Below are 144179 nucleotides of genomic sequence, written 5' to 3'. Positions count from 1 at the left end.
AAAATCAATAATTTATTTAGATTTATGCATAATATTACCATAAATTTCGTTGTAGTCTTTCCAATGTTTATTGTATAAAATCTTGTGAAACATAAAATAATTCATAAGTCAAAATTATATATACCTGTATATATATAAAATTTATTTATATGTAATAATCATTAATATGTTTCAAAATATTGAATCCAAGGACAATAACTCTGTTTTGATTGAATCATTTATCAAGTTAATTATGCGATAGATTTTCCTTATCTTCAACAGAAATTTTGAATAGTTTTGTAAAGAAACAGTTTCACGAAATTATTATGAATACTATTATATCGTTTTAACCAGTTTTTGTGAAATTTCAATGATGCTGTTGAAGGAAAATCGCAATTCTCTGACATTGATATGATTTCGTATATGTATGTCTCGCAACTTAAAAGTGTGATGACCTATGATTTATTAGTTTCTACTCTATTAAGTGGAATTAAGTACACAAATCAAACTTTTATCTGAGGATAATGCGAGTATGGAGTTACCTTAAATCTTTGATCCCGTACAGTGTTCCCCACCCCTAGCTGCAATAATGAAGGCGTCTCCGATTTTTTTGGTGGGAGAGGGCTACAAAACATTTTCGATCAGTCTAAACATTTGCTGACTTTCTATACCTAAATAGAATGATATTCTGTTTCTTAGGGGTGGGACAATACCCTTTCTAACCGATCCGATACGTATCACGATACTTGACAAACGATACGATAAATATCGCGATACTTTGCAAATTAATAAAGAGTAGAAAAAAGGATTTCAAATTTATTCAGTTCAAAACAAAACAGAAAAAATATCACTCGGTTTAGCTAGCTACTTGAGTAGAATAAAATAAATATCAGAATGCTCCAAACATCTTGCATATAACTTGTCCGATCGATGTTTCTTGTAACGTTTTCCCTTTCGTAACCTGGCAAGACAAATCTCTCACATACCTCTGACTGGCTTCCAGTCAGATGGCTTCCAGTCAGATTTGTTAACGTAATGTAGTCCGCCATCTTTTATTGTTGTTCTACTTTCATTTTCTGTTCGGCGGACTAAAAAACCCGACTTGTGACGTTCGGATATTTTTGGAAAATGCTATAACGGATATCGTATTTTAATAGACTTGTGTATCGATCTATATATCGCCAAGATGAATATCACGATGCATCAGTGCACCGACGGATCTCCCACCTCAAATGTTTTTTAGTCTTTATATAGATTTACAACTTGCAACTTACGATTTGTGAGGCTCTATACATTCCAATTTCTCGATTCATATTTGAGCGCCATGTTTGATGTACTGAAGTTTCAACTCCCGATTGTAAAGTTATTTGCATATGCCATATAAGGTAGTATTTACATCAATGGACGAGTACGGAGGTGAAAGTTATTTTGTCAGTATTGAAAAAGTTTAAATTTAATATTTGATACCAAGTTAAAAACGAACAGCACAGACAGCAGAGTGTAAATTCTTTCTGCAACCATATGATTTTCCTTTCTTTGTTGGAATGGCTCGAGTAACTACATTTTCGCTCTGATTGTCAATGTTTAGATTTTTCAGTTGATTCACTTAAGAGATCTCGCAATGACAAGCATGCCAGAGCAGAATTGTGCGTGCTGTACATGATATTTAATGAATAACATCTTTATTAGACATGCCCGAGCACAAAATTGGTACTCCGTTTAGTGGAAACAACATTTGGGAATAATACACGGAAGATATCATCGGTTATTCATTAAATTGTTTTGCACCATTGCGGAGATCCTATGGAAAATGGAAAACGCAAATATTCCTATATCTAGTGATCAGTCATCCAAAAAAATTGTTTTGTTAAACGCCATTCTGATTCCACGCACAAGTACTCTGAAGTTGAAATAAATAATATGCTGGAGTTCCTCATTGACAATATCTTTGTGGTCTTTGGTGATCAGGTCTTCTAACAGTCTGTTGGAATCCGCATAGGCACGAATTGTGCTCCTTTGTTAGCTGACCTGTTTTTATATTCATATGAAGCAGAATTTATTCAAAAACTTCTGAAGAAGAAATATCTTTGTGTGGTCCTCAATTCAACATTTAGATATATCGACGATGTATTATCTATTAACAATAATAATTTTCATTCATATGTCGATTCAATATACCCCAGTGAACTCGAAATAAAAGACACCACAGAGTCGTCCACTTCTGCTTCACACTTAGATATTTTATTGAAATTAGACATTAACGGCAAACTAACAACAACTCAACTTTATGACAAACGGTAAGATTTCAACTTCTCCGTCATCAACTTCCTATATTTATGTAGCAATATTCCACTATCACCTGCATATATGGTGTTTACATCTCTCAACTGATTCGATGCACAAGAGCTTGTTCTGCATGTGATCAGTTTTTTTTTTAAATCGAAGCAGGCTACTGACAAACAAGTTGATGGTGCAGGGTTTGCAACAGTCTCGTTTAAAATCAGCAATTCGCAAATTCTATGGTCGTTATAACGATCTAGTTTACCAATAAAACCTAGTATCATTGGGTCAAATGCTGTCTGACGTGTTTCATGCTGATTGTTAGGCCTTTCTTGGCACATTGTTTTTAACTATGGATAACTCTGTTTACCTGATCAAGATATATGGCTCACAGCGGGTGCAACCGGTCGACAGAGGATGCTTACTCCTCCTAGGCACCTGATCCCGCCTCTGGTACATCCAGGGGTCCGTGTTTACCCAACTCTCTATTTTGTATTGCTTATAGGAGTTATAAGATTGATAACTGTTCGTTATCTCTACCTTTCATTGTAGCCCTATTCCGAAAAAGTCAGAATAAAATAAAAAGATAGGATAGGGCTACATTATTGCAGGTACCCCCCTCCAGAGAGCCAATTGATTTGAACAAACTTGAATCTACACCATACATTGAACCTGTCGCGTAAATTTAATCTTTTCTAGTCCAGTGATATTTAGAAGGTTTTTTTTATTGACCCCACCCTAGTTTTGCTTTTTCTTGATGGCCCTTCATTTGAAAAACTTGAATCCGGAGGCCCCTTTACCTAAGAATGATTGGTACTAAGTTTGTTTGAAATTGATCAACCCAGTGGTTCTGAAGAAAGAACATGAAAATGTGAAAACTTTATGGACAGTCAGACGACAGACAAAATACGGTCAGAAAAGCTCACTTGACCATGCAACTACATTTTGTGTCTTCATAGTTGCAAATGAAAAAACGTAATGGATTTCAATAGTATTCTAGCAGAATACACACCATAATTGTAAATACATGTATATAATAACAAAATTATGTTTACAAAGTTTAGATTTGATCAAACTTACATGTGAATTCATATTTTAGCAATCCCTAGGTATTGCTGACAGAGCAAAGAAAACTCTTCCACCTGGTGTATCAGTTCGAAAATCAAGAATACCGAATGCCGGGTTGGGAGTTTTCACTGACAAATATATCTCCAAGCGAACGAAATTCGGTCCTTATGAAGGAAAGATAACCGAAAACCAGGAGGAGGCCCACGAAACTGGATATGCTTGGCAGGTGGTTCACTTTTATACTTACATTAATTACCCATTGTTTCATTATATTAAATCTGAATGTACATGTATGTATTGCACTTTTAATAGAAGTATTAAAAGTCCTCATGAAGTACTATCAGTGTATACCCACCACTTTTTGGGAGTTGAACTATGTTCAATCTCCCTTGGTCATCACGCACTTTTCTGCGTAGTAATTTGTATTGATTTGTATAGTGGTCGTCAACGGGGGTTCTGTGTCAGCTGATTTACTCCTAGGTAAATCAACATAAACTTTTATAAACATCCGCCATTAAATAATCCATGTAACTTTTCTGAATTAATCTAATTTTGATAATTGACATGTTAGTAAATGCAATGATATTGTATTCAAATCAATTTGAATACAAGATTTCGATCAAATTGATACTGATATACATAGAAAAATAAAAGATAAGGTTGAAAATTGTCGTTTGTAGCGCAGCGTCACCTATAAACATTGATAGGGAAACGAACGACAACTGCACACAAGACCTATTGACACCGTGGCGCGAAATATCGAATATGGTGCGAAACCTCAGAAAATTTACAAGAAATAACTCTACAACATTGTGTATGTGTATATATTTGATTTTTTTTAATGTGATATAAAAAATGCTTGATGTTACATGTATATTGAATTAAAACACGTCATTCCCAGTCAACAACTTTCGATCGGGATCGGAATACGAAATAAAATTTCTTATATCCGGTTGCAAAGTGAAACTGCTTCATGCTTCAAGTTATTGAATTACGTAGTAATTGCACGTTACACATTAGAGAACTGTTCCTTTTAATAAAGAAAGTCACAAAATAGATACAAAATGAGTGTACCTTATTCATTACTGTTACCGAGCTTTCGCCGGCGAAAATCTCGAAATGGCGTGTTTCACTGCGCTTGATGACGGTAAGGTCCACATTTTCTACGTGAGTATTTTGATATTTGTTTATGAATTTTTTGCGCATACATGGTATGTCTCGGCTAGGAATAATGGAAACTTTCTCACCTATGTATGTAAAGACATATTAATCTCTATTTTTAAAAATGTAGAACACTTTTATCAAATGACAATGTTTGAAAACGCTTAGAGCCCCGATGTCAGAATTTCCTTTTCGAAGACATCAATATGTCAAATTCATTATCCTTTTCGAATAGTATGTACCATATTTTGTACCAGTTATCCATTTTGAATCCCCTATTACAATGGGATTTTGCTGCACTCTGTAATGTTTGAGTGGATGTCATGAGTGTGTGTCAAACAGAAATTTTAAGAGCATGGGATAAGGTGCTGCCATGTATTACTTCACTATCAAAGTTTAACCCAGTTGCCACAATGTTGAATTTATGCTGCAAAAAGGATTGGAAATTGCTCTGGTCAAAACACATTGTTTATTTGTCTACAGTTTATTTGTCTACAGATGAAAGAGACATGAGGATTCTCCCTCATAAACTGAAGAAAAAAAATAGTTATGGATCTTGTATATGTATATTTTATTAATCACTATAGATTTCCAGCATCACAAGTCTGATTCCACTATATGCTTCCCATACTGTCAGGTTCATTCACCCCCTGTTTGAGCCACAGTATAATATCCCAAATACCTTGGCAATGAATAACATTATTTGACTAGTGTTTCATTTTTAGCGGAGTTGCGATGAAGTCGAACTCGGCTTATGATCTGATGAAGTGCCTTTGGGCAGGCACGCATCAACATTTCATTTCCGCACCATAGCTCTTGAGCAAATTATAGGATCTCATTCAAACTTAGATGGATTGTCACCCTCAGTAAGATGAGGAAGCCTATCGATTTTGGGGTCACTAGGTCAAAGGCCAAGGTCACAGTGGCTATAAATAGACTGAAATTTGGAGAAAATTTTGTTTTCCGCACCATAGCTCTTGAACGAATCATACGATCTCAATCAAACTTAGATGGATTGTCACCCTCAGTAAGACCAGGAAGTATATCGATTCTGGGGTCACTACGTCAAAGGTCAAGGTCACTGGCTATAAATACACTGAAATTTGGAGAAAATTTTGTTTTCCACACCATAGCTCTTGAACGAATTATAGGATCTCAATCAAACTTAGATCGATTGTCACCCTCAGTAAGACAAGAAGCCTATCGATTCCGGGGTCACAAGGTCAAAGTCACAGTGGCTATAAATAGACTGAAATTGGAGAAAATTTTGTTTTCTGCACTATAATTTTTTAACAAATTATAGAATCTCAATTAAACTTATATGGATTATCGCCCTTGATGAGACAAAGAAGCCCAGGGTTCGAAATTACCTCATGTCCGTAAGTCCGAGACTAGTAAAAAACGTCGGACTAGTAAACTCTCTATAGCACTAGTCTGTACGGACTAGTGAAAATCCGGAAATCAATCTTGAATTGGTTAAGATTTTAGCAAGATTTGTCTGAGTCTCTTAGATGTTTGAACTTATGGTCGATTAACTGCATGATTAAGTGTTTGCGTGACTATGACATCCTGATCTTTCAAACACATGGAGTGCGTTCGAGACCGCCATTCTTCGACGAGCACAAATTCCTGCCGATTCCGAACTCCGAGTACGCATCACGAGAACGGATTCGAGGTGCAAGAACTGCAAGTAGTGTGATCTAAGAACAAGCACGTTTGTGCGCACATGTTCTGGTCATTCACGACTCAAACACAGGAGTTTGTAACACTATAGCTCATGGCTTGGTAAATCGAGTGAATTTTATTGACTTTATTGATAAAATTTCGAACTCCTGTGACTGTAAGAACTGAGCACAAAAACAATGGTAACGTCGATCTCGAACGCACTTATGGACATTTATAAAAGGATTAACTCGGAGGTTACTGTATGCTTCTGAAGATCTTGAATGCAAAATAAAGTATGGTGGTCTTTTTCTTCTGAAGGTGTCAGAAAATGAATTGCTTGCAACTGTGATGTGTTTGGTTTCATTAAATACTATTGAATAAAATGATTATTTAATGATATACTGGATGGACTAGTGAAATATGCTTTGCGGACTAGTGAACATCAATAGTGACTAGTCCGTACGGACTAGTGCTTGAAAAAGTGAATTTCGAACCCTGAAGCCTATTGATTTTGGTCAAGGGTTAAAGGTCAAGGTCAAAGGATTTAAGTCGGCTGAAATTTATGTACGCAAAATTTTGCTCCCTGCTTGATAATTCTTGCAAACTTTTCTGCCGGTTTCCTTTATGCCCATTCCTTGCGCAACTCGGTTTGTGCATCTCCGATGCCGGACGATTTTTAATTTTTTTGCATTTCATTTATTTTGAGTTATTATACAATTATTTACCATTCCATTGATCCTCTACAGGACTGTAGTATACTCAGGTGACAGTTTAGCATATTGGACTACCTTTTCAAGTAATGAATCCTTAGAATTAGCTACAACTAGGATTAAACTTGAATGTATATATACAGGGGAAAAAACTTCTTCATAACTGCAAGGCATTGATAACCATATTGATTTGAATGTTTGGGCCATAATATGTGGTCACATTTATCATGAGAATATAAAGGGGTGAAATTCTAGAAAACAACAACACAACTGCATTTACTCGAGGAGCGTTGTGGCCCATGGGCCTTCCATTATCCATGTTTGCTGTTGTAACGCTTTGAAAAACAACAACAGTTGATTTGTATCTAAAATCATAATAATATTCAGTCATTTATCCCCCTACCCTTCCAGTGCTATCTGTTCTAACTGAATTTCCACAATGTTCAACTCCCATGAGTACTTTCAGTACTTTGATTCAATGGAGTCCTTGCTATACCAAAAAAAAAAAAAAAAAAAAAATAGAATGCCATTACTATGGTTAGTTGTGGAGGAATAGTTATATTTAAAGCTGATTAAAGACATGCATTTGATTATTAACAGCCATATTGCTAAAGCACATTGTCTTGAATATCGAGTGCATTTAGCCTCTTGAAGACAATGCCTTATTTGCTCCAGTCCATCGAACTCGTCCTCGTGTGTGCAACATATATGCAGGAGAATTCCACATTTCCCATCCGATAAGTCTGAGTCAGTCATTTCATCAGATAAGTTGCACAGAAATAGGGGTGTGTGTGTGTTAAGAATTCCATAATTATCCGATACGTTCCACAGAAATAGGGGGGGGGGGGGGGGGGGTAAGTAGTCCATGATTATCATCCGATAAGTTCTACAAGGGTAAGGAGTCCATAATTAACAAGTTCCACAGAAATGGAGAGGGTTAGGTGGCTAGTTGATTTTTAGGTCACCTGAGTAAATTCGGGTGGCCTATTGCAATTGGTTTTCGTCCGTCGTGCATTAACAATTAAACATAACTTCAACTTGATAACTACCTGTCCAATTCTTTTCAAATTTGGTATGAAGCATCTTTGGGCCAGGGAAACATAAATTGTAAATTTCAGTACTACGACATCCCTGGGGCTTTATGGGCGGGGCAAAAACTGTCTAAAATTGACCAATTTTCAAAAATCTTCTTCTCAAGAACCACACATGTGTAAGAAAAACTAAATGGATGGTGATGGAGAACAGGAATACCTCTACCAAAATTGTAAATTTCATGATCCCCGGGGTAGGGGTTCTGACCCCAGGGTGGGGCCAAACTTGTTATATAGTGTTTATGTGTAAAACACTTAAATAACATCTTCTTTAGTGCTATTGATACTATATTGAATATATTAAAATGAGTGTAAATGGTAGGTATTTTATGTCCTTTGCTTATTCCATTATATCAATAGATGATAGATAAAATATTTCTCTGTGTCTTTGTATTATTTTGATATGTTTACTGCAACTGTACACGAATACATTCACGTAAAGAAAAGCCATTCCAAATTTATTTATCCAAAGCTTTTATAATTATTTACTACTGTACGATATTTTTATTGTAAGTTGGAGCACTGCATGGTATTCTAAAACATGATTTAATTTCTTTGTGATGCCCTATACCTTAGTATCGGAAATGTACGTGTTACCTGTCGAAGCTCCCCAACAGGTAAATCGGAAACACTGATGTGAAGTGAAGCATAGCAAAACTCATCCCATTATATACCATGCAAACCCTGATATATATAACAATAAAATATTCGTCTAATATGGCGGATAAGCAGAGAAATATGGCGGACACTGAGAATTCTACTTTCTTTATAAATTCATGTCAGCTTTAACAACTGAAGTTATGGTTCTTTGCTTGTTGTATCATACCGAAGTGTACACTTGATACTATGTGTTTTTCTCCAGATATATAAGCAAGGTCAACCCAGTCATTTCGTGAACGCCTATGAAGAAACCATGAGCAACTGGATGAGATACGTCAACTGTGCAAGATCAGAATCCGAACAAAATCTTGTCGCTTTTCAACATAAAGGAGAGATATACTACAGATCTTTTAAAGACATCCCTCCAGGGACAGAACTGCTGGTGTGGTATGGTCATGATTATGGAAAAGAACTAGGGATACACAGAGAGGAAATCCAAATTATTTCAAAATTTATAAATGGGGAAGGTTAGTGTTGCTTGTTTACACGTATTATGCCATGTAGAAATACAATTATCATTGTTGGAGAGTACTAGTAGTGCAGAAATCTTGGGATTGTATATAAAAAGAGTTTAGAGCACAAGGTTTTGACACAATCTGAGCAAACTGGTTTTTATAGTCTATATACTATATATACATTGTACCAGTTTGCTCAGATTATGTCAAAACCCTGTGATTTGCACGGAGGGTTTTTCATTTTCCTAACAAGTATCCATCAACACATTTCAACTTACTTGAGTGCAAATTTATGTATAACAAGACCATCGACGTAGCTAGGTACATACAAGTGGGCCTTTTACCCATGGACCTTTTATTAAAAGCTCACTGCAATACTTCAAATCAATCTTTGTTGGAGATTTTAGTATTTTCGAGAAGTTTTCACTCATATCGAGGCGTACAATATGTAGATAACTAGATTTGCAACGTCAAGTATAAAATTTTCCCATGCTAATAGTTTGGCTCATCCAGACGATTTTGGTATCCTTTACCTCAAATGTCTAGTTTAATCTGAAAGCGAGGCTTATCGAAATTCTGACAGACACTGATTGGCTAGTTCACAAGGGAACTACATGCATGTAAAAACTAATCTGAAGTGAAATCTAGAAAGTTTAAGCATACATTTTCCACTGAAAGGAAAACGGATTCAGCCTTTAGAACATACATGTATTTTGCTTGTAACTGGGAGGTCGTGACTCGTGAGTTCGAGACCCGCTCGTCATACCTAAGACGTTAATATAGGTAGTAATTGCTTCTCCTCCAAATGCTCAGCATTTAAAAATGAGATTCACAGATCATTCGGATATGACCTTACTACATCGTCATAATGGCCGATTTCAGGAATTTTTTTCTAGATCTTATAGCCCTTGGGATTAGTGAAAATTTTAACTACTACTCAGGTGACCAATAAGCCTGTGAGCCTCTTGTTTAACTAACTAAAATGAATTTATTCAAAGTCTTCAATTTCGAAATATTGTTGTATATATCCTATATTTCATACATGTTGATCTGATTCTCTATATCGAATTTCTCTGATGTAATATTCCTCCGCTTAAAAACGAAGGTCCCGTGTCGCGGCAAAGAACTCTCGCTGACCAGTACATTTACGACTATGCCTGCTAAGCATTATAGTTCTAAATTTGTGTTACTTCAACCACAGCTGGTGAATGAAAATATCTTGAAAGGACGTAAAACAAAAGAGACAAATGGTCTGTTAGGATTCTTCGCTGTATTGCTATCATGCAAAGCGAATGTGGTGCCTGGGATGATCCTAGTGTGTTTTGATATTTATATGGATACAAGGAGCACCGGAAATTTCATTAGGCATAATTAGCAATATTCGTTTCCTTGTAATAGTGGTCCCATATCATGATAATTATGTTGTGAAGCGCCATCTAACGAGGTTAAGATTTTTATACCCCCATAATTGGAAATTAGGAAGCATGACTGCTTTTCTGTTTGTCTGCAAAAAGTTTTGCCCTTGGCCATCACTTTTGAATTTACCGGTAGTGCAGGGGCTTTCATATTTCACATGTATATTCCTTGTGAGAAGACTTTTCTTTTAATTCCATTTTTTTCCTCATGTCCTCGGAGTTTGGCGTACTTTTGAAATCTTTCACTTTTGCTATCACTTTTGAAGGTTAACTTTGATGTTTCTGACTTTCACATGTGCATCTTTTTTCAATAAATTCCTTTTTCTTAATGACCTTGGCCTTGGAGTCCAAGATCGCTTAACTACCCAGAACATAAATTGTGCGACATCGGACATGTAGGGGGAGGCAGATTTAGATCTTTTTTGTTTCTTGATGTAACTATGGACACTATCAGTCCATGAAAATTGACACAAACCCTGTGTCAATGTAGCATTGTTCCATATTTACAACTCAAAATAGATTCAATTGTTATTTCTTTGTAAACAACCCGAATCTGTTATAAATGTTTAACAAAACATCCTTAACTCTACGACAAAGTTTGCAATTACAAAAATGAATGATGTAACATGTGGAGGACACACCTACTTGTCTCATCCATCGTTCTCTTGAAACTGATCCAATATTTTATTGAAAGCTAAGACCAAACAATGTCGTAAAAACAGGATGTTTATCACCTGGTCATTTGTTTCATATTTGACAAGTTTTTACAGACGTAACTTTTTGACACGAAAACGTAGTTTTTCTATTTAATTTCCTAATTCTCCTTCAATTTAGAAATCAAAAATACACTTCCCAAAAAATTGACAGTACTACAAATCTCAGTAGCGAACCTCTTTCACGGAGATTTAGAGACACATAACGCAAATTCCTTGACACCAAATTTTGGATCATATATGTATGAGTGTGCTAGGTACTGAGCGCCATTTGAATGTGCAGTAAGGGTTCCTTATCAGGGCAACGCTTGAAACAAGAATTAACTTCTCTCTCTCTTGTTCTGGTTTTATCCCCTACCATCAGAGCTGAAGGAGTCTGCTAGTTTACACTCCATCTGTCTATCTTTGTCACAAATTAGTTGTCTGGATTTTCTTTTCAGTATACTTTGATTTAGGAAGCTGAAATATGTTTACAGATCTTTTTAAATTTTGGTTCAGTGGACTGATTTTTACGAGATTTGTGGGACTTTATGCCGAATGTAGTTTTCTTGACTTTACGTTAAATTGCTGTAACTTAGAAATCTGAAATTTGAAATTACAGTGGTTTTTGAATGAGTAGATACACATGTAAATTTTACTTTCATTCACAATTGAATAACTCCTATCAATGGTTGTGAAACTTCGCCTCATGCTTGGCGGATTTCTGCATTTCTTTTTACAGCGTGAGATCTGTATAATTTAAGCCATGTCAATTTGTAATCGAGTTTATCTAATTCACCGCATCCGTACAAGAAATCGGAATTATAAAAATTCCTGGAATCAAAAGATAGTGTACGTCCGCTCGTCCAAAATATCTTAATATAGCGCTGGTAGAAAAAGTGGTAACTGTAAAATGAAAACGAAAATGTCGATCTTTATACGTTTTATTGTTCAGAATACTGGAGGTTAGACTGTTCCTAACACGGCAATAGAACTCAAGGATGAGAATGTTTGATGATAAAGACATTTTGGGTTCAGATAATTGCTTATCAAAATTAAAGAAAATACAAAAAGCGATACATAAAAATTGAAATTTCAAGACCGGGCCTGGTCGCGGAAATTTTTCTGTGTATTCATCTTTATTATGTATAACCTGTTATATATTTACACAGAATATAACGCAAACGAATTGATTTATAGGGGCCAATACTTACACAATGCTTGTTAGTTTCGGTTTTGCACTTAATGAAGTTACAAATGTAAGATTAGAATATTTGAAGGGAAAAAGTCTATGCTGTCGTGTTATTGAAGTCTTTTTTTAGCATGTTTGTAATACTCTATGAAGTTTAACTTGCAAATAATACATGTAACACCTATTTTCCGAGTCTGATAATTTGTAGTGAGTATGAGTAATAAAACGTGTGATCATTGTAGCGCCGTATGTAACTGTTATTTACGATTCTATAGAATTACTGCATTTTTTTTTTTCTCTTGCAGAAATGTTCTGTTGTAATTGGTGCCAGATGGGGTTTAGCACCAAAGAATACCTAGCAAAACACTGCAAATACAAACATGGACAAAGTCTGTTACTGTCTAAAGACATTCAACGTTATAATGGTGATGGTGGGTGTAGTTTTTATACGTTCGTCTTTTGACGTATTATTGTATGGCTTTCCTGTCTGTCCGTTAACTTTTGTGTCTGGGTTATCTCTTCACAATTTGAGATCTAGGACCATCAGACTTGCTTGGTCAGTTGATGTATCTTTATCGTGAGTCAATTTCTGATTTGCAAATGTCAACGACAACGTCATATATATACATGTACTGGCATATAATATATATGTAGTGGATATGTCTCGTACATGTGATTCTAGACGGGCGTTTCATATACCCTGGCGATGCAGTTTAACGCAGTTCATTTTCTGCAGTGATTGATACATGTAACTCAGTTATACATGCACATGTATTACTGGCATCTTCGATTACTTGCAACGAATTGAATGTCAAAACTCAAAAAAGGTTGAGAATAAATGAATTACGCAAATACAATCGCAAATTTTGCAATTGGTACTTTAAATCAATACAAGCTGTAACTGACGGTAACAGTTTCTACAGTCATCTGGCCCAGAAAATTGATGATTTCAGGAGGAGTCCCAAAATCTGGCATTCAAATAAGGAATATATGTATAAGCAAACCCAAACTACTTTTCATTTGATCCAAAATTGCTTTGTGTTGTATGACAGGAGCGTGAAGTTGGCATACAATTGCCAAATTCATTGAAAAAATCATAAATTCTTTGGGTTTTCCTTTCAGAAAACATACAGCCCTTGCGTCGAGATATTCAAGTGCAGTTTTTATCTTCTATTAATACATAATATATATTAATTTCATTTTGCTCAACGGATGGGCACACCTTTTCCTAAGCAAACATATGAATGAAATTTTTAAACAGTTACCAAGCTCTTTGTGATAGGGGGGGGGGGGGGGGGGGGGGGGGGGGGGTTGTCTCATTTATGATATCATAATATCATAATGCTATCAAATAAGCAATAACTTTAACGCTCGCGTCGGGGTATTCTGTTTTCTATTTTCACTTCTTTATTGCATATCAAGCTGAAACTTTTATGTTGACCACTCAAGATCATGTAATTTTGATGCACTGCGACCTCTCTTGCAGGAGTTTTATCTCTTTATTTGAAGTTTAATGTGACGTGGAGGGTGCATGATTTGTTCGTCTAGCCCCTCCCACATTACATTTGTACCTGTCATTCACGGATGGAATTCTTGAGTCTGTGAAACAAAGAAAGAAGCCAAATTATATGGAAGAAGTGATGGATTTTTATGTTGATCAGATTTTTATATCATAATTTCCGGAAATCTGGACTGGTAACATTTTTAATTCTGAGGAAATGAAGTTATACCCTATCCGGCTGGACTGTGACATAAAAAGTTAGTTTCATGCCCTGTATCGCAGCTTGATTATGGCTGATACTACCTTTAAGTAAAAGTTCAACATCTCATGACTTAAGGAAAACACCCTATTTAAGCTTGTGATAGACGTATTATGTACATTTACGGTTTCCAGTACTCGTTTTACATGAAGGTCACCTGCGTCACGGTGACCTATTGCTATCTGTTTTCGTTTGTCGTTGGTTGTTAGTCGTTTACTTTAGAACATTTTCAAGTTCCCTGAGATGGCTTCACCAATTTCAACCAATTTATATACGCCCGTCGAAGACGGGACGTATTATGGTATGGCGTCGTCCGTCTGTCTGTCCGTCTGTCCGGACCTTGTGGGCAGGATACAGACTGAACCATAAGCCCTAGGACTTTACAACTTGGTACATTTGATCACCATGATGAGAGGAAGATGCCTATTGTTTTTCAAGGTCAGAGGTCAAAGGTCAAGGTCGTAGTATCACTTTTTAGGAAAACCTTGTGGGCAGGATACAAACCGAACCGTAAGCTCCAGGATATTATAACTTGGTATATTTGATCACCATGATGAGAGGAAGATGCCTATTGTTTTTCAAGGGCAGAGGTCAAAGGTCAAGGTCGTAGTATCACTTTTTAGGAAAACCTTGTGGGCAGGATACAAACCGAACCGTAAGCTCCAGGATATTATAACTTGGTATATTTGATCACCATGATGAGAGAAAGATGCCTATTGTTTTTCAAGGTCAAAGGTCAAGGTCGTAGTATCACTTTTTAGGAAAACCTTGTGGGCAGGATACAAACCGAACTGTAAGCTCCAGGATATTATAACTTGGTATATTTGATCATCATGATGAGAGGAAGGTGCCTATTGTTTGTGAAGGTCAAAGGTCAAGGTCGTAGTATCACTTATTAGGAAAACCTTGTGGGCAGGATACAAACCGAACCGTAAGCTCCTGGATATTTTAACTTGGTATATTTGATCACCATGATGAGAGGAAGATGCCTATTGTCTTTCAAAGTCAAAGGTCAAGGTCGTAGTATCACTTTTTAGGAAAACCTTGTGGACAGGATACAAACCGAACCAAAAGCTCCAGGATATTATAACTTGGTATATTTGATCATCATGATGAGAGGAAGGTGCCTATTGTGTTTCAAGGTCAAAGGTCAAGGTCGTAGTATCACTTATTAGGAAAACCTTGTGGGCAGGATACAAACCGAACCGTAAGCTCCAGGATATTATAACTTGGTATATTTGATCACCATGATGAGAGGAAGATGCCAATTGTTTCGTAGTATCACTTTTTAGGAAAACCTTGTGGACAGGATACAAACCGAACCGTAAGCTCCAGGATATTATAACTTAGTATATTTAATCATCATGATGAGAGGAAGGTGCCTATTGTTTTTCAAGGTCAGAGGTCAAAGGTCAAAGGATACAAACCAAACCGTTAACATATTTATGAAGTAGCACATTCTAAGGCTATCCCTCTTTATATCTTGATATCCATTTCTACAAGCATAATGAATTAGCTCACAGAGGACAGTGCTAACTTCGCTAAAATATGAATCCCACTAAAATATGTTTTCCTTGAGCAAAATCTACGGGCGTATTATGCCACGTTGACGTTGCTCTTGTTGGTATACATACATGTAGCATGTATGGGGTGGGGTGAGGTGAATTTGACAGGTCTTTGACTCCTCATCAAAAAAGTTATCAATTACATTAAGACATCAGTAGTCAAACTGTTGGCATAGAATTATACATGTAATAAGCAATGAGCCAGCCTTTACAAACACTGAAATTCATGACCCTTGGTTTCAGAGTTCATCCCACAGGGTGAGGCAAACATGGTCATATATTAAAATTGCATTATACATGTGTATCTCCAAAATGGACATCGGCCAGTTAAACTGTCGCCATGATTATAATAAACCTTGTACCAAAACTGGAATTCATGACCAACCACTGGGTTCAGGGTGCATGACACAGGGTGGGTCCAAGTTGACCATATACATGTATTGAAATATATACCATATATATGTAGGACTCCAAAGTGCGATGGGATTCTAAAGTGCGATGGTCACGCCAAAGTGCGATGGTCTACGCCAAACCATGATGATGTGACACGCCAAAGTGCGATGGTCCACACTCATGCGCCAAAGTACGATGGTCTGACACGCCAAAGTACGATGGTGTGACACGCCGAAATCCATTGGTTTGTAAACGACACAGTGTTGTGGTACATACTGTACCAACCGTGTGTTGTTGCACTAAAATATCAGTGCAAAATGCATGTACAAAAAATAAGAATAAGAACTTATTTCATTACCATCTCGTTGTCGTGTTATTAAAATTTTTCAATGCGAAATCTTATAGAATGTTTTGTATCATAATATACCCCCAGGAATCTTTAATGCGTGTACGTTAAAGTAATAAATTATCAGGAATTAAAGAATGTTCGGGCGAAGTAAATAGTTCGACAACAAATGTACTTTGTCGTTCTCACTATTGATGTTGTCCATGTTGCATTTCTTTGGATTTATTTTGAAAGAGTTAAGAATGACGTCACAATGACGTGGCGTCACAAACGTAACTGAACCCCGCACCATCGGACTTTGGCGTGACCATCGCACTTTGGCGTCCGTAACGTTAACAAACCATCGCACTTTGGCGTGACCATCGCACTTTGGAGCGACCATCGCACATTAGAGTCATATATATATATATATATATATATATATATATATATATGTAGATATATCTTTAAAAATTTACTTTACTTCTGGACACGAAAGAAGCAAAATGTTTGCCTGATTATAATGAACACTGAGCCCGCTACAAAACTGTGAAATTATAGATAATATTCCAAAGCCAGATTTGCAAACAACAATCAACATTAGCTATATACATGTACTAGCTATTTAACGACTTGCACGGATGTTAGCGCTAGGGGGCTATTATGTTGGAGGGAAACCGGAGTACCCGGAGGAAAACCAATTGTCTGAACGGACGACCACTATACAATCCAAAATAAAACTACTGCCGAGACAGCACTACCCAGACACCCCTGGTTTATAGCACCCCCCCCCCCCCCCCACCCCCAAGATGGAGCCAAAATGCACATATTTTGGACATCAAGAAGGGAGGGACATTGTTTGAATTTAAAATGCAATGAGCCCTCTACCAAAACTGTGGAGTTCGTTATCTTTGGGTTCAAGCCGGATGGTGGGGCTAAGTTGGTCATATATTGAGAATTATACATTATATCTTACAATGTAGAAAATCTTTATTACTCTTTGACTTCAAGAAGGAAAAATGTTTTGCATGATTTAAGTGGACATTGAACCCTTAAAAAAATTGTGAAGTGTATTACACCCAGGGTTCGGGTACTTGGGAGGGCCTTGGTTTGTCAACATTAAATGAGTTATACTTTTAATATTTACCATAAAAAATAAAAAATATTTTGTTCAAAATATTTTTTATTTTTTATGTTAAATATTAAAAGTATAACTCATTTAATGTTGACAACCAACATTTTGACCTTCTGAATGCAAGAATAAAAGCTATATTTTAGCCTTCAATATGTGTTACGTAAACAAAGACTCGAGTCTTTTTATGTATACAAACAAACAAGTGAATTATTAATTTTGTGATATAAGCATCTTAATTTTGCATAGTCGCACATTTTAACTTTTAGATGACACATTTTATCCAAAGAATGCTTGAAATGTGAAAGTTATAATAAACTTAGATCGATATCCATTTCTTTTGAAAATTTCGTAAACAATAACATACCGCAATCTTTGTTTACAAAACAAAAAATGAACTCTCTAAAATGAGCTTCTGTGATAATGTATAACCTTGAATTTTATGTGAAATCTTTTAAACATATTAGACAGTAGATTTTGATCATTAAAAGTGAAAACTAAAATTTGGGGGGAAATCGTGAATCAGTCCCTTTAAAAAAACCAGTTAACACAATGATATTTAAAAATTGTGCATACTCAGGTGACCGCTAAGGCCTATGAGCCATTTGTTTTATCATTTTTTTTTTTCAACCACTCCTCGGTCAATTATAATAAAATTGTGTTTTATAGATATTTTTCCATGCCAGCATTGCAATATCTGCTTTAGTACTTCTGCCTTTCTTGAAATCCATATACCCCACTGTCGCAAGAAGGGGAAAGAAAACATCCACGTAGTTAGTAATACTGCATTTGAATCGAAGGTGAGCATTTTTATTTAGTTTTGATGTGATTTCACTGTTGGAAACAACGCCAGTAAATGATATATCGTATAAATTCCTATACCATTTACAATGTAAGCTGCAGAACTGCACCTTTAGAGAACTGTCGAGGAAAACTGGATAGACCAGAGAGCAACGAATCTACTTGTTTCTATAATAATAATTATAACTTTCGATTTACAACAAAATGTCAAATATGATATCAAAATCCCCAACATATTTTCCTATTATTGATTCCCTATTAAAATTGAAAACTTGAAAATCCACAGCTTCAATAAAGTACTAATAACCTTTTCCGAATCATTCGAATCCCTCTGTATAAAATCGCGGTAAAGAAGGTACAACTGTACATGTAGAAGATTTTCTAAAATACTGGAAATGAAAGGAACCCAGTCTATGTTAAGTATTTCCTAACAAACAATTTATCTTGTAGAGAATTATTTATCTTGTAGAGAATTATTGAAATATAGGTTTGAATTTTGTATTAAGTGTCACGTAAAATAAAAACGGGGTAGTCGTGGGATTGTTTTGTTGGCCATTTCTTTTCTTGATTCACTCTTTCCCAAAATACACTTGCACACTTTTTTCTACTTGCCACGTTTTCCACAAACTCCTGTTAGGCCCGCTTTATTTGATATTGAAATCTATATGCGATACTAGATTTAACGCCAGTATTAATAAAAACGTGCAGTTATTTATAGTCTTCGCGGATCATAAAAAAGCGTAAACTGATCAAAAACCAGGTTATATGTATATTATATAATATGCTTCAGAATTAAAGTCATTCCTTATAATTGAATGCAAAAGACAAAGGTGCTAACTTTCGATTTTCAAAATGTATATAAATTCTGAAAAATACGAGTCAAATGAGCCGCGCAATAATTCACTTACCAACCACGACGAAATGTCTACCTGGGAAGGAAGTAATCTTAGTTCTACGAGGCCTATTTACCTAAAATATTGTAAACGTAGAAGGTGAAGATGGGGGGGGGGGGGGGGGGGGGGGGGGGCTCGGGCTCATACCAAACCAGGTTATACAAAAATAACTTGCGTTTCTCAATTCGAATTTGACCATTCAGAGACTAGAATACAATATTGAATTCTTATAACAATGGAATCTGTGGAGTTGGGCGATTTCCCCCCAAATTAGAAGCATATGATATGAGATCCGGAAACTATAAAGATATCATAGAAAACGAATAGATAACCGCAGTTATAATCGATTAAAATGTCAACAGAGCTTGTGTTGATCTATTATATCAATTGATCAAAATAAATCTCTCTCTCTCTCTCTCTCTCTCTACTAAAGCACCTTGTAGTACTAATATCATTTGTTTTTATTTGAACAGGGAGAAAATGATACAGAAGGCTTTGGATTTTATACGCCTACCAAAAGAAGGAAACCCTTAACCAAACGCACCAATAACGATGTAGGAGGATGGCGTTCTGCCAAAGGAAGCGAGGACAAAGACAAACACATCATGACACATACTGGTGATAAATCTTACAAATGTGATGTCTGTGGGAAGGCGTTCAGTGACACAGGAAACTTACAGAGACACATGAGGACACATACTGGTGATAAACCTTACAAATGTGATGTCTGTGGGAAGGCGTTCAATCTGACACAACACTTACAGAAACACATGAGGACACATACTGGTGATAAATCTTACAAATGTGATGTCTGTGGGAAGGCGTTCAGTGACACAGGAAACTTACAGAAACACATGAGGACACATACTGGTGATAAATCTTACAAATGTGATGTCTGTGGGAAGGCGTTCAGTGTAACAGGAAACTTACAGAAACACATGAGGACACATACTGGTGATAAACCTTACAAATGTGATGTCTGTGGGAAGGCGTTCAGTGTAACAGGAAACTTACAGAGACACATGAGGACACATACTGGTGATAAACCTTACAAATGTGATGTCTGTGGGAAGGCGTTCAATCAGACACAACACTTACAGAAACACATGAGGACACATACTGGTGATAAACCTTACAAATGTGATGTCTGTGGGAAGGCGTTCAATCAGACACAAAACTTACAGAGACACATGAGGACACATACTGGTGAGAAACCTTACAAATGTGATGTCTGTGGGAAGGCGTTTAGTATAACAGGAAACTTACAGAGACACATGAGGACACATACTGGTGATAAACCTTACAAATGTGATGTCTACTTAGGGAATGTGTCTAATTAAATGTGAATGAATTGAATAACAGAAAGCTTTATGGGTGATAACCATGTAGATGTGCTGTTAATAGCAGGGACTGATTCAATATCTCATGAAATGAAACACGTACTACAGATAGTCCGTGTATTCCTAAAGAGGTACATTTCATTTCAGTAGAAACATACAAGTGGTGTGGAGAGACATTATATTGGATACAATATCATCGATGTCATAGATAAATTTCTGATTTTGAACTTCAGGGTATTTAAACTAGCATAAAATGACTATATATTACATAGTAATTATTGGGGATGTTAATTTTGGGCTGGGTTTATATACATGTATGTATTTATTATCATTATTTAATGCAGCTGCACATTTTCTGACAACTCGCATTGCTTACGATTTCAAATTTTGATGTTTATTTGTTTACTAGCATTGTTTTAAACTTTTGATAGCATGCTTGCCCAATGATTGAAGACACATTAGCCATGTTAGACAATGCTAACATGTTTTAAATGCGGTGTTTATAATTTATTTTCATATATTCTTAAATGTAAATTTTTAAATTTGATTTATACAGCTTGAATCGGAAAACGTTTTAAGAATATTGAATATACATGTATGTGTTTATACCGGAGATGTACCAGGTTTATATTTTGTAGATTAACATATATACATGTATGTGCGTTAATACATCAGCAAATTAATTTTTTATATATTTGAAAGTGTTGTGTCTATTTTATGCAATAAATGAAGCATTGATTTTCAAAGTGATGGGGGGGGGGGGGGGGGGGGGGGGGTAGTGGACATCCGAAGTATACACACACTTTATATTTAAAAGTCTTTACAAGCGGGCACAGATTCAGTTCATCGGATCAAGCTTGCGTTTCTACGGCATTCACAGTTTAGTACTTTATAAAAAGGAGAAGGTCATGAATTGAAATAACGGGAAAAGGTGGGGAGGGGACCCAACCCTTCATTGCTACATGATGCCAGTGAAAGTCATAAGTACATGTATGCTCTTGGACATCGAATAAGTTTCCACCTGAGCTGAAAATTACAAGTAAACTTTTCTGATCAAAGTTGGGATTGTATGGTAGCTGTAAACGTTTTTGGCAAACGTCATGCACGGAGTAAATTTCAACAGAAGTTAGAAGAAATGCCAAAAGTTTGCAGTTTACGAAGCTGTATTCAGACCAAGATCGCCTATTCTCTTTAGAGAAGTCGAGAGGCATAGCCTTCATCGACTTCTCTTCGCAAGCATTCATATTTTGATTCTGGAAAACGTGTAAATGCCGGAGTCGGTGACGGTTTCAGCTTCGACCGACGTTTCGACTCAGATGTGCCTGGATTTACGCAATAGACAACTTGTTTTCAAACATTTAGCAGTAATGCACAAAACTGTCACAAGGAAATCAACACTTACTTGCTTTTAATCCATTTTCAACATGTCCACTGTCCCGGGTTTACGTTAACTGGTCTTGGGAGCTGTCACAATAGGGGACCAGTTAAGAGAAAGCAGGCTGACGTAAACAGAGTTGTGATTTATGATGATGATGGTGATGGTGATGGTCGTCTTAACTCAAGTTTCACTATAGTAAATTAAGAATGACTTATATCATGTAAAGAACGCTTTCAAGGTGTCTTGTGGAAGTTAACGCTACAAGCTACAACCACTGGGGCTGGGTCCGAACTCTGTGATATCATTATAAGTAAGTATAGAAAGGGATTCTAACTGACCCAGGAAAAAGAAACTACCGAGTCGCTTCAAATGCTTAAAAATCAGAAACTGGATGGGATATGAGTAATTTGCCGGTCCCATTGCATAAATGTTCTAACTACTTGCATTCCAAATGTCAAGCCACATATATATATACATAACAGTGGCGGATTTAGAGGGGGCGCAGCCGCCCCCCCGCCCCTAAAATTTTCAAATTTAAGGTAAATCGCGGTATCTTGTTTCGGAAAATGTACTAAACGATAAAAGAAGCAATAATTTCTTCCACTCCCGGAGAAATAAATGACAAAATCCTTTGATTTCTTGAATTACTTTATTGGGAGAATTTAATTTTTTCCATAAAAACCCTTCAAATTTGGGTCATTTTATTAATTTCACCTTATTAAAATCATAGAAAATAGTACAAATGACTTGATACGAGAAATATTTCAAGCCCCATAAAATCTGCAAAACTCGAGGGCTTCGCCTGCTGGCCCCCCACCAGGGCTTCGCCCCATGGACCCACTACCTCATAAAGTGGCACCCAGGTGACCCTCTGTAACCGCAATTCCTGGATCCGCCACTGCATAATCGTTCTCTCGATTTCACTTGTTCATTTTTACTGGGACATTTGCCGGTCCAGGTCACCAGATGGTTTTTCGCCTATGACAGCAACGAAATTTAGACTAGTATGAGGGATTTCGGACCTATCAATGACAATTTCACATCAGATGTACGCCTATTAAAATTGAGGTCACATGGTCAAGAGTCAAACTGGACACAGGAAAATACTGCCCGCTCATTATCTTGAAATCCCTTTTCGTTACAGACATCAAACTTGTTACACTGGTACATCCTTAGGAGAAGATGACCCTTATTGATTATTAGGTCAAAGGTAATTTATTAGATTAATCTGGAAACTCCAAAACTCCAAATGAGTTGCTTTTATATTTACACACTCATTCCGGGGAGAACTTCGAATAAAATCGTAAATTCATAATCTTTGTCGTAAATTCATAATCTTTGTATTAATAATGAATAAAAATGAAACTTGATCAATAAAAGTAATCAAGACTTCTATTTAGATATTCTTTAACATTATTTCATTTAGAACTTTTCATGATATTGGTGAAGGATTATTCTACCGAAACAATAAAGAAAAATATTTCTTTCCCCATGCACACTTTCTAACACAACCATAAATAGATCGGGCCCGAGGATAATAATAACATTGTCTTTAATATCCAATGATTAGTTATAAATAATACTTTACATTGTATAATGAATCGGCATGTTTTGTAGCCCATATCCTGTTCCAAGTTTTGATAATATGTTAATACATAATTTACGTGTAATCATTTTCATGAAAATACTTTTAAAAACTTTTGAACTGTACTGTACGGTTCTTAAACAATGCAGAATGCCATACTAAATTTAGATCAAAATTTGTTATGTCCAACTATGATATAACATGTATATAATTCGCTGACTAATAAGTCTTTTACGAACAAAGATTAGCATTTTATGAATAAAGAATTAACATTATAAACAAAGAAATATGTCTATTTTACAAATATATACATTTTCAATGTTGTTTGCCTTTAATAACTTTACAAATTGTAATGATAGTCATTTCCTCAAGAACATGCTGCAGTTGTGAACAATGCGTGTGTGAATCTTGATAAATATAGTACACCTATTTACACGCTCTAGAAATTCCTACGGAAATAAAAGTAGAATGTAAATATGAAAGATAAATTTCGTTTTTGAAAATACATGTACATGAAAGAATGAAATGCGAGGTTTCACGTCAGAATGTATTTAATGAAATGCAAACTGTGCTGTTATAGTTACCTGTACGTAATAAGTATATGTGACAAGTCCCTGTGATGTTAGGGGATGGCTGCGACAGTGTCTGAGAGTGTTAAGTCTCCGAAACTTTCTAGATATGCTGAATGTTTAGGAAACATCCCGCAGATGCTTCCCTGGTGTGTTAGGGGGATACTACCCCCAAATTAAGACTTAAACGACTGAGACATTCCGAAAACCTTGTTTGCGAAGTCTGATCCACTCCCACACATTTATAAAGTACTGTATGCAGAAAAAAGTACCAAAATATGAACGGATTGGGCGTTCTAGATAGTTTTAACCATGAAATATCCCACTTTCTTCTTTTAATTTAATTCAATGAGAGTCAGAATAACCAAAAACTCAGTATATGCGCATTTATTTTCTTCTAGACCGCCTACTAATGAAAACTGCGCACCGAGGTCCAAATCGAAATCAGAATATTGAAAATAACGATATTCACTATACAATGTATATCCGCAGGTATGGTCGGCTAATAAAATAAATATAAAATATTCTTTTCTAAAATGTCTCGTTAGGTGTTTTTTTTTCTTTCTTGTTTTTTGGTTTTGGGGGGGGGGGGGGGGGGGATCGGGTTGTTTACATTTGGTTCTACATTCTTACTATCCTTGTTTAACGTTAGATGTTGCTAAATCTACGTGTATCACGATTGTGCATGAACTAAATAAAGAACAGTGATCAATGTCTCACAACTCCTATAAATACATGTAATACTAAATCCAGTACAAAGCAAACATGGATCCCTGGAAACACCTGTGGTGGGAGAAGGTGCCTAGGAAGAGTAAGCATCCTCTGTTGACAGGTCACACCTGCCGTGAGCTTTCTATCTTGATCAGGAAGCCAAAACGGGTATGATATGAACTGCATAATTTTCAATTTGTATGAAACACGCCAGACATGATCAATGAATGCTTCTCTCTTTCATCACTCATTATAGTTTGATTTTCTTCATGCATACAATTTTGTAAGGTGTTTGTTTAGGAGGAGTACTACTTTTCTTATTTCATGTAAACTTTACAACCAGTCTATTTTCTTGTCAAAATATAAATAATGGTTTGATTTTCTGCATTTTACTCGATGAATACAATTTTGTAAGGTGTTTGTTTAGGAGGAGTGCTACGTTTCTTATTTCATGTAAACTTTACAACCAGTCTATTTTTTGTCAAAATATAAATTAGAGTCAATATCATGACATTCTTTTTAAAGTAATTCCACCCTCATCATGTGACGTCATAAGATTTAGGAAAATCAATGATTTTTTCAGATTTACGCATGATAGGAATTTTGTTGGAGTTTTTTCCAATAGTCATTGTAAGAAATCTTGTTTAAACATAAAATATTTCAAAATTCTAAGTTCTATATGAATAATCAATATGTTTCAAAATATTGAATCCAAGGGAAATAACTCTGTTTTCATTGATTATGTGACCAATTTTCTTTATTTTCACATTTTGTATATTTTTGTATTTAAAATAATAATAATAATAAAAAGCAACCCATTCCCCCAGTTTCATGAAATTGTTATGAATAGTATGATTTCGTTATAATCAGTTTTTGTGATATTTTGATACCTTTGCTCAATGATTTTCTGGCGTTTATATATATGGTTCTGTTTATGTATGTATCGCATCTTCAAAACTGCCATGACCTGTAAATCTTATCTAATAATTTAATAGTTTTAACTCTAAAAAATGGAAATAAAAACACTTTCTACACTTTTATCAGATAATAATGCGAGTATGGACTAACATATGACAGTAATTATTAGTAATAGCTATGAACGTATACAGTCTATTCTACTCCGTTTATTGGTAGGTTATATCTTTTGTAGATATAAAACAACATTTGTAATGGTCGTCATCGCCAATAGCTATAATAACAATAATAATAAACTTGCTCTAGAAAGAAATAGAACTCTACATCAGCACATCTTTTGCGAATAAAAAAAAATCACAAAGTGGCGACAAAAGCCAGCTCAGATTAAAGATGACATATACATTTGTATATTTAGTAGTTTTATGACGCAATCGCTTTGTGGTTGACTATTTGTCTGCATGCGGATAAAGCTTGCATTGCGTAGATAATTATTCCTCAAACGTGAAGAATGTGTATATTAGGAATAGTAGACAGTCCGGTGTACAAAGAACTTTGTTTTATGAATTCACATTGTATGCATTCAAATATAATTTTAGAATTGCACTAATCTTTACATATTCACTTCTAAATCGTTTGAATCCTGTAGGGATCCGCGTTAGAATAGGCCTTTTAAAAGTACCCCTTGCTTGTCGTTAGAGGCGACTAAATTGGGCGGTCCTTCGGATGAGACAGCGAAAACCGAAACCCCATGTCACAGCAGGTGTGGGACGATAAAGGTCTCTCCGGGCTCAAAAGCCGTAAGCGCCGAAGATATGCCTAAATTTTACAGCCCTTCACTGGCAATTGTGATGTATCCATGTGAGTGAAGAATTCTCGATAGGGACGTGAACCAATATAGAATCAATCAATCAATCTAAATCGTCTGAAATATTTATCAACACTTTACTATAATGAAATATTCTTCAGGGAAAACTTGAAAGTCCGAAGTTCATTTCTAGAATCAGAAATCTCTAGGACTGTTCCAGCGGAAATTCTGTTTACTTCTATGCAGCAACTAGGATGTAAATGTTAAAAGTATGACACAAGCATGTACATTTCACAAGGTAAATAAGATCAGACAAAATGAACTTTGATAGAAATATGTGCTCATTTATAAATCACGAAACCCATCAATTCCTAAAAATAATTACGGTGACAGGTTAAAAATGCCCGTCCATTGTTATTGTTTTATCATCTGGCGTGATTACATATAGGAAATGTTTATGAATATAAAATTTGGGGTTTTTTATGATATATTTTTTTTACTGTAACGTCATTCAGTATATGCTCCTCCTTAAACGGTCGACTGTTGTGGGGGAAAGTGACCTTAAAATCTATATAATCATAAAAGTAGGGGATTTTCTACACCATTGTTTACTAGCTGGAAGGTACATGACTCACTCCCTTTAATTAAAAATTAACTGTATCTACATTTCAATCATTAAAAAATAAATTTAAAAAAACTTTCGGTTATTATAAAGGAATAGATATCAAAAGGAATGTATTGTTTATTCTATTCAGATATGAGTATTGAATGTATTATGTTTTAAATACTAGACTAAGTACTTAAGCGCTTTATCCCCCCCACCCCCCCCCCCCCCCCCCCCCCCCCCCCCCGCCATCCCCACCCCCACGTTATCACTAGCACTGTGGCTTACAAAACACGGCAATTCGCAGTGTTATGTTGCCATGCCTTACATTTTATATTAATTACTGTCACGGAACCATTGATTTTGAATAATTGATTAGCACTCTAATTCCATTACTGGTAATTACGACATGGAAAACCCCTTTCTTTTAAACATACAACCGCGCCTACGTAGATCCGCCAATCGCAATCCGGATTGAAATTCTACGTAAGCACTGTCAGTAAGAAACAGGAGAGTCAATCCCAATATATCTTTCACTCTTTCAGGAAGTTAATGAATACCTTGACTAATTACAACAGGTCCTTTCTCTCCGCTTATCGTCAAAACCAACAGTGCGTCACAGACCGGGGTCACGAGTTTGGTAAAATAAGGTCAAACCTCCCATGCGTGGCGGATTTATGCCTCGATAAGTATGTATAATGATTACTTTTATACCTATCAACAGTTTTGTGACTCGTCAGTGAGAAGATGGCGCATAAATTTGTACTGTTGGTTTTTATCATTATGTGGTAAGTAAATGAAGTAATTTTTTCATAATTTTATTGTTTTATAACGAAAGTACTTTTTGCAGAGATTCGAACATTTTAATTTCAGATCTATCGAAACTTCAAAGTCCTTCTTTGAATTTTTTGTAATTGTCCTGTAGTTTGAAACAAGAAATGATCTTCTTTTAAAAAACCATTCATGTAACTGTTGACATTATAAGATATTAGAATTAATAGTTGTTTCAGTCTATTACATAATGGTAGACTTCACTTCACGATCACATGTCTCTTACAAATTTCAAATACTACGATTCTACAGAGTTTGATTCAGAGCGTTAGTCTCTGTCTATCAACGTGGTTATTCGAACTTGAAAGAATTAAATATACATTGCTTCGAGTCAACTTTGGAACATTGTTAACTGTGGCTTGGCTGACAGAGTCAGTAGTGTAGCCCAACTGTCTATTTATCAACAGTGTTAGATTAATACCTTTAATTAGCTTAGAAATATTTCATAAGGAAAATACGTAAGGAAATTTCTTATCCATGTACCAAATAAAGTACACCTTAAAATTCATTGTTTACACGACAATAGAAGTTTTAGTGCCACAATCCAGGAATAAAAAAGCTAACGAGGACCATCTCTTTCTATCTATCTCTCTTTCTATCTTTCTTTCTTTCTTCCAATCGATATTCCTATTTATCATTTTCTCTTTTCATCTACATGTATGTTCAAAAGCGGAACAAGTAACATCAAATGCCGTCTTCCAAAAACTTAATTTTGCTTTAAAGCCAAATTCTCGTTGGTCGTAATGAAATGCTGATGTCTCAAAGTGCAAATGATTTTTTCTTTGAAGATACAAATTACGTCTCTTTCTTCGTCTCTCCTATAATGAATAAGATATAGTCGAAATGTTTTGCATCGGTGCTCAAAAGGAATAAGACAGGGAAACCAATTCTTCCATTACTTTTATCATTTAGATTTAACGACTCATACATTCTGCCTTTTTGATAAATGGATGAGAAAGACAATTTCCTAACAGATTTTCCCGGTAGTGGTGTTTTGCCTTTACGGTAATTAATATGCCCACCACGAAAATGAAATTCTAAAGGTCGTACAATAACCGGATGACTGTTTTGCATTCATTATAATTATCAACGACTTCATATATCCTGTTCAATCCGACTTTAAGATTCATGTAATTGAAATGTCTTTTTGTGATGAGGTTTATAACCCATATTGACAAGGGAGAGGGCATATAAAGAAACACTAGGCGATTCTTAGAATGGACCGGATTCGTGGAAAATGAAAACAAGAATAAATCAAATAATCATGACAAAATTAAAATCCTTACCCAGTGGTCACTCAGTATCTACCTCAGGGTAATTCATTATTGCCTCAGTCCCGTGGGGATCCGGGTTAGAATAAGGCCTGAATACCCCTTGCTTGTCGTCAGAGGCGACTAGATGGGGCGGTCCTTTGGATGAGCCCGCAAAAACCGAGGTCCCGTTTCACCGCAGGTGTGACACGATAATTAAGATCCCTCCCTGCTCAAAGGCCGTAAGTACCGGGCATAGGCCTAAATTTTGCAGCCCTTCACCGGCAATGGCGACGTCTCCATATGAGTGAAAATTTTCGAGCAGAACTTTAAACAATACACAATCATTCAACCTCAGTTCCACGTCAGTATCTACCTCAGGGTCACTCAGTATCCACTCGGGGAACACAATTTTAGCCTTTGTAACACCAACGAATTTTTTAGTGTCTTTCAGGAACATTTCGAGATTTTTTTGGGGGTGGGTGGGTGGGTGGGTGGGTTCTTAGTATCTAATCTATACAGTATTGTTTGTTGCTGGTTTCGTGAATCGCGTTTGTTATGATCTCAGAATTTCCTATTAAATTGAATTTTATATATTTAGTTTTCTGTAACTCTGAATCGCTGTATCTGTGAAAGATCATTGATAAATCCAGTGTTTTAAATTTGTTTACAAAGGATTAATAGAAAATGTGAAACCAGGAATATTTTTAAGATTTGAAACACCTCACTCCTCTCTCTCTCTCTCTCTCTCTCTCTCGTCGTTTAACTAGAATAAAGACTGAATAATGAAGCCCTGACAATGATGAATTATAATACAGGGACAATAATGGTTGTCAGTTTGATGGATGATTTTTAAAAATGCTGTTGAAAGGTGGAACAGGTTCTGCTGCATGTCTTGTGTCACGAATTTCACGTTTGATAAAGTGAGTCGCCTCGCAGTAAATATTACTTATAAATCATTGCTCTATTGTTTCCGTCGGTGGTCTTAATGATTTCGAATGCACGTAAACACAGACAGACAGACAGACAAAATATGCCATGCTCTCTCGTGAAAAGCGTCATGTTTCAATATAAATGACCCAGTTAGTCAAATCATCAGCTACCAATACTGTATGAGGAAACAAGAGCATCTTTCTTTTGACCGTTAAAGATATTTGCATACACTTGTCTGACATAAGTGGACTTTTCACAGGTTGGTTAGATGAACAAATTGCAACTGTGAATAGATTCGTAATGGTGACATGTATTTTCCTCTATTATCCTGGGTTTTTTTTACTACCAAATAAGGAACTGCTGACAGATTTAGACAGAAAAGCACTAGGTAATCCAGACTGGTTGAAATGACACTCATCTTGTTTGAATATTAATGAGGAACGTGCAGATAATTTAGTAATTGAGAATTTTGACCTTTTTATGCATGCTGTTTTTATTTTTACTTGAACATCTTTAATTCATTTGCAAGTCATTGTTTATTTTTTATCGTAATGAAAACGAGAGAGAGAGAGAGAGAGAGAGAGAGAGAGAGAGAGAGAGAGAGAGAGAGAGAGAGAGAGAGAGAATACCGCTCCCTAATGATAATTGGTCTACAATATTTTTTAAGCGAAAATATTCATTCACAGCGGTTATATATTCTGCTTATGATAAAACTTGAATTATTCAAATTAACTGTTTCTTCTTTTGATTCGTAAAAATTAAATAGTATTACGTAGTCAAAACGAGGCTAAATGATTTTCTTTTAAGTTTCGTACCGAAAGTGTCCTCTTGCATATAAATTGATAAATACGCAGATCACGATACTATAAATTTTTTAACACAATGTTCAGACATACATTTCATATAAAGCCTGAGTTAAGGTGTATCAAACGCAGCTTTCGGAGATAGACTAGGCTGGGGTGTTGAATAGCTTTTGGTCTGTCTATCTCCTTATCAATTTTTACATTGGTTATACAGTTTAAGGTAGAATGGGACGTAAAACAAACAAAAACAAAGAACCAAAAAATAAAAACAACAAAAACCCAACGAAAAAAAATACCCCACACAAACTTTTAAAAGAAGTCAAGGGTCAAGGTCAATGTTACGTGTCACATAGAGTTGACATCAGAATCAAAGTTGCCACAGTTGAAGGTAAATTCGCTTATAGGAGAACGGGGGTTGGCATTTGTCAAATCCAGGTGTTGTCTGATCATTCTGTTTAATCTTTCAACGAAGAACTGAACTGCTTCTGCTTACCGATGGACTGAATTTTTAGTGGACAAAAAGGGAAGGGCATTGGTGTAGACGTAAATGAAAAATAAGGGGACCCCACCCCTCCGTGTACTCTGTCACCATGCGCATAATATCTGAGCAGTGAAGTTTAACCAAATCATCAATTACTATTTTTTTTAAACAAAGGTACTGTAAATTGCCATAAAAAAGGAATTAATCGTTCAATTCTATACACATTGATGTAAGCAAGACATCGCTGACATCGCCTCAAAATCGAATAAAGACGAACGGGGGATTTGTTAAACCTTTCTGTCAAGCTTTAAACCCAACCGATCAATCACGTGCTTGAGAAAAACAAGGCGTTATCGTACTTTCAAGTGATTTGACATTTCGGTTTATAAAATTAAATCAAGGAGACAGAATTTGATTAATAAAATGACAGAAAACATCCTATTTGCCGAAATTTCTCAACATGAATTTCTTTACATATATACAGTATGTATTCATATACTTATATTTCATTGTAAGATTATTTTTTAGAGAATATGTTAGTTTACACACGAAACCCGCCATCCCGCCTTGATGAAAATACCACAGAAAACCAAAAGAAAAACAATTTGCCCTATTTTCCCTGCAAATACTTGTTACTAAACAATTCACATAAAATGACATTTCCTCGACTTGTGACATACATTATTACTTGTTCGACAAGTCGTTAACATCGACCAAACGATTTGTCAACAAATTCTTCTAAAGCACACATAAACACGTTTGAAGAGAATCTAATGCACCACTATGTTAATACGGGTTTTATGGCCCTTATATGACTTTCTGTCTTATTATAGCTTTTTATGTCTAATTATCTTGAAACAACAGGTAAACAGGACTATATTTGAGAAAGACGACTTGAAATTTCATTTTAATTAATGTAGGCTCTTTGATGTCATTCAAGGATTTTACACGGCTGATTGAGGGGGAGGGGTATTCAGCCGTAGCCCGAATAGCAACGAAAAATCTGTACATACAGAGTTATTAGTTATTTCCATGCGTAGATAAAATATCAGTGGTTAATTGTACAGTATATTGTTACAATACGACAAGAGTTATCTTCTCTTGAGTCGGTATAAAACAATCATCACATAGCAGACGTATTGGAGCAGTAGTTGCGTATTTTGTTGTCTTTGCAGTAACGAGTGTTCTGTGTACATCGAATATTGAATTAACCCGTAACACAATTTTTTTAATATAAAAATATAAATATCTTCAGTAGTAAGAATGAATAGAACATTGATAAATGACATGTACATGTAGTAAGGGCGGATAATGCGGGAAATTCTCAAAGGTTGCGACATTAGATCGAGTTATAACTTGTATGATCCTATCAAAGAATAAGAAAGGTTATTGACAAAAATATGACGCATTTCAAAACTTAATAAAATTCAAAAGTGAAGTGAAATGTCTGTATCTCATTTCTATTCTCAATGACCATGTAGTGTGTGGCAACGTAATTATGTTGTTGTCGAAAACCAAGTTGAAAAAGCTTAGATGATCAATGGTCACAATGCGAGGAGATTTTGTTCTGCAGGTCGCGAGTTCAACCCCGAGTGGGGACGGAAGGGGGTATCTATATATAGTGAGTCTCTCTCTGATGCGTACATATGTACTCGTCACTGATCATGTACAATTTGTTTTCTTTTACAGCGTCATCTATCGGGGTCTCCGCTTTTATCCCTTTAGGTGAGTATAATTGTTTTAGCTACATCATCCACACAATTCAAACGTTTAATTTCTGTGGTACATGTACACGATGTACGGTATGCTAGACAGAATTAAGCGATGATTGGACAAAAATAGTTCAAACATACCGACGCATGCGTATTGAATACAAACAATAATATACAATATTGGTTACAGGTATAATACTTTGCGATGGATATCTAAATATAATTATTTTTGTTTATTTATGTCTTTATTGGGTTTCTTATGAAATAAAAGATAATTTAAGAAATATAAGTATTTAACATTTTGTTAAAAATAAGTAAAATACTATATAGGGATATACTTAGATTTACAGTTTGAAAAATGGACTTAAAATCAAAGTACAGTTATATATTTTAGGATCCCGTAGTTTCCCCCGCCCACGCGTCCCTGTAACACAATTATTTCTTCTTTCATATTCTTTTTACAGGTATATCTGAAGTGAGTTAAAGTACTTGTACATCGCATCATACCTGTACATGTATCATAGAGATAACATTCCCTATTGTATGTTACCTGTACATGTATCATAGAGATAACATTCCCTATTGTATGTTACCTGTACATGTATCATAGAGATAACATTCCCTATTGTATGTTCCTCTTGGGGAAAACACACAAAACCCCAAAACAAAAACGCCCCTTGAAAATTTAGCGATTGAAAGCAAATTAATATTACAAGTATTTTCCTTTTTCAGACTTATTATCAGATACCCCTACTCCTAAACCGGAGAAGACAACTACAACGACCCCACCTCCGCCCCCTGACCCAATCCTGACGGGGGCAAGAACCGCCACTGACCGTACAGCAATCGAATTGCCTCCAGACATTATATTTGGAAATGCGCAGAGCGGAGGATCTGCCGCAGATGCAGGGACTAATACGGCAACAGAGATTAATGCTGTCGATGCAGGGCCGCCTGGTCAAGACTTGAACCTTGATATAGACAAATTTATACGCGAGGCTTTAGGAAACAATATGGTAGAAGAACCCGGCACTCCTAAACAAACCGATATGACAGCGTTCTTGGATTTGATAGGTTCTGAATTTTTTACACCTGCTTCGTCTCAAAGTGAACTTCAAAAGGCCTTAAATTCTATCTCTCCAACAGCCGTGACCACCACACCAAAACCCACGGCGTTTGATATGCCAGGTCTAGGAAGTCTTATCGCTGCTAATTCAAAGACGGAATCCAGCGTCGGCATTCCTGTCAGCATGCTGGAACCAAGCAATTCAATAGATTCACAGATGAAAGATACCCCGACTGTTAGAATTCCTGAAAACAGCATCCCATTGGATTTCCCATCCTTCCAATCTTTCCCAAGTTCACCTTCCGTTCCAGAAACACCGCCACTTCCACCGTCGTCTCCCACACAAACAAGTACTGATACGTCAGGGTCATCGGGATTACCTCCACTTCCTAATACACCAGGGCTACCCCCATTTTCTCAGATGCCATCTTTCTCACAACCATCCGAGTTACCATCTCCACCTCAAACACATGGACTACCACCACTCACCGAAACTTCTAGGTCATCAGATCCATTCAGTCCACCTTCCTTTACTCCCCAGGCGCCACAATCACAGCTTCCATCACAATCGTTCCAAGGTTTGCCCAGGGGACCATTTACTTCTTCAATACCTTCCGATGCCAATCCACCCGGGCTTAATCTAATGAGAGGACCCCGTAATCCGTTCCAAGCTGCCTCGCAACTTCTTGATAGAGTCAATAACAGAGGCATCGGTCCTTCAAATACCGGAGGTGGACAATCTGGAGCAACTGACACAAATGCCTTATCAGATGCACCACTTCCATCAAATGATCCAAGTCTGCTACCTTTTGCGGAGAACGTTTTAAGTCAAGTGCAGCAACTAGTTAACCGATTGAAAGACAACAGAGGTGGGTGTTTTTCTCTCTTTACAGTTTCTCTTAATACTGTGAAGTTTACTTTTACATCAATTAATCTGTCGTATTATGTTTTAAATTCATTCTCAAAAGGGGTCAGTGTTTGAAACCCAGTGTGTTAATATCAAACGTTTATCACGTACAAAGATATACCGGAATATATGCTGGAGTTCCTCATTTACAACATCTTCGTAGTCTTTGGTGATCAGGTCTTCCAACAGTTTGATGGAATTCCCATGGGCATGAATTGTGATCCTTTGCTAGCTGATCTATGTTTAAATTCTATGAGGCGGAACTTATTCAAAAGCTTATGTATGAGAAAAAACTTCTTACTGTGACCTTCAACTCGACATTTAGATATATCGACGACGTTTTATCTCCTAACAATAATCATTTTCATTCATATGTTGATTCGATACATCCCAGTGAAATCGAAATAAAAGACATCAGAGCGTATTCCGCTTCTGCTTCAAACTTAGATATCTTAATGAACATATATTTTAACGGCAAACTAACAACTCAACTTTTTGACAAACGGGATGACTTCAGCTTGTCCATCGTCAACTTCTCATATTTATGTAGCAATATTCTATTTTCACCTGCATGGGGAATTATGTCTCTCAACTGAATCGATAAAGAGCTTGTTCTGTGAATGATCAGTTTTTGAATCGAGGCAAGCTACGGACAAAAAAGTTGATGTGACAGTGGTTTCAACAGTCTCGTTTAATGTCAGTATTTCGCAAATTCTATGGTCATTGATATAGCAATCTAGTTTGTCAATACAACTTGTCATTGGGTTAAATGCTGCCTGACTTGTTCATACCAATGTTGGGCCGTTCGAGACACATTGATCATGATTTTGACTACGTATTACTCCGTTAACCTGATCAAGATATAGAGCTCACGGCGGGTGTGACCGGTCGACAGGGAATGCGTACTCCTCCTAGGCATCTCCCACCTTTAGTATATCCGGGATCCGTGTTTGCCCAACTCTTAATTTTCTATTCCTAAGAAGGGTTTTGAGATTGGCAACTGTTCGTCATCTTCACTTTTTCATATTACATTGCGTAAAAAGGAACTACAGTTTCGGGAACAATCCATTCGCTTGTGATTTGTTAAGTGCCCTCCCCCCCCCCCCCTAGTTAATTATTTTTGCGAATAGCTGTTTGATGAAGGTTTGCTACACTCATTAGTTTTCGAATCTAATCACTCTCCTCATTAGTTTGTGTTATGTAAACGTTTCGTATTTCTTTTATCAAGATTTGTAATTATTTCTTTTTTCTCCAGATGGCCCTTCTGTAGATCAAACGACTGACCGCTTGCCCTCAACTGCAAACTGCCCGAATGGCCAACCCCGCTGTCCGGAAGACCCTTGTCATACCTCATCCTGTCTCAATATCATTAACGCACAGTGCAGGTAATGTATAATACACATAGATATTAACTGCACTGTATGACAAATGGGATGATATCAGCTTCTCCATCGTCAACTTCCCATATTTATGTAGAAATATTATATCATCAACTGCAGATGGTGTTTATGTCTTTCAACTGATTCGATACGCAAGACCTTGTTCTGGGTATAGTCAGTTTTTAAATCAAGGCAAGCTACTGACAAACAAGTTGATGGTACAGGGGTTTGGTTTCAACAGTCTCGATTGAAGCCAGCATTTCGCAAATTCTATGGTCGTTATAACGATCTAGTTTGTCAATACAACCTATCATTGGGTCAAATGCTGTCTGACTAGTTTCATATCGATTGTTAGACTGTTCTTTACACTGTGTTTGACTACGTTTACCTGAGATAGGGCTCACGGCGGATGTGGCCAGTTGGCAGGGGATACTTACTCCTCCTAGGCACTTGATCCCACCTCTGGTATATCCCGAGGGCCTGTGTTTGTCCAACTCTTAATTTTGTATTCGTTATAGGATATGATGAGATTGATCAATGTTCGTTATTTTCACTTTTTCAACATTACCGGAATTCAAATATCGGGTCTGTAGTATTACTTTGAATCCATCGATAATTTTTCGAACCCCCTTACCGAAAAGAACCGCGCAGTATCAGATGTTTAGAATTCAAAGCCCGAAAGGAGTGGTACATATGTTTTCTCATCTGGAAGGCATCGGCAATTTACCAAACGGTCCAAAGAGTTTCGATTTATAGTTTCGTAGTATATACCTAAACTTGAATTTGCCAAAATAATGTGCTGTTACAATATCTTAAGATCTATTAATTTCGACGTTTGATCCTGATATAAGAGAAATTGAAGGATCTCAACTTAGCAGGTTCTAAGATATCGGAACGCGCGCGGATTCCCACATACATTCTCAATGTTTGACGATGGGTAATAAAACAAGTCTTCATGTGATGTTACCAATTCGAATTCTTCAGAAAAAAAATACAATTTATCTTTTCCATGAGGTATTTTCTTCTTGTTCAGATCGGAGTTTCAAAATAGAAACTTTGACCTGTCACGATCAAATCTACGTCATTTCTGGAGCACGTGCGATAGCATATTAATGACGCGAATTCTATTTTCTTTAAGCCATGGAAAATTATTTAAACCTTTTAAAACTTCAATATAATAACACCTGCTCTGTCCAAACAATCGTAAATTGTAAATTCCGTCTTCTCAATAAAAGTTGCGTACCAGAACCCAAAAGTTGGAACGATTCTTTAAATATGTTGGTGTCTTTAAAATTCAATTTCAATACAGTTGGTGTATTTATCTATTTCTTGCTATTTAATCAAAATTATTGCAGGGTGCGTTGCATCTCGTTTGTTATGTTGTTCTGCGTCCCAATTAGGAATTCTTCATTTATATAGAGAAGTTACCGGTTTAAGTAAAATATGATAAATACTGACCTTTACATGACTCCCAAGGTCGTAGCAGCGAGTGTTCGTCATTGTGTTATGTCATGCTCTGACACGAAATCTCCTTTTCTGACATCGTGAACTCTTTATTGTGCATTCTTTATAAGAGTTATGAGATTGATCACTGTTCGTTATCGTCATCTTTTCATGCATGGCTCCAAAGGCCGTATGAAAGGGGGAATTTTAATAAGTCATTGCCTACTGCAATGGGGGGGGGGGGGGGTCTTAGTTTTTAAGATTATATATGAATTTCACTCCAAATGCCGGGCGCTTAGTGAAGGAACAATCACTACATGCATGTTTAATGTCTTAGGTTTGACGCGTTGCCGCTGCAAAGACAACGCTATTAAGCTATAATGTGAGCATGCCTGCCCTCATATCTCATTTTCATAGCACGTGGGTATATACACTATGATTCATAAACTTTTTTTTTAATTTGCAGACCGTCATGTACAGAGTGCGCTCCTCGCTATTTCGTCAACGACAGAGACGTCACGGAGATGTGTACCATCATATCCGGTTTACGACCAGCCAGTGGTGGTGCAAACCTCGCTCCGGGTGGACGTGGCGCGCATCTTTTTATGGGTAATAACGGAGAATTTCTTAACATTCCCACACACAGAAGACCTGGACCTGCTGGAAATGGACCCATTCCTCCTCCACGTGGAATTCCGCCTATCATAGATCCACTCACCCGTCAGCAAATTGATCCTATGTTCCTTGAACAACTCGAAAATAGGCGCATGGTGGATCCGCGCATGGAACAACCATTTGCAGGAAACGGACGTGGTGGACCTCCGTCGTCACGATTTTTCCCAGGAGGAAGATCTCCCAATATTGATCCGCGATTTTTACGAGCTCTTGTCGAAAACGAAAATATCGCTAGATTAAGAAACAGACAGAATCGACCTCCATTCGATCCTCGCGTCGGGCGATTTGTGAGACCCGGTGCTGCTCCAGTAGACCTACAACAGATCGCCCGTGCGCGTGGGCAGAATTTGGATATTGCTGCCGTCCGAAGATTCGCAGCAGAGCAAGGCCTTAGTGGTACTGTTAATCTGGGCGGTCCAGCTACATCTAACCGACTTCCTCCTCAGAGTGCCATCGATCGCACTAATCGCCAAAATGATGTCGATCGCACCAATCGCCAAAATGCAATTGAACGCATCAATCGCCAAAATGCAATTGAACGCTTCAATCGACAGAATGCAGTCGAACGCATCAACCGCCAGAATGCAGTTGATATTCTGAATCGCCAGTTTACGAATGGCGGAATAGCCAGTCCACGAGCTCAAGGCCTACCGACTGGGAATAGCAGAATACCACCACAAATAAGTGGCCTAGGAAATCCTACCGCTGTCCAGCCTCCCACTGGACTTAATGAACAACATTTACAAGAACTCATCACTCAGTTCACCACTTTCCAAACGAGACAGACTCCCAATTCTGCAAATAATCAACCACAGAACAGCGGTCCAAATGTGCCAGGTCTCAGCATTCAATCAGCACAGAATAATCCTCTCCGGACAATACAGGCCGCCATGAGGCAATTCCAGAGACAAGTCAGGGCACCGGGAAGAAGTCCGTCAAATGTTATTTAATCAAAATACAATAATGACGTCATAAAGACGTCATAAACAAGTCTGATATTATTTCATTTGTGCGTGGCACCACACCTATGGTTTATGTTATATGCTATGTTAGAACGTTTTTACATTAAAAAAAGTATAATATAATGAATTTTCTGAGAAGGAGCATGCATAAAGCTTGCGTCAGGTTCTTCCGTACAAGAGAAAGTGTTGTGTTACGTTTCATTCAATACATTTTCATCTGTGTAGAGACGTCAGCCAACTTTAGGTAAAGCGTCACAGATTCTGACCACTGCACGGCGCTGATAGCTGTAGCAATGACTGTTCTTTATCGTTCCAAGGACTACCATGGCATGGGAACTCTGGTTTTAAGCCAGGAAGAAACGGTCACGTCTCAGGCTTGACGCAGCGTAGGAATCGGTGAATACGCGTATCAACACTCCGCCACGAGTTACGTCCCTTTTACGGGGTCAGCCAAAGGTCAACCAATGAAAAAGCCAAGCTTTCCTTCTTTATCCTACCAAATGTAATAGGTTACTAATGTGAATACAGCTAATGATAAGTTTTCATACAAGTTTATGGGTTGCCCCACCCTGGGACATTATTGTAGTTGACTGATAACAAATGTCAAAGAAATTTCAAAGACCAGTGTACATATTTGGAAATAGTTTATTTCACCGCAAGATGGCGGACAAGGGACGTACATGTACCTATGTACATGTAACTTGCGCGAACTATTTGAGCCCGGGCCATCTGGTTACGTCGATCCGGGAGGCGGAGGTAACCAGTGGGCCACCGTAACTAGTGATCGGTTGATTGATTGTTTGGTTATGGTTTTACGGCATTTTTTGGTAATATTTCAACCATTATAGGTAAATAGAATATGATCGGTATTGAGTTTTTCGTTCAGTGAAGAGATATTGATATCCAAATGAAAGAAATTCATTTACTTCTCAACATAGATATGGTTAGATAACACACTCAGAAAAGTTATCTACATTTCTGGGTCCAACTGGAGTCAGTCAGTGGATTTTGCCGCCCCCCCCCCCCCCCCATAAAAGTTACAAGGTATTGCTGTCGATTAAAAAAAATGATAGCGACAGTTTGTTTTATATGTTACCTAGGTAACAATGAAAACGATATAACACATTGAAGAAAATGAATCTTTACAAAGACTACGAGGAAAAACGAAGTCCACACTGGAAAAGGGGAATTTGGTGAAATTGCGAGTCATCGTCACGTATCAATATTTCAATTCAATTTAAATCCAATTTATCAAAATAGGTGCGAATTTCATGGCGTCGTACGTAGCTCTGGGTCTTTTCTGTGGTTTTCAACTTAGTTTTGTGAGAAACGTATTTGAAACATTTGACAGGTCGTATAATTGTAGTGAATATGGCGCTCGCTCCGAAACAGGAAAGTTCCGAGTGGATAGGGCGCTCGCTCCGAAACCGGGAAGTTCCGAGTGGATAGGGTGCTCGCTCCGAAACCGGAAATATTCCAGTGGTTAGAGTGCATGCTCCGAAACCGGAAAGTTCCGAGTGGATAGGGCGCTCGCTCCGAAACCGGAAAGATTCCAGTGGATATGTCGCATGCTCCGAAACCAGAAAGTTCCGAATGTATAGAGAACATGCTCCGAAACCGGAAAGTTCCGAGTGGGTAGGGCGCATGCTCCGAAACTAGAAAGTTCTGAGTGGATAGGGCGCATGCCCCGAAACCGGAAAAGTACCGAGTTTGATTCTCAAACCCTGAGCCATATCAAACTAAAGACATATAACATAGGTAATGGCGGTTACTTCGCCTAACGTCCAGCATTAGAAGCGAGAGTCACCGTTCAGATCTCTTAACAATAAGATAAAATAAAACCGCGTTTCAATTCTTGGAACTAAAGCGCAATGACAACAAACCTTTGACAAAACTGCACTTAAGATATTACTTTCGATGAAATTCTTGGAACTAAAGCGCAATGACAACAAACCTTTGACAAAACTGCTTCTAAGATATTACTTTCGATGAAATTCTTGGAACTAAAGCGCAATGACAACAAACCTTTGACAAAACTGCATCTAAGATATTACTTTCGATGAAATTCTGTGTTATGAAATCTAAGATTGTGATTCGCGGTAATAGTGCTTTGTGTGGAGAGGTAGAGGGAACTAAGAACATGATAAATAGTAAATGCATAGAAGTCTCAGATAAAGACTGATCTGGGATATTGAGGCAACATACTCTGATCTACAAGGAGCCCGTTACAGGAATCACTAAAGTAAACAGAATAAAACACAGGAAATTACATGGCTTTGAGTTCACACATCGTGAAGTTCGTATGCGTTAAGGGCAAATCCTGAACATATCTAATTTGAAAAAGGGATGCCACCGTAAACTGTAATTATCCCGTCCAGAATGACACAGCTGAGTAAACTTTTCTTTGTTTATATTTACAATGTACCAACCTGACAGTTGCATCTCCCGACCTCCACAGCAGATCTAACACTGGTGTGAATAGATGTAATAAGTTACAATGCTGACCGGTACTCCTTTTAAGAACGCTACATTTGTACGTATGCATCAAGTTTTTTTCCCCCAGATGTAGTTTTAAGGCAATATTAGGCACATGAATAAAAGATAAAATTGAAAAACTAATGAACATGCTATAACATGTTTATTTAAGAAATAAATTTCATTTTTGAAACGTATGAGGATATGAACTGCAATGCTACACGCAGACATACTTCATGAACACGTTAGTCGTAAAGCTTTGCAGTTCATACCCTCATGTATTTTCCAAAATGAAATTCATTTCCTACCTATAATTATTTCTGTCGGAATTCCCTGTCGTTAAAACAGACATACTATATGTTTATCAAGATTCGTATACCCACAACTGCAGCGCATTCATGAGGAAATGAATAACTACTACAGGCAAAACATTGGAAAAGTAAATATAGAGTAGATGAAAACAAAAAATGAGGACAAGACAGGCGCGTAGGCAGACAGAAAATGAAGTGTACGCAAAGTAAGGCAGGGGGTCCGGGGCCGCCTTGAGGTCCCCAGTGGGTCCAGGGCGAAGCCCTGGTGGGGGCCCAGGGGGCGAAGCCCCCGGAAGCTCCTGGGTTTTATTGATTACAATCACCAATTTTTTTGAGTATAGAACGGGTTTTTTGTCAGTCAATTTTCGAAACAAACGAATTCAAACAAGACAGAAAAAGAATCACAGATTTGTTTTAGGAAGCTTGATATTACCAAATCACCAAATGTTAAATTGACACTTGCTTTACGAACTGCGTTGATTTATTTTTTAGTTGTTGCCGACAGGTGTATGAGTATAGACACACATGTTATATATTGCTAATAACAAAGGGTATTCCAAATCCATCTAATTAATGTACATAAATGGTGTACATTAAAATCGATTCGACATTTGCTGGACCAGGTATTAATAAGGGAATTATGGATACATGTACAACACAGACCTGTAATAATTCTGGTATGATAAAATACGCTCAAAGTACTAGTCCGAAATATCTGACGTTTTCCTGGCTTTTTCATGATTTTGATATTTACCGTGCCAGGAAAACGTCAGAATCGGCGCTATCACATAAACTGGAAATTCGCCGTCTGCACCTGGAGGCGGCATTCTCGGGCCGATTTTTAAATAGTTGCGAGCCGAATTTAATGTTAAAGTCATAATTAATCAATAAAACGATGCTTTTTGTACTAACTAATATCGATTAAAAGAAAATATAACTCCGAAATTCGATAACATAAGCACACAATTGTAGTCAACCGAATTTTCGCTGTCCTTTGAGCGAACGAGTCACGTGACTCAAAACAGCTCGACTGTTTGTTAAAATGTTTTCATGAGGCTGTTTATGTTATTAAAGAACTCATAAAATCGATATTAGTAAGTACAAGAAGCGTCGTTTTATTGATTAATTATGACTTTAACATTAAATTCGGCTTTTTAGAGATTTGAAATTCAAGAAGCTTTTTTTAAATTGGATTGAATAGACATGATGATTGGAGTTAATCATAAATCGGAAATACATAGCGCAAAGTTACACTTGCGGCAATTACATAAAAATGTAAAAATAATTTTTTTTTTTTTTTAGCAAATAATGTGTACACAGTTGCGTACTTGCGTATAGGCAGCTACGCGCCTGCAAGAAACATCCACAGATCCAAAGGAACATTAAATGTGTAATATTAGGTATACACACTGGGCAATATGCGTTTATTGATCTTATCTGATCTCAAACTTCATTGAGTTTGGGTGTTATATGTCTTACATCAGTGTAAGAGACAAAACAGTGCTACAGTCATATTCATTGAAACAGGCACAAATTGGTCAGTGGGCCTAGAGGAACAGGTTTTTCTATTTTTTTTAATTTTTTTTTTTTTTTAAAGATTTCTATCAACAATTGTTCTAATGTATTTTGTATATCCTTGAAGAAGAACTCTATATACAAAATCTTTTTTGTTTTACAAATCTAAAGACTTTTCGGACAACTAGAATAATGTATCATTTAAATGTATATATTTAGTCCTATTTGGTGGAGGATCTAGAAGGGGTAACGGGGTTGCAGCCCTCTCTTTGGTTGAGCATTCTTAACTAAAAGAGCTTTTGTCTGATAGTTAGTGGGAGAAGTGCGCGACAATATTGCTAGAAGTAAAGAGGGTTGGTACATGTACGTATTTTAGGAATTCTATGAGAAGGTCTGTTATGAAATTAAACACTGTGACACGGGCAGATCCAGAAGGGGCGGGTGGGTTTTTTAAAAAGGAGATAATGATCAAGATGTAGAAAGGGGTTGAGAGAGAGAGAGAGAGAGAGAGAGAGAGAGAGAGAGAGAGAGAGGTCTGCAGATGATAGGTGGGGAGGGCAGGGCGTGAAGACAGATATGTCGACCTATTAAAGATTTTTGTATGTGCAGAATACTTTGAGGTGTTTATTTGGACATCCCCAATCACTATAAGAGCTTTTAAATGTTGCTTCTTAATTCCCCTCCCCATTAAACAATTTCGTGTAAAAATTAGCAGAAAAGATTTGGAGAAACACCTTTGATGACATAAAGACAGTTGTCCCATGCTACTTACGATATTCGCTGTGTAATTATTATAGGATTAAACATCGTTGTGGAAGAATTTATCGATGTGTGTAAACTCTGGACATTTTACTCACAAACAGTATAAAAGCACTTTTATATTAAATTTATGAGTAAAATGTCCATAATTTTCACATAGATAAATTCTTCAAAAAGAATGTTTGCTTCTTATAATTCTAATTCGTTCCCTGTATTATCAATTTCAAAAATTTGAATAGTGACTCCGCACTATATGTTATTTGTTTTCAGGCGCGTATGTATACATAGCGTTTTTGAATTCATTGATGTGTAAATTCTAGTTTAGACTTAATTTTGTCCAATCAGCACAATTGTAATAGATAACATTGAAATTATACATGTATAAACAAACCTTCATATTTTCAAAACCATTGAAAATTTGAAGAAGAATTTAAGAAATCTAAACTACAACGAGTACATGTACATTGTGTACGTATACTCATTTTCTTTATTTTCAATACTATCAGGTGGAGAAATGATTTTAACATTTTTAAACCAAAAATTTTTTTTTTAATAATAATGATATACTAGTGGAAAAAAGAAACTGTGCATTATTTAATATATGAAAAATGATAAAAAATAACAATGAACAAATTTTATTTTTTGTAATACTGTTAACAAATGTATTCGTTACAACATTTCATAATCCATTAAAGGAAGTGAACATGAAAATGTGACAAAGGGTTTAAATTTGTGATTTTGATGTATATAATGAATTCTGAAAATCATTAAGATGTAGCTTTCTTTAGTAGGGAGATATTTCATAAAGATTAACTAATCTTTTCAATCCTCGGGAGCTACCATATTGAAAAAAATATTACCTCCCTGCTGGGTTATCTCTTAGCATCCACTAGAGGGCAGCACTGATGCTGATGTCAGTAGGACACATTGTGCATTTTTGGCACATTGTAAGCATCAACGTTAAAATGTCATCAGCAGAAAGTGAATTAAATATGGGATATCAGTTTGAACCTGATGTTACAGAGGAAGAAATTGTTTCTCAGAATAATTTTTCATTACCAGCAATTGATTTTAATGAGAGAGGAATTATGTACATTCATGATCAAGGAGTGTCTTTCTTGTCATGAGTTTGAACATTTTGTGTCAGATTACATGGATATACACATAAAGTACGGTTCTCTACACCCATATTTTGACATGGTGTGTCTAAGTCCTGTTATAATTGATACAGCTTACATTTATCCATGGATTTATGTATCCAGAGAGGAAGGGTCTCAGAGGACTTTGATAACAACTTGTTAAACAAGTAAGAAAAACACGAAAATGAAAAATACCGTCTGTATTCACATGTACATGTATTAAAATCTAAACATAACATGGCATTTGTGTGTAAATATTTCCAATTACAAACACACACACACGTGATAGAATACAGTAACAATTCTGTTGCAGGCATGCTATCAAGTTTTATGGCCTGCAGACAGTTTATCAACTAGGTCAGACGTGGTCAGCCTCTTGGGGGTAAAAATCAGAGTAGTTTTAATTTACCCTCATTTTTTGTGACATAAATTAAGGGAGTATTTCCTAAAGAGCACTGCAATGTATAAAGGATTTCTTAAAACCTTAGACTTTGATACAGATTCTGAATAAGTAATTTTTATTAGTGTAAATAAATAATATAACTGTAAATTGCATCTCCGAAATGTATCTGTGGTCCATGTACATCAATAATTATAAAATATATAATTTATATGCCTATATTGCAGTACTTTTATGACACACTCACCTTAATTATCTCCAAATATTTTAAAATCTAATAAAATTAATTGATTTGGAATCTTGAAATATAACAGTACTAGTGCTTCTGAGTAAGTTCAGAAGAAGGAGGAACTGGAGATATTTTGTGGGAGTGTTTTCTTCTTTTTCTTAATGCATTGTAATTAGATTTGATTTCAATTATTTTTGCTCCAAAACCTTATCCACCAATTCTGATATGAATCCATAAATTTCTGCTGTATAATAGTGACCCAGTCAACAACAGCAATGTGTCTCATCTACGTCAGAGCACAGATGCATACTGGGAAATAATGGATGACCTCCATTAACCTTTATCTTAGAGTGTTTAATTGATCAAATCTCGTAATAGAAACAAGTAAATCAGATTCAGGCCACACTATTTAGTTTCAGGGGGTCTTTTAAGTTTATTATGCAACAAATATTTTTTTCATGTTCACTTCCTTTAATGTTAACGTCGAATAGCGTCAATTTCAGCACACTCGAAAGACACTGGTATTCGAACTTGAATTAACAAAGTTAATAACGCGTGTGACCACCATTTGCATTCATGCATGCTTGAAAATGGCACCTCATTGATGGCACTAAAGTGTTCAGAAATGCTTGAGGAATGTTGTTCCAGATGTTGTTTAAAGCCTGACCTAAATCAGCCAATGTCGCTGGCTGATTTGGTAAACGGTGTAGACGGCGTTCCATTTCATCCCAGACGTGCTCGGTCGGCGATAAATGGGGGAAACAGCTGGCCAAAGCAAGACATAGACATTCTGTTGAACAAAAAAGTCCCTGACTGTACGTGCCTTGCGTTGTCTTGCTGCAGAGTGATTTGATTTTGCTGTCTCTGTATGAAGGGTATCACATGGCGCTGAATAATATCGTCTCGATAGCGTACGCCGGTGAGATTTCCATTGACAATTTGTAGAGGGGTCCTTCCAGTGCTGTTATTCCATCCCACACCATAACGCTACCTCCACCGAATTATCGACGTTGCACAACACAAGCGTCCTGGTAACGCTCCCCAACGCGACAATACACTCTACAACGGCCGTCACTGCAATCCAAATGAAATCTGGATTTTCTGAATCGTAGATGTCGTCTGCACCACGCTAGTCTAGCGATACGATGACGTTGAAGCAGTATTGGGCGCACCGCTGGACGTCTTGGTCTGATGTTGTGCTCGCGCAGACGATTACGCACAGTTCTTGGATTGATTGGTCGAAGTCCAGGAATGCTACGAGCAGTCAAACTTGTTGTCTGGAAACGATTTCCCAGGTGCACAAGTCTACTGTGGTTGTCCTGTCGACGCGACGTCACACGAGGACGCCCATAACGTGGTCGATCCCGAGTGTTACCAGATTGTTGGAAACGTCTCCTTAACTACTGGATGGTGTTCCAATGAACTCCAAAGTGTCTTGCTACGATATTTTGTGTCATTCCAGCTTAACTGAAGCATCCCAACAGCACGGTTACGTTGGTTTTCGCTGAGTCGAGGCATGGCAGAAGGGTAAAATTTTTGTCAAAACTAAAGTGCTTTCCTAAACGAATAGTGTCCAAACAAACCTTTTACAATTCTTACTCGAAACAGTATTGGCCAGTAAAACTCGTGCGTACGAACACTTCAATAAACAACATGTGTTCACTAACCATGTCCGTTCATCTGAGTCGGGTACTATCCAATATTGTTAAAAAACATCACCTTTATCGATTGTTTAGATTTTATAAATATAAACAATAAATATAGAAAAATCATACTAAATTTTGTAATGCACAGTTTCTTTTTACCGATAGTATAATTATGAATCCCATCAAGCGATCTAGATTTTCAGATTATAAGATTGGTTTAAAAAAAATAGATAAATATTTAATTTTAAAAATCCATTGAAATAGCGATGCCAAATTTAAATCTAGCTAAGATTTCCAGAATTATCTTTCCTCTCTTATTTTTTGTTTTTTAATTAACAGATAACAAATCCGAAAAGTCAGCGTAATCTAAAAGTATGGTGCCATTTGATAATTTTATATCATAAGAAAATGTTTATATTTTGTTTGCATGTAATATTTGTTTTGCAGAATATATATCGAACTGCTTGAAATATTACTCAGAAGTCATATTAACATGATGTAAGGCATATTGATGCACATTTGAATTTTGTGTCAGGGGCGCGGGATTATGATTTCAATCGGGTTCGGATAACAGACAGGCTGTTTTGTGTACTGACCTTCATCCGGGGACTTGATCCTACGCGCGAAATGGAGTGATGTAAACACAACTACAAGCTTGGGGTAAGTTTTAAACATTTTAAGCACTGTCTTGCGTTTTAGGACGCCAAGTACATGAGTTAGAGCGTCCCTGAATAATTTGGTAAAGTGTTTAATATATGTTACTAATTTATATCGATATCAGGTCCTCGAATTTGAACGCTTTGAGTCCACGAAAACTCGCGAGAGTTCGCTAGTGAACCCCCACTTTGCATTTCGTCGTTTTGGGGCAGATTACGTTTTTTGCGACCTTGAATTTGTAAAAAGTGAAAATCAATTGTATTTATTGCAATCAATTAAGATATAAATATACGTCATCATTTCTCTTCTAGACTGTAGGAACGTTTATGAATAGGCCTATAAGTTTAATTAGATGTGAAAAGTTGCGATGAATCATTCTCTTCGATTTGTGACGTCACGATTTGTTTGTGTGACCCAGATTTCTGTCTGGGCCTCCAAAGCATGGGTCGTCACTCTTTTTTGTTGTTGACCAGAATAAACTTTCAACTCTGCAATGAAAAGTTGTGTGTGTTTTACAAAAATGTACCATGAAATTTCCAAAATTATGGTATGGACTGATTTAAATCAAATTACTGGTGCTCCTTCTAAACTAAGTTTCTACTCGTTACAAGCATCAATGCCATCCGTTAGCAATTTAATTGAATTCAGGTTCAGACTCCTCGAGAGAATTTTTTTTTAAGAATAGTATATTTTTGGGTGTAGGGTGGGTGTGAATTTGGTTCATGCATCTCGATCAAATGTGTGAGAGATCTACTGAGCTTAACAAAATTCAGGTATGGGGAGTTAGCCTAGTGGGGGAGCTATTCATCGTAATTCTATCAATATTGGATGCACTTATTACCAGAGTTGTGTCATTTACATGACATATGTATTATAAATACTGCATTTCCTGAAATTATCCGTGTCTGTATATTGATTTGAGACCAGGAAGATGATACCCAAGTGTGATGTTTATAAACAGTCACATGTAGGTCACCACAATTGTACAGAAAATAACTCAGTTTTATTTGTGAAGGAAATTTATTGTAATCCATTTGGGTGTGTAATATACCACCAAGCCAATTAATTTGATTTTGGCACACTTAGACTATTTAAATTTGCACGAAGTGAACTCTTTCAATGATATAAACAGTATGTAAATCCTTTTAGTAAAATGATAAAGGCCTACTACATTGGGAATAAACAAATGGGACATGTAAAAAAAATTATCGGGAGTGAAAAAAAAAGTACTTGTCCACTCATCCTGGACAAGTTAAAATTGGCTCGCGACGAGTGGATATCATTAATATGCACTTTTCCCTGGTGATGAGTGAAATTTTTTTGTAACTGTTGAATTTACTTTTATTTTGACATTCAACAATATTTTAAATTGATTATCTTATAATGTTCTGCAGGGCTCGAAATTAACATATGCTCGTCAGTCCGTGACTGGTTTACGCCAGTCATTCCTATGGGACTGGTTAATTGTCCAAAACGTCATTTTGGAAAACATGCTTATAGAATATAGAATCTTAAACACTCATTTGTCATTCCTCTGAAGATATTGGATGAACACGATTAGTAATTATAAATCTCACATAAGTGTTACAATATTGTCTGAGTCATGTCTAGTTAATAAAATTCCATTATATCATTTAATATATATGCACATTAATATATAGTATATCAGCATTTCATCATTATTGATTTTTATCAATATTTTCGGCAACCAAAATGCACCCCCCCCCTCCTCCAAAAAAACCCCATGCAATACGATATGCCTAAAATACGTGTAAAACCAACGCATACATGTACATTATGAATTTATCGTTTTACACTGAACAAAACTACTTGTTGCTAAATGTGCACTAGGTGCCATTAAATAACGCATTTTATTTGTCTTGAATTGGTATCTCTAGTGTAAAATTTTAGATAAAATATATTTTTGTGTGTGATTCAATCTTTTGAAAGTTAGATTTTGTGTACATCAACTTACACCTCTTCTTGCACTTCAATTACTGAAATGAGCACAAAAACAATCATCAGGCTTGTAGCAACAATGGGTCTGCCTCCTCTTATTATTACATTATTTTTACGTGCAGATATAGATCTATATACATGTAGTCGGATAGCTCCTCCTCCCACCCCCCCACCGTCCTCTTTAGAAAAAACCCCAGCATTGTCGTGAATAGTTGAAATGTAAAATTTAACCAATGAATGAAACTGAAAGATCAACCCTTACTGCCTTCCTTCTCGAGCTATGGATTTTTTTTTAACTCACCTGAACCGAAGGTTCAAGTGAGCTTTTCTGATCACATTTTGTCCGGCGTCCGTCCGTCTGTCTGTAAACTTTTCACATTTTCATCTTCTTCTCATGAACCACTGGGCCAATTTCAACCAAACATGGCCAAAAGCATCCTTGGGTGAAGGGCTTTCAAGTTTGTTCAAATGAAGGGCCATGTCCCTTTCAAAGGGGAGATAATCACAAAAATAGGGTGGGGTCATTTAAAAATCTTCTCAAGAACCACTGGGCCAGAAGAGCTGAAATTTACCTGAAAGCTTCCTGACATATTGCAGATTTAAGTTTGTTCAAATCATGGCCCCCGGTGGTAGGATGGGGCCACAAGGGGGAATCAAAGTTTTACATACAAATATTTTGGGAAAAACTTTTAAAATCTTCTTCTCAAGAACCACTTAGCCAGAAAAGCTGAGATTTACATGAAAGCTTCCTGACATAATGCAGATTCAAGTTTGTTCAAATCATGGGCCCCGGGGGTTGGATGGGGCCACAATAGGGGATCAAAGTTTTACATACAAATATATAGGGAAAAACTTTAAAAATCTTCTTCTCAAGAACCACTAAGCCAGAAAAGCTGAGATTTACATGAAAACTTCCTGACATAATGCAGATTCAAGTTTGTTCAAATCATGGGCCCCGGGGGTTGGATGGGGCCACAATAGGGGATCAAAGTTTTACATACAAATATATAGGGAAAAACTTTAAAAATCTTCTTCTCAAGAACCACTGAGCCAGAAAAGCTGAGATTTACATGAAAGCTTCCTGACATAATGCAGATTCAAGTTTGTTCAAATCATGGGCTCCGGGGGTTGGATGGGGCCACAATAGGGCATCAAAGTTTTACATACAAATGTATAGGAAAAATCTTCTTCTCAAGAACCACTGAGCCAGAAAAGCTGCTTTTTACATGAAAACTTTCTGACATAGTGCAGATTCAAGTTTGTTCAAATCATGGCCCCCGGGGGTAGGATGGGGCCATAAGGGGGGATCAAAGTTTTACATACAAATATATAGTTAAAATCTTTTTCTCAATAACCACTGAGTCAGAAAAGCTGATATTTACAAGAAAACTTTCTGACATAGTGCAGATTCAAGTTTGTTCAAATCATGGCCCCCGGGGGGGGGGGGGGGGGGGGGGTGGGATGGGGCCACAAGTGGGGGGGGGGGGTCAAAGTTTTACATACAAATATAGGAAAAAGCTTTAAAAATCTTCTTCTCAAGAACCATTGGGCCAAAGAAGTTTGACATTTACATGAAAGTTTTCTGACATAGTGTAGATTCAAGTTTGCAAAGGGTAGTTTGGGCCATAATAGGGACTAAGGTTTTACATGCAAATATATATGGAAAGTCTTCAGATATGGGCCAAGGTGACTCAGGTGAGCGATGTGGCCCATGGGCCTCTTGTTTATTTACTCGTCAATTTTTTTAGGCATTATTAAAATCACCCCCCCCCCCCCCCCATAAACGATGCCACGTGCCTGATTGTATCGCATGCTTTCATTGTGCTTTTGATTCTAGGTGTCTGTTGTTTTTAAAACAGATTACTATTGAAATCCTCAGTATTAACTGCATAATTTGAACTGAAATAAATGTCAAATACATCTATAACACCCCCTCCCCCTTCCCCAACCCTACAATTTGACGAAGTGCATACTTTAAAAAGTTTTCTCCATGAAATTGAAGAAATTAAACCTTGTTTTTGTCATAGATATATTACAACCTGTTAAAACCTGGTATACTATAGAATTTAGTAATGTAAGCTTTACTATACACTATTTGTTAATACTATTTATGTGAGACTTGGGACCGCAATCGTAAGCGCGCCCCCAACTTCCGGTGTAAGGGGAGTAACTGCAAAAATGTAGGCCATAGCGAAATATGTTTAATTATTTATGGAAAACTGGTGGACTGGTAAATTTTTCTGTGGACTGGGTGAAATTATACCCTACCATATTTGTTAATATAAGCAATTGTTCTTTATTTCACAAGGTTGATTGGAAAGTTTAAAATCAAGGCAGCAAGTATTGACTTTTAAAGAGGCTAAATGAGTATAATTCTATTACTATCATCGTATGACACAATGAAATTGCCCCGAAATGAACATATGATATGTGTGCCCTCTCTAGATCCTAGATTTAACACTGATTATCATCGCTCCAGGGTGCTCGCCTGTATTAAAACAATAAAGCACTATTGAAATTGTCAAATGTTCTTTTTTTTCTTTCTTTTTTTAGCTGAGCTGAAAGCTTAAGTGAGCTTTTCTGATCGCTTTTTGTCCGTAGTCTGTCTGTTAAACTTTTCACATTTTCGACTTCTTCTCCAGAACCACTGGGCCAATTTCAACCAAACATGGCCAAAAGCATCCTTGGGTGAAGGGCTTTCAAGTTTGTTCAAATGAAGGGCCATGTCCCTTTCAAAGGGGAGATAATCACAAAAATGCAAAAATAGGGTGGGGTCATTTAAAAATCTTCTTCTCAAGAACCACTGGGCCAAAAGAGCTGATATTTACCTGAAAGCTTCCTGACATATTGCAGATTTAAGTTTGTTCAAATCATGGCCCCCGGTGGTAGGATGGGGCCACAAGGGGGGATCAAAGTTTTACATACAAATATAGGAAAAAGCTTTTAAAATCTTCTTCTCAAGAACCATTGTGCCAAAGAAGTTCACATTTACATGAAAGCTTTCTGACATAGTGTAGATTCATGTTTGCAAAGGGTAGGTTGGGCCATAATAGGGACTAAGGTTTTACATGCAAATATATATGGAAAGTCTTCAGATATGGGCCAAGGTGACTCAGGTGAGCGATGTGGCCCATGGGCCTCTTGTTTTAATTTGAAAGTGCATTTAAAATATATTTGAATTTTCAGGGAATTTTTGTCAAATTTTTCATACAGAATGCAGGATTTTCTCCAAAATACAGTATTAATTTCAAGTAACAAGTCCCCTTCCCAGCAAAAGAACAGTCCTCCCCCCTAAGAAAAACAACCCCTAGCTTCCTACTGATGACTTCTGATTAAAGGTCTGATAGAAAAAAAATCATGTATATTTCTTTTGATAATTTGGTAATAATTTCTTGTATGCAATCTAATTAAAATTAGGCTTGTATATACCACTCCTCTATGATACACCTCTGAATAGTGGAATATCCACAAGTCGAATTTTATATTGGTAGTGACTGTGAAAAGTGTGCCTCTTTGAACTGTATGCTAAAACAGACACAGTGAAAGTTCTTCTAGAAAATTCATGCTTTTAGCGTATAGCAATGTGTACCGCTGATAAGGCAGTGTACAAATTTGGTAAAGGCAGTTTGAGAATTACAGAGATGTAATATTTATACACAATTTTTGTGTAGGTGAGCTAGGACAGTGATCGACAAATCGACCAATCAGACACCGGGATTGGGTCACTCCCCCCTTATCTTAGTCTTATCTTTAGTTTTACATGCAATGCCATGTAAGTTGTAAACTGGATAACAATATGTAATATGAAAACAAACTCGTAAATCCTTAGAGTTTAGCCCTGAGATTCAGTGTAAGTATGGAGATGTCCAAATCTATATGTATATTAATCACTCCCAAGACAGACTACTCACTGAGATTTGAGAAGACATAATCTGAATAACATACAACTTGTAAATGTGTAAAATACTTAGTTTTGATGTTTGAACATGTTGGATGGATTTAAGAAATTTTTTTTTTTTTTCAGGTAATTCTGTTATTTTTCAGGGCTGAAATTATGAATTTATCATTTATGAATTAGATGTAAATTCATGAACATTTCTAAGAATGAGATGTCTTACACAGAGTTCTTTATTCATTAGAAATTTATTAAGACATTTTGTTAAAACTTAGAGCTTCATAGACAGAAAAGTATGAAGGGGAAAGTACATCTAAAATGATGAAATTGAACTCCACAGAACACTACAAAGTTGTCTAAAACTCTCCAATCCAGAAAAAAATATGTAGCGCACAAACAATAGAATGACATAATAGGTGAATTTCAATTCATTGTAAACAAATTATGGGACTTTTTTTTTAGGAATGCCTTTGTGGTGTTGTGCTGTAAACAAACAATTGATGGGACTTTTTTAGGAATGCCTCTGGAGTGTTGCGTTGTAAACAATTTATGGGACTTTTTTAGGAATGCCTTTGGAGTGTTGCGTTAAGGACAATATGCAGCTGCGTCGCAAGTTAGGCGGCACTGCAGCGATGGCCACCACGAGGATGAGGAAACGACGGAAGGAAACTGAGCCAGCTCCGCCTCAGAAAAAGAAAGTAACGAGAACGGGATCAAAGTCACATGTCAAGGTACACTTGAGTTCAAAGTTCACTTTTATTTTAATTATCACAGTCAAATTTTAGCTTGTGTCCAAAAAATGTCTGCGTACCAAATTTAAAATAAATGAGGAGTTTTCTTCAGGAATTATTTGGTAAAGTAATTTAAAACTAGTAAATGATGTTAACATCTTTTACTTGACTGCAAGAACAAAAAATATGTATTGATGAATTGTATCTAATTTCTTCAAGTTTTTTTTAATGTCAGAAATGGTGACACCATACAGGGTTTATTTCAAACAAAATTGACTACGTATCGGCTGTCTTTATTGTTTTTTTATACAATTTGTTAAAAATAATTTCATTACGAATGAATTTGAGAAGATAAAAATTGGTAAATATTCAAATGATAACAATTTGATATTGTGTTTTTATTCAGCTCCCTGCTACAATCTTGTCCATGAACATGGACATTTGAACGTATTCAACAAGTGTGCTATTAACACTTTAAAGCAACAAAGATTTTGTGCGAGTTTTCAAATCGTACATCATTAGCTCTTCTGAGCCAAAGGCTCAAAGAGCTAATGCTATGGCCATTTGTGCGGTGTGCGTAAACTTTTTAGAAAAAGGGCTATAACTCAAGAACCCCTTGGCCAATTTTTTTCAAATTTGTTACAGGGTATCATTGGCCCAAGGGCTTTCATACATACTAAATAGAGGGATGTGACCCTTTAACAAGGGGAGATAATCAGAAAAATACAAACAAAAGTAGTGGTTGCTAAAAAATCTTCTTCTGAAGAACCACAGGGCAGATTATCACCAAACTTACACATAAGGATGAGGATATGTTGTAGATTAAAAATTGTTCAAGGCATTACCCTGGGGCAAAGGGCGTGGTCTCAAGGTCACTTCAAATTTGACCTAAATTTAAATTTTTTTTTAATTTCTTAAATCTTAGATATTTTAGTCATTATAAGGACTAGGATCATCAAATTTTGACAGTTGATGCATCTTAGGACCTTGTGTCAAGTTGTCTCAAAAGTAGGTCACGGTGACCTACTTTTTGAATTTTGCAGGTATTTATTTTAAAATTAATTTTGATGCATATCTTGGACACTCTGAAGCCTATGATCATCAAAACTTGTCAGTTGGTGGATCATGGGACCTTGAAATGCGTCAACTGAAAAATAGGTCACCGTGACCTACTTTCTGAATTTTATGGCTTATCATTTAAAGATATATTTTAAGTTGTTACAGTGGAACCCCGTTATTACGTTCCCCCTTTAATACGTTAGTCCGCATATTACGTTGGAATTTCAAAGCACAAAACCATTTCTTAACAAACCTATATAAAATACACCTCGTTATTACGTTGCCCTAAGATGCCGGGACTCGGTATTACGTTGTAAAATTTCCGACAAAAACGTAATAAACCCCTAATTATTCAATAATGATTCTCAAAATAATAAGCCATTCACACCTTGACTGTCTGAGGCAGTCACCACGTAAATTTCCTGGTCTGTTTGGGGATTAGAGACGCTTGACTGATCACGCTTCGATAGATCTAGCGACATCAATACAGGTGAATACCTCGTATCGAAGCCAGTGATAAACAATTAAATAATGTTTATTTAGACATTGTACTCTATGAAATTTACTTCATTTTTTATATTTTGATAATCGAAGAAATAATTTCTCAACCACCTGAGTGTTCAGCATAGTGTGATTACCTTCGCTATTAAAACTCTATTTACGTACAGCTTTGGTACCGAACATGAAAGACAAGATTTATCGTAGCATTGTTAAAACCGCTTGGGTAACTGCTTGGACATAGGTGACGAAAGGTGGTCAATTAAAAAATTGTCTGTTGTTTGGACATGCAGCTTGGGTGTTCGTAAATCTCGTCCATACATACACCAATCAAACTGTCCTGTGTTATCGGCCGATTCGCGCACGGCATTTACCTCAGTGAATATTCTAAAATCCCTTGATGCGCACGTGATTTTAGTGCCATCATTTAGCGTTATAAATGAAATCTTCGTGCATCATTATATATATTTTTTTATGTGGATTGCGCTTAAATTGTTCTCCGTGTTTATCGTTGGTGAGAAAAGTGTGTAAGTGTTGGGTATCGTGTGCGTTTTGTGTCTATAGTTTTGTTGTTTTGGGGTGGGATTTTTTTTTTATTGTGTTGTGTATTGTGTAATTAGAGAACTTAATAAAACGATGTTTTGTTATTTTTTTAATACGAATCGGAAAGAGTTATTGATAGAAATTTACATGAACGCATTGTTTTAAAGTTGAACAAAATGGCGGTCCAAACGAATGCAGAAAAAACAACGTTTATCAAAACATCCTTATGTATCCTACACCAGAAATAAAGAAAAGGGATAAGAACATGAAGAATTACGGATATTAAAGATAAGATGTAAATAAAACAAAGTATAATAGTCTTTTAAACAAAGAAACAGTAAAGATATATTCACACACCCCTTCACGGAGTACCAACGGACGATATACAATTTCCAAATGATATTTTTAACGGATTTCACTGGGAACGTTTATTACGTTGCCCCCGGTATTACGTTATTTTATCGTGACAAAATGGAAAACGTAATAACGGGGTTCCACTGTATTTCAAATACCGAGAGGTTTAGAATCATCAAATCTTGTAAGTTGATGCATCTTGAGGCCTTGAAACATATTCATAAAAAAGTAGTCACAGTGACCTACTTTTTGAATTTTGCAGATATTCAAATTTCACATTTTCAATTTTAGATGCATATTTTGGGCACTGTAAAACCTAGGATCATCAAACTTTGTCAGTTGATGCATCTTCAGTCTTCAGTTTGTGTCGACCAAAAAGTAGGTCACCGTGACCTACTTTTGGTATTTGACAGCTAAATTACTATATTTCAGACACTATTTGACCTACAATCATCAAACTTTGTCAGTTGATGCATCTTGAGTCTTCGGAGTGTATCGACCAAAAAGTAGGTCACTGTGACCTACTTTTGGCATTTGACAGTTATATTTATATATTTCAGTCACTAATTGACCTACAATCATGAAACTTTGACAGTTGATGCATCTTGAGTCTACGGAGTGTGTCGACCAAAAAGTAGGTCACCTTGACCTACTTTTGGAATTTGACGGCTTTATTTATATATTTCAGATACTATTTGACCTACAGTCATCAAACTTTGTCAGTTGTTGGGTCTTGCATGTTTGAAGGGTGTTGACGAAAAAGTAGGTCACCTTGACCTACTTTTGGAATTTGACGGCTATATTTATATATTTCAGATACTATTTGACCTACAGTCATCAAACTTTGTCAGTTGATGGGTCTTGCATGTTCAGAGTTCGCTGACCAAAAAGTAGGTCACCATGACCTACGATTGAAATTTGACAGCTATATTTCAATATTCAGATACTAATTGGCTTAAAATCATCAAACTTTGTCAGTTGATATTTCTTGGGTTCTCAAAATGTGTAAACCAAAAAGTAGGTCACATTGACCTACTTTTTTGAATTCTTAGGATTTAACTAAAGATTTAGAATACTAAGAGGCTAAGAATAGAAATGGTGGGGTTGTACAATTTATCAGAAGAGCAATTCTAGGCCCTTGGGCCTCTTGTTTTAATTATTTGTTCATGTTCTCATTCTGATCATGCTGATTGAGAATATTATTCAATAATATATTTTCTTGTAATATGTTTGCCACATTCTGATTAAACAACATGACAATTTGTTGTGAAACGCCTTACAAAGCCTTGAAGACTGTGTAAAATTTATTGCAAGACTCGGATATGTGGAAGTGCCCCATGTCCTCTCAACAGTGCAGTGTTAATGAAATAGTGGAGTAACATCCCTTAGACACTGCCGATATTAATTGATAGGTTTCAGAATCAAGACTCAAACCCTATTAGCGGCAACCGAGCCAACATTATTTCTTAACCGCATGGGAATGATACCCATAACCATTGATTGACATTAAAACAAACTGGGAATCCGGGTTAGAATAGGTCCTCCGTACCCCTTGCTTGTTGTAAGAGGCGACTAAATGGGGCGGTCCTTCGGATGAGACCGCAAAAACTGCGGTCCCGTGTCACAGCAGGTGTGACACAATAAAGATCCCCCCCCCCCCCCCCCCCCCCGCTCAAAAACCGTAAGCACCAAGCATAGGCCTAAATTTTGCAGCCTTTCACCGGCAGGACGTCTCCAAATGAGTTCTCAAGAGGGACGTTAAACAATATACAATCAAAATATCAACAAATGACACTTGTTTTACAATCAACACTGAATATGCCATATTTTAAAGAATAAACTTCATCTTTAAAATTTTACAAATAAGCATGATTTTGTTGACATCTGATCTGCTTTCTAGCAGTGCTCCAAGTCACATCTGCTATCAGGTCGCAAAATGGCGACCTAGAAATATTTCTGGTCGCCATTTTCAAATTTCTAATCACCATGTTCAAAATTTCTAATTGCCATGGTAAAAGATTTTGTAAATACAGGGTTCGTACAGGTCCTTGAATCCTTGAAAAGTCATGGAATTTTAATTTGAAAATTAAAGGCCTTGAAAAGTCATGGAAATCAGTATTGTTGCCAAAAGTCCTTGAATAGTCCTGGAAAATTATATAAATGGCAAATTATTTTTTATTAGGTGTTAAAATCATCAATCATCGATCTTTTGTTTGTCTCCCAGTGTTGTTTTTCCATGTCAAACTGTTTCTTCCCATTGTAAACAAGGAACCATGCAGTTAATGTTTAGCATGGTTTCCTATTTAGTACGTAGTTTCCGGCCTGCCTAATTGAAGATTATCGCTCTTGCACTAGGTCATCTAATAGAAAAAAAAATAACAAAACATCACTTTTCTTACGTTATATCTCTACTACACGATACAAAACACAACAAAACTACGACACAAAACGCACGCGATATCCAACACTCGTACACTTTTTTTTTTACCAACGATAAACACGGAGAACAAACGCAATCCACTTTTTAAAAAATAATGCACTAATATTAAGATCACATTTATAACACTAAATGATGGCACTAAAATCACGTGCACATCAAAAAAAGATACCAAGGGATTTTAAAATGTTCACTGAGCCTTGCACGAATCGGCCGATAGCACTGGGCAGTTTGATCGGTGTATTTATGGACGAAATCTAACAAATCTCAAACTATTATGTCAAAATAACTGACAATTGTTTTAATTGAACACTACCTTTTCTCATCTAACTATGTCCAAGCTATTTTAACTGTGCTACGATAAATTTTGTCCTACATGCTGTCCGTAATTAGAGTTTTAAAATCGAAAGCAATCACACGATGCTAAACATGCATATGGTTGAGATATTATTATTTCTTTGGTCATCAAAGTGTGAAAAATGAAGAAAATTTTATTGAGTACAATTTCTAAATAAACATCATATAATTGCTTATCACTGGTTTCGATACAGGGTATGTGCTAGATCTACCAAAGCGTGATCAGTCAAGTGTCTCTAATCCCCGAACAGACCAGGACATTTACATGGTGACTGCCTGGGGCAGCCAAGGTGTGAATGGCTTATTATTTTGAGAATCCCTATTGAATAAATAGGGGTTTATTACGTTTTTGTCGGAATTTTTACAACGTAATACAGAGTCCCGGCATCTTGGGACAACGTAATAACGAGGTCTATTTATTCTAAGAAAAGGAAAAGCCTAATTGAAGAAATATAAGAAATGAAAGCTAAGAAAAAAAGGTTTGAAAAGGACATTAGCACTTTAGAAACATCAGCTGTTGAGTATGCAGGAAGAGAACAAGCTCCAGTCAGCTCAGTATGTTCCGTTACGCTACAACTCCAATATCATTATTCGTAGGGGAAAGTAGTCCCGGAGAATTTGACGCTGTATGGAGTTTGGGAAGAGAAGGAAAACTCACATTTATCGCGAAATCAAATGCCATGAGACGTTAAAGAATTAAGAAATACATTAACATAATTAACCAGGTTCTCTGTTGGAGAAAGCTAAAAAAAAATTGGTCACCTATACATGAAGTGAGGTTCACAAAATCAACTGGTTTTAATACCTGCATATTTAAAACAAGAAAGAAATGGAAATTTAGTGTCTTCAGTCATTTTGAGATGTTGGTGCATTTTTTGGTACCCATCAATGAATAAGTGGTGACAACAAAGTTGTTTTTATAGGTTGCAGTAGAGTAGTCTATCTAGATAAATGTGGAACTTGAGAAGCTTAGAATAATATGCTATTTTTAGAAGTCATAGTATCACATGCCAGCTATATAAATGTGTCAAAAACTTGTGGCATACATAAATGTGATAAGAATATTTGATAAATAATTGATTAATGATGCATAATTGTCTATAATTTTGGGTATGGAATTTTAAAAAAAATCCTGGAAAAGTCATGGAAAATAGGAACAAAAAAGGTGTATGAACCCTGTAAATAAGACCTACAAGGTTTTTTTTAAAAAAAAATTGAATATCTTTCCCAAAAAAAAATCAACACTCATGTAAGCATTTTGTTTGTTTTATTATTAAACTGGATAAAAATGTGCTGTGAAACATGATGGATGCTAACAAGTCAAGTATTTACTCTGGCAAAAGTTGTATTGCATTGGGCCATCCTTTACATATTTTACAGTACGCTTCTGGGGAAGAAAACCCAGCCTTCCACACAAGGATTTGCTTTAAAGTCCTCAATACGTGGGCCTTCACTGTGAATAAGAGCTTCTACTTTTGTTGGATCTTTTGCTGAACAATCAGTACCAGCATCAATAAGAACACTACATCCCGAGTTCGTAATTGTCGGGGAAAATTAGCAGCAAGAGTTGCCCCGCTCGACTTACTGCTAATAATGCAGTCATGGACAAAGACGTGTCTCTTACAGTTGCCGTGAATAGTCACACTTCCACATTTGAAAGATGTACACCAGGTCGTGGTGAAATCAGACAATGGGTGTCCAGAAATGATGGACGTTGCTGGCTGCTTGGCCTCACAAATTCTGCAAAACATTTTGCAATCTCTGTACCATGAAAATTCCTTCAGCCATTAGGACTGGGGTTCTTCCTTTACTTTTGCATTTTCCATTAGACACAGCTATAGTCATCTTTAAATGCAGAACTTTCTCCATGCGATTCTTTAATTTCTTCGTTAAATGTACTAGCCTGAGGCTTCTACGTTTCACTACTGATAAATCCAAAGTTATTTAATCCTCGTTTTACTGCCATCTTGATTGTTTTCAAACCCTGTTTTGACCGAGACTGAAAAATATTTATTCAGACTTCCGATCCCGATTACAAAAATTCTACTGGATGTCCAATTTTTCTCCACTCGCAAAATTGCGACTTGAATATAACCTCTAGTCGCAAAATCGATTTTCTGGTCGCAAATGCGACCGTTTTAGTCACAACTTGGAGCACTGTCTAGTGAAGATATTTTAAGGAAATTCCACGTTTCGTATGAAGCGAATTTCGAGCCTCAAATTTTGATGTCATAGCATTTTGTTCCTGGCCATTTTTGGTCTCAAAATTGTGGGGGGAAAATCCAAAGTATTTGGCATTGGGAATGGTAATGCCTATTGGTACCACTTACACGGGGAGGAATAAAAACCTTAGAGGGCATTAACTTTCAAATGTGCTCTTCAGTAGTCACAGAATAGAGTACAGACTATGTTTTATTGCTTCTATTCGTTTACAGGATTTGCAGCAGACCCCACCTCACAGAATAGAGTACAGACTATGTTTTATTGCTTCTATTCGTTTACAGGATTTGCAGCAGACCTCACCTCACAGAATAGAGTACAGACTACGTTTTATTGCTTTTATTCGTTTGCAGGATTTGCAGCAGACCCCACCTCACAGAATAGAGTACAGACTATGTTTTATTGCTTCTATTCGTTTACAGGATTTGCAGCAGACCTCACCTCACAGAATAGAGTACAGACTACATTTTATTGCTTTTATTCGTTTGCAGGATTTGCAGCAGACCCCACCTCACAGAATAGAGTACAGACTATGTTTTATTGCTTCTATTCGTTTACAGGATTTGCAGCAGACCTCACCTCACAGAATAGAGTACAGACTACATTTTATTGCTTTTATTCGTTTGCAGGATTTGCAGCAGACCCCACCTCACAGAATAGAGTACAGACTATGTTTTATTGCTTCTATTCGTTTACAGGATTTGCAGCAGACCCCACCTCACAGAATAGAGTACAGACTAAGTTTTATTGCTTCTATTCGTTTGCAGGATTTGCAGCAGACCCCACCTCGAAGGCAGAGGAAAGGTGGAATATCACGTCCCATCACCGATGAAAAACATGACCAACCAACAACAGACTTTATAACCTCCACCCCTGAGGTTAGCAAAGCAGGTATGATCCTCCCTTAATTTTTTTTTTTATGGATCTTTCTCATGAAGTTTGTCATTTTGTGAATTTTTGTCAGTAATTTTGATATTAGTTGAGCTAGTTTATGTTGACTAACACAAGGGCAGCACAATGTTTTCTGAAGTGGAATATGTTGTGTGTTAATTAAGGAAGAATAACGCGTTGTCATAACGTCTGACTTCTTTTTGATATATATAAATAGCAATGCTTGTATATTCCTTTTAAATCTTATTGCAAAGCTGGGTGGTTCAGGATGTTAATGTGTTGACTTCTGATCTGTATAAAATTGGTTCAAGTCCAGCAGGGATTTTAAATTTTTTTTCAGATTACTCTCAACTAAAACTAAATTTTTTTAAGGTATTCCATGTATAATGAAAGGATAATGAACAATTTTGAAGGATTTAGATCAACATAAATGTTTATTGTTAAATAATGATGAAAGTGAAGCAAATGAAATTCACATGAATGGTAAATGATTAGAAGCTGACCTTTTTGAACTTAAGACTTTTTGGAAGAGTTGTCTGCCCTTTGTAAAAATAAGAAAAATCTAATTTTCTAATAATGTGTGTGGTCGATGATTAATTTTATTTCATATTTTCACTAAGAGAAAGTGTTTGTAACTTTCTACCAAGAGACTTGTATAAAAATATAATTTCTTTTTAAAATATTGTAATAAAACATGCTTTCATATACTTCAATGTTAAATTCTAGATGAAATAAATCAAGCAGTAAACAAAATTTTGAAAATTCCTATGGTGGATTATTTTTATTTGATGAACCTTTCAAATTATACCATGATTACAAATATTCCACCATCCATTTATTAGATATGAAATATGGTCATTATACATTGAATACCTTAAATTAACTATTACAATAAGGTAAATTTGAAAGTTCTCAATTTCAAAATATTACTGTACGTAGTCTCCACTTTCCATCCATTATTAAAGTCTTTAGTTTGTTATTCCTCCTTAAATATAGATCATTGAGATTGAAAATTCCAGATTATCTGTACATCTAAAGTACAATTTGAATAATTGTCTATGCATTGACTTTAGTACAGTACTGTACATGTAGAAATTGTAAGAGGTCTAGATGTATATATGTTAATAATTGTCTATGCATTGACTTTAGTACAGTACTGTGCATGTAGAAGTTGTAAGAGGTCTAGATGTATATATGTTAATAATTGTCTATGCATTGACTTTAGTACAGTACTGTACATGTAGAAGTTGTAAGAGGTCTAGATGTATATATGTTAATAATTGTCTATGCATTGACTTTAGTACAGTACTGTACATGTAGAAGTTGTAAGAGGTCTAGATGTATATATGTTAACTTTAGTGCAGTGCTGTAGGTGTGGAAGATGTACGAAGTGTATGATTTTTATTTTGTTAACTTCAGTTACTTACAAGAAAGCATTGAAAATCCTGAAAGAAAATCCAGAAACTGGTTCTCCTCCCAGAGTACCGATGCTGGGGACTCTCTTCTCTCCTGTGTACCAGTTTTATGATGGAGGTATGTGCAGAGGAAATAACGAGCATTACCAGTGATTTTTGGAGGGGCCAAAATGCCACTGATATTCGGCTGTTTCCCCTCACTAAAATTAGTTATTTTTTCCCAATTATATATATATGTTTTTCCCAATTTCAAATCTAGGGAAATTAGGACATTTTAAAAAAAAGTTACCGTATATTGCTGACAAAGAGGAAATACGTTGTTCTCTTCAGTTTTATTCTCCAAAGCACTGCACATGCAAATGGTTTTGTAAAGAATATGTAAAACAATAGAGGCATCCATATAAGCAGATATACAGCGAAATATATAGTTTCCTGATACACATTAAGCCATATTGTTGACAAGTTAGTTTGACCGCCATTATATGTAGGGTCAGGCTAATAACAGGAAGTGACCAACAGTATAGGGTTTTACTAAAATCCGAAAAATACAAACAGGAGAGACATTCGGGAAACTTGATTATTAATATGATATTTACAAGATTATGTGTACAAATGCTGGTGAATTAATGATTTATTATTTTCTTTATGAAGTTAGACAATAAGTATTTCTTAGAAAAAGTAAATAATATTTATACAAGGTGTACTGACTTCCAATACATATTTAATGTTAAATAATGATTTATTTTATGATTTTAAATCAGATCTGAAATAAACCTCAAACAAACAAAAATTGTTATTTGATTATTTTATGCATCTTTACCATTTTGATTTACTATGAATGATTTTTCCCAATTTGAGGAAAATGTCGCTAATTTTTCCCAATTCAAAAGGAGGGGGGTAGTTTGAAAAACAAAAAAAAAATCGCTGATTACATACCAGTGAACAGAGTTCTTGAAATTCCTTTTGAAGTGTCAGACATTTGGTCCGATACTGTTAGAAATAGTGTCAGCCCAAGCAAAATTTTGTCAGTCCAGAAAAAAATGCATTGCTTTTGAGGTTTTTATAAATTTTATTTATAATCAACTACATGTGTTATTGTATTCAATCTCCATCTCAGCTATACGTTCATAAATTCTCCTTTCATACCCTTTCGCATCTTCCTCACACTCTGAATCTTATTCAATTCACCGAGTCACTTTTTTGCTCCATTTCTCTCTCATCCTCCACTTCTGTCCCATCCTCCACTTCTCCCTCACCCTCCACTTTCCTCTCTATCCTGTCTATTCCTCTCAACTTCTTTCTCATCTTCCTCTGCAATCGTTTAAATTACTCTCTCTCACTTTGGCCCGGGTGTAGTTGGTCTCGCGACTTTGAGCAGATGGTGTCACCTAGTAATAGGTAAAACCGCATCAAACAAAAGTCATTGTCTCCCAAATTCCCGGTTTCTTTTCTCCTCGTTGTTCTCACAAAAAATTCCTCACGTTTATGTTTCAATGTCTTGCCGGATTTAGCATCGGTTTGAAAATTTATGGGCCACATGACCACCATTTTTCCCGGTAAAAAACGGACTTCGATCCCGATCTTTTATCGGCCATCAGGACCGACAATTAAGTAATTTGTGTCGGACATTTACTACTTTTATCGGATAATCCGACATTACCGACACTTTTCAAGAACTCTGAGTGAAGATTATAAGATGTTTGTTTCCTCATTCATGTACGTACCTTATTTACGTATAGCAGCTGTGGTTAGATGTAATGTTTAATCGTTAGCTCAGAAACATAGATGTGGTTTAACTTGTCCAGTTTGACTCAATTCTGTTGGAAGTCCGATTGTACATAGTAACAAACATTGAAAAAAGATTAATTGAAATGAAAATAGGATCAGTGATTGGAGTACACGGGTGTCTTTATAGTCAGGATTAACTGTAGTGTTACCTACAGAATATTAACATTCACTGAATCTTGATTAACTGTAGTATTACCTACAGAATATTAACATTCTAATTTCACTGAATCTTGATTAACTGTAGTATTACAGAATATTTACATTCACTGAATCTTTTCTCATATAATTGACATTGCTTTCATCATAGACAATGAACACATGTTTGTTGCAAAGTAGTTGAATCCGGGGTTTTTAGTATCCCCTGTCCGCACAATCTTTACCAAAAATGGAGCTTCATGAAGGTCAAAGGTTAAGAGTAATGAATGAGTCATTATTATATTAAATGTGGTTTGTATATTTAAGAAATACATAAAAATGTAAATGTGAATATTAAAATGTCTTTCTTTATTGTTTTATCGGATGTTGAAGGTAGCAATCATTGCAGAAAAAAATTGCATTCACTAACACGGGCTATGAATTTTTTCTGCAGTGCTTGTGCTAAGAGTAAAATTTCATTAATATCTATTATAGTTAAAGTTCAATCAAATTCCTGAATGTTCAGCAATGATAGATTAAATCACCTGCACATAATTGACTCTGACAGCTCACTCCCCATTTTGTTATTCTAATCTGAAACTCTCTAGCTTTTGTCTCTGTATAATTATTAAGCTTGTCACCTTATCAATGTTAAAGTTAATTGACTCACATCCTGTCCATGGGAACTTTGTAAATTTGCACTATATAGAGTATTGTAAGCAAAAATTTAGTCAGTCTTCCAATATACTTTCAATGCTACACTCATGGAATAAATTGATGGAAATTATTAAATTGTGTTCAATTCATCACCTGATAAAACAATGAAGAAAGTATTTCATTATTTAATTGAAGTTCCTTTTCTTAGTAACAGCAGCTTATGATGAAATGAGATGATCGAGATAATGACATAATCAATGTTAATTTTCAGGGACGAGATTGTTTTTGTTAATGACAGGGTACCGAGTCCTAGTTAGTCCAAAGCTCTGATTTTAGAGAGTCGTTTTTAGCCTGATGCTTTAATTTCTGATTTTAGAGAGTCGTTTTCAGCCTGATGCTTTAATTTCAGATTTTAGAGAGTTGTTTTCAGCCTGATGCTTTAATTTCTGATTTTAGAGAGTCGTTTTCAGCCTGATGCTTTAATTTCAGATTTTAGAGAGTCGTTTTCAGCTTGATGCTTTAATTTCAGATTGCGAGGAACGAGAAGGAATGGAATCCATTGCCAAGTCCCTGGACTTTGGGGGCTGGGCAGATTATCAGGAAGGGGAGGAGTCGGATGGAGCGTCTTCCAGTAAGTGTCAATTCTCAAGCATTGTAACAGTCAGATGTGAAAGATTGATAGATGAAAACAACATCCTCTCTCTCTCTCTCTCTCTCTCTCTCTCTCTCTATATATATATATATATACATGTATATATATATATATTATTTATTTGTGTACTCTGGTAATTTTAATGGTCAGTGGATAAGAAGATGAAAAGTCCATATTCCATGATTGAGCAGCGATTATTTTCCTTATATAACTGATACCGATAAATGGTACCATTAGCAATGCCAAAAACCATTGATTTTTCCCAATTTTGAGACTAAATCGATAATTTGATGGCCCAAGACCACCGGGCCAGCAATTATATCGTGCCTTGGTATAAGGGGTAAAACAGTGTTTACATATATGCATTTCCATACACAAAATAGAAATTACAAAAATACCCATAAAAAATCTCAGCATCAAAAGACCCCTAAGTAAAAGAATCTTTCACTCCCTATGAAAATTCTAGAATGACCTACCCGATTCTAAATAAAACCAAAGTCCAGCATTTCGGCATTTGTACAACAGTTTAGCTTTTTAAATGAGCTGATTGGTAATTAAAAGCTTAGTTGGATCTCTAGTCTTTGGGGAAAAAATCCTATATATGGGGTATTTGTTCTGATAAAAGCAACATTGAATTACACAGATGGTTATACAAGACTTGACAAGGGCTGACTATCAGGGGGGTGATTTATTTATGAAAAAACATATTTGCTTTCCATTTCCATAATGATGTCCTTTTTTCCTCATAACATTTATCAGTCGTCGACTTTTGAGATAACTCTAGATATTGCTAGAAAATTGGCATTGACAATTTGGTCTATTTCAATCACAATTGGCATAGACCGGTGTCATTTGACTTAGACTAGGTCTATTGGTTTGTATGATGACATTATAACTGTATAAATTTATATTGTAATCATCTAAATTTCTCTTTGACTCCCCCGCCCCCCCACACAGACACACACACTTTTAATGACAATTAGTTTTCAAAGTTAGCATGCACATTAAACTTGTACTTGGGATGCAAATTCTATTGACTGATTGATGGAACATTGTCTTATTGTGCCACACCTGCTGGGACCGGGGTTTTGCGGTCTCATTTGAAGGACTGTCCCATTTAGTCTACTCTTAGGCAAGCAAGGGGTACCGAGGACCTATTCTAACCCGCAAATTACATTATTAGGAGCTTTTCATTTTATATTTCGTAGTCATTATGTATGTAAAATTTAAAGGTAAATGTATGACACAGGGACAGGTCAATAAAATTATCAGGAGGGGGGGGGGGGGGGGGATGGAATACCCACAAAATATTCTAAAAATGAAATTGTATTAAGATATATATGATTAGATCATTCAAAAGTTATTCTTAGAAGTTAGGATTTTGTCCTGTATAAAATTGACAACCTCTCATCCTTGGCTAGTAAGGGCTATTCCAGAAATAATACATGGGGGGGGGGGGGGGGGGGGGGGGGGGGGGGGGGGGGGGGCACCTTTTGTATATACCAAGCACCCATAAAAAAAATAAAAAATTACCCCCATGACCCATCAAATTGATAAACTCAGTTTACAATGACCCATCTAATTAAAAAAAAAAAAAACTAACCAGACCCACCACAAAAATATTTTTAAAAATGAAAACGGTACAAATCTTGCGAGGTTTTCGGGACAAACATTCTAGTCAATGACGCAGTAATGCCTGTGCGACATTGTATCACAGTAGTTCTGAAGAAACGATGTCACATCAACAATCAAAGGCATCTATGGCGGGAATGTTGGAAAGATTGGGAGTCCAAACGATGCTATTATCATGAAATGGGTATGGATATGTTTTTCCACGAATTGTTTGTCTTCTAATGGAGGCCTCTATATCACCATCACACTGATAAATATAACGCATCGGTACCCTCGTATAAATCAACTAAGGTTTGCCTATTTTTATTAGAAAACGGAATACCTATTGGTTTCAAAATATTCCCAAAATCGATGCACTGTAAACTGTAATAATCTACAGAACAGAGTTCGCCGCCATCATGTCCAGAGGGACCCTACTAAACGCGCCTCTAATTTGAAGAGTGCCGTAATGGAAAGTTATGCGCTGCAAAGAGCGACAACTCGAATAGTTCTATGTTATTTCCGATTTCGAAAGCAGCATTTCGAAAGCACGTTTTCAATTTTCCCTCAGACGTTTTGTAACCAACACGACAAGAGCGACAATAAAAATATTCTGAAAACTCAACACCCACGTGGCACAAAATAAAACAATAGAAACTACCCACTACCCATAATAAATATTTTTTAACAGTCCAACCACGGACCAAATAAAATATGAAAAAATACGACCACCCACAAAAAAAATATCATTTGCCCCCCCCCCCCCCCCCCCCCCCCCCCCTGATAATTTCTGGAACAGCCCTAATCAAATTCTCATACAAAGGCAGCATTCAATTGTCATATTTTGGCACCATCAATTTTCTTCAGCCAAAGAAAACCAGGAGCCTTTTGAAGTTCCAGTTGAAATATGCACCAATGAAAAGCTAGCTATGGAGGATAACAACAACCTAGTGTGTGGCAAGTCTGGGACTATGGAGTGTGATGCGCTGGCCGAAGACGAGCATCCGTCGTACGAAGAGGAAGAGGAAGTCATGGTAGATGAAATCGATGTCGAAAATTTTGATCCGTAAGTCATTAGTATGAACTAATTCTTTCTAGAAAGGTGGCCTTCTTAAAAACTTGAATTAATGTCATAATTGTAAAAAATTAGATGAATAAATAGATAGTTTAAAATTTGAAACAGATAGTTTAAAATTTGTGTATCTGATATATTGTAATAACTTTTTACACAGATTTTATCTAACTTCGTAGAGCTGAAACTAGACTTTTCTGGCTACAGTGAAATGCAAAAGTAACATTTAGTTGTAGTGTCTTTTCACACCCTGTATTGTGAATTCTTTTCAGATACCTGTTCATCAGAAACCTTCCCCCATTAACCGATGAGCTCAGAGCACGCAACCCAGCTCTCCCGCTTAAAACCAGAAGTTCACCAGAATTCTCACTTGTCCTTGACCTTGTGAGTGTGACACTGCTGTTTTTGTTGACCTACATAAAGTTACATTTATTTTTAAATGTTAAAACAATTGAAATCTGGCTGAGTGTACGCAGAGTGATCTTCATTGTCTTTTACTACAGCTATTTTTAGCTTTTCGATTGAAGTATTAAAGGGACTGATTCACGATTTTTTCCAAAATTTTCTTTTTCACTTTTAGTTACCAAAATCTACAGCCTAATGTGTATAAAAGAGTTCACATAAAAATTAAGGTTATACATTATCACAGAGGCTCATTTTAGAGACTTTATTATTTGTTTTGTAAACAAAAATTGCGATATGTTATTGTTTACGAAATTTTAAAAAGAAATGGATATAGTTTATTATATCTTTCACATTTCAAGCAGTTTTGGGGTAAAATGTGTCATCTAAAAGTTAAAATTTGTGACTAATAGTATGCAAAATTAAGATGCATTATATCACAAAATAAATATTTCACTTGTTTGTTTGTATACATAAAAAGACTCGAGTCTTTGTTTACGTAACACAGATTTAAGGCTAAAGTAAAGTTTTTATTCATTCATTTAGAAGGTCAAAATTTTGACTGTCAACATTAAATGAGTTATATTTTAAATGTTTACCATCAAAAATGAAAAATATTTTTATCAAAAATCTTGAACCAGTCCTTAAATTGTCAATTTTCCACATATATTCTGAATTTTTTTTTTCTGTTTACCCTTTGCTTCTCAAACTCTTAATAAGTGAATTTTACTTTTCACTTTCCATCATGTCCATTGCAATATTTCTTATGAGTATACTTTCTCTTTTGCTATTAGACTCTTCTTTCACTTTTGCTTTTTATTGGATCAAGTACAAAACATGATTTTCTTTAAAATTAGCCATTTTTCAAGAGATTTTAAATTTATAGCTGTGCCACTTATTTTTCATTCTGCATGATTCTTACATGGACTGCTACTTAAATTCTTCTTTCACTTTTCCTTATGTACTTTCTTTTTTCTACAGGATGAAACCTTAGTACACTGCAGTCTGACAGAACTGGAGGATGCAGCATTTACGTTTCCTGTTCTGTTTGAAGAAGTCACCTATCAGGTATAAATGCAATTCCTATAACATATAATAATTCCTACAACATATAATAATTCCTATAACATATAATAATTTCTATAACACATAGCAATTCCTATGACATCAGCAAATGTTTGATGTGCACATTAGTTCCACATGATTGTTTTGCACTTCTACTTTCATTTTGATTTGCTCGTTTAAGATAGAATGTATTAATATGGTAAGGCTTTCATGTATATCCATCTGCCTGTTAATCTTTTGTGTTCGGCTCATGACTTACTTACTATTAGGCCTAGAATAATCACACTTTGTCAGATGATGTGTTTCTGAACAAGTTGTGTAGCATTTTATAAAGTTAATGGACTTGACCTTTAACTAAGGTTTGGTCAAGTTTGGCAAAACCCTTTATGACTCATTGGACAATTATATGGCCAAGAATCATCAAACTTTATTAGTTAATGTATCTTAGGTAGAAGCTGTGTTGCATCTTACATTAAGAAAACAGTGGCTTTTGATTAAGGTGATATGGCCATATTTGACATAACCCTTTTTTAACTCGTGTAGATTTGAGTCCTAAAATTAAGCAAGCAGTTGGCGTATCTGTAAAGAAACATGAATTGCAGTTTAAGATATGATCATTAATTTTTTTTTAAATGACTAAATATAAAGGTGGCTCATTGCACTAAAACTTTGTTTAATAACTCAATGATTACTTATTGTAGGTTTTTGTAATGTGTGTTATTGATGCCAATTATTACTTATTGTAGGTGTTTGTACGAACAAGACCATTCTTCCGCGAGTTCCTGGAAAGAGTGTCAGAATTGTTTGAAGTCATTCTATTCACTGCCTCCAAAAAAGTCTACGCAGACAAACTTGTCAACCTTCTGGATCCTCAGAAGCAGCTGATTAAGTAAGTATAGTTAGGATTATGACCACAACAGAAACCACTGATCAAGTATTAAGTGTAGGCATGGCTAGGGCCACATCAGAAGCAGCTGATTAAGGAAGCTACTGGTACCAAGATATTTGTCCTTGTGACCTTGGCCATCTTTGGAATTGACCATTATTGGGGGCACTTGTGTTTCACAAACACATCGTTTTAGTTTTTTTCAAGACCCCTTCCCCCTTAACACTAAAAATGATGAATGTTGGTCCAATTGTCAAGAAAAATATTCCTGTGGGGATCCTGGTTAGAATAGGTAGGTTCACACACCCCGGGATCCGGATTAGAATAGATCCTCGGTACCCCTTCATTGTCATAATATGTAACTAAATGGAGCAGTTCTTGGGATGAGACCGCAGTAACCAAGGTCCCATGTCACAGCAGGTGTAGCACAATATTTTAAACAACCTCCCTGCTCAAAGGCCATAAGCTCCAAGCATAGACCTAAGTTTTGCAGCTCTTCACTGGCAATGGTGACGTCTCCATATGAGTGAAAGATTATCGAGCGGGACTTTAAACAATATTCAAGCAACCAATGTCAGAAAACTGGAAATCAGGACTGGCAGGTGTTTTTAACAGGGTTGGCAACTTGGACTGTAGACAGTCCAGAGGCTCATAATTTCATTGAATTTCCCTGTATTGTCACTGATCATTATTGCTCTTTTATTACACCCGTTCAGACCAGTTATTTTTGAGAGTGTTTATGAATTTTAAATTTATTCATTGTTTTCTTATTTTTTGAACAGGCATCGATTATTCCGAGAACACTGTGTGTGTATCAATGGAAACTATATCAAAGATTTAACAATTCTCGGTCGTGATTTGGCGAAAACGGTCATCATAGACAACTCTCCACAGGCGTTTGGTTACCAGGTCAGTTGAATGTTTCTTTTTAGGGAGGTCACACAAGAAACGGCAACATGAACCTTATTTTGACATTTTTGCTCATGAGAAATTTTGTTGATCAAATGTATTATGAAAACACATGTAAATTCTTATGAATTACTGCTTTATAAATGTCTTTTAACTACAGAAAATTGTTGTGGAAAATATTAAAATTTATGTTAATGAAATCTAAGTCCACTAACAACGTCCTTCAGGGGTTCAAGGCTTAATAAATCATTTATTGAAAACTAATTCCACCAAAATGACTAGCTACAAAAAGGTGAAATTAATGCATGTGCTAGGCGGTGGTCTGCCTCCGGGGCAGATCTAGGAATCATGTAACGAAATTGTTCTTTGACGTTTTATTATTTCTTTACTGTGTGCTAAAAGTCTAGGAAAGTGATCTTTTGATATATCAAGGGAAAGGTTTTGAATGGTTGTGTAACTAAAACAATAATTTATCGGGATGGGAGAAGATTATGGAGTGCATGAAGTTTGAAGAATTAAAGAAGTTGTCCATTTGATATGTGATTTTATAATTTGTAGTTGGACAATGGAATTCCCATTGAGAGTTGGTATGTTGATAAGGATGACCGGGAACTGATGAATCTTGTGCCATTTCTACACAGCTTAGTACAGAAGGTATGATGTGAAGGTCCATAGGGTGTGAATGTAGATAGAGAGGTGTGGTGAATGTCAATAGGTTTGATATAGATAGGAATTGGGTAAATGTAGATATAGGAATGGGTAAATGTAAGGAAGTGTGATATAGATACAGATGGGGTAAATCTAGTAGGTGTGACATAGGTAAGGATGAGGTTAACAGTCAGGGTCATAATGCAAACCTGTTATTAAAAAAATTGCGCGTGTAAGTTATCTTTTTGTCACAATGAGTTACCCCTCTTTGCTCCTGTTCTTCATCAAATACTGTGTGGTACTCTTAACAACTCAAACAGGTTATTTTTAGTTAACTTGTGTACGTTATTTTATATCAACGCCTCTCACTTCACGCCACTTGCACCAAAGATTTTAACTTGTGCACCAAGACAAATAGACGTTTCTTTTATTCAAAACTATGCTTAATTCAGGAAAAGTATCCAAAGTCTTCAGAAAAGTGGGGAAAATTGTGAATTTGTTGATGAATATTTTACCCAAAAATGTAAATAACACCTCATGATAAAAAGTAAAATTCTACTTAGCTCTGTCTGCTACATGCCATTATTAACAATTGTCGATCGGAGTCTGTGCACTACATCTTCTGCTGCATCCTGGAATCCCAGAATGCAATAACTATTGTCAGGAAATACAAAACAACAAAGATTTTAGACTAAATCAGTGACCACATAAGATGGAAAAAATAATGATAATGCGTTATTTTAGAAAACTAAATGTTTTTGTAAAATATCTCATGAACATTATTTTTCAAATAAAGTGTTTGCATTATGGCCCTGTCTGGTAAATGTAGATATGTGTGATAAAGATAGGGATGGGGTAAATATAGTAGGTGTGATATAGATAGGGATGGGGTAAATATAGATGTGTGATGTGGATAGGGATGGGGTAAATGTCGAAAGGTGTGATTTAGATTGGATGTTCACTATGTTCACAAATCATGACTGTCTGCCATTTGGTAATTTAGTTCTGAAATTCTCATCAAGGACGGCTATAAACAAAAGGGAACCCTCGTCTTCATGTGTGATTTATCTAAACTGTGGCATGTGCAATTCTCTGAAATGTTTTGTATGCTGCTGTTTTTCTCTCCTCACAATTCATTGTGAGATAGTAATTAAAGGGTCCATTCATGTGTGGGTGAGAATGTGTGTAACACTGAGCTTGTTGACACCCCACTGACCTCAATTTTTGCTCCATTGATTTTATGCTACATGTAACTTTTATCAAGAGATAAAACACTCTTTGTTAGATTTGGCCTGTAGAGTGTCTACAAACTTGGGCACACTGTTTTTTAGCCATTGGCAAAAGGCCGATAAATATTGAAAATGGCCGACTAAAATTCTCCAGAAAGGCCAACATGGCCTATGAAATTTTCGTTTTTCGGTCAGTATGGTCGATCATTTTTAGTTTTTATCGGCCACAGGAAACAAGTACTCAATCAACCGTTTGTAAAGAAGATTTTGATTGGTTTTTGAAAAACTTCCCATCCAATCAAAATTACTTTGAGAAAAAAATTAATTGGTGCCCCTGTTGATCTTGCTTTTGTTTACAACAGTCAGCGGGGAACCAGTTTTTAAAAAAATGGCTTCAAAGAAGATAGTCTGGTTTGATGATCATGAATGGCAACAATCCCTATTAAACATTAGAAATTTTCCGGTTGCGGTAGCTCAGTGCTTCGTAACTAGGAGGTCGTGACTTCCGAGTTCCACTCGTGCCATAGTCGCATCAAACCTAAGAAGTAAGCATGGTTAGTGGTTGCTCCTTCGCCAAACGCTCGTCATTTACAAGATTTAGATGTGAGAATCACGGGTCTTTCGGATGTGACCTTAAAAATGGAGGTACTGTGTCGCGGCAGGCGTTAGCACGTTAAAGAGCTCTCACTGCTATGGCCCTGAGCGCTCAGCATAGGTCTACATTTGTGATACTTCACCTACAACTGGTGACGTCTCAATTATCAACGGAACGAAAAACAATCAAACAATAACAACAGCAAACAACACATTGCAACACCGGAACGACCGAAAAGAATTCCGAAACAGTTGACTGCAGTCATGATAATTAAACTGAAGAATTGAGAAATAAAGTCAGTTTAATTTTAAAATTTTGAGTTTATTTTGCAGCATTGCTTCACAAGTATTTAGGGCCTAAAGTTTTCGTGGAGTTAGGCAAAAGTGGTCGATAATTTTTGTATCATTTAGGCCCTCTGTCCTATCAAATTGCATTCCAATGTGAATCACTGAGAACCCTATTGATTTTGGAGTTAAAAGGTCAAGGTCACTATGGGACTAACTCGGAAAAGTTTGTAGACACTCTACAGGCCAAAATTTTTGGCTCCATTGATTTCATATTGCACATGTAGCTTTGTTTATTTGTTAGCAATAGAAATTTTATAGAACCTTATAGATTTTGGAATCCAAAGATCAATGTCACTATGAAACTGCCAAAAAAAAATAAAAAAAAATTGTGGGTGTTTGGGTATACTGTGGGAGTTTTTTTCTTCTTCAAATTTTGGGCATACATTGAGGTCAATGAGGATGCAACATATTATGGATGTCTGGATGGCACAGTAGAAAGTATGTTTCCTTCAAATTCTGACCAGTGCATTTCGAGTTTGATCCTAATGATTGGAAGTGTTTGTGAGATTGGCAGTGTTTGTAAGATCGGCAGTGGTTGTGAGAAATCGGCAGTGGTTGAGAGATCGGCAGTTGTTGAGAAATCGGCAGTGGTTGAGAGATCAGCAGTGTTTGTTAGATCGGCAGTTGTTGAGAAATTGGCAGTGGTTCTGAGATCGGCAGTGTTTGTTAGATCGGCAGTTGTTGAGAAATCAGCAGTGGTTCTGAGATCAGCAGTGGTTGTGAGATCGGCAGTTGTTGAGAAATCGGCAGTGGTTCTGAGATCAGCAGTGGTTGTGAGATCGGCAGTTGTTGAGAAATCGGCCGTGGTTCTGAGATCAGCAGTGGTTCTGAGATCGACAGTGGTTGAAAGTGAGTGTGGCTGTGAGATGGGAATGGTGTTCATTTGCTGGTATGGGTGTCCTCTCGGTACTTTGGTTTCCTTTGTCGTGACCCTTGTGCTAACATCTGATCCCACACGACACTAATTGAAGTTGTAGAACCTATTTGTTGATAGTTGTAAAATAAATTCAAGCTGTAATCTTTAAAAGATGCAATTAAGAAAATGCAAATGAAGCAGATATGAAAGCCATCACGGTCATTTGTATATTAATGTAGTACTATTCATCAGACATTTAATAGCACTGGTGATTTTTACAGAAAGAAGATGTTCGTCCTCATATTCACCATACCTTTAAACTGCACGAACTGTTACCGCCATGACTCGGGGTCAAGAGGTCAGGAACAGCAGATCATGATCTGCTGTGTGTTTGATCAGCACAGAGGACTGTGTTCATCATCACTGTAGTCTTCTGAACTAGATTCACTGATGGGTTGTTCGTGATTATCTCCCCCTTTTATAAATTCTTCATATATATGAAAGTTTTATTATGTCAGGTTTTTTTTAATGGAGACAAAAATTTTAATGTACTGCAATAGGGCAGATTTTAGCAATAATTGTTTCGGAAGACATACTCAGTATGAAATGTAAGCTATTGCAAATATTTTATTTATGAATCTTGTTTCAGTAGATTTTTATTTGTGAATGAATTAAGAAAAACCCTTGTACATGGAAAGTGGTTCAAAGATTTCATTTGCTAGTGTTTCTGTTATTGTAGATACCAATACATGTCACTTCTACAAAAAACATATTTGTTACACTATCCAGTTTTTTTCCTTTTACATGTGAAATACTTATGTTGGTTAAGATATATATAGAACTAGAATTATTTCTCCATGCATTTTCTATTATGTGTTGGTCAATCTCTTCACCATTGACCTGCTTAATTTTCTTAAAATTTCATTTTACTGTTTGCATTTAGTTCTTGCAGTAGTTTTTATTTGCTTGCAAAAATTTCCAAATGGAATATGTCAAACGTAATGAATTTTCCTGAAAATTTCTGATCTCCCAGTTTAAAGGGCACCTGATAGATTCACATACAGTCAATAGACACATGTCTGAAGTGCCCTGTTCTGGGATATCAAAAAGGGAAAAGAAATTTAACAAAATTGAAAGGAAATCGAGTAAAAATTTTTTGCTTTGAAATTAAACATAGATATAATTGATTTTCCTGGAAAGATTGGAGGTGAAAAGAAAATTGGCATGCACCATTTTATTTTTGTTGGAAGATTTAAAAGTACTGTACGAGAAAGTACTTGTGTATATGATTATGTATCAAAAGTTAAATGTTGATACTTCATTTGACGTGTAAATACATGTACATGTATGAATTCTTTTGAGAAGTTCTGGTAGTTTTACTTAACAAAGTTTTTAATCGTAAATTTTATGTTTTACTATAAAAATGTCTACTTTTTTTAAGGCATGTACTTGGACAGCTATATGCTTTACATTTCTGAGGCAGCGATAATTTTCTGTGAATATAAATGTATCTATGGTTATGAGGTGAATGTTATCTAAAGTTTTCGTCTTCTGAGAATAACATATGGAGGTAGGCATGTTAATTACTTGCACAAGATTTTACAGTAGATCTCAAAATCCTTTCCCAGCATCAGTTAGCTGTGTAATTATGTCCTTAAATAACAATGGTCTGATTCATCAATTGTTTGTTTCTGTAAGTTGTAAAAAAAAAAGAAGCATTTTTTCCAGTGGGGGTGGGGGGCACTGCCTTTCTGACGTAGAAGACTTGTACATATTGCATGTATATATTTCTCTTTTAGGGAACTGTTACTATTCCTTTGACAAATTATTACTATGCCATGTTTCTCCTAATAAACGCCCATGTCATTTTTAAGGGCCTTTTCCTACTACAATAAGTGCCCATGTTATAATAAGCACTCTGTCATTATAAGGGGCCTGCTTTAACTACAATAACGTTGTTATAAGGGGCTTGCTTTGACTACAGTAACAGTATGTTTTCTATTTTCTTTAGGAGGAAAGCTATGTTTAAACATTGCCTAACATTAGTGTGCTTTAATGTTTACCATCCAAATATTGCATGTGTATATCTAAAGATGGATGTGTCTAATGTCTTTCTGTTCTCGATTCTCGGGGGGGGGGGGGGGGGGGGGGGGGGGATGGGATGTGATGTTAGATTTTGTTGTTACAATATTTTGTCTACTTTTATGCAGTCTCAAGAATTAATATTCTGAAACAGTCAAATCTTAATAAACTTTCTCCAAGTTTTATATCCCTGCTTAAGGAATATGTGTGTCCCTCACGCCGTTCCATAGTTTTAGTCCCTTTCGTTTTCTTTGTTTTATTTTAAATGGTTAGGATCTTTTCATTTTTCCCAAACACTTTTTTTTTAAATCGAACTTGCTAGGTCTTTAGCTACATGTAATGAAATGAATGTAGATTTGTGGGTCTGTGACAACCTAGTTTTAATCTAACTATTATTGCATTTGTATCAAATAGTTGTGTACCAATTTTTTTTTTTATATAGGTTAAGATCTAAGGAAATAATGGGATATGAGAAGGTGTTTAACTTACTGGGACTTCTTGATTCAGGGCTACTGCTAGTGAAAAGAGAATCGCATCTTAATTTGGAAAGATTGTCTCAGACCTGTGGCTTGTTGTAAGGGGAGGGGGTGATGTGACAGTTTGATAATTTCAGACCAGTGGCTTGTTGTACGGGGAGGGGATGATGTGACAGTTTGATAATTTCAGACCAGTGGCTTGTTGTACGGGGAGGGGATGATGTGACAGTTTGATAATTTCAGACCAGTGGCTTGTTGTACGGGGAGGGGGTGATGTGACAGTTTGATAATTTCAGACCAGTGGCTTTTTTAGGGGGAGGGGATGATGTGACAGTTTGATAATTTCAGACCAGTGGCTTGTTGTGTGGTAGAAGTGGATGAAGCTTGATACAGATTTTTTCTAAAAATCCACATCTCTCTTTTTTCCCCTTGCAATAAGGGGCATGGTGAAAATCTATCATTTTAACCAGTTCTGAAGCAAAATTAAAAAAATATATATATATTGAGTTTAGAACTTGCAGTACAGAAAGCAGTCAGTTGATTTTGATTTAACAGGAGAAAATTTAAACAGAGGGACATTTTCCTCAATTTTGCATGATGAACGTTTTGATTATAGCGTTACTTGATTCACTTTCGTAGATTTTCATGTGTTTAGAAAAAACAATGATATATATCTTATTTTGTATGGACATGCCGGGGAGGTGTCTTACTGTAATGTGTAGTACTGGGGAGAGCAAGCCACTATACAAATTGTGTAATGTGTGTTTCAACTTTATTTGGTGTTTAAAGGGGCATCAGCTGGGATTCTGTCATCAAAAATTGAATTGCTCTATACATGTATTATATTTATATATGTGTATTTCAGTAGTAACACCAGCATTTAATTATTTCGAACACTTTTTAGCCTTAAAGCAGGCACTTAGATATGTAATTTTGGTGATAAATAATTAATGTCTTGCAAGACAATAAGTCTTCCTTATATATTGTAGAATAATGCCCGCGGCATTCCTTTGATCTTTGCAATAATTGTGGCAGAATTCTTTACACTAAAAGCGGTTATCTAACATGGTTTTATTAGGTTTCTCTTGTTTTTGTACAAAATGAATGTTTTTATTAATCATTAATATATATTCCTATACCATTGAGAGATTTTGAGTTAAAAAAAGTTGCCATCACTTTCACAGCTAATGCCCCTATAACAAATGAATAGTAGCCAGGGTTAGAATTTTACAAGTAGAAGTTATTTATACACAATGTATTGGGTTTATACTGTAAAGATGGGTCAGACTATTTTAACTAATTAATGTGCATCATTTTAATTTGCAGTTATTTTCTCTGGAAAATATTGTCTCACAACTGCTGTATGTGTAACTTGGAATTACTATTGAATCCTATCATAAAACGGATAGTAATTTGTCTTTTAAAAACTTACTTCTTACCCGCCCCCTCTCAACTCCGCCCCCTCTCCTTGCTGTTATCTTCATCATCCTTCAGAATGTGTAATAAAACAATACCAAATACCAGTAGCACATTTTTAAGACAGCAAGCGTAGGTCTCATTTTTTATTTTTATTTTTTTATTTTTTTTTTTATTTCCGTTTCTGTCCAATGGTGTGCAGAAACGGAATAAACAGTAAAATTTTACTGCTTTTTTTTTTTTTTTTTTTTTTTCTTTTCTCAAGGTGTTGATATATTTTGAATCTTTGTTGTATTTTTACGTTTATTGTACATATTATTGATAAATGATGTAAATAATTTTAAATGTAAATAATTTTAACTCAGAATTTTATGCTTCGTATTTTACGGTTTATATTATTTGTGAGCTTTCTTTTAGACAATTAAACTTTGCTTTAGATAACCATAGATGAAACGGTTTTGGTTGTGTTCTTTGTTTCCTGAGCGCGCGAGAATTTAATAAATTGATTTGAAGTGCATATATTGGTGGTGTACCAGGAAGTAAAGCATATATAAATTGATTGATTGATTGATTGGAACATTGTTTTACGTCCCTTTCATGAATCTTTCACTCAAATGGAGACGTCACCATTGCCGGTGAAGGGCTGCAAAATTTAGGCCTATATGCTCGGAGCTTCTGGCACGGGGCTTCGGTTTTTGCGACCTCATCCGAAGGACTGCCCCCATTTAGTCACCTTTTATGACAAGCAAGGGGTACAGAGGACCTATTTTAACCCGGATCCCCACGGGATGTATATATTTATGTATTTGCATGACCTCGTAATACTCTGATATGAAAGTAACCATGCAGAGTGTCAATGTCCCATGATATCTTTGAATTTTTGCCTTAGTTATATACCACTAGATACTCTGAAACATTAGTTTATATTTTTGACAAGAAATGTTGACTACCAAAGAGAAAACAACAAATGAAGTCGGAGTTTATTTCAAAATGGACTTTATAAATATGTATGTGTTTGGGAAATATCATAATCCTTGGCGGTAGATGGAACAGGTCTTCTAATGAATTTGAAAGTGACGGCCGCTAGATGAATTTATGTTGATGATACCCTTGCACTTGCCGGCTTCCGTACCATGCAAACTACCAAAAACCTTCCGCTATCGTAAGTATATTTTCTATAAATTCAACACTATCAAAACGAATATATTACATGTTACTACTCTAAACAGGCGAATCCAATGACGAACATGTTACTAATCTGAACAGGCGGATCCAATGACGACCATGTTACAAATCCGAACAGGCGGATCCAATGACGAACATATTACATGTTGCTAATCTGAACAGGCGGATCCAATGACGAACATGTTGCTACTCCGAACAGGCGGATCCAATGACGAACATATTACATGTTACCACTCCGAATAGGCGGATCCAATGAAGAACATGATACTAATTCGAACAGGCGGATCCAATGACCAGGCACCGGATTAACTGATCCCCTGCGTGTATGCCGTTTGCAGACGATACGAAATTATAAAAATAACGTATACATCCTCTAGAGAAAAGATTCCCAGACATGTACCCCCCCCCCTTGCGGAACCACACCAAGACAAAAATATATTATGTTTCCCAGCTCTTACAGTGTCTAGTTTCGGATCAATGTTTGCATGGGTTGGTCCTTTTTAAATCACATTTTTATTCTTTTTTATAAGCGTACATAAAGGATTCACGCGCACGTTTTTCAGTAATATTTACACGTGTCTGACGAGATACAGAACACGTGAGAATTTGTAAATTTTACGTAAACATGTTAATTGATGTTAATGACAATATAGCGAACATGACCTATGGAAAGATTTCTGGTCTGGGAAGAAATTAATCGCCTATCTTAGTTATCAGCATGTATTAAAGTATTTTTTATTGTAAAATTATCATGATATATCATCTATTGTCATTAATGCATTATTGTAAATCAAAGTGAAAACTGTTTAAGCTTTATAATGAGACCTTTTAATTTTGATTTGTCGAGTCCACCCATCCGGGCCCCGATATAGGGCAGTATATATAAGGCAAATGGACATACCTTGCTAGTAGGTACATGCACATGTAATTTATGACACATAAATTTGCGACATGAAATTTGCTGCAGTTATTCTCGGAATTGCTCTATGCTTTCCCTCTGCTTATGGACAAGTGACGAGTCCTGGTTTTTGTCCGAACATCCCCACTGTGAAACGCTACAATGTCGGCCACGTGAGTTTTTTTTCTACAGTTTTATATTTGTTTTCTTATTTTTGTTTATTGATATTTTTTATTTATAGTTTATATTCATTGTGATCTTACTTTCACGTGTATATCCGACATGTTTGCCATTTTATGTCGAAAAATTTTGTTGTAAAATTGTGGTTTACTAATTCAATGACAGAAAAAATTATGGTTTATAAGCATCTGTGTTAGAAAACCTACCAGTATTCAGAGGCTCTGAATGAAGCCAGTTTACATTCCTGTCTTCCCCCACAAAACGTGATTTCTATTTAATGCACAGGCACTCGACGATTTAGATATCTATCATAAAAAATTGTCATCCTGTAAACATAATATTATGTTTACAGGAAGACATTTTTTTTTAAATTATAGATATTTAAAACGTCGAGTGCCTGCTTGTGATATAATGCTATATATTCCATAGAACCGAACTCTTTAATTTGACAAAATCTTAAATTTAGTTTTCCTGTCAATGATTATGGTTAAAGTTACAAGCATATACCAATCTGATTATAAAAGCTGGTGTTTGATCCGCTCCAATAGTCTGATTTCGCTAATACAAATTGTATTGGCGACATCAGAATGATAGAGCGGATCAAAGATCTGCATGGTTTTAATTAGATTGAGTTACATACAAAATTATCATAATGGCACATGTTCACAACAAAATAGATTTAGAGCTGATATTGCTTTAACAAATAAACAAACAAAAAAGCAAACAAACTGAACAAACAAACAATTACTGAAATCAAATTAAAAACGAAGGTATTGAAAACGGATCTTTGATTCAGGTACGCACTGTACATTATCACCTATTTCAAACGTGTAACTCTTAATTTAACTTTAAAGAAAATTACTTTAGATCATGAATGTTATAATCTGAAATCAGCGAAATTATAGATCATGATTGTTATATAGTCTTAAAGGACACATCTCGTGTTTTCAAAGTATACAGAATTATATGCATTTTGTCTTCCTTATGCTTATAGAAATTAATTGTAATAGTTCGTTCGCTGAAGTAATGCGATAATTAGCCACAATACGGACTTAAATCTAAGCCCCAATTTCAAAAAGCCTAGTTAATTAGATAGGTAGTCACGTGGTACAGTGACGTCATATGCGACCTTCGTCGATCAACTTGTTGTAAAAGTAGTGTTAGATATTTTTAAAAACTCGGGTTTTAGGGGCCTAATTTATTTACCATGGATAACATTCATTTCGATGTTGACAAATTTCCCGAGTCTTATATCTTTTAGCCACCAGTGCATACAAATAGCGACCCAAATATAGCAAGGAAAGCGAGTATGAAATCTGCATAAATTTGCGAGTAAATAATGTTTACATGGGATCACTGTCTAAACACAATTTGGTAATGCCATTTCTGTAAACAACTGTAATTAGCGGTGTTGCTTTTCTAAAATAAACAGTGCAATATATTATTAAATTTATTTTTGGAGAAGTTAGATAGACCTAAATTATGATACGATTATGTATCAATGACAACTAGGCCTGACTGTCACGGGTGCATTTCGAAAAAGAAAAAATAATAATAATGATCAAACTTATTGTGAAAATCACAATACTTTTAAATTATTTTATTAAAGCAATTTTATTAGGCCTAATCATTTTTTGTGTGTTATCAACACGTTGTTACTTAGGAAGTGGGAGCGCGGCGTGCTGTTGTTGTAAACACGTACGCGTTCCTTAAAAAAAATGTAAGCATTATAATTCAATTCAAAGTCGGGAAATATTATATTTTATTATTTAAAATTGAAAGTTCAATTATCTTTTATCTTTAAATCTCTTTTTTAAAACTACCAGTTGGTAGACACTGTTAGCAAAGTTCTGCCTATATGTTGTTACAAGGTGAAGGTCAGTTGGTGCGAGTGTGTATTGAATTCGAGAGCAGAACGGAAAGCATATGCCGTAGGCCTATATGTAACAGTGCGTAGCTTCGATAGAACCATTTTCTCGCAGTTTATCTACGTATTTGTCCAAGTGCTTGTTTAAAAAAGTACAGGGACAAATTCTACTGGGGGTTTTTATGGCAAAGTCGTTGTGCCGACAAAAAATATTCATGTCTTGTCCCTCATACCTTCCTTCGAAAATTGAAAAAAACACAGTCCAAATCTTCTCTACTGACAGCAAGTACACCCTTAAACGGCACAAAACACCCTAATGCAGTGCTATTTACAAGCTGTTAATGTGATAATTGTTTGCTTGTCAATTAAATCTAATCTGTTTATGAAATGACTATCAACTGTTTTCAAATCTTCTCGCTCGAGGTCGCATATGACGTCACAGATAATGGCGCGTAAAATATCGAAGAAAATATGCATATCGCAAGATTTGAATTTCATCGCTTTCAAACTCGAAAACTACGCAAACTGTTTCATTTAAAACACATGTAAAGTAGTTTTAGGCATGAAATGAATTAATTTTGCTGAAAAAATTAAAAAGTTTAAAAACATGCGATGTGTCCTTTAATGCTTATCTTAGCGAAATTATAGAAAAGTTTGTAATGGTACGGTTATTTATTAATCATCTCCACAAAAATAATTCGAAAAGTTTATTACTACATATGTAGGTCAAATATGGTAAATAACATGTAGATATAGATTTCTGTAGGTAAATAACATGTAGATACAGGTTTCTGTAGGTAAATAACATGTAGATATAGGTTTCTGTAGGTAAATAACATGTAGATATAGATTTCTGTAGGTAAATAACATGTAGATATAGGTTTCTGTAGGTAAATAACATGTAGATACAGGTTTATGTAGGTAAATAACATGTAGATACAGGTTTATGTAGGTAAATAACATGTAGATATAGGTTTCTGTAGGTAAATAACATGTAGATATAGGTTTATGTAGGTAAATAACATGTAGATATAGATTTCTGTAGGTAAATAACATGTAGATATAGATTTCTGTAGGTAAATAACATGTAGATATAGATTTCTGTAGGTAAATAACATGTAGATACAGGTTTCTGTAGGTAAATAACATGTAGATATAGATTTCTGTAGGTAAATAACATGTAGATATAGATTTCTGTAGGTAAATAACATGTAGATACAGGTTTCTGTAGGTAAATAACATGTAGATATAGATTTCTGTAGGTAAATAACATGTAGATATAGGTTTCTGTAGGTAAATAACATGTAGATATAGATTTCTGTAGGTAAATAACATGTAGATATAGATTTCTGCACTCTACTTTAATGTTTGTATTAATGTATCATGTAAACATTTTTAAAGTAAATACTATTTGTCAAATAGTGCTCCTTTTACATTATATATCCCTAATTGTTTAACTATACTATCATACAGTCAATTACTCGCACAAAATACATTCAATTTATTAAAAAAAAAAAACCCCCAACTAGTTCCTCTCTATCTAATAATTTTTAATATATTGTTCATTTTCCTACTTCATATTAAATTAATCAGAAGAAACATGTTATGTCATTTTGATTTTGAAAAATGTTTAGCAATGATAAATGTTCTCTCTATAACGAATGCATGATCAGATTAATTTGCCCTGTAATGTCGACACGAGTGAGAACATTTTGACAGATCAACACACCCCTACTTTGATTTAGATAAAATATAATCGTTTAGTGCGGCGTGTGACGCAATAATAGATTCATTTTACCCAATCAATCAAACATCTCATGAATTGACTAATTGTAGACCTTTGAAATCCGTTATATCATAAGATTTATGCTGACTATAAAAATCCTCATGTATTGGAGTATAGAATTGTTCCATACATTTGCATGGAAAGGTATAATGTTACACAATTCTTGACATTTGGAGGTCACGAGGTCAATATGATGTTATATATATACACAATATTCACTGAGCCCGAAGACATCTTACACAATTCAATCAGAAAAGTTATCGAAATATGAAAAATTGGCTCAATGTCCGGTTATCAATGTAGAAAAATTAGATAAAATCTGACAACACGTTGTAAAACGTAAGCGCTTTCATTTTTAAAAATATTAATTGTTAACGGTATCCATGTACGGCTTTGTATATGTATCATAGCATTGGATGATATTCAAAATTCAACAAAATGGGGTTTTCAGCCTCCGCAACTCCCCTCAATCAGAAGAAGTGGGGGGAGGGGGGCTGTAATCCCCATACCACCTCCAGATTTGCCTCTGGCTTTTTCAAGTAGCACGCATGCGCTTCATGAAGTATGCAGGCATGGGATCTCGCAGTCCATACCTCATGTAATATGAATTTGATTTCTTAACTAGCTGTGTCGGTTGGAATTTCAGTATGTTGGAACATGGTATGAATACGAGCGGTTCTTCCTGGCCGCACAGGACGGGATCACGTGTTCACAAGCAAGCTATAGTCTGAACCGAGACGCTTCTATCAATGTTGTTAACACAGGAGTCAGGGAAAGGTGAGGTAGTTAGGGTAGAAATCGATAGAGCAGAAGAAGAGATGTCAATATCACTTTACGTAAAATGTCCCTCATCGCTCCAGCACTCTGGAGAAAAAAAACCCTCATCACTCCCACATTCTGAAGAAAAAAGCCCCTTACCACTCCCACAATAGGAAAGGAAGAAAAAGCCTTACCACTCCCACACTCTGAAAAAAAGAAAAAAGCCTTACCACTCCCACACTCTGAAAGAAAGAAAAAAGCCTTACCACTCCCACACTCTGAAAGAAAAAAAAAAGCCTTACCACTCCCACCCTCTGAAAGAAAGAAAGAAAAACATACCACCCCCACATTCTGAAAGAAAGAAAAAACACCCTCACCACTTTTGCACTCTGATCAAACCCTTATCACTCTCGCACTCTGGTAAAAAACCCATCTCACCATTACCGCACTCTGAAAATCACCTCACCTCCCCACGTTCTGAAAAAAACAACCCGTACCACTCCCGTACTCTGAAAATCACCTCACCTCCCCACGTTCTGAAAGAAAAAAAAACCCGTACCACTCCCGTACTCTGATAGAAAGAGAAACACCGTACCACTCCCGCACTCTGAAAAACATCCTGCTGCTCAAAAATTATTTATGAAAAATGAAGTGAATAGTTATACATTTTACGAATGCATAAGTATTTTCTGAGTGCATTTACAATGTCTCTACAGCCCAGCAGCTAAGTACTTCGTTACTAGCTTGAAAATACGGATGTATATTTAATTGCTGTTATAAAATTTAGAAATTCATTTCAAAATTAAGGATTATCTCCCTCATGCATAGCTCTTATCCATGGACCAATTTGGCTCCACTTTTTTGGCACGCTGTTTTTGGCTATATTTAGCTCTAAAACTTCATAGTTATTTCGGATTTCAAACATTTCGGTTGAGCATCACTGAAGAGACATTATTTGTCGAAATGCGCATCTGGTGCATCAAAATTGGTACCGTATAAGTTTTACATAAAGAGAAATTGACGGTTGTATACACATCATTGTGTATGGTCAAGCAAAAACACCATGCTTAGGGTAATAAATATTGTACCTCTTATCAAACAGGCCAAGTTAACGTTACTTAGAGGTTCATATATAATTCTGCTCCAATATTTAAGTTTTATTCTAGTATAGATATCAATACTACAATATTCTATGAATAAAATTATACAAGAAACTATAGAATATACATACAAAAACTGCGATTGTAGAGATTTTGGTGAATGGTTTCGAAATACAGCCTGTTTTTTAAAACACATTATTTCCGAAATGAGCAGAGGGCAAACTCCGTGACTTTAGCACACCACGTGCTATTTTCCCGGTAATTCATAGAGCTGTGCATATATAATTACCATTTAGTAATTTACACATGATCTATAGCATGGTGATTGTCTTAAGTCCTATATCTACAGTCAATGAACTCGATGTCAAAACTTATCGACAACATCGTTTTCTTTTCAATCATGTGTGAAGAAGGCACGCGCAACGCATAACATTATACAAATAAGGCCAATCCAAGATATCATTACTCAAGAAGGAACTTAAAAAGTATGACTTATTCCTTTTCATCTGGGATGAAATCAAACATTTACCATTCACAAGTTATTGTACACCGCCATTATAGATGCATTGACCGTGTAAGTTTGGAAACGAAACAAATTTAATATCAACACGTCTATGTACCTTTTTGGTCATTCGCGACGTTTCTGTCATTTTCCCCCTAAGATTATTGTTTTCATCTCCTCAATATGAAGGATTTCTGTATGACTCCCTTAACGGGATTAAATTTTATATCGTAGTAATATTACTACACGTATACTTTTTATATCTACCGGTTAACTCAGTGATTGAATGTAAGGACGCAAGGGTTCTGTGTTCAATCGCCCATTGATCCAATTATTTTTTCTCCCATTCTTTGCTACAATAACTTAGTATTGCCCATATATACAACCTTCTGTACTAATGGGATGCGAGTGAATTGTACCTGAAATGTCAAGAAAAAATTATATATTATTGAGAGACGTCGCGTATGTCCTGGCGATGGAACGACATCGTGACGGAGACTGTATCTATTACAAATGGCTTTGCATCCGTCGGGCAAGTCACAATACGCAGCCAGTCAGCTGACACTCAATGCCCGTGGGTAAGTGAAGATCATTTATCATATCAATAACAATGCAATGTTCATTAATTCTAGGCCACTTGATACAAGCGACTTTATAAACCAACGCGCGATGATGTCAATCCTGTCGCCCTTGCATTAATTTATATGGTATGTGAACTATTTACAAGCATTTAATGAAGTGGCGGATCTAAAGAGGCGCTAGGGATATTGAAACTCCCTTTGGTTGAACAATTGTAACATAAATGGCAATTCTGTGCCATTTTAGGGTCTTCAAACTCCTTTTGGGGGCGGAAAAGAGTGTACACTTGGGTTGCTCTCCCCTTTGAACATTTTCGGTATCCGTCTATGTGATGTGATATACATATATTAATCCTTATATTTTCAATTCAGCTATTACAAGGAGTTTCCTTGCATTACTATTGTACGGTGCAATTTATACATTTATTGATATTTTTCAACATTAGAACTGGTGAACCAACAAGCATAGAGGGCGTTGCTAGAGCCGTGAACCCACGTGATCCTGCGAGACTATTTGTCTCCTTCTTTCCTTGTACGTAAAAAAAATTAGCTTTGAAAGTGGTATGATGCAATGAATCTTACTTACATGTATTTAGTGTTAGACCATTAAAAAAATATCCATGAACGAATCCATTTTTCGTCCATTTGTCCATGAATGAGATTATGTATACCTGTACTCGCATATGGTTTCATTTCAGCCCAACCCGTGGATCCTAACGGAAACTACTGGGTCGTGAAAACGGATTATAATCATTTTGCCGTGGTGTATTCCTGTAGGCAACGAGGGCTATATAAATCCGGTAAGTGAACGAGGGCTTTAGAAATCCGGTAAGTGAACGAGGATTATATAAATCCGGTAAATGAATGAGGACTATATAAATCCGGTAAGTGAACGCGGGCTATATAAATCCGGTAAGTGAACGAGGACTATATAAATCCGGTAAGTGAACGAGGGCTATATAAATCCGGTAAGTCAACGAGGACTATATAAATCCGGTAAATGAATGAGGACTATATAAATCCGGTAAGTGAACGAGGGCTATATTAATCCGGTAAGTGAACGAGGGATATATAAATCCGGTACAGTGAACGAGGGCTATATACATGAGAATCCGGTAAGTGACTAAGCATTCAGGGATCCGAAGGCAAATAAAAATGGATATTTCAGATGTTTTTATTTTATTAGACTATTATTTGAAAATAAAAAAATCACATGGTATGGAGCATATCAGACAGCATTGGACCTAATGGCAGGTTGTAGTTGTGTATTAGATCGTTCTAAGGACCTTACAATATAATATTAACATGGTTTCGTTACACAAGAACGAATGCTGGAATAAAATTTATTAATTCCAAAAAAGATGAACATGAACTTTTCTTGAGGGAGGGGAGGGGAGAGGGTTAGGTCTACAGCATATTAGATTCTTTGATATGCCGACTCCTGCACTGTAACTCTTCAAATACAAGTGTATAATGTATTATCAATTATTAACGAATTAAGCGATGTTTTTCTTCTAGTCGCAATAGTGCAGTTGTAAGTTCATTGATACCAATAATTCATTCTCCACTCATACATATTAATTAGGATAGCAATTAGCACAGCCCTCCGCACATAAATCAGTAAGGGGCCGCAGTAGTTACCGTTGTAGGTCTATAATTATTTGTGAAATCAAAAACAATATCAGTCAGATTTGTTATTTTGATATTCTTTTTTTTTTTTTTTAACAGAAAACGCTTATATTCTCTTACGAGAGCCAAGGACACCTAGCAACGGACTACGAAAACATTTATACAGATTCCTCTTGAGTTACGGAATAAACCCGAGGAACTTCATTCGGACGAATTTCCGGAAATGTCTGCCGTCTTTATCTGATATATACATGCACTAAACTTCTAACGAATCGGATATTTTTCACTCTGTGATCGGGTTCTTCAATGTGTTTTATTATACGAGTATATGTACTTGAATATCAAGAAGTGACCAGCATCATGAATTCAAGACTTAATGTCAGAGATGAAAATGAAAGGACCTCCCCACTTTAGCTGTGATGTACGGTTCATGAAGATTTAGTAAACATCGAAGTTTGAATTATGCAATTCACTATGACCCAAGATGTTCGTTAATACTTACACTTAGAAGTTTAATTGGTTTTTTTTACTGACAAGTTTGTTAACATTTAGAGCTTTTGAAATCGCGTTTGTCTGCTATTGTTATTCATCGAATGACTGGTATCTAAGGCCTTTCTTTATATCGAGCACAAAGTTGTTCAGATTTCTCTTTTCTATTATACCGGTAAGTCTTTTATGTAATAAAGAAAATTATATCAAAAAGACAGGACTGGGCAACCTTGTGCTGGTGATGAAATTCATAAAAATAAATACAATGAAATCTACAAAAACCATACGTTTTCTTTCTATCTTATTTACGTATATCGACCTCGGGTAGTAATTCTGTAAATTTCAGGCTAAGGGTGACCATATCAAACTTGGAGTTCTACCACTATATTCCAATATGCCAGAGGAAAAGGACTGTACACATCTTTGAAATACATCAGTGTTCAATATTTACCCAGAAGTATAATAGATAGGTATTTTTTGTCTTTGAAAAGAGGGATGGTAAAAAGGGACCACAAGCTACAGGTAAAACAAAACTAGATTCGGGGTCAGAGAGCTGGCGGTCGCCGACCAACTTTTACTGTGTACCTCGGATTACCAGAACTCAGTTGAAATCAGTACTGCTAACCACTTACCTAATGATCGAGGTTCACACTACGAACTACACTACAAACCTCTTCAACTTGTGTTATTTTTATTCATAATTTTTTTTTATCGCGTTAATTTTGGCTCTGTTTTAAATTAAAAAAAAAAAAAAAAACACCCAGAAAAACTCAACATCCTTCTGCCCATGATACATGTATATTGTAATACTGTCGTTTTCAAACATGTCCGCTGTCTTTTGAAATATGGAGGATTCTCACAAATCAGTCCTTCATTCTTAACTGAAAACAGATTGAAGCAAGGTTTCCTTAAACCTTTAAAGAAAAAGTGATTTTTGTTTCTAGATATTTCGAATATATAATAATTCTGTATGTCCTAACCATGATAAATATTGAGTGTTTTGAAGATACAGGCATTGTTTATGTGTATGAAATGTTACTGATGGGTAGGTTCAGTATATGAGGAAGTGGAATCAGTTTGTGATGTGGTTACACCATTATATGACGTGGTTACACCATTATATGATGTGGTTACACCATTATGTGACGTGGTTACACCATTATATGATGTGGTTACACCATTATGTGACGTGGTTACACCATTATATGATGTGGTTACACCATTATATGATGTGGTTACACCATTATGTGATGTGGTTACACCATCATATGGTGTGGTTACACCATTATATGATGTGATTACACCATTATGTGATGTGGTTACACCATTATATGATGTGGTTACACCATTATATGATGTGGTTACACCATTATGTGACGTGGTTACGCCATTATATGATGTGGTTATACCATTATATGATGTGGTTACACCATTATGTGACGTGGTTACACCATTATGTGATGTGGTTACACCATCATATGATGTGGTTACAGCATTATATGATGTGGTTACACCATTATTTGATGTGGTTACACCATTATATGATGTGGTTACACCATTATATGATGTGGTTAAACCATTATATGACGTGGTTACAGCATTATATGACGTGGTTACACCATTATTTGATGTGGTTACACCATTATTTGATGTGGTTACACCATTATATGACGTGGTTACACCATTATTTGATGTGGTTACACCATTATTTGATGTGGTTACACCATTATATGATGTGGTGACACCATTGTATGACGTGGTTACACCATTATTTGATGTGGTTACACCATTATGTAATGTGGTTACACCATTATATGACGTGGTTACACCATTATATGACGTGGTTACACCATTATATGACGTGGTTACACCATTATGTAATTTGGTTACACCATTATTGGTAGACGTCTTCTCTTTATGAATATCATCAGATATTGATCGGTCGTTTCCCTCATTTTCACTATTTTTTAAATCTGTAACCCCTTGCTTGTCGTAAGAGGCGACTTAATGGGGGCAGTCCTTCGGAGGAGACCACAAAAAAAAAAAAAAAAAAAAAAAAAAAAAAAACAAAAAAAACCCGAGGTCCCGTGTCACAGCAAGTGTGTCACGATAGAGATCATTCCCTGCTCAAAGGCCATAAGCGCCGAACCTAGGCCTAAATTTTGCAGCCGTTCACCGTCAATGGTGACGTCTCGATATGAGGGAAATATTCTCGAGAGGAACGTTTAACAATATACAATAAATATATCCTATCTTGATGTGTGACCTTAATAGAGTCTTACAGGTCGCAACAAAACTTATGATATGAATTGTCTGGTTATAGATATATCCTACTTTGTCTTCAGGCTAACTATACATACCCACAATCAATCGTAACTACTCGGCTATTTCCGTTACCATCCTACTCTGTACTTTGTCCTCAGGCTAGCTACACATACCCACAATCAATCGTAACTACTCGGCTATTTCCGTTACCGCTAATGAATATCGTAAGCATCGTGCCTTGGTCTATGGTTTGACGTACGTCACAATACTGTACGACTGTGACATAGGCGGATATTCCGAGTTCGTTTTTTATGCAACAAAATATTTCCTGACTTATACAAGCAATGTAAACAAATGGTGATTTAGCAAATGAATATGAACATATAAGAAATGAACATCACTTTTGAGCTAGCGCGATTCACAGAATTTGCCTCAAATCCAAATCCGTTCATATTGACCATGAACAGCTCAAAAGTGATGTTTATTTCTGAAGTGTAAAGTAATGGATTTGATGTTTACGTTCTTGTTTTGAACTGTTTACGTTTGACGTTATGTTTTTTCGTCATTCTACAGTGACGTCACACAGTATACGCGGCCTAAAAAATCAGTATCCCATAATTCCTAACTCGAAGAATTTGGTTGTGAGCAAACGAACTCTGGCGGAAGTTTGATAAGGATAAGTGCATTTTTTGTTCATCACAAAGCAAACAGAGATATTTTATAGTGTGTTGAACCAAAAAGTCATTTAGTATTGATAAATGAACTTCAAGGTCTTTCAATTGAAATTTTAATTTTGTAAACAAACTTAGACAGTTGCTTCTATAAGTTCAGTTTCTCCTATATCAGCCAAACAGAAACAATACCGATTTCTCGGTAAGCTTCGATTTGAAATCACAAAAATAAAAATAAACAGGAATCATACCAGACTCACGTTCGTGCAAAGTCTCGAGAGAGTGAGAGTCTGGGGAAAGCGAGACTATACAGTGTACCTCTCGGTGCCCTTGGATGACAATAAATCATCTGTATCTGCATTTGTATCTGTAGATCAAGGTATGAGAGTATGTTGCTATGTATACACAAATGTAACTATGACGTCATAGACATACTTTACGATAGGAAACACGAGCTTCAGGGCTAAAACAAAATGCAGATAGGGTATCATTCGGCAAACTTCGGCAGATTTTGGTAACCTTCATCTATATCTTTATCAATAACGAATTGTCACATAACTTTGATCAATCCCAGGAACAAATCTATACTGAAATGATAGTTCTACGTGAGGTAGATGCAGAAACCACCGCCAGGTGTTTTTTTTTCAGTCAAAAACTTTCCGATCGCCCAAAACACGAATAACTGTTGAATGAACAAAAAATGGTAGGGCCCATATGGATCATGAAATTTTCAGTGAACGTATGTGGGGATTATCTCTTCTCTTGCAGATTTTGTCATTTTTTTCTTTTATATACTTGTTGCCTTTAGCTTGCTTTGCGGACTCTCGATATAAAGGTTAATTGGTTGTATATCGTTTAACATCCCGCTTGAGAATTTGTCACTCATATGGAGTGTAAACAGTATGATTATGAAATATATTTGAAAATATATATAAAATATTCTCGAGCGGGACGTTACATAGTATACACCCCACACACTAATACATGGCGTGTGGCAGGTTCTTCCTGTCAAGCCTTGACACCTTTCCCGCTGCAACTTCGCTATTCGTAAAATTAACCCTAGATATTTTTGCAAGGTTTGTTTACGACGTCTGTTGATATTGGTAAACTGATACAAATTTCTCATGACCTCTTGGAGTCAGTTTCACCAAATTTGACAAAAAGAATTCCTGTTCTCGTTTATCAAATGCCGTGTTCTTGCTCGTTGGAATTTACCTTATTAAGAGTAAACTTCAAAAATTTCGGCTTGAGCATCACTGAAGAGACATTATTTGTCGAAATGCGCATCTGGGGCATCTAAAGTGGTACCGTATAAGTTTTACATTACTTACCAAATGAAAGAAAGAAATCTTCAACAAAAGATTCTACATTAAAATACCTGCAAAGCCCTGACCCCCCCCCCCCCCCCCCCCCCGAAGAAAATGATGCTACATATATTGTATGCTATAAGATGACAAATAAAAAAACATCAAATCAAACCCAGAGCAAAAAGATGGCGAACTTACATTAGAATATAGAAATACCCTTAAAATTCGCCCAAAAATGGTAGTATTAATCACATTTAGTGTAATAAATTATGTTAGTTTATGAATGAGCAATGCTAGATGAGATTGATTCGTCTTACGTTTTCTCGTTTTTTATCAAGATTAGAAATCTTGTAAATTTGTTAAGTTACACACCAAATGATCCACTTTGCAAAGGACAGCATTGCAACTAATGGCAACATTACATCATGTATTTTTCACCAATCACTGTTGAGAAGAAATTCTTAGTCCGGAGACAGAAATAAATTAAAACCAATATTGATTAATAAGAATATACCGTCTTCCACGGAAAACGTTAAATGTTAGGAGTACTGCCACGGAAAATGTTCTGACCAAAGATCAATCACCACCCCGGCTCCATCTCAATGGGTTTTTGTTTTTACTTCACGTTACTTCACAATGCTATCGACTTGATTCCACTTTTGTTCGCCTTTTTATTCCTCACCTTTGTTTCTGATAAAGATACAGACAATTCATTTATTTCACCGCAATACCACAGTAGTATATCATTTATAGTTTTGAAACAAAAGTGAGGCTGGGAGACCACTGTAGTGTACTGCTTTAATTCATCACACGTTCACTCATTTGTCCAGTGGATATCACCCATTAAATAAATTCTAATTATTACAATACGTTTTCTTACACCGTTTGTGACGTCATAAACAAATGTCAATTTTACTTAGTTTGTACACAAAATGTCAGGAAGCGACGTTCCCAACAATACAGTAACTTGAATGAATAACCGGAAGTGGGGGGGGGGGTTAACATGTGATAAAAGGAATCTCCCATGGTTTGTGTTTTGATTTGATTTATATTCAACCGTTTGTGTGTTTTGTGTCCCCTCGCCAATGCTCGGGGATAGAAAACATACAATTCGTTGAATATAAATCATATCAAACTACAAGCCATGGGAGAACCTATATATATATATATATATATATATATATATATATATATCTATATATCTGTCATTTTTAGTCAAGAAACAGTTCATATGTCAACAAACGTCTCTTGATTGCGGTCAATTTTTTCAGCTACATTTTTCCTCATCTAAATTGAATGACCATCATTTACACCTTAACATATTTTCTGTTCTTTGATTTGTATACAAACAAGCAGAGCTGCAAGGTTGTCTTGGATCAATAACGATGTTTTAACATCATTAGAATCAGGTTTCATTACCAGTGGGAGTGTGTCACAATTTTGTTTCTTAACCTCGAGCTATTGACTACATAATGACATTATTATCTAATAAAGGTATCTATTTTAACGTATTAGAGTCAGAATTGATAAATTATCAAATAAAATATTTAGGCCATTGCACTTTTTAAGATGCAAGACATGCTTAAACAAAATCATATATCAACGTCAGAAAATTACAATTTTGCTCAAGGAATAGCACCAAAATTTCATAAAAACTGGTGATAATGATTTTAAACAGCATTCATAAAAATTTCCTGAAACTGATTGTTAAAAACATTTACCAAAGATCTGTGAAAAATAAGGGAAATTTATTGCATAATGAACTTGATAAAGAATTCAACGAAAAGCTATTGTGTTATTGCCCCTAAATTCAATATTTTGAAACATATTGATAAGTCTTATATAAGTAATATAACTTAGGCTTTTGAAATATTTCATGTTTAACAAATTTCTTTTACTATAAGTGTTGGAAAAGGTAAAATCTGAAAAAGACTCCAACAAACTTTATATTCCTATCATGCATAAATCTAAATAAATGATTGATTTTGTAAAATGACATCACATGAAGGTGGATTTACTTTAGGTTTCTCCCAATATGCACTTACAGTTTTCCCTTTCAGTTGATGTCATCTTTAGTTACATGCAATAGACACAAATACTGTCATGGTCTCTTGAAATGAAATACTATTATACAAATTGAAAGGTGAAGATAACGAACAGTGATCAATTTCATAACTCCTACAAGCAATACAAAATAGATAGTTGGCAAACACGGACCCCTGGACACACCAGAGGTGTGAAGTTCAAAGACTGTATGATTAAAATGAACAAATTAAAATCGTCCAAGATGTTTCATAACAGGGGATACTTACTCCTCCTAGGCACCTGGTCCCACCTCTGATGTGTCCAGGGGTCCGTGTTTGCCCAACACTCTATTTTGTATACCTTATAGGAGTTATGAGATTGATCACTGTTCGTTATCTTCACCTTTATAGGAGTTATGAGATTGATCACTGTTCGTTATCTTCACCTTTATAGGAGTGATGAGATTGATCACTGTTCGTTATCTTCACCTTTATAGGAGTGATGAGATTGATCACTGTTCGTTATCTTCACCTTGCATTCAACAGAGAAACTTTACTTCATAAGTATGTTATCTACAGTAGGTGTCACGTGACAAGTCAGGTTCCAATAATCTGTTTTTGATCCCTATAATTCATCAATTACAAGTGTACATATACCTTATATTTCAAAAAGACCCATTCTCTCATATCACGAATGTACTGTTGTTAATTGTATAATTTTATGCCATAAAGAAGAAATATATGCTCCTTACAAATTGTAAAAAAAAAATGCCTTTGATAATTCTTGGACTTTCCTGAAATATTACATGCGATACATCAATAAAAGAAATATCATTATTATAGCTATCATATTCAATTATCATAATAATTATTATGACATCACAGTAAAATGACATTTTTTAAGAAATCAGATGTGCCACCCTCTGTCCCGATATTTAATGGTCAGACTGGAAAGCGTGACTCCACTAGAGAAAGAGGAAAAATGTTATCTTTCGAAAAAAGAATTATAGGTGGTATACCCCGGTACTTCCTTCCTGTGGTAAAAATTCGCCTCGGATCATTTGATGGAGAAGTGGACATTTGTCAGACAGGAAGAAGGTTTCCCCATGTTAAATATGTCAAACAAGAAAAATCACGCATCCATGGCTTGATACGGAGGAGCATTTGATTACAGTGCAACCTTCGTCTGTACGTTGAATGACAGTAGCTCGATAACGACAATGATTTATTTGATTTTTCGATGATTTTCCAACTAAGAAGATATAAATCAGCCATTGATAGAGATGACTTTGTATTTTAATAAAAATGCATCTCTATCAATTATTATTTTTTTTTTATTGATACACGTTTTGTCAAAATGGGAACTTTATGTACATTAAGTTGCAGCCCCACCTATCTGGAAGTATGTATATATATATATATATATAGAATGCACCGACATTAAATTGTTACTCACTGCACACGCTGAGACGCTTTTTACCAAAGATGAACCTCGCTAAGGCACTCTTCGGAATTGCTCTGTGTTTTCCAGCTGTTTATGGGCAAGTGTATAGTCCTGGCTTTTGTCAAAACATTCCCAACCTAATGTACTTCCAACTCGAACCCGTAAGTAATTCATACGATTCGTGTTTCATGTTTGGAGTAACTTAAATTGCTTTTCGATATATCTTGTAGATGTGTTTTTAATTCGAAACAAGTATATTCATTTATAACACTATATGAATAACTAAGATACTTGGTATATAGAGATTCAAACAGCACGATTTCAGCGCATATATTTCAGCGCTTATCATATTTTAGTGAGTTTTCGCGCTAGATTCTATATTGATGTATATTTACATTTTCAATGTTTTTGCGTTATAAATACCGGTACCCATTGTAATACAGTTGTAGATATAGTAAATCTATTTAAACGGCTAGGAATTCCAACAGAGAGTAGAATGTGAACATACGAAATAAATTTCAGTTTTGAGAATACTTAAGGGTATGAACTGCAATGCTTCCTAATTTGGTATTCGAATGATTTTAAAATTTCAAGTGAAATCTTTGAGAATAAAAACGCATTATATTTTCATTTTCTTCTTGTAGCTGTCGTCGTTAACTTTTCAAATCGAACGTGGTCCGTTGTGCTTGTCGTCTGTTAACTTTTAACATTTTCCTCTAGCTAAGAACCACCGATCCAATATCAACTAAATAAACGTGCACCTTATAAAATATCCCACGACTAAGATTAAGATTTACAAACACTTTTCTTGTAGATTTTCTTAATTGACATGTAAAGTACATCCATGGTTTAAAAAACTTGAATACATACTTATGACCTTGTGATCATATTTGATTATCACACAGAATTATTTTATTTGATTATCACACAGAATTATTTTATTTGATTATCACACAGAATTATTTTTGTTAACTTAGTCGTAAGATGTCTTGTGAATATGAGCCCAGGTGATTAAAATATTTCTAGATAAATTAGTATTCTAGTATTCTTTAAGAGAGAGAGAGAGAGAAAGAAAGAAAGAAAGAGAGAGAGAGAGAATCACTGAACTAGTCATCTTGTTTTCTTTCTAGCAACACACCTGCATATATTTCATTTTGTAATCCCAATTTAATACAAAGATAAAACAATAAAAATCAATTTTATTATTATTATTAGTATTATTATTTTATTTTTTTTACATTTTAGTATCTTGGAACTTGGTACGAATATGCGAGGTTCCATCTGAATGAATTAGACGGAGTCACGTGTGCAAAGTCAACATACAGCCTGAACACAGACAATACGATTCGGGTTATTACTACGGGAATCAAAAGAAGGTAGGGCGTGCCGATGTCCAGTTGTGTGTGAATTTAGATAGGTATCAGTGGTACACTGCCTAAGATAATAAACAGTGATACTTCACCATTCAAACTTAAAGTGTTACAGATCATTTGAAGGTGGGGCTCTCCATGAATGAATTTGGGGGTGGGTGGGTGGGGGGTAGTCCAGTACCATGACACCTGTGAACATACCATGAGACTAGTTTTGAGTGATTTTTTATCGCCCGATTAATCAAAAGGTTCACATTTTAAAACAAACGTGTATATTTTGTGTACAGAAATTGTTCATCTGTTAGCCTTTGAGTTTGGAAGATGATCGGAAATGCCCGGAGGTTATAAATTAAAGCATTTATTGAAGTGCTGTATAATCACTTTTTTGTACAATGTTCAAGTTATCACGAAACAAGACAAAGTTATAAGCGGAATCTTGGTAATATTGTTAAAACATTGAAAATTCAATTGAACCTGTAGTGAGAAAATTAAAAAATCAGAAACGATTCAACATATGCCTTCTACAAACAAGTTGATGGTACAAGGATTTCAACAGTCTCGATTGAAGTCAGCACTTCGCAAATTCTATGGTCGTTATAACGATCTAGTTCGTCAATACAACCTCGCATTGGGTCAAATGCTGTCTGACGTGTTTCATACCGATTGTTAAGCCGTTCTTGGCACACTGATGTTGACTGCGGATAACTCCGTTTACCTGATCAGGATATGGGGCTCACGGCGGGTGTGACCGGTCAACAGGGGATGCTTACTCCTCCTAGGCACCTGATCCCACCTCTTGTGTGTCCAGGGGTCCGTGTGTGCCCAACTATCTATTTTGTATTGCTTGTAGGAGTTATGAGATTAATCACTGTTCGTTATCTTCACCTTGCATTGAAAACTAGATGTGTACAATTTTAAGTTGAGGTTGTCATTTACAATTTTGTATACATGTATTTGGTACATGTACATATATTTGATCCATTTAAAAGATAGTCAAGGCTCCATCGTATTATCCTAACTATATACAGTGAAAGACGGTTACAGCGGATATGTTTATAATGAATTCAAGCTCACAGTGACTTTTATTTCTTGCAGTTTGAGAACATATTACGAGTTTACTTAACACAATAGTATAACTAATCAAAAGTGTTCCTTCCCAGCACTTCACTATAAGCATGTTTTACTTTAGTATTTTCAAGATTAACTTTCATGCCAATTCTTCTTATTGGCAAGATATCTAATTCTGAAACTAGTACTACTGTATTTCTTTTAACATTAGAGCGGGTGAACCGGTAAGATTGAAAGGTGTTGGAGAAGTCTTTGATCCAATCAACGAACCGGAAAGAGGACAGCTCTCCTACTATTCCAGTACGTAAGACTTACCGTAAACCATTGAATTTTGTGAATCTTAGCACAGAAAAATACAGAACGAATGGAAAAGAGGGTATTATGCTTATGTTTTGTCGTTTAACAATATTGTGCTGATGTTTTGTCGTTTAACAATATTGTGCTGATGTTTTGTCGTTTAACAATATTGTGCTGATGTTTTGTCGTTTAACAATATTGTGCTGATGTTCAAGGTAGATCGATCCTCATGTGATGTGATAGGTTTTCGAAAAATCTTTATTAAATTAAATTTTGCGTATTAGAGACATATCTGTCAGAGGCATTTTATTTACTGGATGAAATAAAAAAAAAAAAAAAACTACTAAATTATTGATTGTGAAAACATTGATTTTCCCCCTCATAGATAATCAATTATTTATAATAATAAACAAATTGTGAAGGGCAATTACTCTCATGCTGGTATTTCCTCTACTGTATTTCTATGATACAATTAGTTCCCTAATATCCACAATCGGTTTATACATATTTATAAATCAGCAGTTTTTCGAAAGATTGACATTAAGAATTTGTCATTTTAAGAAGTTTTTATCTATTTATACAAATGTATGATCCCGCCTCTGGTGTGTCCAGGGGTCCGTGTTTGCCCAACTATCTATTTTGTATTGGTTGTAGGATTTATGAGATTGATCACTGTTCGTTATCTTCACCTTGCATGATTCTGTTTGACGAAAATATGTGCTTTCTATGTTGATTCATATACTTCTGTTTTTGTATGTCTGACATCTTAAAAGGGGTGGCAACATACACATTTTCTTTGGTTACTAATCAAATTAAACTATATTCAGTGGAAATTGATACAGTTTTTTCGCTTTCAACCATTAACATTGGTAAGTCACATGAGGATGGGGCTGCCTAAACACTATCGTGCTGGACCAACTTTCAAATAAGTTAGTTAAGTTTAACCGACAGTTTAAGTCTAGTTATCACTGAATAAATGTAAAAAGTCAATAACAAGTTAACTGTTAGTTAAAATTGAACTAACCTCCGTGTAACTGGGTCCGATGTTATGGTGATTCTTGTTGTTTTAAAGTATTGATTTCATTTCAGCCGCACCTGTGTTACCCAAGGGGAACTACTGGGTCCTAGATACGGATTATAGTAGCTTTGCCGTGGTTTATTCCTGTAACCAACTAGAGAAATACAAAGTCGGTAGGTAACAGATGATTGAAAATTTAGATATTCAATCAATCAAGTGTACTTTAATTATCAGTATAAGGGATATGGCGGATGCCAGCATCGGAGAAAGTAAATAACGCATGTTTCCTACAATGCTGGCGATCGTCCCCCCTCCCTTAACGGCGACAAAACACATATGTTTGATCATATTTACATCAAATGGATCTGAATTGACTGTATAATGCGATTTTACGTCAATAATGTATGTATTTACAGCTATGTTACAAACTATGAGTTTAATAAGTAGAATAGCAAAACACCGGTGGTCACGTGATTTTAGGATGAGCAGGAAAAAGTCCGAAGTTTGCTTTCTCTGTGTTCGTGTGGTTACTCACTGAATATTTTTTACTTAAAAACGTTGCTGGCTTGGAATGACAAATATCATCAAAAATTAAAATCTGTCATTTGCATTGGCCAATGAATCTCTACCACAGAGTTGATAAAGAATAGAATATTGAATATAGATTTTCCATAATGCAAGGTGAAGATAACGAACAGTGATCAATCACATAACTCCTACAAGCAATACAAAATAGATAGTTGGGCAAACACGGACCCCTGGACACACCAGAGGTGGGATCAGGTGCCTAGGAGGAGTAAGCATCCCCTGTTGACCGGTCACACCCGCCGTGAGCCCCATATCCTGATCAGGTAAACGGAGTTATTCGCAGTCAAAATCAGTGTGCCAAGAACGGCTTAACAATCGGTATGAAACACGTCAGACAGCATTTGAACCAATGCGAAGTTGTATTGACGAACTAGATCGTTATAACGACATTCAATAATTTTCTCTACCAATCATGTTAAAGAATTTTCATTTTGTGAGTTCGTATTTGCATCAGTAATCGCAAATTAATTCTGATTGTTTGATATATTTTAGCTGAGATATTATTTTATCTCAAATTTATTCAGTTACTTAATCCAGGTTATGAATGCGGTTGGAAAACCTGTAAATCTAACTATGTTTATGGTTGATGGTGCAGGGGTTTCAACAGTCTCGTTTAAAGTCAGCCTTTCGCAAACTACATCGTCGTTATAACTATCTACTTTGCCTATACAACCTATCATTAGGTCAAATGCTGTCTGACGTGTTTCATAGCATTTGTTGGGTCGTTCTTGACACACTGATTTTGACTACGGAAAACTCTGTTTACCTGATCAAGATACATGACTCCCGGCGGGTGTGACCGGTCGACAAGGAATGCTTACTCCTCCTAGGCACCTGGCCCCACCTCTGGTATACCCAGAGGTCGGTGTTTGACTAACTCTCTATCTTGTATTGCTTATATGAGTTATGGGATGTTCGTTATCTTCATCTTACCTTCTTTAATTTCCATTGTACTAATTCGAAAACGTGACCCGGGGGTCACGGATGAAGCCCCGCTCGTTTCTCAGCTGTCTAAAACCAAATACTTGAAAATATAGAATGACTGTTCCTTCACTAAATGCTTGATATTTCGATGTCTTTCGGAACTGACATTCAACTTGGATATTCCGTGTCACGGTAGGCGCTGGCTCGATAAACAATCCTCTAAGATTACACCCAGGGCACCATTTGCCACGTGTAACTCCAGATTTAGTGTGATCATCTACAGTTGGTGAAGGACATTAACCGGAAACAGACGTCATCATCATCATCATCATCTCTCTCTCTCTCTCTCTCTCTCTCTCTCTCTCTCTCTCTCTCTCTCTCTCTGCCTCTCTCTCTCCTCTAGTATGTAAAACTTATACGGTACCAATTTTGTTGCACCAGATGCGCATTTCGACAAATAATGTCTCTTCAGTGATGCTCAACCGAAATGTTTGAAATCCGAAATAACTATGAAGTATTAGAGCTAAATAAAGCCAAAAATAGCGTGCCAAAAAAGTGAAGCCAAATTCGTCCAAGGATAAGAGCTATGCATGAGGGAGATAATCCTTAATTTTGAAATGAATTTCTAAATTTTATAACAGCAATTAAATATACATCCGTATTTTCAAGCTAGTAACGAAGTACTTAGCTACTGGGCTGTAGAGACCCTCGGGGACTAACAATCCACCAGCAGAGGCCTCGACCCAGGGGTCATAATGTAAAACTTATACGGTACCAATTTTGTTGCACCAGATGCGCATTTCGACAAATAATGTCTCTTCAGTGATGCTCAACCGAAATGTTTGAAATCCGAAATAACTATGAAGTATTAGAGCTAAATATAGCCAAAAACAGCGTGCCAAAAAAGTGAAGCCAAATTCGTCCACGGATAAGAGTTATGCATGAGGGAGATAATCCTTAATTTTGAAATGAATTTCTAAATTTTATAACAGCAATTAAATATACATCCGTATTTTCAAGCTAGTAACGAAGTACTTAGCTACTGGGATGTAGAGATCCTCGGGGACTAACAATCCACCAGCAGAGGCCTCGACCCAGGGGTCATAATGTAAAACTAAAAGTATATAGCATAAAATCAGTATCTTAAAAGTTCATATAATTTAAAGGAAAATAGATTGTAAAAAGAAGTATTAGAGCTTCATCAAACATATACCAGCAGTTCATACCCTCACAATGCATTTTCAAACCTAAAATTTATCTCTAAAAAATAATGTATTTTGCAAGATTCTATGTTGTATTTCGTTGATACAATCCATTAGAATTTAAGGCAAAACTGTTGATAGATTATAATATACTAGAATTCAGACGAAATATCATTGATAATCCTTTCTAATTTTCATGATAAATAGGAGGGTGGATATCAATCAATTAATTTACTGTATGTACAATATTCCTTCGAATAATTGAATAAGTGATTGTTGATTGATTGTATATTGTTTAACGTCCCTCTCCAGAAAGAAAGTTGGCGCACAGGGTATGTAATTTCGCCTACATAAATACTTTTTTCTTGAATATCATTTTTTTTTTACAAATATTCTGTTATACAATGGCAGTTTATACTTGTGTTTACCCAAAATTACTCAATAAAGATATCTATATGTTGATAATATCTTTATTTGATAAGCGTAAAAATCACCGTGATTATACAGAGTATAAAGTAGATGTAACGTAATGGGCCTAAACAAGTGTACACTGATGCAAAAGGCCACCCCAAACCAGAATCAAAACACTGAAATTGTTTTACTTGAGTATGGCTGCACATAAGTCCATTTAAGGAAATTTGGTTTAAGGTGGCCCTCTTGTTGAAAATGGCTAAAATATGACAGAAATCGTTCTCAAAATTTACCTTGAGATTTAGCAGCCGGTCAAACGTTAAACCTTAAAACTTATATGCCTGGGTGGCATAGTGGTTAAGATGCTCGGTAATCGTACACATAACGTATGCTTTCCGAGTTCAGATCCAATATTTTCTCAATCTATTTTTTTTTGGTTTTTTTTTGCTTTTCATTTTTTTTTGGGTCGTTTTCTTGAGGAGGGCAGGGTTATAAATGTGATACATATATTAAAACAAATATTAGTCATTTTCATCAGAACTTCCAATATTTGCAAGTTACGACTTAAAGAAAAGGAATTTATTCCGAGATCATTGTAGTTCCATTTGTTAACACTAACCTGTTCCTTTGTGCACAGGATCATCAAACCGTAATGTGGCTGACCGAAAACTAAACAAATACTACAAGGAAAGGGGCACAAATGTACAGCATATAATAAGTAAAAATAGATCAAGGGAGGAAAAGAACTGTTATACAGTTTGACTTCTCAAAAGTGAACTCATGTAACAACTGCCATATGATATTTAGTTAAAGCTAAACACTCGAATAGTCAACCAAAGGCAATGAAGTGATGAAATCTATTAAAGGTGCTGCAGCCATGTCAGAAAAAAGACAGTGAGCTAAGTAACGCCATATGTAAAAAGGATTGTTGTGTGATATGAATGCACTTATGAAAATATTGTACTCGCTGTGAATCATTCCATATAGGAACATGGTTTATTGATTAAAGAACGATTGATGTAAATGTTAGTAATGATAAACTACGGCAGTTATATATCCTGGTTACCGAAACATTAAAAACTATCTAACCTTTTCATTAGTACAATCATAATTTCTTGACATTCTTTTTCTATTTCACAGAAACCGCGTACATTCTCCTACGAGAGCCAGTGTCACCAAGTAGGACCCTACTGCAGTACATATACTCACTCCTCCAGTCGTTTGGAATAAATACAAGGAACTTCATTCGAACCAACTTCAGGAGTTGTGGGAGGCCTCGGCGTTATCGTTACTTAACATAAGATGCATGTATACTACCATGTAAAACAACGGTAACCAAGGGGATCTTTCTTCAAATATCCATCATTGTATCTACATGTATAAGCAAACCGACTGAAAATTGAAAAGATACTACTAACATGATTTACAACTTTCAGAATAAATGATATTTGCAGGTAAATAAACTCTGAATGATTCTCACGCCTAGTTATTTATTTTTAAAATGATTACAGACTGGAGCATGGCGCTTGGAAAAATTTCCTAAACTTTTAAAGAAAACGTAATTTTTGTTTCGAGCTATTTGTCCTAACGATTATGAATATCAAGTGTTTTGTGTCGATTCTTGGAATGTTACTAAGTGGCAGATTCATTATATGAGGTCATAAAATCATTATATGATATGGTTACACCATCATACAAGGGTGGATCCAGAGGGGGTTGGGGGTCCAGAACCAACACCCCGTTTTAAGAACCGAAAAGTTTAGGAGTTATTCAATTTTATTGAGATTTTGAGTGAAAGTGATATAAAAGGTAAATACTTAATATATGGAATTGCATCATTTAAAATCATCAACACCAGTATATCATTTAATTCTAGGATAAATAAGACGACACACTGATATATATTTAGGATATTTTCGTCAGTTGTCAGATGCAATTATCACTTAAGAATTCTTTAAAAAAAAGTATCTGTAACATAAAGATTTTGTTTAAGAAGAAGACGATTTGAAAGTGAAAATGAAGTGCCAGGAAATGCTCAGAATGCAGGATTTTGCACCAGTTACCCTAGAGCTTCTAGGGGCGTAGGCGGCTCCCAGCCTATTGGGAGTAACCTTTAAATCAACTCTCTCTCCCCCCCCTTTTTATTTCTTTGCGATATCAGGCGGAAGCACGGAAGCTGTAGTCTTTAAAGCGATTATGTGACGGGTGGAGTGCTACAAGATTGATCCTGATTTACTCGTTTACAGTTCAGAGATCTCCAGTAGATCTTTATCATCTATTTCGCAAGAGACTAGAGATATACTGGCAATATCCTGGACCAGTTGCTAGTTGTGGAGATGGGAAACAATACATATGTAGACCGTAGGACTTAGTTCCAATAACTTCGATCCCGATCATGAAATTGACGAGCTCTGTTCCTTGGCTTGTTACAACTTCGTTATCGATGAGATAAAGATTTGATTCATCTTTTTCTTTTACGGAAAGTCCAGTCAGGCATCTATACCAAAAAATATGGTCGACTGTGACAGAATTTTGCGTCTCTGGCGGTTGGGCGCACGGTTATTTCACACACTGGGTTACACCATTATATGATGTGATTACAGCATTATATGATGTGGTTACATCATTATGTGATGAGGTTATACCATTATATGATGTGGTTACATCATTATGTAATGAGGTTATACCATTATATGATGTAGTTACACCATTATGTGATGTGGTTACACCATTATGTGATGTGGTTACACCATTATATGATGTGGCTACACCATTATGTGATGTGGTTACACCATTATATGATGTGGTTACATCATTATGTGATGTGGTTACACCATTATATGATGTGGTTACACCATTATGTGACGTGGTTACACCATTATGTGATGTGGTTACACCATTATATGTAGTTAAACCATTATATGATGTGGTTACACCACTATATGATGTGGTTACACCATTATGTGACGTGGTTATACCATTATATGATGTGGTTACACTATAATGTGACGTGGTTACACCATTATGTGATGTGGTTACACCATTATGTAATGTGGCTACACCATTATGTGATGTGGTTACACCATTATGTGATGTGGTTACACCATTATATGATGTGGTTACACCATTATATGATGTGGTTACACCATTATGTGACGTGGTTACACCATTATGTGATGTGGTTACACCATTATATGATGTGGTTACACCAATATATGATGTGGTTACACCATTATATGATGTGGTTACACCATTATGTGACGTGGTTATACCATTATATGATATGGTTACACTATAATGTGACGTGGTTACACCATTATGTGATGTGGTTACACCATTATGTGATGTGGTTACACCATTATGTGATGTGATTACACCATTATGTGATGTGGTTAAACCATTATGTGACGTGGTTATACCATTATACGATATGGTTACACTATAATGTGACGTGGTTACACCATTATGTGATGTGGTTACGCCATTATGTGATGTGGTTACACCATTATATGATGTGGTTGCACCATTATATGATGTGATTACACCATTATATGATGTGGTTACACCATTATGTGACGTGGTTACACCATTATATGATGGTTACATCATTATATGATGTGGTTACACCATCATATGATGTGGTTACACCATTATATGATATGGTTATACCATTATATGATGTGGTTACACCATTATGTGATGTGGTTACATCATTATATGACGTGGTGACACCATTATATGATGTGGTTTCACCATTATATGATATGGTTACACCATTATATGATGTGGTTACACCATTATGTGACGTGGCTACACTATTATGTGATGTGGTTACACCATTATATGATGTGGTTACATCATTATATGACGTGGTGACACCATTATATGATGTGGTTACACCATTATATGATGTGGTTACATCATTATATGATGTGATTACAGCATTATGTGATTTGGTTACATCATTATGTGATGTGGTTACAGCATTATATGATGGTGACATCATTATATGACGTGGTTACACCATTATATGTAGTTATACCATTATGTGATGTGGTTACACCATTATGTAATGTGATTACATCATTATGTAATGTGGTTACAGCATTATGTGATGTGGTTACACCATTATATGATGTGGTTACACTATTATATGATGTGGTTACACCATTATGTGATATGGTTACACCATTATATGATGTGGTTACATCATTATGTGATGTGGTTACAGCATTATGCGATGTGGTTACACCATTATATGATGTGGTTACACCATTATATGATGAGGTTATACCATTATGTGATGTGGCTACACCATTATATGATGTGGTTACACCATTATGTGACGCGGTTATACCATTATATGATGTGGTTACACCATTATCTGACGTGGTTATACAATTATATGATGTGGTTACACTATTATGTGACGTGGTTACACCATTATGTGATGTGGTTACGCCATTATGTGATGTGGTTACACCATTAAATGATGTGGTTGCACCATTATATGATGTGATTACACCATTATATGATTTGGTTACACCATTATATGACGTGGTTATACCATTATATGATGTGGTTACACCATTATGTGACGTGGTTACACCATTATGTGATGTGGTTACATCATTATGTGATGTGGTTACAGCATTATATGATGGTTACATCATTATATGATGTGGTTACACCATTTTATGATGTGGTTACACCATTATATGATATTTATAAAGGCAAGACGACTGCATGTAATATATCGATCGGTCTTCCTAATTATTTATGAATATCATCAGATATCGATCGGTCTTCCTATCTATTTATGAATTTCATCAGATATCGGTCGGTCTTCCTTTCTATTTATAAATATCATCAGATATCGATCGGTCTTCATATCTATTTATAAATATCATCAGATATCGATCGGTCTTCCTATCTATTTATAAATATCATCAGATATCGATCGGTCTTCCTATTTAGGTACGTTATGTTTGTATAGCCTTACAGATCTACGTTTAAATAAAATAATTACATATCCCAAATCAGGCTAAATATTATATACGTATTATTAAGAATTTCTAGACAAAAAAGTAAGTTTATCCGGAAAATGAAAAGCATTTCTCTGTTTTACATAGAAAACATGGCTTCCTCCGGAAACGGGGTAATGGAGTCCGTATTGGAAGAAATAAATGTACAGTATTTAATTCGGCGTTTTGAAGAAAAGAAAGTGACTATAGGGAATATCCAATGTTAAACAGACTCGGATTTAGCTCCTCGTCTAGGCCTGTTGATAGAGGACCGCTTGTGACTTAGAGAAAATCGACACCAAGTTAACCAGAAACAACAGTCTTCCCCGGTTCTACATCATGTAATGACAATAGTTATAGCACACATCATATAACAGGCACGTACAATCAGGGGCCTGCCTCTCTTTTGATGATGATCATTATTTGTTATTTTCATAAGCAATGAAATCCCCTGGAGATCCGGGTTAGAATAGGTCCTCAGTACCCCTTGCTTGTCGTAAGAGGCGACTAAATGGGACGGTCCTTCGGATGAGACCGCAAAAACCGAGGTCCCGTGTCACAGCAGGTGTGGCACGATAAAAATCCCTCCCTGCTCAATAGCCATAAGCGCAAAACATAGGCCTACATTTTGCAGTCCTTCACCGGTAATGGTGACGTCTCCATATGAGCGAAATAATTTCGAGAGGGACGTTAAACAATATACAATCAATCAATCAATCATAAGCAAAGAAAGATTTATTGGGTTCCTCCATTAATTTTATTATTAGTAGTAAATGTCTATTGAGAAAAATGGAAGATTGGAAGTTAAAAAATCATTTAGAGCATCATCGCAATCCATGGCTGAATGGTACGCTCTAAGCTCCCCTTTCACCTGTGGTTATCTGTGTAATTATCTCTTCTTTTCTCATATATATGCCCTGTTACAAGTGTTACATGTATATAGAGGAAGTTCAGAGATAACGTCAAACAGGTCGAGGCAAGACACAGAGAGTGTTATCAAATATGATTGGGTGAAGCTTAAAAACTGAAACATTACTTATTTCCAATTAGACAGTAGCATGTGTACTTGAAAATTCTATTAGTTTACACCAGATTTCATTATCAAAATGATGTTCTCCCGTCGATGAGGTCGAACTGAAACAAAGACAACGAACAGACACCTTGTCTCTCTAATATTTCCACACGCCTCTCTAAATTGAAATCCGCCAATGCTTATTAAGCAATTTGTATTGAAGAAGGTAAAATTATTTTTAAAATCTGGAAGTACCATCATGATGGAATGCAAATGAAGCAAACATGAATATTAATTTGATTTTGAGATTCAATAGATTGTAGAAACCAAACATGTTTCAGAAATGTGCTTGGCAATGTGTCTTATACATGTTGTTTATAAATAAAGTACCATGACAAGACGCGTATCTATGTCACGCGATGATGGCAATATCATTTACTGGATTGGCTATGATGTACCTCTCTGCAACTCTGATTTGCAGATGGCAGATTTTAACCAAAGCAACAACCAAAAGATCCATAGTCATGTAGAGTGAGCCCTATATCTTGATTAGGTTAACAGGGTAGATAAATTATTTGCAGGTGTATATAGCATATTCAAACGTAAATACAAACTGTAAGTTGTTTTTATAAATTCATGAATTAGATTAGTATCTGGAAACTCGTGATGAGTTGCTTCTATATTTTATACACTGCCATTCCGGGGGGTGTTGGGGTGTTGTTACTGGTTGTAAAAACCGTATAAAATCGTACATTCATAAAATTTATTTGATAATGAATAAAAATCGATTCAAGAACAGTTCTGGTCGGGTTGCTTTGAAATGTGCTATTCATCATATAGACAGCGATACAAAGCATACTGGAAAATGACATATGTTAAATATATATCTTTTTCAAAAAGTGAAAACGAAACAGAAGCAATTTTAAAATGTCATATTCATATCTTCATTGTTTTTATAATGTCTATAACATACAAGGTTTGGAATGTCAAGTAAAAGCTATGCGCGGGGTTGGTTACACAAAGTAGGTACCATGTTTAAAAAAAGTTCAGCTACATCATGTACATGTAAATTTTTCAATGAATGTCCTATTACTTCCAAAAAGACACATACACATTTTCAATGCTTACTTAACAGCTGTACAATGTCTGAAGGATGTCAAATAAATGCTGTAAAAGGAGTTGATTACATGTCTATTTCAGACACGCTTAAAAATGACTCAATGCATATGACATTTTCTGAAATATGTCTAATCACTTTAAAAAAAGACACATGAATATCTTTAATGTACCCATGACAACTGTACATAGTTTGAGGAACATCAAGAAAGAGGTGTGAGAGTTGATTACACAAAGTAGGTACCCTATTACAGGTCCACCCTCCCACCCGTGGGCGCCGTTCACCATTTCATAAGCCATTTGCACATTGTGCACCCCGGCCAAAATTAAAACATATTGATTACAGTAATGAAGACTTACATATATATTTCTATATTTTTAAAAGCTCTGAATCAAACCTTTGTATGCACATTATTGATAAATGAATGCTATTGATTAGGAATTATTCTAACGAAATAATTTTTTTTTCTCTTTTTCCCATGCATAATTTCTAACACAACCACATATAGATCGGCTGCTGTATAATTATCACCACATCATATAATGAAGGTTCCACATCATGTAATCAGAGTACCACATCAAGCAATGGCTGTAACACACCACATAGTAAGCAGATTTACGTTCAGACAGCGGTGGCATTCCTTAACTATACATTTGCCAATTGGTAATTTCGCGTGACGTCAACTCATTATGATTTGACAGTTTATTTTTGGAACGCTTCAATAAGCCCTACTTATAAGCAAGAGTTCAGGTATATGCGGGCTACCTGCACTTTTAATGATATGAAATATAGAATTCCTTTTCAAGAATGAAAAGAGCTTGGAGCAAGTGCATGTACTGAAAATAAAGATGTTGCTAAAAGTTTACAACACATCGCAGTCATCAGTGAGTTATCGGAGTTGTTTGTAGTTATACATGTATATTGTATAATATATATACTGTAATGAGTCATCAGTCATCGTCGACTAACGTTATAATAAATAAACCCAATGAGAATGGAAAAATGTAGGAGGCCCGCAGTACAGAATATTGTCATTTCTCTCTCACCCCACCCTCCCATCCACACACTCATACACTCCATCGGACGGAATATGACTGGTTCTTCCGTACAATATTTTCATTCCGCTTTTGACATATTTCCCGCTATAACTTTGTTTGCTATTATAAAACGTAACCTTAGATACGTGCAAGTATTTTTTTTTACCCTATCAAAATGTTTACGATATCTGTTGGTTTTCCTTAAATTGTTCCAATTTTCTTAACCCATTTCTCATGAACGTTTGGAGTCAATTTCACCAAATTTGACAAAGACAATCCCTATTCTCGTTTATTTTCGTCAAATAAAAGGCCGTGTTCTTGCTCATTGGGGTGCTCTTGTTAAACTGTACCTTATTCAGAAAATTAAAATGTACAAGAAAGTTTTGTTTTTTATTTTTAAGCAATATAGATTCTATAGTTTGTACAAACCATGATTTAGTAAGCCGGGTATTGGGATGCGAAATGGTTTAAAGTTTTAAAGTTTTCTGAATATTTTTCTTTAAAATCTTGGAAATATTCTTCTCAAGATTTCCTGTAGTGTGCACGTATCCTGTTAAGAGACTGTCCACATGGAAAATTGCACATTGCCTACATATTACAGCGAATGAAACCACGGAAACTCAGGTAATTAATTTATTTTTTTGTAATCTGTTATGTTTTCGTGGTTTGTGACATGACCTTGGATTCAAATCCTCCAAATATGTATAAACAGAAACCAAGGTTTATTTTTAAATAAAACAATTATATTAAAATTTGCAATTTCATTTGCATTGATGGAAGTCATCTTTCTTATTGGTTAGCCCCTTAATCATTTATATCTAGGTTACGATGTCAGTGACTCAGTCAATCAGATTACTGCGCAAGGCATCCTATTTACACAAGTATAGGTTATAAACAAAAAAAAAAAACCATTCCGAGATAATCATTTCATTTTACGACAGTAGTATATCGTTTGTTTTTTTGTAATAACATTGAGGGGTGGGGGGGGGGGGGGAGACCGCTGTTGTGTACTTCTATAATATCTGTCATTTCTATTCAAGAATGAGTTCATATATCAACAAACTTTCCTTGATTCCAGCTGCATTTTTGTCATCTACAATGAATGACCATCATTTATATCTTGATATATTTCTTTTATGATTTGTCTGGAAACAGACATGCAATGTTGCCTTTGATTGATAGCGAGGATTTAACATCAATAGATCCATACATGTTGATGGTACAGGGATTTCAACAGTCTCGATTGAAGTCAGCATTTCGCAAATTCTGTGGTCGTTATAACGATCTAGTTCGTCAATACAACCTCGCATTGGGTCAAATGCTGTCTGACGTGTTTCATACCGATTGTTAAGCCGTTCTTGGCACACTGATTTTGACTGCGAATAACTCCGTTTACCTGATCAGGATATGGGGCTCACGTCGGGTGTGACCGGTCAACAGGGGATGCTTACTCCTCCTAGGCACCTGATCCCACCTCTGGTGTGTCCAGGGGTCCGTGTTTGCCCAACTATCTATTTTGTATTGCTTGTAGGAGTTATGAGATTGATCACTGTTCGTTATCTTCACCTTGCATATAGGTTTCATTAACAGTGTGAGTCACTGATGTTTCTCAAACCCGAGATATTAACAAACACATGTTAAGGGACCTGCTTCTCCATTATATATTTGCAAGTTTTTAATCCTTCAGATGATGTCATCTTTATTTACATACAATAGACACTTTCGAAATGAAATATACAAATGTAACATTCGAAGACTGAATAATTAAAATGAACCGATATCAGTGCCAGGTGGTTCATAGTATGTTAGTAAAACCAAAAGAGACGAATTGTGTTGGAAGGTGAAGATAACGAACAGTGATGATAAAGAGTTGATTGCGAGAGCAACAAATAGCGCTCACGTAGTTGGGTCCCCTTAAGATATGGCTATTTTATTTTCAAAAAAGAAATTTGATCTCATAAGTAAGGTTTCTACAGAAGGTGGCACACGAGAAGTCAGTTTCCAATCATCTGATTTTGATCCATAGATTTCATTAATTACAATTGTACATGTACATTGTATTTGAAAAAGACCCATTCTCTCAAATCAACAGTACTTTATAGTACTTCATAGTAGTAGTTATAGGTCTTTATAGTTCTTTATAGTAGTAGTTATGTCTTTATAGTACTTTATAGTAGTAGTTATAGGTCTTTATAGTACTTAATAGTAGTAGTTATAGGTCTTTTTGAAATACATGTAATATATTGATAAAAGTGTAATTCTTGGTTTTCATTTTACCAGCTGCATCGCTTGCAACTTGAACGTATTTATGTCATAAAAAGAAAAAAATATGTATGTTCTGTACCAAGTATAAAAAAAATTGGCTTTAATTATATGTTGACTTTCCTGAAATATCACATCACAATACCATCATTTAAAAAATAAGATGTGCCACCCTCTATCCCGATATTTTGGACTGTAACGCTACGACTGACACAGAGGAAAAATGACCCATACCATGTTTTAAGAGAAAAATTCGAAGTATAATTCCTTCCTGTGATAACAATTTGCCTCGTATCATTCCGTGGAGAAATGCACATTTTTCAGACGATGTTCCCATCTTAAATATGTCAAACAAGGAGATGTACGCATCCATCGTGAAATTCGAAGGGGCATTTGATCACAGTGTAACTTTTGTTTATACGTAAAATGACAGAGGCTCGATAAAGACAATGATTAATTTGATTTGTCAAAGCTGTTCCAATAAAAAAGATAGATCAGGCATTGATACAGATGATATTATACTTTAAAATAATATATCTCTATAAATCTAATCATTTTTTATAACTTCACGTTTTGTAAAAATGGAAACTTTTTGTGCATTAAGTTGCAGCCCCACCCATCTAGGACGACTTGGAAGTATGTATATATACAGAGTGTACTGACACTAAATTGTTACTCACTGCACACGCTGAGACGCTTTCTACCAAAGATGAACCTCGTTAATGCACTCTTCGGAATTGTTCTGTGTTTTCCAGCTGTTTATGGGCAAGTGTATACTTTCGGCTTTTGTCGAGACATTCCCACCGTAATGCCATTTCAGCTCGAACTCGTAAGTACTTCATACAATTTGTAGTACTAGTAACTTGAATGGCTTTTCTATATATCTTGTAGGCATATTTTTAATTCGAAAAAAGTATGATCAATATCTATTCAATTCATGATATCAAGTATATGACGCGCCTCATGAAACAGGCGTAAAGCGTCGCAGTTCATACCCTCATGTATTTGAAATGAATTTTTTTTTTAATAAACTGTACTAAGAGCTAAAATATGAAAACGGTTTAAATTAGTTCCGAATGATTTTTGATTTCAAGTGAAATTTAAAGATTAAAAACGTATTTCCCGCTTTTCTTCTAATTTTGACATCCGAAAGCATATATGTAATTATAGCTGCCGTCGTTTTTAGCTGAGTAACTTTTCAAATTGAACTTAGTCCATGGTATATTGTCTGTAAACGTTTTACATTTTTGACCTCTAGCTAAGAACCATCGATCCAATTTCAACTAAGCTTGTCCCACACAGAATTTCCTAGACAGATGGATATTCTTTTTTAAAGAGAGGGTATCACTGAACCAGCCAGTTGCATACATTTCATTTTGTAATCCCAATCTAAAACCAAGAGTAAAAAATGAAAATTTTTACATTTCAGTATCTTGGAACTTGGTACGAATATGCGAGGTTCTATCTGAAGGAACTAGACGGAGTCACGTGTGCAAGATCAACTTACAGCCCAAACCCAGACAATACGCTTCAAGTTGTTACTGAGGGGATCAGGTAGGAAGTGTTGCAGATCATCAGAAGGTTTGGAATCAATAGAAGGGACGTCATTCACAGGTACCATGGTACCTGTGAATCTTTCATGAGATTAGTTTTGAGTGAATTTTGATTTTAACCTCCCTATTTTACCCGGTAATCCGAAGGTTCACAGTATAAACACTGGCCATATTATATGGGTAACTTGTATATTTTATGGAAAAGAATTTTTCATCTGTTGGGCTTTTGAGATAGAAGAGACTCGAATTGCCCAGAGGTTAGAAATGAAAGCATTTGCTGAAGTGCTGTGATTAAGATTTTTTGAAATGTCCAATTTACCCTGCAACAAAACAAAATTATTTGCGGAATTTTGGTAATATTGTTAAAAACATTGAAAATTCAATTATACCTTTATTGAGAAAATTAATCCTAATGTGTCCAATTGCAAACCAGAAACGAACGTACGGATGCCTTCTACATTTATGGATTTGTTTTTAACTACCAGGCAAAAATAAATGAATAAATAATAAACAAAAAACCAACTCATAAATTCAAGTGAATCATATATGATTGAAAAGTAGATGTGTAGATTTTTAATTTGTGGTGTCATAATAATGTTGTATAGGTTCATGAATCGAGTCCCTTTGGTATACGTACATGTGTATGACCCACTTAAAAATAAGATTATAACTATATACAGTAAAACACAGCTACAGCGGATATGTTTATAATGAATTCGCGCTTACAGTGATGTTTATTCCTTGTTTTCAAACATAATACCAATTTACTAAAAACTACAGCATAAAAAATCAAAATTGTCCGTCCCTGGCACTTCACTATAAGAGTGTGTTACTGTAACTGTTTGTCCCCAGCACTTCACTATAAGTGTGTTTTACTGTAATTTTCTTCCCCAGTATTTCACTATAAGTGTGCTTTACTGTAATTGTTTGTCCCCAGTACTTCCCTATAAGTGTGTTTTACTATAATTGTTTGTCCCCAGCACTTCACTATAAGTGTGCTTTACTGTAATTTTTTGTCCCCCAGCACTTCACTATAAGTGTGTTTTACCGTAATTGTTTGTCCCCAGCACTTCAATATAGGTGTGTTTTACTGTAATTGTTCATCACCAGCACTTCACTATAAGCGTGTTTTACTGTAATTGTTTGTCCCCCAGCACTTCACTATAAGCATGATTTACTGTAATTGTTTGTCCCCAGCACTTCACTATAAGTGTGTTTTACTGTAATTGTTTGTCCCCAGCACTTCACTATAAGTGTGTTTTACTGTAATTGTTTGTCCCCAGCACTTCACTATAAGTGTGTTTTACTGTAATTGTTCATCACCAGCACTTCACTATAAGTGTGTTTTACTGTAATTGTTTGTCCCCAGCACTTCACTATAAGTGTGTTTTACTGTAATTGTTTGTCCCCAGCACTTCACTATAAGTGTGTTTTACTGTAATTGTTTGTCCCCAGCACTTCACTATAAGAGTGTTTTACTGTAATTTTTTGTCCCCCAGCACTTCACTATAAGTGTGTTTTACCGTAATTGTTTGTCCCCAGTACTTCCATGTAAGTGTGTTTTACTGTAATTGTTTGTCCCCAGCACTTCACTATAAGCATGTTTTACTGTAATTGTTCATCACCAGCACTTCACTATAAGCATGATTTACTGTAATTGTTTGTCCCCAGCACTTCACTATAAGTGTGTTTTACTGTAATTGTTTGTCCCCAGCACTTCACTATAAGTGTGTTTTACTGTAATTGTTTGTCCCCAGCACTTCACTATAAGTGTGTTTTACTGTAATTGTTCATCACCAGCACTTCACTATAAGTGTGTTTTACTGTAATTGTTTGTCCCCAGCACTTCACTATAAGTGTGTTTTACTGTAATTGTTTGTCCCCAGCACTTCACTATAAGTGTGTTTTACTGTAATTGTTTGTCCCCAGCACTTCACTATAAGTGTGTTTTACTGTAATTGTTTGTCCCCAGCACTTCACTATAAGAGTGTTTTACTGTAATTTTCTTCCCCAGTATTTCACTATAAGTGTGCTTTATTGTAATTGTTTGTCCCCAGTACTTCCATATAAGTGTGTTTTACTGTAATTGTTTGTCCCCAGCACTTCACTATAAGCATGTTTTACTGTAATTGTTTGTCCCCAGCACTTCACTATAAGCATGTTTTACTGTAATTGTTTGTCCCCAGCACTTCACTATAAGCGTGTTTTACTGTAATTGTTTGTCCTCAGCACTTCACTATAAGTGTGTTTTACTGTAATTGTTTGTCCCCAGCACTTCACTATAAGTGTGTTTTACTGTAATTGTTTGTCCCCAGCACTTCACTATAATCGTGTTTTACTGTAATTGTTTGTCCCCATCACGTCGCTATAAACATGATTTACTGTTGTATTTCCAGGGTTAGCTTTCATGCCAATTCTCTATTGTTATTCGTAACTACAATTATTTTATTTCTTTTATCATCAGAAAGGGTCGACCGGTAACATTGGTAGGTCTTGGAGAAGTCTTTGACCCAATTAATGATCCGGCCAGAGGACAACTCACCTACAGTCGCTGTACGTAAGACTTACCGTAAACCGTGGAATTTCATGAATGCTATAATCTTTGGAGGGAAAAATACAAAGAGAATGTAAAAGATTGTATAATACTGATGTTCTTGTCGTGTAACAATATTGTGCTGTTGTTTTTGTCGTGTAACAATATTGTGCTGTTGTTTTTTGTCGTGTAACAATATTGTGCTGTTGTTTTTGTCGTGTAACAATATTGTGCTGATGTTGTCGTGTAACAATATTGTGCTGTTGTTTTTGTCGTGTAACAATATTGTGCTGTTGTTTTTGTCGTGTAACAATATTGTGCTGTTGTTGTAGTCGTGTAACAATATTGTGCTGATGTTGTAGTGTAACAATATTGTGCTGATGTTTTTGTCGTGTAACAATATTGTGCTGATGTTGTCGTGTAACAATATTGTGCTGATGTTGTAGTGTAACAATATTGTGCTGATGTTGTCGTGTAACAATATTGTGCTGATGTTGTAGTGTAACAATATTGTGCTGATGTTCTTGTCGTGTAACAATATTGTGCTGATGTTCTTGTCGTGTAACAATATTGTGCTGATGTTGTAGTGTAACAATATTGTGCTGATGGTTTTGTCGTGTAACAATATTGTGCTGATGTTCTTGTCGTGTAACAATATTGTGCTAATGTTTTTGTCGTGTAACAATATTGTGCTGTTGTTTTTGTCGTGTAACAATATTGTGCTGTTGTTTTTGTCGTGTAACAATATTGTGCTGTTGTTTTTGTCATGTAACAATATTGTGCTGTTGTTTTTGTCGTGTAACAATATTGTGCTGTTGTTTTTGTCGTGTAACAATATTGTGCTGTTGTTTTTGTCATGTAACAATATTGTGCTGATGTTGTAGTGTAACAATATTGTGCTGTTGTTTTTGTCGTGTAACAATATTGTGCTGTTGTTTTTGTCATGTAACAATATTGTGCTGATGTTGTAGTGTAACAATATTGTGCTGTTGTTTTTGTCGTGTAACAATATTGTGCTGTTGTTTTTGTCATGTAACAATATTGTGCTGATGTTGTAGTGTAACAATATTGTGCTGTTGTTTTTGTCGTGTAACAATATTGTTCTGATGTTTTTGTCGTGTAACAATATTGTGCTGATGTTTTTGTCGTGTAATAATATTGTGCTGATGTTGTAGTGTAACAATATTGTGCTGATGTTTTGTAGTGTAACAATATTGTGCTGTTGTTTTTGTCGTGTAAGAATATTGTGCTGATGTTTTTGTCGTGTAACAATATGGTGCTGATGTTGTAGTGTAACAATATTGTTCTGATTTTGTCGTGTAACAATATTGTGCTGATGTTTTTGTCGTGTAACAATATTGTGCTGATGTTTTGTAGTGTAACAATATTGTGCTGATGTTGTAGTGTAACAATATTGTGCTGATGTTTTGTAGTGTAAGAATATTGTGCTGATGTTGTAGTGTAACAATATTGTGCTGATGTTGTAGTGTAACAATATTGTGCTGATGTTTTTGTCGTGTAACAATATTGTGCTGATGTTGTAGTGTAACAATATTGTGCTGATGTTTTGTAGTGTAACAATATTGTGCTGTTGTTTTTGTCGTGTAACAATATTGTGCTGATGTTTTTGTCGTGTAACAATATGGTGCTGATGTTGTAGTGTAACAATATTGTTCTGATGTTGTCGTGTAACAATATTGTGCTGATGTTTTTGTCGTGTAAGAATATTGTGCTTATGTTTTGTAGTGTAACAATATTGTGCTGATGTTGTAGTGTAACAATATTGTGCTGATGTTTTGTAGTGTAACAATATTGTGCTGATGTTTTTGTCGTGTAACAATATGGTGCTGATGTTGTCGTGTAACAATATTGTGCTGATGTTGTCGTGTAACAATATTGTGCTGATGTTGTAGTGTAACAATATTGTGCTGATGTTGTAGTGTAACAATATTGTGCTGATGTTGTAGTGTAACAATATTGTGCTGATGTTGTAGTGTAACAATATTGTGCTGATGTTGTAGTGTAACAATATTGTGCTGATGTTGTAGTGTAACAATATGGTGCTGATGTTGTAGTGTAACAATATGGTGCTGATGTTGTAGTGTAACAATATTGTGCTGATGTTGTAGTGTAACAATATTGTGCTGATGTTGTAGTGTAACAATATTGTGCTGATGTTGTAGTTGTTTCGCAGCATTGTACTGATGATTATTCGTTTGACAGTATTGATTTAATTTCAGCCACACCTGTGCTACCCGGGGGAAACTACTGGGTCGTAAAAACGGATTATAATAACTATGCTGTGGTGTATTCCTGTAACCAACTAGGGGTATTCAAAGTCGGTAGGTGACAGATGATCGAATATTTCGATAATCAAACAATAAAGTGTGCTTTTATTTTCAGTATAAGGGATATGGCGGATGCCAGCATTGGAGAAATTAAATGACGCATGTTTTCTACAATGCTGGAGATCATCGTCCCCCCCTTAATTGTGACAAAACACATTTCTTTGAACATATTCACATAAAACAGATCCAAATAACGTTAGAATGCGTTTTCAAGTCAATGATATACGCATTTACATCACGTTACACACAATGATGTGCGCATTTACATCACGTTACACAGAATGATATACGCATTTACATCACGTTACACACAAAGAGTTCACGAAGTAAACTAATGGTCACATGATTTTATGATGAACAGAAAAAAGTCCAAAGTTTCTTTCCTCTGGGTTCCTGTGGTAAATTCACTGAGTAATGTTTATTTCAAAAACGTTTGCTTGAAATGACAAAAATCATTAGAACTTAACATCTGTCATGTGCATTGGTTCAACAGTTGACACGAGCCAATACAACTCTGTCACAGAGTTAATAAATCAGCATTTATTGAATATGAATTTTCCTACATTCAATGATTCTCCTCATCAATTATGGTACAGAATTTTTATTCCGTGTGTCTATTGATTTTGTGATTCATATCAAAGTAACGCTCTCTCTCTCTCTCTCTCTCTCTCTCTCTCTCTCTCTCTCTCTCTCTCTCTCATCCATAGTACCAACTTTGAACCGTTGCAATTCATACCCTCATGAATTTTTTAAAACTGAAATTTATTTCTAAACTAACATATTGTTCAAGGTGTTAGGGGTTGCATTTTATTTGCAATTAAGGTACACCTGTTGATAAATTATGATATACTAGTATTCCGATGAAATACCATTGATTTCTATGATAAACAGGATGGTGCACATAATTGATTTGCTGTATGTACAATGTTCGTTCGAATAATTGAATCTGTACTTGTGTTCTCTGTATTAATCTAGAAAATTGAGGGATTGATTTCACATATATGCTAATCAATGGTATAATGACGCTTTGTATGTGTCAATTACAAGAATGGACTCACATTTTCATGTTTTCATTACAATAACAGGGGTACCCATGAACACCCCCATGATCGTGGTGGTACACCGAATGTTTCACCACAGGGCATCTTTCACACGCATAATTTCAGTTACATGACAGTAATGAGAAAGGAAAATATTAAAGCCTTGTTAATGAGAACATTCTAACTGTACAATCTTATTTTGATATTCATTTCTTTATTTGACAGAAACCGCGTACATTCTCCTACGACAACCAATGTCGCCGAGCAGGAGGCTACTCTATGGTATATACTTTTACTTCCTACGTTTTGGAATAAACCCGTGGAATTTCATGAGGACAGACTTCAGGAATTGTAGGAGACCGGTCCGTTATCGTTACTAATTATAGAATATATTGTATGGTGAAACGAAGGGGCCAAATGAGATCTTTCTTCAATATGCATCACTGTATCTATAAGAAAATTGGCTGAAAATTGATTGATTGAATATTGTTTATCGTCCGTCTTGAGAATATTTCACTCACATGGAGACGTCACCATTGCCTGTGTATGGCTGTAAAATTTAGGATCATAATCGGCGCCGGGCAGGGATGGATCTTTATCGAGGCACATCTGCTGTGACATGGAACATCGGTTTTTACGGTCTCATCCAAAGGACCATACTCCATTTAATCGTCTCTTACAACAAGCAAGGGATATTGAGAACCTCTTGTTACCTGGATCCCTACGGGATGAAAATTGAAAACATACTTGTAAAATTATTAAGAGCTTTCATATTAAATTGAGACTTTCTACCATCATATTTGTATTTATATATGTGGGTAAATGAACTGAATCGTTAAGCATTCTTACGTGGGGTTGTAAGAGAGAGAGAGAGAGAGAGAGAGAGAGAGAGAGAGAGAGAGTATTTTGTAGCTTTTCAAACTTTACAAGTATATGAAACATCTAAGATCCTATCATTAGACAAAAAAGTCAGGAAATAAAATATTTGCGGTGTTAATAAAATTGTAATTTAACTTTAAGGTAACAAATCCGTACTATGATCTACTCCTATGTACGATGTGGAATCAGATTGGTAATGTTGAAAAGTAGGAAGGTACCTCAGAATCACTACTACAATACGGTCTTAAGTACATGATAATTTGCTCCTGAAATGTGTTCCTAAGCCTATGACACTAGTGAATTATATTTTGAAGCAACTGAGACGCGTGGAATATATTCAAATGTACATTAATTTATAGTGAAATATCTTTTTTTTCCCAAGTGCATGTACAAATATAAAAAACAATTTCTAGAGTGAAAGAAATAAAAAACAAACTTCTGGTTACAGGGTACAACTGTTTTTGTTTGGTTGTCGTTCGTTGAACGTTCTGTAGAGAGACTGTTTTACCAGTATAATTACAAATTCTATTTTCATAGTATACAATAGACACGAAGTGAGGGGTTGCTATTCTTTACGTGTAAGAAAAAGGCCGGTTTTCTCATTTAGACCCACCACGGAATTTAACCATTGAAATTCAAGTACTTTTATTTTTTGTATTCTGCAATGTGTTCGTGGTTTGTGCTATGCCCTTGGATTCCAATCCTCCAAATATGTATACGGTACACAGCAACCGAGGTCTATTCTTAGATAAAGAAATTATGTTAAAATTTGCAATTTCATTTTTGTTGATGCCAGTGATGCGTTTTATTCGTTCGCCCTAAGTCATTTCATTTTGTAAGAATGCAAGTTTTTTCTCCTATGTATATACTTAAGTTTCGTTCATATAGAAATATATGAGTGAAGAATTGGAAAAGAATTACAGTGTTTTAGAATTTTCATCTTAATTGTAAGATGTTTTGTGAAAAGGGTCACTGATGTCAGTGATTCAGTCAATCAGATTGCTACGCAAGGCATCCTATTTACACAAGTACAGCTTTTTAAGGAGGTATGCTACACCAGAGGAATTTGATGTGGATTTGGAGGATATGTAAAACAATATTTTGAAAGTGGAAACCTTCAAATTTACTTTATTTAGTCAAGAAATGCAGTTTTAGTAGAAAACAATCTGAACAAATTTAAAATCCTGCTGGATTCGAACCTGCAATCTACAGTTCAGCAGTCGACATGCTAACCTACTGAACTACTCGGCTAGGCGATGATTTTTGAAACGAGTAGACATATATTACTGATATATATATGTTCATCCATGCTTTAAAAGGAAGTCACCCATTATGTCTTTACGAACAATATTTCAACGAAATATTAAAGAGGCATACTACACATCAAAATAGATGAATATGTACACGGGTACAGGAAGTTACGGAAAATATGGTGCAAAATACTTTTTTAAAATTTAACTTCCAATGTATTTCCGCGAATAAGTTTTGAAATACATGTATAATTAGGTAGTGAGTTATTCAGACATATTCAAATATTACTCGTGTACTGCTCACAAGGACATACTTTCATGGAAATTCAGTATAAAAGATAACTATATAGTGTATTTATACGGCCGGGATATAAAATGGGAGGAAAATGCAATACCATTTTAAACAATCATAGAATGGTATGCAAAAAAGGAAACTTTTATATAAATAGATATACTATTCGAACATAAAAAATACCCTTAAATTGACTTTTAATGTTCTAGTGGCAGTCATATTTAGTGTAATAAATAATGTTAGTTTCATTCGTCTATTGTTTTCTCATTTTTCGAAGAGTAAAAAGTTTGTAAATTTGTTAAATTGTACATAAGTCAGATCAATACCAAATTATTTCGTTAGTAAAGAACAGGAATTTCAATTAATGAACATATTGTAAATTGCTACATCATGCATTCTTCACACAATCACTATTGAGTAAAAGATACACAGTCCAGAGACAAATAATTTTCAACTATATAAGTGATATAAATTAACATCTTCCATGGAAGACGGTAATTATTCGGAGTGCCGTCATGGAAAAAGTTCTAACCAAAGAGCAATCTCGCTCACTCAATCTATTGTACATGTACTTTAACTTAACAAGTTGATCGACTTGTATCCACGTTAGTTTGCCTTTTGATGCCTCATCTTTGTTCCTAATAAAGATAGAGATACTCATTTTATATTACTACAGTAGTATAAAAGGTGAATATAACGAACAGTGATCAATCTCATAACTCCTATAAGCAAAACAAAATATACAGTTGGGCAAACACGGAGCCCTGGACATACCAGGGGTGGGATGAGGTGCCTAGGATGAGTAAACATCCCCTGTCGACAGGTCACACCCGCCGCGAGCTATATATCCTGATCAGGTAAACGGAGTTATTCGTAGTCAAAACCAGTAAACGGTGTTCTATCAGTTGTAGTTTTGTAACAACGTTGAGGCTGGGAGACTGCTGTTGTGTAATATAATACTTTAATAACTGTCATTTCTAGTGAAGAAACAGTTCATATGTCAACAAACTTTCCTTGATTGCAACTAAGGAAATAAATAGCTGCATTGTTGCCTTGGATTAATAGCGAGGTTTTAACATCAATAGAATCAGGTTTCATTATAAGTAGGAGTTAGTCACCAATATTTCTCAAACTTGAGCTATTAAGAAACTCGTAACTCCATACTCGCATTATCATCTGATAAAGGTATAGAACGTGTATTTATTTGAATTTATTGGCATACTCTTATCCACTGTTTTTCCCTATAATAGCTTTAAAACTTCATTGTTATTTCGGATTTCAAACATTTCGGTTGAGCATCACTGAAGAGACATTATTTGTCGAAATGCGCATCTGGTGCATCAAAATTGGTACCGTATAAGTTTTACATCATGACCCCTGGGTCGAGGCCTCTGCTGGTGGACTGTTAGTCCCCGATGGTCTCTACAGCCCAGTAGCTAAGTACTTCGTTACTAGCTTGAAAATACGGATGTATATTTAATTGTTATAAAATTTAGAAATTCATTTCAAAATTAAGGATTATCTCCCTCGTGCATAGCTCTTATCCTTGGATGAATTTGGCTCCACTTTTTTGGCTACATTTAGCTCTAAAACTTCATAGTTATTTCGGATTTCAAAGATTTCGGTTGAGCATCACTGAAGAGACATTATTTGTCGAAATGCGCATCTGGTGCATCAAAATTGGTACCGTATAAGTTTTACATATACAAAAATGTCTTCCTGTCATCATACTATTCACTAGGTAAATCACACCGCCATCTTGGTTTTCTTTTCCAGCAGCTGCATCGCTTGCAATTTTCGTTGTTTTTCGCATTTGCGAAGCAGCGGACAGTATTTGACGAATGATTATAGCTGATAAGTGGACTTTATTTCCAGTTCACCATGACGATGCGAGAGATAAGCTTCGGTGTACATGTACCTTCTACATGTATTTAAAAAACCAAATAGCTCATATCACGAATGTACTACTTCTGATAATTTTACAAATTTCATGTCACAAAGAAGAGAAAGGTGCTCTTCAAAAATCGTAAAAAGCTGACTAATTATATTTGACTTTCCTGAAATATTACATGCGATACATCATTAAAAGGAATATCGTTCTGATTACTATCACGTTCAATTACCATAATTACCATGATAACATCATTTAAGAAATCAGATGTGCCACTCTCTGTCCCGATATTTCATGATCAGACTCGAAAGCGTGACTCCTCTAGATAATGAGGAAAGATGACCTATATGTACCACCTTTTTTAATAAAAAAAAAATAGGAAGTATCCTTCCTTCCTGTGATAAAAATGGGCCTCGGTTCATTCCATGGAGAAATACACATTTGTTTGACGGTGTTCCCATGTTAAATATGTCAAACAGGTAAAGTCACGCATCTATGGCGAGATTTGAAGGAGCATTTAATTACAATATAACTTTTGTTGGTACGTTGAATGGCAGTAGCTCGATAATGACAATAATTAATTTGATTCGTCGAAGCCCTTCCAATTAAGAAAATATAAATCAGCCATTATTTTCTGATTTATATTTCAATATGATACAAAACTAGAATTCTAATTATCTCTTTTGTCAAAATGGGAACTTTTTGTACATTAAGCTGCAGCCCCGCCCATCTAGGACGATTGGGAAGTATGTATATATATATATAGAATGTACTGACACTAAATGGCTACTCACTGCACGCGCTGAGACGCATTTTACTTAAGATGGACCTCATTAAGGTACTCTTCGGAATTGCTCTGTGTTTTCCAACTGTTTATGGGCAAGTGGAAACGTTTGGCTTTTGTCGAGACATTCCGAACATAATGTCATTCAAACTGGACTTCGTAAGTACTTCATACGATTTGTGTTTCATGTTTGTAGTAACTTCTATTGCTCTTGTAGACATGTTTCTAATTCGAAAAATTATAATATGCATTCAAAGCACAATACACAATGTGTTCAATAATTAAAGTACATGGTATACGTGTAAAGATGAATCAACCACGACGATTTCAGCGCATACATTTCAGCGGTTATCATATTTTAGTGGGTTGTAGTGCTAGTTTTCTATGCTTGGGTATCTTTATATTTTTCAATCTTTTTGCCTTATAAATACCGCTACCATTTGTAATCTAAAACTTATATACGGTACCAATTTTGATGCACCAGATGCGCATTTCGACAAATAATGTCTCTTCAGTGATGCTGAACCGAAATGTTTGAAATCCGAAACAACTATGAAGTTTTAGATCAAAATATAGCCAAAAACAGCGTGCCAAACAAGTGGAGCCAAATTCGTCCAAGGATAAGAGCTATGCATGAGGGAGATAATCCTTAATTTTGAAATGAATTTCTAAATTTTATAACAGCAATTAAATATACATCCGTATTTTCAAGCTAGTAACGAAGTACTTAGCTAATAATATTCATTTCCTCATGAATGTGACGCAGGTGTGAACAAAGCATAAATGAATTTTGATGCATGTAGTAAATCTATTTTAAATCTATTTTAATGGTTGGGTGTTCCAACAGAAATGAATGTAAATATAAGATATATAAATTTTATTTTGAAAATACATGGGGATATGAACTGAATGATTCCTAATTTTGCTCCAAATGATTTTGAAATTTCAAGTAAAATCTTAGAGAATAAGAATTTTGTTTTGAGTTTCCTCTAATTTGGACAACAGAAATGACTCAGTTTATCATGTATGGCTACCGTCAATTTCAGCTGAGCTAACTTGGTTCGTGGTGTGTTCTTTATAAACTTTTTACATTTTAACTAAGAACCACAGGTCCAATTTCAACTACATTTGTGCCATATTTTCCTAGATCGAAGAGTATTCTTATAAAATAGAAAGAAAGAAAAAATCTCTGATCCAGCCATCTTGTTTTCTCTCTTTCAACAGATCTGCATACATTTCATTTCGTAATCTCAATTTAAAACCAAGATAAAACAATGAAATCAATTATTTGTTTTACATTTTAGTATCTTGGAACTTGGTACGAATATGCGAGGTTCTATCTGAATGAATTAGACGGAGTCACGTGTGCAAAGTCAACATACAGCCTGAACCCAGACAGTACGATTCGGGTTATTACCACGGGAATTAAAAGAAGGTAGGGCGTGCCGATGTCCAGTTGTGTGTGAATTTAGATAGATATCAGTGGCACACTGCCTAAGATAATAAACAGTGATGCTTAAAGGTGGGCCACTTCAAATATCAATGGAAGGGAAATAATCCAGTACCATGGTACATGTGAACATTTCATGAGATTAGTTTTGAGTGAATTTTTATCGCCAATTTTACCCGGTTAATCAAAAGGTTTACATTATAAAACAAACTTGTATATTTTGTGTACAGACATTGTTCAGCCTTTGGGTTTGGAAGATGGTCAGAAATGCCCGGATGTTAGAAATGAAAGCATTTGTTGACGTGCTGTGATTACTGTTTTGTAAAATTTCGAAGGCGACAGAGTTATGTGCGTAGTTTTGGTAATAGTGTTACATGCAAAACAATGAATATTCGATGTAGTGAGAAAATTAATCTGTTTAATTGCAAATCAGAAGCAAGTCTGCATATGCCTTCTACATTAATGGATTAATGTTTAACTACCAGAACAACCCCCACCCCCCAACAAACAACAACACTATTTATTAAAAAGCCTTCATATATTCAAATTGATCCCATAAGATTGAAAACTAGATGTGTAGAACTTTATGTTGTGGATGTCATTTACAATTTTGTATATATGATTATGAATCGCGTCCTTTTGATACATGTACATGTGTAGATGTGTTTGATTCAATTAAAACGTAGTCAATCGTCTATCCTGTATGAGCAACAAATTATCAAGAGGTACGTTAAACAAGACACAACCAATCAATCAATCCTATTATCATAACTATATACAGTAGAACACGGTTACAATGGATATGTTTGTAATGAAGTCATGTTTAGAGTGATTTCTATTTCTTTTAATTTAAAACATAAACTTCCCGAAAACTATAAAATAACGAATGGATATTGTTCATCCCCAGCACTTCACTATGAGCTTGTTTTACTGTAATTGTTTATCACCAGCACTTCACTATAAGCAGATTTTACTGTAATTGTTCGTCCCCAGCACTTCACTATAAGTGTGTTTTACTGTAATTGTTCGTCCCCAGCACTTCACTATAAGCGTGTTTTACTGTAATTGTTCGTCCCCAGCACTTCACTATGAGCTTGTTTTATTGTTATTGTTCGTCCCCAGCACTTCACTGTAAGTGTGTTTTACTGTAATTGTTCGTCCCCAGTACTTCACTATAAGCATGTTTTACTGTAATTGTTTGTCCCCCAGCACTTCACTATAAGCATGTTTTACTGTAATTGTTTGTCCCCAGCACTTCACTATGAGCTTGTTTTACTGTCATTGTTCGTAAACATCACTTCGTTATAAGCCTGTTCTACTGTAGTATTTTCAAGATTAACCTCCATGCCAACTCTCTATCGTTATTCGTAATTACAAGTACTGTATTTCTTTTAACATTAGAACGGGTCAACTGGTAAGATTGGAAGGTGTTGGAGAAGTCTTTGATCCATTCAACGAACCGGAAAGAGGACAGCTCTCCTACTGTCCCTGTACGTAAGACTTACCGTAAACCATTGAATTTGGGAATACTATAATCTTAGTTTAGAACGATACAGAGTGAATGGAAAAGAGGGTATTATACTGACATTTTTTCGTTTTACAATATTGTGCTGATTCTGTCCTATAACAATATTGTGCTGTTATTGTTGTTTTACAATATTATAATGAATTTTGTTGTTTTACAATATTATGGTGAGGTTTTGTCGTTTAACAATATTCTGCTGTTTTTGTTGCTTTACAATATTATGGTGAATTTTGTTGTTTAATAGTATAGTTTTGATGATTTGTCATTTAAGGTAATTCCACCCTTCTAGAATTATAGGTTCAATCTCATATTTGATTTTTGATTCTTCAAATGATATATCTTGGTAAGAAATAAAACTGATAAAATAAGTATGTTGCGGTGTTAATAAAAAAATTATCAATTAGTACAACATACCTGTTATCAACGTCAGAAAATTGCAATTTTCTTTAAACAGTATGATCAAAATTACACAAAAACAGTTTACAACGATATAACATTCATAACAATTTCATGAAACTGTTTCTTTAAAAACATGTACAAAATGTTGGTGAAAAATAAAGGAAATCTATCGCTTAATGGACTTCACAAATAATTTAATGAAAACATATTTATTGCCCTTGGATTCAATATTTTGAAACATATAATTGATTATTCATATATAACTTAGCCATTTGAAATATTCTATGGTTAACAAGATTTTTTACAATAACTTTTGAAAAAGACTCTAACAAAATTTATGTTCCTGTCATACATAAATCTTATGAAATCATTGACTTTGCAAAATCTTATCACGTCACAGGAGGGTGAAAATACCTTAACATTATTGTGATTTTTGTCGCTAAATAGTAAATGGCTTAATTTCAGCTACACCTTTGTTGCCTAGGGGAAACTATTGGGTCGTAAAAACGGATTACAATAACTATGGCGTAGTTTATTCCTGTAACCAACGAGGGAAATACAAAGTCGGTAGGTGATAGATGAGGCAGGTTCCTGACAAACAAGTTGATGGTGTAGGGGTTTCAATAGTCTCGTTTAAAGCCAGCATTTCGCAAATTTTATGGTCGTTATACCAATACAGTCTATCATTAGGGGTGAAATGCTGTCTGAGGTGATTCATACCGATTGTTAGGGCGTTCTTGGCTCACTGATTTTGACTACGGATAACTCCGTTTACCTGATCAAGATAGAGGGTTCACCGAGGGTGTGACCTGTCGACAGGGGATGCTTACTCCTCCGGGACACCTGATCCCACTTGTGGTATATGAAGGGGTACGTGTTTGCCCAACGAGTTATGAGATTGATCACTGTTTGTTACCTTCATCTTTTATGAATGAAGATTTAGATGTTTTATTGTCAGTATTTATAAAGGATATGGCGGACGCCAGCAACGTAGAAATTAACTCATGTATGCATCCTACAATGCTGACGATCACCGCCCCCTTAATGGGGACATATTGAAATATGTACATTAAACGGATTTAATTGACTGTAGAATGCGTTTTAAAGTCAATGATATACGCATTTTCATTCACGTTGCACACAATGAGCTCACGAAGTAGAAGAGTAAAGCGGTGGTCACGTGATGTTATGATGAGCAGAAAAAAGTTCGGAGTTTGCTTCCCCTGGGTTCATTTTGTTATTCACTGAAGAATCTTTATTTTTTTTAAAAAAAAAAACGTTGACTTGAATTAACAAACACCATTACATGTAGAAATTGACATCTGTCATTTGCATTGGTTCAGCAGTTGACACGAGATCCAGGCAATGAAACTCTATCATAAGAATGTCCATTAATATCTACATTCAATAACTTTCCCTATCCATTGTGTTACAGAATTTTTATTCCATGTGTGATACATGTTTAAGTCAGGCCACGTTATTTTTTTCATATCAAATTATTCATTTTCTTAATGCAAGTTATGAATGCAGTTGGAAAACCTGCAAATTTATTATTTTCATCAATGTGATTCTTTTTATTCCCATTGCTCTAACGTGGCTGGGGAATGCGGGTCAAACCCCGAACGTATCAAAACCTTAACAATGATTTCATTCTATTCCTTTCATTAGTATAATCATATTTGTATATTTATTTCTTTGACAGAAACCGCGTACATTTTCCTACGACAACAAATGTCGCCGAGTAAGAAGCTACTTCAGTACATATACGCATCACTCGAGTCGTATGGAATAGACACGAGGAACTTCATTCCGACCAACTTCAGGAGCTGTAAAAGACCTCACCCTTATCATTATTAACTGCAATATATACTGTATATCCTGTAAAACAGCGGGACCAAATGGGATCTTTCTTGAAATATACATCAAAATATATTTTGAAGCAACTGACACATGTGGAATGAGTTAAAATACTTTGATCTAGTGAAATATATTTTTTTCCAAAAGTGCATGTACAAATAGGATCAAAACAATTTCTAGAGTGAAATAAATAAAAACAACCTCTGGTTACGGAGTACAACTGTTTTTGTTTGGTTGTCTTTCGTTGTACGTTCTGTAGAGAGAATGTTTTACCAATATAAGTAAAAATTCTATTTTATAGTAAACAAGGATATCAAAAGACATGAAGTGAGGATTAGCTATTCTTTACCCTTAAAACAGTATCGAATTTCTCATTTAGATTCACCACTGCATCTTTTGTTTTATGATATCAATATATAGACAATGTTACATTTTCCTTGTACAATAGTCCTGATGTGGCGTATTTGCATTGTGCAGGTAGTCACAGACCTAGTGTGAAATTACCATAGTTCAGTTAATTCTCAGGTCAACGAGATGTGACTTTGCGAGATCTCAGTTCAACGGGATCAGAAAGGGCAATAGTTAAAATTATAGGGGATATTTTTTTAATGCTGAAAATTCATTTTTCAAACGTATATGTAGACTATTTTCTCTGTCCTAATCCTTGATATCTTATTAAAATGCAAATTGTTAAATTCAGGACAGTCAATCGGGTAAACCTTGAATTAATACTATTTGTTATGCAGATATTTTAATTTTGTAAATTTTATATACTTGAAATCAGTGCGAGTTTATATGAATACTAATGTGGCAAACCAATGATATAGGATAAACTTCATATCATCTTAGTTAGAGAGTGGTTCTCATTATTTATAGAACATAGTGCTGTCAATCAAATTGCCTATATTGTAAACATGCTATACGAGTTCAACGTTTATAATTTCACGATAATGTTTTCGAAGGGAAGCCATTGGTAATATGTTGGAGATGGAACTGAAATCTCTTTAAAACGCATGCACGTTTCGTATAAAGGTAACTGATATTTGAATTTGAACTTCATATTGCAGAGGTTCATGGTTTTGACAGTCCACATCCTGACTACAGCATGCCTCTGTAATATCCCAATACACAGTTTCTTCACACCTTTCATTTTCAGACACTTTATCACCAGCCATTCTGTAAATAACTGGTGTCAAGGAATAATTTCGAATTAAATACCGATCCTTGATTTGGTACAATTATGAAATTTACTGCGTTCGAAGGCTTTATGTATCGCAACGTATGGAAAATACTGATTGAAATTATTGTCAATGATGATAATTTGTCCGGTGGATTTATTGAGTACCAGGATTTTTAAATTTACAGATACACAAACCCCCGTAGTACAGAACATGAGGTTAGATGGGAAATGGAAAACTTTATGCTATATGTAACTGTTAAAGCAATAAAGCTCTAATTCTGAAATAAAGTGCTGTAAAAATGTGCATGTTATAATAGCTTTACATGTAACTTTAACTATGATCAGTGGCAAGTTTACGATATTACCCAAATAAAGAATATACATTCTCTTGAATATATTATATGTACAAATCAATTTTTCTACGGGAAAGATAAAAATGAAATTTTCCTTCCGTTGGAGCCTATGAGTAGATTTCTAACACTGAGATTCATAACACAAGTTTATAAACCTTATATTTTCAGTCATTGAAATAGCAAGTCTCAATTTTACAATGAAAATTTGTCAACACCAAAATGACAGCTTAATGCTTTAAAATAGATTTTAAAATTAAACGCGAAACGTCTGAGACGGCCTGTGGAATATATTAAAAAAGATAAACGGGATATTATAAGTTTCTAGTATATTAAAGAAATAAAAAAAAAAAACTTCATTGGCCATGAGAATATATTTACATTTCTAAATGTTTTTGCCTCGATATGATTACCAATTGAAATGATAGTAATTTCCTTATGAATGTGAACGATGTGCGTATGAATCTTGATAAATATAGTACGACTCTTTTAATGAGTAGGAATATTCCGAAAGAAATGAAAGTAAATATCAAAAACAACTTTCAGTTTTGAAAATACAGGAGGACAAGAACAGCAACGCTTAACGCCAGCATGCTGTATAGGCAAATAATTTCACGGGTTGTAATTTTCGCGACCCCCCCCCCCCCTATACAGTAATTAAATTCATGCCCTCCTGTATTTTCAAAAATGAAATTCATTAGTTAAGTGTACACTGATTGCAAATATAAAGTCTCAAGCTTTGCAGATTCAGCCACTCTGCAAACAATTCCTCAATCACGGATATAAGATATCTAAATCTACAGCATATCCTATTCTGCTTATAAAACGCTAAAATGGAGTCAAGATGAACTGAACCATCTATAAATAAGTGACAAATACATAATAAAATCTCGAAAAGCTATATTCAGGCATATAAAACCTCTTTACTCCACTTATTTAAAAATTAATCTGACGTCAACTTCAGTAGGAGTTATGAGATTGATCACTGTTCGTTATCTTCACCTTGCACAGGGAAGTCGATGAAATTTAAGATGGTCCAGCTTTGATATTTTAAACTGTAACGAGACAACACTTGTCAAAAACGGCAAGTAAAAACCATCTGCTGATCCAGTGGCTAACTTAAGAGGACCCATGAAATATTTAATTTCCGATTCTGCTATTGTATCACTACCCACGCCTCCACGATATGCGTCTTGCATTCCAAAATCATATTTCCAAATCAAGTGTGCAGGGCTCAACTTTATTATAATTAATAGTCCATGACGTATCCATAAAACATGCAAAGAAAGTAATACAAAATGAGCAAATAATCAATACAACAACATAGAAAAAGTGTTCGAATAAGGTGTTTGTTCTTCACAACCACCGTTCTTCTTCGAATGTTTCAACGATGGTTTTCCCATCTTTCATATACGTCTCTTGTTTTCTGTTAAGATTGCGATATTTTTTATATCTATACACTGGATCCGTCTCTGTAGACAAATCTAAAACTATTCTCACAGTTTGGGAACTGGCATCCATCACTTCTACCCCAGTCTGTGGTGATGTGTTCTCCTCCTTTGAAAGAAAAGATACAGATATAAAAGCCAGTAATGATATAAAATCCACTAATATAAATGTCACTAATGATATAGAATGTAGTAATTATATATAATCCACTAACATAAATTTCACTAATGATATAGAACCCAGTAATGATATAAAATTCACTAGTGATACAAAACTCACTAATGATATTTTATCCACCAATGATATAAAATGCACTAATGAAATAAAATTCACTGACATCTTGGTTTAACAGTTACAATGTTGAATAAAATAACATATCGGTCAAAAATGGTCATGGGAGCTCCGTGGAGGAGGTTGATCTTATAAACGGGAGTCCGCATGTCCCAGTCCTGCTCATGCCATAACCGCGTCAAACCCAAGAAGTTAACGTAAGGAGTGATTGCTCCTTCGCCAAAACGCTCGGCATTAAGATGTAGGAATCACCGGTTTTTCAGACCTAAATAACAAAGATCCCGTTTTGCGACAGGCGTTGTGCCGTTAAAGAACCCTCAAGCTACTGCTCTGAGCGCTAAGTATAGGTCTAAATTTGTGGTACTTCACCTACAGCTGGTGACGTCTCAATGAGTGAATAAATCTCGACGGAATGTAAAACAATCAATCATTCAATACAGGAATAAAATCAAAAGGTGCATAGATACATGTATAATTAGTTATACCATAATTAGTGGATAGAGAGCCATTAGTTTTATATCATTTTTGGATTTCCATAATATCATTATTGCATGGACTTTATATCAGTTTTAGGTTTTATATCATTAGTGGATTTATGGATTATTGGTGGATTTTATATCATTAGTGGATTTGTGGATTGTTGGTGGATTTTATATCACTACAGGAAAATATGTTTTAGTGAATTTGTTACATACCGACATGGAAACCTCCTCCTCGTGTGTTGTACTAGGACCTCGAAATGATTGACAAATTGCAGCCACTTTGTTTTTTATACAACGGAAAGAATACAATAGCACGGACCGGAAAATATGGAAGTAGCCCGGCGAAACCACGGACAGTACACTTTCACGCCTGACTGTCTGTTCATCATCTAGAGCTGTAAACATATGAAGAGCATCACACAGTATATATATATATATATATATATATATATATATATTCTTATCTTTTTATCTTTGATATCTTTGATATCTTTACATATTGTAAAGATAAGTATTTCCTAATGAACGCCCTGCAGATATAAACAGTATGAATACAGTATATGGTTAATAAATTCACTTACTTCAGATATGGCGATTACATATTAGACAGTATTAACAATTCCAATGGTTTTATCATTGATATCTTTACATATTGTAATGATAGACATTTCCTCATGAAAACGCGATGCTGTTGTAAACATTACGCATATAATTACAGGATAATACAGAATATTATTGATGAATAAAATCACTTACTTGAGATGTTGCGATTATATATATATATATATATATATATATATATATATATATAATTATATAAATATATATATATATATATATATATATATATATATATATATATATATATATATATATATACACGAATACCCAACACAAGACTGTTGCTCCACCTCCATGAAACTTTACTTAAAGAGCTACAGTTCTGCAACTAGACTTCAGAAACTCATGATGCATACAATTTTAATGATTAGTTAGAATCGGAATATCAAAACACGATAGGCATAAAATTGAAACATACATACCAGGAACATTTGGAATAATCTCATACTCTGCATTGTTGTTCCAGGGGGCGTGACATTTGTAATACTTTCCGTCAAGTTCCGTGACCCGATTTGAGCTCTCCTCCCATCTGCATACTGACATCGTGTCCCGTGAAATCACGACCCACTTCCATTCAAATCTTGAATCAGCGGGAATCTCGATGGAGGTAATCCATTCTCCAGGATGTTTTGGATTTTCAGCTGTGAAATTCAAATGTATTTTATTGTCTGATATATGACTTATTATAGACTGGAACAGAATTTCTGACATCAATTAAAGGTCTTAAGTTCTAATCCCATCTACGCCTTTGAAGTTACTTAAAAATTATTATTACTATTATTTTAAATATTTTTTTTATTTTTGAATATTAGGGTTTATGTAATAGAGTGATGTCACAGATGGATTTGAATTGTTGTTAACGGATTTACACAGCACGTCAGGCTTTGTTACCTGGCGCCGTTTTCGCATCTTATAAATTTTTTTGATATTACACCGAGTATACCCCAATATGCGGAGTGTAGACTTCGGAAGCGGCAATATAGATGATCGAGGTTCGTTTTTGCATAATATATCAATTCATGGATATGTTTGACAGGAAAGCATATATGGTTACGGAAGAAAACAATAATTCAGGAATATATGGAAACAAATATATTCACTGTGCACTTTCTAGTTTTGTCACACACCTCAACACAATTTCGACGATCGGGGAAAGTTTGGCTCTATACTGCGTGTCTATGAACAAATATCAGGGCAACACTTTGTTTTATCGTCACATAAAAATGAACTCTACAGAACATCACTAAGTAGTCGCCTAATACTCTCAATTTCTTATAGACATAAGGAGAATGACGTCACAGGTGTTATCGGATTTAAATAGCACAGGATGCTAAATGTTATAAGGCGCCATTTTCCCCAGTTATAATTATGAATTAACAAATTTTGCCAATTAACTCCAAAACGCTTGCCCCAGAGCAACTGCTTGCACCTTTAGTATTGCTTCATATGTGAGATGAAAGTCTGTAAGCTATGATAGAATCTTGCTTGATTAGTAAATATTGTAAAATTGATTAACATCCCATTTCCGTATTTGATAAACTACTTTGAAATAGCAAAAATGAGAGTAGAGCTGCGGTACTCTTGGCGGATTTAAGGCAGTTTTCTTTTTCTACAATGACAACTTAATGATAATACGACATGAAGTAAATCCGTTGTTTATCGATGATTGATTTTGATCTTACAGAAGAAATAAGTTTTTATAATTGTTGAATAAATAAAATATGCATGTTCGTTTCTTCAATCCGTGATTTTATGGAAATTCCAGAACGAAGCGAGGCTTAGGTCTACAATCAAATTCTCGGGCCTTTCCGGCAAACCGAGAAGTTGCGATTGGTTTACAACATGTTCAGTATAAAATTGCGTAGGTGTTCAATATTAGTTAATGAGTTATACTTATAGTAATTTTGATTAGGCCCATATTTATCATTTTATGAAGATTTATAATTATATTACTTATATACATCTCTTTCAACGAAGGGCACTCCCCTCCCGAGATAAACGATCTGACACATCGATAAATCTTTAAATACGACAGTCATGTGATATTTTCGATGTTCTTAAAATTTTTCGTGATTATAAAATCAACCGTTAAGACTAGCTTTTTGTAATAATTTATTAACAGTTACTGGGTATGTACAAACAACGAAGGTGCTATTTTGGTTGAACATGTTTTGTGATTACACAGATCTTGAAAATAAGTAATAAGTTGAAATTTGTCCAAAATGTCAGATATCGAATGGTCCGGGACTGTTCTGGGAAGTTTGCGAATTTAGATTGTACAGTACCCGAGAATGTGTAAGAAATCACACCACTGTTCACAATATAGCAGTTTTTCCTGTTTGTCATTACAGTGGCGTATCCAAAGGGGGTTCTGACCCCCCCACCCCCTTTGACAGAAAATTTTGCTGCACCCCCCCCCCCCTTTGAAAACCAAACATAAAGGTGGACTACATGTATTTCCTTTTAAAGATACCTGGATCCGCCCCTGCATCCATAGAGTGCATTATGTTTTCAATTATTGCATTTGACGGAACAAAAACGCATGTATTCATAAGTTTACCATTAAAAATTGTCGCACTGGACAAAAACTACCATTATAAACACATTCATAATACTGAGTTTTAAAATTTGAAATTATGAACGATCGTTCATTTTCATTTTGTCTATCGGCATGACGGATTGCAATTGCATTCGTAAAATCATTATCTAATTTTTAATACGGAGAGAAATCATTTATGTTATATAAGGAACATTTAATTTGGAGCTCCAAGTGAAATCCTAATAATCAAGTTTAATTGGTACATTCAATTCAGTTGCGCATTAAAAAAGATCATTCCTCTATGCAATATTATTTAATTGTGATTTCCCGCGCGGAATTTCATCTAGCCTTAATATATTTTATTGATATTACCTATCGAGCAGTTTAACCCTTCAAATCCTGATTCAATGATATCAGCGTTGGTTCTATCCAGTGTTATTTTATCGCCGCTTTGCTCTAGAGGTTAGGGCGTTCGCCCCGCATGCGGAAGGCCGGGGTTCGAATCCCGTCCGCGACTGACCCAAGTCGTGACAGTTCCATCGCCAAACACTCGGCATAAGGTGTGAATATCACGGGTCCTCGGAGATGACCATAAAAACAGATGACCCGTGTCACAGTAGGTGTGGCACGCTAAAGAACCCTCACTGCTCAATAGCCATAAGCGCCAAGCATAGGCCAAAATTTGAAGCCCTTCACCGGTCTTAGTGACGTCTCCATATGAGTGAAAAATTCTCGAGCGAGACGTTAAGCAAGATACATTCAATCATTTATGCTCTGTTCAATTAATTATGAATTCGTAACTTTTCACATAGGTCTGGTTTACAGTTTATAAAATACCCGCGCGATGTAAGCAGGAGATAAAACTGGTATAGTCGATCGTTTTAAAAATAAGAAATCTGTTTAAGTCTTTCTTGTCCACTTTGTCGTTTACTTCTTCTAACACTTGGAAAACAGTATACCTAAAACACATGCCAATTAGGGATTATTCATGCGGTGGTGGTGGTGGTGGGGGGGGGGGGGGGTTGATGAAGGGGGGTGGGGTGAAAACCTCTTGCCTAATAGATACATGTATACTCATAATCTTCCTTTAGGTGGCAGTCAGAATAAAGTAATAAGATTTAAAAGGGGTTAAATTATCGTTCAAGTCTTTTTCAGTGTATTTCCCCCCTTATATAAGAAACAACATACTGTCAAAATCGGGAAAGGGGAGGGGGGGGGGGGGAGCTATAGGTGTTACATGTACCGATCGACGCTTGCTTAATATTTTTCATATAATAAACTATGTTGGTTTCAAAATACAAATGCATTAGTATGAAGTATATCAAACGGTGGATCCCCGTTCTCTCTGTAATTTCTGCTTTCCTTGTTCATAATAAGCCTTTTGATTTTACAAAATGGTGTCCTCCTCATTACATCATTGCATACACTATTTTCCGTTTGTAGCAACACTTAATCTGGGTTCTTCATCAATGTGAATCTTCGAAAACCGGCGGGTAATCAACAGCTTCTATCACATTTGTTTAAGCATGTTAAATTCATAAAATTACAAC

At 35.6% G+C, this 144179-nt stretch overlaps 7 protein-coding genes across 8 annotated transcripts in view; 6 read left to right on the top strand and 1 right to left on the bottom strand.

Moving 5' to 3' along the window:
• The window catches only part of LOC125661337 (histone-lysine N-methyltransferase PRDM9-like), a 38414-nt gene extending 17136 nt beyond the window's left edge, over positions 1 to 21278 (top strand). The window contains exons 6-10 of the mRNA XM_056146225.1: positions 3359 to 3553; positions 8817 to 9081; positions 12674 to 12799; positions 18213 to 18343; positions 19711 to 21278. Of these exons, the coding sequence (XP_056002200.1) occupies positions 3359 to 3553; positions 8817 to 9081; positions 12674 to 12799; positions 18213 to 18343; positions 19711 to 20577 (1584 nt within the window). The 3' untranslated portion in view covers positions 20578 to 21278. The remainder of the gene's footprint in view (positions 1 to 3358; positions 3554 to 8816; positions 9082 to 12673; positions 12800 to 18212; positions 18344 to 19710) is intronic.
• Positions 21279 to 27688: 6410 nt separating this feature from the next.
• LOC125661331 (uncharacterized) lies at positions 27689 to 39709 on the top strand. Its single transcript, XM_048893304.2, has 5 exons — positions 27689 to 27932; positions 33132 to 33167; positions 33887 to 35089; positions 36383 to 36512; positions 38416 to 39709. The coding sequence occupies exons 1-5, from the start codon at positions 27836 to 27838 to the stop codon at positions 39572 to 39574; spliced, it is 2625 nt and encodes an 874-aa protein (XP_048749261.2). The 5' UTR covers positions 27689 to 27835; the 3' UTR covers positions 39575 to 39709.
• An 8932-nt stretch (positions 39710 to 48641) lies between these two features.
• On the top strand, positions 48642 to 82348 carry LOC125661345 (CTD small phosphatase-like protein 2). 2 transcript variants are annotated; one of them, XM_048893327.2, is made up of 12 exons: positions 48642 to 48720; positions 55136 to 55302; positions 63538 to 63661; positions 65081 to 65194; positions 68186 to 68287; positions 70787 to 70985; positions 71264 to 71375; positions 72375 to 72461; positions 73205 to 73347; positions 74127 to 74253; positions 74812 to 74907; positions 78210 to 82348. In XM_048893327.2, exons 2-12 carry the CDS (start codon positions 55138 to 55140, stop codon positions 78270 to 78272), a joined length of 1332 nt encoding a protein of 443 aa, XP_048749284.1. In that variant the 5' UTR covers positions 48642 to 48720; positions 55136 to 55137; the 3' UTR covers positions 78273 to 82348. The 2 variants fall into 2 exon arrangements, with proteins under 2 accessions (XP_048749284.1, XP_048749285.1); XM_048893328.2 differs by having other exon boundaries at positions 55034 to 55302.
• Positions 82349 to 83532: 1184 nt separating this feature from the next.
• On the top strand, positions 83533 to 93154 carry LOC125661378 (apolipoprotein D-like). The gene is made up of 5 exons (XM_048893368.2): positions 83533 to 84158; positions 88465 to 88595; positions 91204 to 91289; positions 91456 to 91557; positions 92486 to 93154. Exons 1-5 carry the CDS (start codon positions 84039 to 84041, stop codon positions 92644 to 92646), a joined length of 600 nt encoding a protein of 199 aa, XP_048749325.2. The 5' UTR covers positions 83533 to 84038; the 3' UTR covers positions 92647 to 93154.
• Positions 93155 to 100610: 7456 nt separating this feature from the next.
• LOC125661367 (apolipoprotein D-like) lies at positions 100611 to 108911 on the top strand. The gene is made up of 5 exons (XM_048893359.2): positions 100611 to 100747; positions 101832 to 101962; positions 103236 to 103324; positions 104411 to 104512; positions 108605 to 108911. The coding sequence occupies exons 1-5, from the start codon at positions 100628 to 100630 to the stop codon at positions 108763 to 108765; spliced, it is 603 nt and encodes a 200-aa protein (XP_048749316.2). The 5' UTR covers positions 100611 to 100627; the 3' UTR covers positions 108766 to 108911.
• Positions 108912 to 118593: 9682 nt separating this feature from the next.
• On the top strand, positions 118594 to 126184 carry LOC130049096 (apolipoprotein D-like). The gene is made up of 5 exons (XM_056146224.1): positions 118594 to 118745; positions 119346 to 119470; positions 121934 to 122022; positions 124243 to 124344; positions 125616 to 126184. Exons 1-5 carry the CDS (start codon positions 118626 to 118628, stop codon positions 125768 to 125770), a joined length of 591 nt encoding a protein of 196 aa, XP_056002199.1. The 5' UTR covers positions 118594 to 118625; the 3' UTR covers positions 125771 to 126184.
• Positions 126185 to 140370: 14186 nt separating this feature from the next.
• The window catches only part of LOC125661375 (starch-binding domain-containing protein 1-like), an 8033-nt gene continuing 4224 nt past the window's right edge, over positions 140371 to 144179 (bottom strand). The window contains exon 2 of the mRNA XM_048893366.2: positions 140371 to 140731. Coding sequence (XP_048749323.2) covers positions 140451 to 140731 — 281 coding nt within the window. The 3' untranslated portion in view covers positions 140371 to 140450. The remainder of the gene's footprint in view (positions 140732 to 144179) is intronic.

The sequence above is a fragment of the Ostrea edulis genome, chromosome 8 (assembly GCF_947568905.1).
Source record: "Ostrea edulis chromosome 8, xbOstEdul1.1, whole genome shotgun sequence".
Lineage (NCBI taxonomy): Eukaryota > Metazoa > Mollusca > Bivalvia > Ostreida > Ostreidae > Ostrea > Ostrea edulis.
Note: the sequence above shows the minus strand (reverse complement) of the source record. Positions and strands in the feature narration are given on the sequence as shown.

Excerpts from the sequence above, each read along its gene's own strand:
- LOC125661331 (XM_048893304.2), top strand. The coding sequence starts at position 27,836 with ATGTATAATGATTACTTTTATACCTATCAACAGTTTTGTGACTCGTCA. Across the intron at positions 27,933-33,131 it reads TTGGTTTTTATCATTATGTG|CGTCATCTATCGGGGTCTCC; the intron begins GTAAGTAAATGA and ends TTTCTTTTACAG. Across the intron at positions 33,168-33,886 it reads CTCCGCTTTTATCCCTTTAG|ACTTATTATCAGATACCCCT; the intron begins GTGAGTATAATT and ends TTCCTTTTTCAG.
- LOC125661345 (XM_048893327.2), top strand. The coding sequence starts at position 55,138 with ATGCCTTTGGAGTGTTGCGTTAAGGACAATATGCAGCTGCGTCGCAAG. Across the intron at positions 71,376-72,374 it reads TCTCACTTGTCCTTGACCTT|GATGAAACCTTAGTACACTG; the intron begins GTGAGTGTGACA and ends TTTTTTCTACAG. Across the intron at positions 72,462-73,204 it reads TTGAAGAAGTCACCTATCAG|GTGTTTGTACGAACAAGACC; the intron begins GTATAAATGCAA and ends TACTTATTGTAG.
- LOC125661378 (XM_048893368.2), top strand. The coding sequence starts at position 84,039 with ATGAAATTTGCTGCAGTTATTCTCGGAATTGCTCTATGCTTTCCCTCT. Across the intron at positions 84,159-88,464 it reads AACGCTACAATGTCGGCCAC|TATGTTGGAACATGGTATGA; the intron begins GTGAGTTTTTTT and ends TTGGAATTTCAG. Across the intron at positions 91,290-91,455 it reads ATTTGTCTCCTTCTTTCCTT|CCCAACCCGTGGATCCTAAC; the intron begins GTACGTAAAAAA and ends GTTTCATTTCAG.
- LOC125661367 (XM_048893359.2), top strand. The coding sequence starts at position 100,628 with ATGAACCTCGCTAAGGCACTCTTCGGAATTGCTCTGTGTTTTCCAGCT. Across the intron at positions 100,748-101,831 it reads TGTACTTCCAACTCGAACCC|TATCTTGGAACTTGGTACGA; the intron begins GTAAGTAATTCA and ends TTTACATTTTAG. Across the intron at positions 103,325-104,410 it reads ACAGCTCTCCTACTATTCCA|CCGCACCTGTGTTACCCAAG; the intron begins GTACGTAAGACT and ends ATTTCATTTCAG.
- LOC130049096 (XM_056146224.1), top strand. The coding sequence starts at position 118,626 with ATGAACCTCGTTAATGCACTCTTCGGAATTGTTCTGTGTTTTCCAGCT. Across the intron at positions 118,746-119,345 it reads TGCCATTTCAGCTCGAACTC|TATCTTGGAACTTGGTACGA; the intron begins GTAAGTACTTCA and ends TTTACATTTCAG. Across the intron at positions 119,471-121,933 it reads GTTGTTACTGAGGGGATCAG|AAAGGGTCGACCGGTAACAT; the intron begins GTAGGAAGTGTT and ends TTTTATCATCAG.